This window comes from Talpa occidentalis, unplaced genomic scaffold, assembly GCF_014898055.3.
Source record: "Talpa occidentalis isolate TD23 unplaced genomic scaffold, MPIMG_talOcc4v2.1 talOcc4.8, whole genome shotgun sequence".
NCBI classification, from domain to species: Eukaryota; Metazoa; Chordata; class Mammalia; order Eulipotyphla; family Talpidae; genus Talpa; species Talpa occidentalis.
Genome location: NW_023605194.1, coordinates 90,029,906 through 90,174,084, shown reverse-complemented (window position 1 = coordinate 90,174,084; position 144,179 = coordinate 90,029,906). Strand labels below are relative to the sequence as shown.

Below are 144,179 nucleotides of genomic sequence, written 5' to 3'. Positions count from 1 at the left end.
TTTTTTTTGATTCAAGTCCAAAGTATTTTAACGTGAATTTCTTGACTTATCCCAAGAATAAGAACAGCTGCTGGAATCAAGCCCAGTGTTGCACAGTGAATTCTAGGTAGCAACCTCCTCCCACCCCCACCACATGTGTACAGCAACTGCACTGTCATAGTTATGAAAACAGCCCCTCCAGCTTTCTTTTACTACCCATGGTGTTGTTGAGTCAAACAAGCTCAAATATGTGAAGCTGCTTTATATACTGTAAAATTATAAAGGGGGATAATTTTTGCAAAGCTTTATCCTTTGTTTGAATTAGCTGAGTTAATCTGGTAAACAGTAAATTGAACAGGGCTTGTTAAGCAATTGATTGTGACACCTGCTTTATCTGCCTCAGGCTTTGCTTCCAGGTATCACCTCCTCCTGGAATCTCCACTGAGCCTCGATTCTCAACTCTGCCGCATACTGGAATCAGCAAGCAGCTTTTTCAAATGCTGATGTACAGGCCATGCTCCCCATGCAATATGTCCACAATTCTGGAAGTAGGAGTCAGGCATCAATATTTTATAAAGCATCCCAAAGGAATCCAGCATGTGGCCATGAGAATCACGGGACTGTGCCCCACATGCCTTGTGCAGACCCCAAGCACAGTCTCTACTTAGGGCATGGTATCAAGTCTGTCTGTCCAGGTGTCCATCCTCTTCCCTGGAATGGCGCTCCCTCCTTTCTTTTATTTATATTTCATGTCTGGAACCTAGCACAATGACCTAGTGCTTCATACTAAGTGTTCAATAAATGTTAAATTAAATGCAAGAAAATCATAAATTGTTTCAGATTCCTCTGGATGATTTTTCCTATCATACTAACCAGGAAAAAGTTTAAAAAGTGGTTGGAAAAAGAGGACTGGGTAAAAGTTGAATTTTTGTTTGTTTTGAATATCTACACTATTGGCTGCAAATTTTGATAGTTGGAAAAACTATAAAATTTCATCTCTGAGAGAACATCTTTTTGATTTGCATTATTTAACTTTTAAAGTTATTTAGCTGAGAGAAGGATGGTAAATTTATTTGCAAATTTTAATAATTTTGAAAAAATCGATTGGTGGTCTCTAAAACTAATTTTTTGTCAGTATTTTAAAACACTGGATCCCCATACATCTATGTGCTTAAGAATGAACTTGCAGCTTTGTTAAAAATGCAAAGTCCGGGCCTCCCCCGTGGCGCAGCGGTTGAGCGCTGGGTTGCGAAGCTGCCCACAGCCTCTGCTGTGCCGGTTCGATCCCCGGCTGCTCCCCGGCCACCTGAGGAGGGTCCCACATGGCGCGCAGACCTCTCCTGCCGCCCGCTGCTCCCCTCAGCTGTGTACTTCGGTCCTTCTGCCTACTCTGCTCCCTGCTCTGGCTCTGGTGAATTCTCTCACCCTCCTGCGCTTCTGACTGTACCCAGAGCTTGTATAAATAAATAAATAAATAAATAAATAAATAAATAAATAAATAAATAAATAAATAAATAAATAAATCTTAAAAAAAAAAAAAATGCAAAGTCCTTGGCCTTTCTTCTTGGAATTTCATATTCATTTCCGGGGTGAGACAAAACATCTGTATAGGTAGCTTTGTTTCTTTCCATGCCAACGAGTGTTTTATTCCCTATACAAATTTATACTACCTCAAGGTCTAACCAATATGTTAGAGAAGCAATGTCAGAAATTACTATTTAAAAAAATAAGATGCCACCACTAAAATGCAAAAGTCAGAATATCTGTATGGTAAAATATTAGCACTCAAAAATACATTAGGGAGGGCCTCCCCGGTGGCGCAGTGGTTGAGCGCTGGGTTGCGAAGCTGCCGGCAGCCTCTGCAGCGCCGGTTCGATGGTTGAGGGTCCCACATGGCACAGCAGACCTCTCCTGCTGCCCGCTGCTCCCCTCAGCAGTGTATTTTGTCAGTCTGCCTGTTCTGTTCCCCGCTCTGGCTCTGGTGAATTCTCTCACCCTCTCGCGCTTCTGACTGCACCCAGTGCTTGTATAAATAAATAAATAAATCTTAAAAAATAAAATTAAAAAAATTACATTAGGGGCTTTATCTTAAATGAACCAAATGAAAGATGTGGTCTCTTAGTTGCTCAAATTGCTGGTGGTCATGTAAGATTAAATTATCACTAATACAGTCATAACTCATAGCTATCTAGTTCAAAAGCACTTTCCTTCACTCCTGTGCTCTGGTCATGTATGTTTTGGTTTGTTCCTAGTTGAAACTGGTTGCCAGTGCGGACAATCCTGCAGACAAGAGCAATTATCAGACACGCTAAGATTCTTAGATGTGATAATAGAAATCCATCTACTTACTTAACAAGTAAGGGTTTCACCATGAGATCTGGGTGGCTCACAGAATCATGGAGAGGCCAAGGCAACAGATTTTAGGCTTTCTTCCAGAAAGACTCCTAGAATCCTACTCTCAACTGGCCCACCAAGGAAGCTGGTTCCTCCACCAATATAAGGAAGTTAGATCCTCAAGAAGCTGCACTGAGAAATGGAGGCATCACATCCATTCATTTTCACTGCATAATTTAGTTGCAAACCAAAGTCTGTCCCAGATGCATCTGATTTCTGAAAATCAAATTAAATATCTGTTCCCAGCAGAAAGGGATTCTATCAAGGGAAGTGGAATATATACTGTAGGGAACTATACAAGTATAGGAAAGTTTTGGGGTAGCTGATACCCACTGATCTAGGTAAATAAGTCCTTATAACAATCTTTTTTTTTTCATCTAGAAACACTCTTAAATGTCTTTGCTTTTAGTTGGGTAGCTTCAGACAAAACATAAAGTTGCCTAGGTAGCCCTCTATGCACCCAGTTGTTCCAAAATCAATGATTTCACAATTTCCAATTTCACTTGTACTATTCACTTTCACTAAATGGGTAAATAGATTTTGGTAGAAATGTTGAATCAGTGGTTCCATGTAAATACAGTAGATTAGGCTGAGATATCACTCTGAAAGTAAATGGAAATATTTTCTTCCTTTTGTAAATTCAGTCCATATTAAAATGTTTTATTTTTGAGAGGAAGTGGGAGGAAACTTCTCTGTAAGGTTGGCTGGAGATAGAACAGCCAATATCCTTTAATTTAATAATGGATACCTGTAGCAACAAGGGCAAAATGATGTTAAATGTGACATGCTTACCAACATTACCCTATATTCACCTGCACACAATTAGTATCGATGATAATAGAAAAAGAAAGAAAGAAAACAAAGGAAGACCATTTGTCTTCGTTTAGACAATGCTACCTGACATCTGGAATGCATGCCAATTAAAAACAGACAAAATTTAGTAAAATATGATAATTATTTAAAGCAGTCTGGGTTTCCTTTAAACAAAAGAGAGATGGCTTGAAATGACCACAGGGTTTAGCTCATTGCCACTCTTAATACAAGGACAGTTGAGGTGAAGTGCTTCAAGGAGTCCATTATCACTGGCTCTTGGAATTCCAGCAAGTGCACTTGATGAAACCTTTCCAAACCTTCTCATGAAACTCAGTTTGCTCCAACTTTGTTTTTTTGCAAGGTTTCTCTTTCCTTACTGCATCACCTGGTCAAGATAGTGAAGCAGCCAAAAATCCCTATTCTCAGTAATTTTAGTCTCCTCATCTTAAAGCATAACTAGACCCTATGCTCTCACCTAGTAGATCAGGGTCTTGATATGTCTATTTTATCTCTTAATCCAAATGTATTAACTGACTTCATTCATGCTGGAAAAAAAATGATGGATAGCTTAAAGCTCAATATCCTCACAGAAGCAATCAGAGTCAAGCCTTCCACTTAAAAGGCACACCAAACACATACACACACACACACACACACCACACACACAACCACACACCACAGTCTGGATTACCAGGATTTTAATAGGCATGTAGGAGTAAAATGATACACATACAAATAATATTTGTATTTACATTTACATATGAAACTAAATGTGTCTATAAAAAAACAAGTGATGCTCTTACTTTTCCAAAAAGTCTTAAGCCACAGCTTTTTAAGAACAAAAGATTCATTAGAGCATAAATTAGGGTACCTCTCTTTCTGCTCCCTATTGTCACTGACCCAACTCAAACCATTACTACATTGCCTAGAATAAAACAAAAAGCCTCCTGGTGGGATTCCAAGTTCCCAAGTCTTCCATATCATGACCAGTCATCTTTCAAAAATAAATATTATGTTTGGTTGCTTCTCAAAATTCTTTAAAGATTCCCAGTCACACAAAGGAGAAAGCCCAACTTTCTTGGGATGATACAGCAGGCTCTTTGATTAATATAACCACAACTATTCAGCCACAGGGCCTAAGGATTTTTCACTCCAAAGACTCAACCTTCTCTGGGTTTCTAATTAATCCTGCCTGACACACTGATGTTCTTTGGGAGGATTAGACCCTTAGAGACTAGTTGTGCTGCCCTAAGATTGGCAACTCGTATATTTTGCATTAATCCTCTACTTGTTCAAGCCCATCAAGATTCAGTCTTCTCAGGCCTCCCCGGTGGTACAGCGGGTTGAGCGCAGTGCTGTGAAGCTGTTCACAGCCTCTGCAATGCGGGTTCGATCCCGGCCGGCTGGCGAGAATCCACACAGCGCAGCAGCCCTCTCCTGTTGTGCCCGCTGCTCCCCTCAGGAGTGTATTTCGGCCTTTCTGCCTGTTCTGCTCCCCACTCAGTCTCTGGTGAATCCTCTCACCCTCCCGTGCTTATGCCCTGTACCCCAGCTCTTGTATAAAAATAAATAAATCTTTAAAAAAAAAGATTCAGTCTTCTCACTGACCTCCCAATATTTGTCTTCTCCTTTTTACTGGGCTTAGGTTTTAATTCTCCTTGTTTACCCACCACTTCTATCACAGGGGTTCCAGTCTTGTCCTGAAGATCAGCCTATTTACACAGATCTGCACTGTCTGAACCCACGGCAAGAGCCATAGGACTGGACTGTCCCTGCTGACATCTGAGCCATGTTAGATTGTTACCTATATGACACACTGTTATCACCACCATCTTAAGAATATTGCTGCTGTGTTCTGTGCCATTGATCATACCCCTCAGTATGTCAATATCAACTCAAATAACATGAAATGAGCCTTCTGACCAACAGTATGGCCGACTTCCTGAACCCTAGACCTACCTGTTTCAGGATTACTCCATCTCTGCTGGTTGTACCTAGGAGCTACCAACATGCTTTTGACAAATTCCACATCAGTTATAGCTCTACAGTCTAACTGATTCTTGAATGCAACAGGATGTGTTTCATACATCGACCTTGGTCCATATTAATTGACCTTCCTAGACTTTCCTTACCTTTGATAAATCAACCAACTTGTAACAATCTTTCAAATGCTATTGCTATGAGGTCTTCATTAAAACTCTGAAGCTTACTCCCATTTGATATAGGCATTAATTATAGAATTTCTCAGATTGCATAGTAATGTTTTTGTCCTTACATATTTACCCCAAAAAGACTGAGACCTCCTTAAGGACTGACTTAGCCCTTAACAGCTTTTTCCTCACTCACAGCTGAGACCATATGTGCCCTATAAAAATGTCCCTGGGGTTACTCCAACATTTCATGGAGTATATCCAGGATCCACTCCCACTCTTTTGTCCACATCCCTTGTTCCAGTCTAGTATGAACTTGCTTCATATCCAAACGTCCTTTTCCTGGATAAACTGCTGGGTTCTGCCCCATTGCCTTGCCTCATAAGATTGGACTCAAACTGTCTTCTTGGCTTTTGATTCTGGTTCCATCCTCAGATCTACTTGAGCTCCTTGCTCTTGTACCCACCTGCCAGAAACACCCTAGCCTCTGTTTCACCCAGTGGCAGGACCCTAACTTAAGTTCTGTTTGTCTAGATAGAACCTGAATAAAATAAACAAATGTATCTGAGCTCTGTGAAGTTTTCCCCTAATGAAATAGAACAAAGGCATCCTCTTCACAAGGAGCCATAACTTATTTATAGCTTGAAAAGTAGGACGATAAGATATCTACTCTGGAATCCATGATTTCTAGCCAAGCCAAGGGTTCTGGAGGCTTCACAAACGAAACCCAAAAGAATAAAAAGGTAAAAAGGACGACCATTTCAGATATTAATTTATTTCATAACAAAGATGACTGCGATATGAACAGTAATGGAAATCTTTAATCTTCACTCCACCCCTCATACTTCCCACCTCTTTATACTGACCTTGCTAAGCTCCTTAAACAGTCCTTTAAATGGTTTTCTCATGATGTTGACCTTACTACAAACCCCACCTTCAACACTCTTGCCTCTATTCTTTTTTCCTGATCATATCATTTTCATCTTTCACGTATGTAAATACTATCTTCTCTTAGAGTCCTTTGTTGATTTCCTTTTTGTACACAGTAGTTCTCTCATTAAAGACATTCCTTGTTGAATTAATTGCAGCTCCCACTAGAGCTTAAATTCAGGACAGAGACAGTGAGTCTATCTCCCAAAGAGTTTAGTACAGGTTATGGTCTTTAGTTCATGTTAAGAAATATCTGTTGTGTGTGAGTGAGTGGACAATAATCACTGCTATATGAAATGGCTGATTACAGGACAAATGCCAGGATATTGGCTGATGGAGCTAGAATAGACTGGATATGTTCATTCTTGTGGACGATCAAGGGGAAGGAATGGGACAATAGACAAAGGCCATTGACCCAGTGAAGACACAAAGAAAACATCTGTAAAAATATACATCATGACAAAATTATCATAAAATTAAAGTATCTATGATAACACTCATCACAATGAAAAAAAATCAATTTAAAATGATCTTCACCTAGAAATCTTAAAACCTACTAGGAAAGGGGCCTCCCTGGTGGCGCAGCGGTTGAGCACTGGGTTGCGAAGATGCCCGCAGCTTCTGCAGCGCCGGTTGGATCCCCGGCTGCTCCCCGGCCACCGGAGGAGGATCCCACATGGCGCGCAGACCTCTCCTGCCGCCCGCTGCTCCCCTCAGCAGTGTACTTCGGTCCTTCTGCCTGCTCTGCTTCCCGCTCTGGCTCGGGTGAATTCTCTCACCCTCCCGCACTTCTGACTGTACCCAGTGCTTGTATAAATAAATTAATTAATTAATCAATTAATTAAAAAAAAACTACTAGGAAAGACTTAAAGGGTAAATACAAACAGAAATTACATTCTGAAAAATGATGAGTATAAAATTACAATATATAAGAATCATTGGGATACATTTCAAAGTTATGAGAACAAATTGTGTCACCATAAACATCTATAGTCATAAAATGAAAGAATGAAAATAAACCTTAACTCAAAAAGCCAGAGAGGACAAATCAAAGAATGTTCAAGAAAGGAAATGGTGATGATAAAGTAGAAATTAATGAGATGAGAAGGGAAAGTAAATTAAATTAATAAAATCCTATTTCTTTGGGGAAACAATCAACAAAATGAACAAATCACTAGCTAATTAAGCCAAGGAAAAAGAAGAGAGAGCACAGATACACAAATTCACTGGGAATGAAACTATTGATAGGAAAGTTGAAAAGTCTTAGCAAACTTTTTCACCTCTCTAGGCAAATAAATTTGAAAACCTAGATAAAATGGGTAATTTCCCAGGAAAATATAGTTTATGAAAATTATCACAAGGATACAAGAAAAGCTTTAGTATGGTTAATTTACACAGAAGAAATAGAGAAAATTATCAAAGAATGGCTTGACAAAAATGTAACAGGGCCAGACATTTTCCTAGTAAAATCCTACCAAACATTTAGAGAACAGTGTTGGTAAAGCAGTCTTCCATGAGCCCTAGTATTCTTGCTGAGTATGAAAAGGATGTAAGACTCCACTCATTCTTTACCTGGGTCATTGCTCAGAATTGTGTTGGTGGTAACCAGTGTTGGTAGATCAAATAACTTCTTCCCCAAGACAAAGAACAGGTTTGTTTCCACTTATAAAAGCAGTAGATCTCCCAGACTCAGTCTCTCTCCTTAACCTACACTGTGATTGTTAGACATTCAACTAGGTTGACCTGCATTGTCCCTGGAGACCTATAGGGAAAATTGGGAAAATGAAGCTTTGGATAATTTTTTTGCCAATAAAGTCCTTTGTCACTAACCCCAGGAAACTCATCTTCTACTGCCACCCATGAGACAGTCATAAGCTAACTCATTAGCTTAGAAATGAGTAAATGCTCAGGCTCGTACAGTTGTCATGATTTACTTCAGAGAATGGAAAATGAAACTTCTAAGTTAGGTTTATGAAGCAAATATATCAATAACATCAATAGCTAAACCTAACAAACACCACACAAAAATGAAAATTACAGACCATTACATGCTCATTAATACCAATGCAAAAAAAAAAAGTGAAATATTTACCAAGACTTTAATACCAAATTAAGAAAATAGTCCACCACAAACAGTTTATGGAATTTATATTAGGAGTAGAAGAAGTGTTCAATGCTAGGAAATTTAAACTATAACTTAATAGATCAAAGGAGAAAATCAGATAGGTATATTTATTGATGCTGAAAAAGACCTTAATAATATTCAATGTCAATTCCCAAAGAAACCTCTATAAACAATAAAATAGAATTCATTACAACTCTCTTAACATGAAATAATATATATGACCCTTTCCCAAACTCAGTATACTACTTAAAAGAGGAGGTGGAATTATAGGCATTACTACTAAGGAGAGGAATAAGATGCCACTACTTACTATCTTCGTTACTATTTAACAATGGTACTAGAAGCATTTGCCAATGCAACTAGACAAGAGAAAATAACTAGAGGTATAAGAAATGGAGAAAAACATGGCAATATAGCTAAAACATGCAGAAAAAGAACTAAAATATCGAAAGACTTCAGCTACAAAGCAGAATAAAAATAAACATGCAAACAGTTAAAAGTCATCTTGTAAACAGATCATAACCACATAAAAAACATGATGGAACAAAAATCCCCACTTAACAACATTTTCATTAAGATGACTAAAATATAAAATATACTCAGGAATGAACTCACAGGAAATGTGTGAAATTGACATGAAGTCTATAGAACGTTTCTAATGGACCAAAAATTAGACATGAACAAATGGAAAGATCTACCTTGTCTTAAACAGTAGATTCAATATCATCAATTTTATTAGTTTTCCCTATGTTTAATTTTTAAAATGTGGCCCTTAAATGTATGAAAAGATGCTTCATTTTACTGAAAAGAGGAGAATACATATAAAAACTCACAGAAATAACTTCTCATCCATCATATTGGCAAAAACCTCAAAAGCCTGTAATACTTTGTTGGCAAGACTGTTCATGTATTGCTGATAGGAAGGTAAAGTGACACAACTTTATGGGGGATACTTGGCAAAACTGTATGTTTTTATTTTTTTTCTTTTCTTTTCTTTTTTTTTTTTTTTTTTTTTTTTTTGCTGCAATAATCCCACTTCTTGGAACCTACCCTGTCTAATATGAAAATATATGCAAGAGGTTATTGATTGCCTCATTACTTACAATTGCAAAATACTGGAATCTACCTAACTTTTCAAACACAGCAGATTGGTTGTATATACTATATTACATACACACTATACAGCTGCATCAACTATGTAGTTGCAAAAACAGAATTTAGACCTCAGTGAAGCAATAGGGAGTTACTTTCAGAATACATTAAGTAAAAAGAACACAGTGCAAGAGTATATATTTTATCAATTGTAGAGTTCCTAAACTTGATCATTTTACTGTGAAAATATGAGAAATATCTTTGTTCTTAGAAAATATACAGGGTCTTAAAGAGTAAAAGTGAGACATATATGCAAACTACTCATAAGCAGTTCAGAAAAAGAAGAAGAGATTAAGAAAGAAGGAATGAAAGCAAATATAGCACAAAGTTAAATTGATAAATCTGGGTAAAGTGCAAAAATTGCTGCAGAGAAGCCATAGCATTTCTGGGGCATTCCCAGAGCATCCTCTGCGAGTTTCCACCATTATTCAGCACTGACTGTGAGTTGCTGAATTCCTATTGACCTTTGTATCCCTGTGAGTTCCTATCCCTGGGAAGTGCTTAACTACAGTGTGAATGAATCCAGTGGTGAATGGATAGCAAAGGAATTAGGAGAGAGAGACTATGTACATTTGTGCTCCAAGGAAGGAATCTATAAGGTCATAAAATTAAAAATGTGTCTTCAAAATTGCTGAAATCTGAGAGTGAATCTAGACAAGGTGAACAACTTGAACATAGCATAGAAATAAGAGTGAGTAGGGCTGGAGACAGCAGGGCTATGAGGACAGAAACAGAGGCCTTGAAATGGAATTTGTGGGGAATAAGTTTGGAGAATAGATGAAGAGAATCAGACTGTAGAGATACTAAAGAGGGCAGGAGGTTTGGGAAGCATTGGCCCCGTCTCCTCCCCGGGGCTGCTGGGTAACAACCTAATGCAATATCCAAGCATATGCAACAGCTTCTCCCCCTGGCTATGCACACTGGCTTGGAGTGGCTGGTGGGGTGAGTGAATACAAGGGTGTTTGTTTGCTGTTGCCCTCTGCCACTGGTAACTGAGCAGGATTCCTAATTGTTCTGATCTTCCTTTTGAATTTTAAGACAGGAATCTAGACAGATGATGGCTTGGTTTGACTTTGCCATTACATAGCCACAAGAAAATGTTGCACCACTATTATTTTTTTTTAATCTGCCACCCTAACCACACTGTTTCATGCTCTGAGAGTTTTGCTTTGATGAAACAATATGGAAAAAAGAAAAGATAAAGTTAAATGTGTTTTAAGTTTACAAGGCAGAAAGTAAGAATTTCAGCTCCTATGATTAACTAGGTATGGCTTATAGGCAGGAGGTACCAAAGCTTAACTTGAAAGATGTTAAATGCTTCAGGCTGTGTGAGCATGTGACTCCTCAAATGGGCAGAAGTGATTGCCATGAACAGAGGAGAACTTCAGCTGAGGGATGTGCAGAGTTGCTCAGTGACACAGGTCTTACCAAGCTCACAGATTAATTATTGCATTAATTTATTTTTTTCCTGAGAAGGTCAATATTAATTCACACAGCTATGTCTATAAAATATTTAAGATATAGGAATACACCTGTAAAATGTACACAGTATTTAGATTAATTTCAGCACTACCTAATATAGACCAGGATTAAAGGGGAAAAAAAGCCACATAGATTGGAATAATTAATATTATTTTTTTTAAAGATTTATTTATTTATTTATACAAGCACTGGGTACAGTCAGAAGCGCGGGAAGGTGAGAGAATTCGTCAGAGCCAGAGCAGGTTGCAGAACAGGCAGAAGGACTGAAGTACACTGCTGAGAGGAGCAGCGGGCGGCAGGAGAGGTCTGCGCGCCATGTGGGACCCTCCTCTGGTGGCCGGGGAGCAGCCGGGGATCGAACCGGTGCTGCAGAGGCTGCGGGCAGCTTCGGAACCCAGTGCTCAACCGCTGCGCCACCAGGGAGGCCCAGAATAATTAATATTATTAAAATGGCCATCATACCTAAGGCAATATACAAATTCAAAATTTTAATAGCATTCTTTTTTTTTATTTTTTTTATTTTTTTTATTATTTTTTTTAATAGCATTCTTTAAAGAAATCTAACAAACATTACTGAAATATATATGGAACCACAAAAGATCCCACACAGTGAAAGCCATCCTGACAAAAAAAAAAAAAAAAAAAACACGCACATAAGAATTGAGGTATTGCACTCCCATACTTCAAACCAGGAGTTTGAAAAGCTATCATGAGCAAAACAGTAAAACAGTATTGTACTGTAATAAAAAAATAGATACACAGACCAATGGAGTAGAACTGAGAGCCCAGAAATAAACCCACACTTAAAAAAGAGCTAAGAGGGTCTCCCCGGTCACACAGCGGGTTGAGCGCAGCGCTATGAGCTGTCTGCAGCCTCCATAGCCTCTGTAGCCTCCACAGCCTCTGCAGCACAGGTTCAATTCCAGCCAGCCAGGGAGATACCCACATGGTGCGACAGTCCTATTCCCCGCTGCCCCCCTCAGCAGTGTATCTCAGTCAGTACACCTGTTCTGTTTCCCCTATTCTGTCTCTGGTGAATCCTCTCACTTTCCCGCGTCTCTGGCCTGTATCCCAGCTCTTGTATAAATAAATAAATCTTTAAAAAAAAAAAAAAGCTTAGAGTATACAGTGGAAAAGGAATATCTCTCCAACAAATAGTGTTGGGAAAACTGGACAGCCACAAACAAAAGAATGAAACTAGACCACTATCTAACAATAAACACAAAAATTAACACAAGGTAGATTAAAGACTTGTATGTAATACCTGAAATCATAAAATACAGACAAGAAAACAGTCACAACAGTGGTTTCACAATGTCTTTGGGGACTTGACTCCAACAGCTGGGGGAACAAAAGCAAAAATAAACAAAAGGGACTACATCAAACTAAAAAATTTCTGCACAGTGAAACAAACTATCATTAAAATGAAAAGACACATTACTGAATGGAAGAAAATATTTGCACATCATATATCAAACAAAGGGTTAATATCTAACATCTATGAAGAACTCACACAACTCAACAACAACAAAAAATAACCCAATCAAAAAGTGGGGAGATCTAAATAGAAAATTCTCCAAAGAAGACATGCAGGTGGCCAATAAGCACATGAAAAAAATGTTCAATATTACCTATCATTGGGAAAATGCAAATCAAAACCAAAATGAGATACCATTTCATACCTGTGAGAATGCCCTATATCAAAAAGATCAGAAACAAAGATTTCAGCAAGGATGTGATGAAAAAGGAACTCTTATACACTGTATGACTGGTTTAACCCCTATGGAAAACAGAATAGAGGTGTGTCTAAATACTAAAAATAGATCTACCATATGATCCAGCAATTCCACTCCTAGGTATGTACCCAAAGAAAGCAGAAACACTAATTCAAAGGGGTCTAGATAAACCTATGTTCACCAAAGCCCTATTTACATTAGCCAGGTAATAGAAAACACCTAGGTGCCCAATGATAGATGAGTGGATTAAGAAGTTGTAGTATATATACACAGTAGAATACTACTCAGTTATAAAAATAAAAGATGAAATCTTGCTATTCGCAATAACATGGATGGAACTAGAGAGGATTATGCTAAGAAATAAGTCTAAAGAAGAAAGGCAAAGTCTGACAGATTTCACTTACATGTGTAATATGGAGAAACAAAACAAGGGGTTAGACAAAGCCATACCTTACAAATCTGAGTAAAATTGAAGCTCCCATTAGAAGGAGGGGACAGTGGAAAGCAATGTCACGAGGGGACTGATGGGCTCGGTAGAGGACTCTGGGTACCTTGGTGGTGGGCATGGTGTGGTGACATACATCTGAAGAGGTGGGATCCTATACCTCTGAATCACATGCAATGTGGTAAAAAATTTACATGTTGTAAAAAAACATGTAATAAAAGAGAAGAAAAGAGCAAAATGCTACTCTTGGTTCTGGTAAGCCCAGGCAGGAAGAAGATGAGTTGAAATTCAGAAGAAGAAATAGCCATTCATTCTTTCATCTAATGCATATTTATTGGTATAAAAAGATGCTTACTTTTAAACATGCTTAGATTATATAATATCCTGTAAATATTAATAAGCACCTTTTAAAAAATTCTTACATACTCAGCTGTATACATGCCAATGCATTTGTAAACTACTTCAATTTCATAATTGCTCATTCAAAAAATATGTGTTAAATGCCTGCAAAATGACAAATACTGCTCTGTGCACTGGGGACATAAGCAGAGCAGAAAAGGCAGAGATAAAATCCTTGCGCCCAGTTGTTAACCTCCAGTAGGTGCACAACGCGGTGAAGCATAAAGTGCAGTGGGCAGCTGGTGGTAGAGAGTGAGGAATTGAAGCAGGGCAGGGGAGGAAGTGTTGAGTGGGCTGCAATGTTAAAGTTTTCTTGAAAGACTTATAGTATGTGAGAGCCATGTAGACAACTGAGAAAAGCTTCCAGAAAGGGATGCAATGTGCATCCAGGGCCTGCCTGGTGTATCCACAGGGAGTGAGGAGGCCATGTGCTGGGAGTGGAGGGTGGTCTGAGCAGTGCAGGAACCCTGAGCCAGAGCCTGCGCCATTTTAGGTAGGGAGGTGGGATTTTACTCTAAATAGTCTGAAGTGTAGTGGATGATTTTGCATAGAAGAATAATAACTGGATTTATGCTTTAGCATTTCACTCTGGTGGCTGTGTAGAGAACAGATCACAGAGAGACAAAATCATGAGCGAGGAGAGCAGTTAGGAGGTGACTGAGACAATCCATGAAGGAGGTGAGGCTGCCCATTGGCCTTCTGCTTAGGTGGAATATTTACATTGAGAAGGGTGTGTTTTTATGAAGTAAATGAAAGAAAGGGATGTTCTCCAAGGTGTACTTCAGGAAAAAAAGGTGGGTGTAGATGGGATAAAGATAGGAAGAATTTGTGGGCAAAGGGCAGAATCAAGTTCCAGCCTGCTGAGCAGAAATAGAATGGAATTGTCTGAAAGGGAAAGGAAACAGAGGCAGGAACAATTTAAATACACAATGGGCACTTTGGAGTTCTCCCTTGTGGATGTGTGAGACCAGCATGTTAGGCGCCTGGATTTCCCCTCTGTCTTTGGACAGATGGACCCATCTTAAGGCCCTTGGAAGAGCAGAACTAGGTTTAAAGGAATTTTTACTAAGTCAGAGGAGTAAAGAGAGAAATGATGAGGAAACCCAGAGAAAAGGAACAGAGATGTTAAGAAAGAAAGGCTCAAGGAGAAAGAAAGATAAGCCTGGAAAATATTTCAATAGTATAACAAGAAATTATCCCAACATCTGCTCTGGGACCCTCATGGGTCCAGCAGCAGACATGAGAGCACAGGCATGCAAGAATACAGCTGAGAAAGGAAAAAAAAAAAAAGATTTCTGAAAACCCTGACTTGATGACTTTTTGTAAGCTGCCTGTGTCTATCTCAGATGTGATCCCTGATATTTATTGGTAATAGCTGAAAAAAGATAAAAGTGCTTCATATTATCACTGAGTTATTTCAGATTGTTTTAATTCCCTTTGATAGTACTATGATTTTCAGCTAGGGATGCAGAAAATAATGGAACACAAAAATCAGAACTGGATGAAATTCAAACCAAAACTTCACTGAAATTTGATTAATCTGGCTAATTTAGACAGCTAACCTAGATCATTCAAGTGTCCAAGTAGATTTTTTGGATCAAATGATCACATGAAAGTGAGTAATCCAGTTTGGTTGTCTGAACTGATGAAGTGAACTAAGTAATTGCAAACTTTCTACCTTATTTCCACTATGTAGACAAGTTCTGTTGTAGAAAAGCAGCTTTGAAAAATCTCGCAGGATTATATTGTCCACGGCATTTTCGATGTATTAATTCTCAACATCTTCTCTTAATGACTTGTTTGAACAGAAATGTGGTTTGTGATTCAGGGCTGAGGACAAATGGTGCCCAACTGCTTATTATTATTTTGTGGGCACTCTCAGCTTTTATCACAGTTCATGTCCCTGTCATGATCCTAATGTGGGGTTGTTAGGTCACTGCTTTTCTTCCTCATTTTCCTGACACACATCTGGAAACTTACCAGCCCTTTTTCCTATCCAACAGCTAACTAGGCCTATTTAGAACATCAGTGCCAAGCAGCAATTCTGAGTAACTGCTTTCTCCCTACTTCTGACATTTCTCCCTGTCCCTCTCCCTCAAATTCCAAAGCTGTGCATGGCTCCACCTGATGTGGCTTTGGGATCAACACAAGTGCAGGCCTACAAGGCAACACAAAGCAGTGGAATGAACAAGGGTGCCTCTGCAGGCCAAGTCCATGCCATTGCCGCCTCTACTCCTTTTCGAGCTCATGTGGGTATGATGCTATAAATCACATTTGGTTCCTTCTCATTCTACAAATAGCTAGTTGCCTATGGTAATACTAAGAATGATAATAACGGCACATAATAAGTGCCAGGCACTCTTGGCATGTATAGGAGACCCTTAAATAATATGAATTTGAGATTTAGAGATGTAGTTAAAGGAGGCTTACAGAACTCCTGGATTCATTTCATTGAACTTTACAAATGTGCCAGGAGCTGTTGGAGTTCTCAGTGTCCCTGTCTGTTTCATCCCTGACAATTATTCTTCTTTCCTTTATTCACCTTGTTTTATTCATTTGTGAATTTATCTGATTATTATTAAGTACCAGCTGAGCAGCATCAGCATCAGTGTGCTAAGCTGAAGGTGACTGAGCTATAATCTCTGGGCGGCAGTTCTGCCCACCCTCCGAGGAAGCACAAGTGGTAACTGTCACCACGCCATTTTTGATGGCAGTGCATGTGTCCTTGTACATGCAGGCTCATCAAAAGTAACTCCCATAGTACCAGAACTGACGAAGCCCTTTTAATACTAACTGACAGGCAGGACAGAATGGCTTATCAGATTTGGGTTTTCACCTCTCTGACATTTTTGCAGAATTCTCCACTTCAAGTTTGTTGTACTTGCTGAGACAAACGAGAGAGTATATGTGGATATGTCCCAAACCAATTTCTAGCTGAACTGGTTTAGGAAATTAACCTTTAAAGCCTCAACATCCTGATTTGAAAAAGGAGATGACAATGTCTAATTTGAAGATTATAGTGAAGAATAAATGAAATAATGTGCATAAAATGCCTCTCTTTAATGAATACTAAAATGGTACTGGGAGGGGCAGAGGAGGGAGACAGAAGAGGAGGAAAATGAACACCATGTTGTCTTTGCAGGAGTAAAAATATGGTAAGAGCAGCAGGACTTCCAGGATGAAGGAAGACTCAATCAACGGCGCCTTCTTAAAGAAACAAAGGTGGGTTTTGTTGTTTTGTTAGTGTTTGTGTCTTGGAGTCTCTTTAGTGAAGTATCCAAACCTTTTCTGTATTTTCAAGTTCTTTAATTATACCCCTTCTTGGCTTTCTGTTTTCTCTTGGCTTAAATCTGATCTCCCATATTATTTGGGAAATTTTCTGATGCCATTATCCTTCCCAATTCCCTCACAGAACGATAGTGCTTTATTTGAGCTTGAGCTTGTGATGTGTATGTTTTGTTTTGTTTGTTTGTTTGTTTTCATTTAGAACTATCTTTGGGATAAGGGATGAGCCCACATACTTCTATTTAATACAAAAACATTCAGAAAGTCAAAGTGACGATTAATTCAAGGAAATGAAAGATTCTGATTTCAGAGACCCAATTTTATATTATGTAAAAAGATACCGAGGCCAAGAAACCACAATGAAAAAGAGAAACATAAATATATATTTTATCCAAATTTTGGGAAAATATACATTAGATGACTAACTATGACTTCAAGAGCCAGTTCAGAATATGATAGGAATAATTAGAAAGAAGACAAAAGCAGACTGATTCAACTTTCTGGGGGCTCCTGGGAAGTCTACTATAAGAAGCTAAACTATATTTAAGAAATGGCTAAAGATCCAACAACTGAAAATGTTGCAAGTTAAAACTAACCAGAGTAAGAATAATACAGGCCACTACAGTAAAGTGGAGAAAGGAATATAAAGTTTTACATGCACCGAGCCTTCAAAAAAATGTGACGAAAGCTAGTACATGGGGCTTGGACAGGCCATGTGTAAAAATAAGTAGAAACAAGGCAAGAGACCTAAGCTTTAGCAATGAGGGAAAGGATCATATGCCAAACCACAGGAAAGTATTTCTGCTGACGATAATGGGCTCTTGAAATATATTTTCAGAATAAAGGAATAAAGGTAAAAGTTTTCCTGACAAATGCTAAAGAGAAATTAAAGATAAGGGGAAGGAAAAGTCCTGAGTTCTAGTCCCATAAGTGCTACCTTCCTTGAGAAGGAGTAACAAGACATGGGGAACCAGGCAGTGCTGAGCACCCATTTCCTGGAATAATTGGGAATATGATTTAAAGTGAGATGGTAGAAATTGAAATAGCAGTAAAAAGGCTAGAAACCGATAAGGCAAAGTATATACCAGGTCTTAATACTATACCATTATTACTACTAGATTGATAACATACCGTTTCACTATGCTAAAACCTTTGGTAGTAAAGGGATCATATAAAATGATCAATAAAACCACCCTTCAAAACAATAAAGATAACATATTCCACATGTTTTAGAGGAAATGAAGAAAAAATTAGTTAAGATTTAAACTTGTTTAGGTCTCCTATGCCAGGTTAGATTAGTAAAAATTCAAACCAGAAGTAAACATTATTTTTCTGATCAAGGTTGAGAATTTAAAATCAGAGGAGGAGACCAGACAATATGTACTGAAGATCTAGCAATTTTCTGGTTCATTTGTTCAATGTGGATAGTTTCCAAGTTGGTTTTTTTTTTAAACTTGTATTATTACAACGATCGTTTTATAAAGTTTACTATATTAACAACTTCCCTCTGTTATTTCTGAATATAGTATAAGAAGAATGGGTGTATAATTTAAATTTTTCAGCAATATTTAAACCATAAAACAATGACAAGAGTACATATTATATAAATAATGTTTTAAAATCTATGGATACAATGATGAATCAGAGAAAATACTCACAAATCTGTCCTTTACATATATATTAACTCATTTACTCCTTACAAAAAGCCTGGAATATAATTTATATTATCATCCTCATCTTATAAGAGTGGGAACTTAAGGGTTCCCAGATTTGAGTTACTTGCTCAAGATCACAGAGCCAGTAGCCTTGACTTAAATCTAGGCTGTTGGGCAGCCATTGTGTCTTAACCATTATCTTGCAGAGCCAACAAATAAACAGGGTGGTATATGTATTTATGAAATCATTTAGTTAAAAGTTTGGACAGTAGGAAAGCAAATTACCTACCTTCGAGGTGGGAGGGAGGGTTAGTAAAGTCTTCCTTGAAACATGAATAGGAATTCACTTAAGAGGAATTATGTTGGAGAAGAACATTTCTTGCAGAGATAATTATGTGGTCTGGTGAGAGAGAATATGCATTTGAGGAAGGGGAAAATTATAGTGAGTTAAATGTTGCTTGCACAAAAAAGAGAAGCGTGTGTGTTCACAAACCTTGTTGATTTAGTTCCCCAACTTCACTGCAGACAGAGTGAGTCTTCGTTTGCTAAATTTAGTCTCCTTAATCTGAAGCCAAAAATGCATTCCCTTGAAGTAAAAGAGTCTTCCATGTTAACTATATAAGATTACAAATAAACAATTGAATGGTGTGTGGAAGGTAGATTAAATATCATCAGAATGGCTAAGGTGGCTGACTCATGATCTCAAAAGTATTAAGATTTTACCAAAAAGAAAAATAAATAAAAATATTTGATTCAATTGATTTATCAGTCTAAAATATACAGAGATAGATAATTCAGAATATTATTGTTTAAATAGCCATTCCAGCTCTATAGATGCTCTATCTTCTAGAGAATGTGGTTCTCTCTGTTTCCATTAACATGTCTGTTTTTATAATCTGTTTTTAAACTATTTGAGCAATGTTTAAAATACTACAATATGGTCTAATTTCTCGCAGAATCTTTATTGAAATAAATAAGAATATGAATATAGACTATTGAATGAAGTTACTCCATCTTCTTAGACTCCATAGTCCAAGATTGTTGACAATATTTAAACCTTCCTATTAGTCCCCTTCCAAACATAAAGTCACTGGGGTCTTTTTTAAAAAAAAAATTTAGGGCCTCCCCGGTGGCGCAGCGGTTGAGCACTGGGTTGCAAAGCTGCCCCCGCAGCCTCTGCAGCGCAGGCTCGATCCCCGGCTGCTCCCCGGCCACCAGAGGAGGGTCCCACATGGCGCGCAGACCTCTCCTGCCACCCGCTGCTCCCCTCAGCAGTGTATTTCCTCCTTCTGCCTGTTCTGCTCCCCGCCCTGGCTGTGGTGAATTCTCTCACCCTCCGCGCTTCTGACTGTACCCAGTGCTTGTATAAATAAATAAATAAATCTTTAAAAAAAAATTAAAAAAAAAATTTTAGATACTGAATCACATCTTTAATGAAGTGGTTTTCTTAAAATGATTTAGAATTCCTAAGAAAAGAATCAATGTTAAATATTATATTCTACTACATTCTAATGTCTCAAGTAAACAGAATTGGAAAATGAATTTTGAAATTGACCAATTCCACATCTCACGGTTTCCCAACACTCTACTCCAACTGCAACCCTATTTGAATTTCTTCTCATTTAAATGTAATGAAACTGCACCTTAATTTTGAAACCATGAATGGACCTCTTAGTTCCTACCACTAATTCTACCCCTTCCCCACTTGCACCTAATTTTCTGCAGCAATCCTTTCACTTACAAGGATTTATACAGGTCTCCCTAAATGTTAACACCAAGTTAAAGTCAAGAAACAAAGCTCCAAAGTCAGCTGCTGCTCTTACTTATACCCACTGGTGACATCTCAGGTACTGATACTAGATTGGTAAATTCATTACAATATATTTAAGCATATATAGGTTTTGCATCACACACAAATTTAAGTACAAAGCAACTGAAAAAACACTGTTAAAGAAAAAACTGGAACAGACTCATCAGAAATGTTAAACTATTTTGGTGGATTTGGGTTTTGTTAGATTCTTAAATGTTTGGCCTAACACATTTCCCTTTAATTCCCTTAATATACCCTGTGGATTTCCACAGAAATGTGAACCGTGTGTTTCTGATTCATTTATACTTAACTCATCAACATGTTTGGTAAGAATGATTTGAAGCACAAAGCCTCAGGAATAGTTTTTGTGGGTTCTTTTATTTAGTTGGTAAACAACTGGAACCTGAACCCAGAAATCTGAGGGCTTCATTTAATACTCACATTCCATAAAGAATGAGCGTGCTATTAACTGGATCGGGCACACTTTGCCTTTGACTGTGCCTCGCTCCAAAGCTTGCAGCTGGGAGGAATTATTTTGATAGTTCACTCTATTTCTTGTCACTTTTATTTTAGGGAACATAAGCCTTTGATGGTGCAGAACTGGTTTGAGTCAGGACCAGCTGACACCCCATCAGTTCGGTGTGTTTACACAGGTCTAAGTCAGTGCTTCCCTGACCTTGGAGCTGCTCATCCAGCCAGTCTGAAGGGACGACTTGTCTCTCCCAGAAGTAAACTAAGAAAACGAAGCAGTGCAAGGTGGTCATCTTCATGACCTACCCACGACCAATTTGTTGATTTATGTAGAGCTAGAAAGAGACAGAAATGTTTGCCTGTTCTTTCCAGTGAACAAGTATGAAATGATCTATTCAATGACTATTTCATCAAGCTAATTATTCCTCAGTTTCCTAGTCTAACCCCAGCATCTTTGCTAAGAAAGCCCAGAGACACATCTATTTCCTTTCTCAACCATCTTGAGAAATCGTACACTACAAGACACGTCTGTGTATTTAATGAAAAACGCCCTGCATCATGGCTAGATGCTCTCTACCATTAGTCTATCATCCTGCAGGGGATTATTTTCTCTTGAAAATGGTTGACATCTATTTTTTTGGAAATTAGCAACCACACCTCCTGTAACTCCTCCTTCCTCACGGGCATTCCTCCAACAATTGCCAGATCCCTGTCTCCCTGGGGTTTGTAGTTATAAAGACCCTTAACACTGTAGAGATAATCTTCTTAGACTGAAGTCTACTTTTCCCTCTACCCGCCCCCACTCCTGCATTATCAAACCCTACGCCTTCTCTGTGACTTCTAAGGGCTCCTCTGGAAACAAGATCTGAGGTCTAGAGGCATTTTTTCCCCCTCTGCTACTCATTGCAAATAGAAATTCTCTGGTTATGAGATATATGTAATTTCTGTAGAAGAAATTTAAAAACAGAGGATTAGCATACTGAAATAAGAATAATCCAAAGGAAATTCCTAAGAAGAAAAAACAGCTCTTTCATCAGCTCTCTCTGGAATTAAACTGAGATGAAACAGATATGTGTGGTATTTGCAGAAAAAAAAAGTGCTTTTCAATACAGGACATAAAGTTTACCTTCTTGGTTTCATATACCACACGCAGGTCCTGATTTTTTTTTTCTCAACCTAGATTGTGATAAGTTATCAGGAAAAAAGAGAGAGAAAGAAACTGCAGAAAAGGGTCCTGAACCACCAGTTTAGCAAACATTCCCCACCAAGGTGTTGTGGAAAATAGGGCCCTAGGGATGGAAGTGAGCTACCCCTCATTTGCAATCATTAAGGACTTTTATTTCCCTGTTTGCATAAATCATTCTGCCCATTACTATAAAATTCTGAATGGAATTGCTTCAAAGTGGGGAGGGGAAAAATTCCTAAGACTTCTACATATTTTTTAAGATTTATTTTTATTTATTTATGCATACAAGAACTGGGGTGCAGGGCAGAGGTGGGGGGAGGAGGGATGGTGAGAGGATTCACCAGAGAGAGTGGGGGGCAGAACAGTCAGAGCTACTGAAATACACCGCTGAGGGGGGCAGCTGATGAGACAGGAGAGGTCTGCTGTGCCATGTGGATTAGCTCCCTGGCCCGGTATTGAACTCAGGCTGCAGTGGCTGGCAATAGCTTGATAGCACTGAGACTTTAACCCCTATTCCACCAGGGAGGCCCTGACTTCTACATTTTTAACCTCATCCTTTAAAACATGTACTTTTAATACATATTATGGAATGTAAACAATACACTAATTCTGTAGTACAGGTATACATCTTATAAATAGACAAGTATAGGAAGATTCAAAATACCATTTGTGTTTGCTTTTACTACAAGGGATGCTGAAACAAAAATATGCCTGGAGCCCACTGACCTACCAAAAAAGCATCCTGGACTGTAATTCTGGATCTGGAGCACCTGTGACCACTTAGCTGCCTGCCCTTGGAAAAGTCACTTAGGTCTTTGAGTCTCCATTCCAAGTTCCAAAATTAAATTAGATAATGACTAAGGTCCCTTTGGAAAAATGTCAGTAATACCTTGTACACATGCTTGTTAAAACTAGGACTTGACATTCACAGTGACCCACAACTCAACAGGTTGTGAGGGTGAATAGCACTGTCATCAAAGAGCTGGGAACCTAACTGCACAAGAAAATTTAAAAGCTTATTCCATTCTAATATTTGTATGAAGGTCACCAGGAACAGCTTTGTTCTAATGTATGAGATATAATATGTTTGATCTCCCCTAGTGGCGAGTGAGTGGAGGGAAAAAGAGTTTATACATTCAGGTTCAGGGGAGGGAAAGCTCTTGATGTTTATCAACTGGGAACAAATAAGTTTGAGCTGTTAAAAAATGAAGTAAGAAAATACCAAAACTAATTAGGGCCAGCTTTGATGAGTAGTCTCTAAATCTTCCTTAGACTTACCTGAAATTCTTGGACATATCCCTTGTGACATAGTCAGTTCTTATGAAATGTTCACACAAATGATTAAGTTCTGCCTTCTAATCACACTGCCTTCTAATCACACTGCTCAACTATAAATAATGAGTGATTTCATCCATTCCCTTTCAAAATGAAAAGATCTTAAAAGGACATATCTCCCTTACTATATTTTTTATTTCTTGAAAAAACAAAAACAGTGTTTATTTCACTGTGGACTCTCCAAAGTCCCAAAGTTAAGTTTTTGTACCAAGTAGTTGCTCAAAAAATGAACAGTTGACTTTTGAACAATTTGAGAACTGCGGGTACCAATGGCTTGCCAAAGTCTGAAATCATATAACTTACAGTTTGGGACTCCCAGACACATGGGCTGAATCCGTGAATGCAGAACAATGGATAGAAAAAAACTTTGCTTGTAAGTAGAACCATGCAGTTCAAATCTGTGTTGTTCAAGGGGCCACTGGAATGAATGGGCAAGAGGGGAGAGCAGTACCTTACCAAATCCTAGAAAAGCCCTCTTAATTACGGACCATTTGTATCATTCATTCTTTTGAGTCCTTATTTCAAATTCCCTTTATTGGGTTTCACTTCAACCTTATTAAAATCCCTCACATATTAATAAGTTCACCAACGCACGTTGGACATGAAAAGTTTGGGAGCCATCAACCAAAAGAATGTCACGGTCTCACTTCTTTATATTCACCATAAATATAACAGTATAACTCAACATGCATGTAAACTGAAATGTGAATTATTCACTATCTAGAAAGTTCAAAGCCCTTCAATGGAATCTGTTTAACTTGTTTGGCAGCAATTTCTATTCTGAAATTTCTTGACCCTAACATTCCCTTTGCTTCAGAGTTTGTCTTATTCAGAATCCCATTTGCACCCCCGAGGCTACATATATGCAATCATTTGACATCAGGGGTCTTACCGCAGTGGTGGAGGAATAGGGGCCGACTGAAAGTAGTAACTATTAATGGCACCAATGAATTGAGTGCTTTTGACATGCCAGGTTTTGTTGCAAGCACATTTTATATAGATCTGTTTATTTATGCTTCATACCAACTCTAGTTATTAGGTGCTATTATTGGTCCATTTTAAAGAGAAGAAAACTGAAGAACAAGAAAAGATAAGTCACTCACCCATGGCCACATAATTAGTAAGTGGTATGACCTGGGTTAAAACCCAGGGAGTATGCTTATGCTTCTAAGTCCATATGCTTAACCACTAAGCTAAACTACCTGACAAGAAATGGGGGTGAAGAACAAAGTTCTAGAGAGTTCAGGGAGAATGAAAGGATTAGACTGCCATAGAAGGATGCCTTTTAACTTAGAATAAAATTGATGATGTCCTTGTGTGACTGTTAGTAATGTATGTAACTGTTAACTGTGCAGCTATGATTTGATAGCCTTTCCCTGAATAATTGCTTAGTTGCACTCACCCCCACTATACAACCGTCACAAACATAATTCCTGGAGTTAGTGGATCTGGTTGATCTTAATTATGAATTGCCAACCAGGAGGACTGTATTTTCAGTTTGGGGGAAGTCTAAGAGTGAGAAAGAGATAGATATCTAAGTGGAATTGAACATTCCTTATGGAGCATAAATAAAAATGTAATTTTAGGGAAACATAAAATAATAGTCTTCACTGTGGATATGCTAGAGTGGGAACAAGGCATTTCTTACACACTTTGTGTGAGGCCCAGATTATGTGAGATTTATCAAAATGAAAGGAATATAGAGATACAGATAGCAGAGCAGGTCCTTCTCACCAGCCTGGAGTAACAGTGGTGGGGAAAGCAGTTTCCTGGGGGTTGGGAAAATTCACCCCTTAGACTTAGGGCACTTCATACTCAGTCTTCTCTGAATAGGAAGGGCAGAGATCATACACTTTTTTTTCCCATATCAAGGCAGGACAGTTCTGGTTGTGACTCCCAAGTGTCATCAACAAGAGAGACATGTCATACATGTTGTTCTGAGGTAGCTTGCCGGTGCTCTGCTTGCTATCAGTGGAACACGAGCAACTTTGATCTCAGTCATCACAGGGAACAGGTCAGATTAGAAGAGGGTTAAAATCCAGTACTTGTTATTGAGAAAGGACACACACTTCAAGTCATCAAGCATTTATTGAATGCTTGTTACATTCCAGGCATAATGCTAGTCCCCAGTGGGAGAATTTCCTCTAAGTTATATGGAAGAGTATTTAATAGACCAAGCAGCAGGAATAAGTCAGACTCCAATTACCAGGACTGGTAGACAAATACAGGAAAGAACATAAAGTAGATCATTCTTCTGAAGAATGACCTTGAACACTGATCAAAGCCCCATGGTAAAGTTTAAATAAAAAAAAAAAAAGGAAAATGCAATTCTCTCTCAACAAGGTAAAATGATTTTTTTAAGCAAATCCTAAACATAAACTTAACAAAGGGGAAAGATCTTTGAAAAAACATGCACCAAGAAATAGCTTTCACCATGAATATGACAGTATAACTCAACATGCATTTAAACTGAAATGTGAATTATTCACTATCTAGAAAGTTCAAAGCCCTTCAATGGAATCTGTTTGACTTGTTTGGCAGCAAAATAAACATGATGGGTGGTCTGGCTCAGGCACCTGTCCAAGTGTAATCACATTACATGTGCACAGAGTCAACATTTAAAATCCCCATCCCTGCTGCATCAGCAACAGTGTATGGGAATCTCTCCCGAACACACAGCAACCAGCATGTTACAGGTATTTTTGCTCCATGATCCAGACGCCATCAGTTTTCCAGAAAATGCAAAATCAGCAAAAAAAAAAAAAAAAAAAAGGGATTTGCATGTCACAACCCAGAGCTCTACCACTTAAAATCCATGGTGTTGTCTTGAGGAGTGAAGAAGACTCTTCTCATTAATAGTTGACTGCAAAAGCATGGGCATCATTTTCCAGCTCAAATGGCAGAGAAGAATCTAAAATGTAAGTTTTCTGACTTTTGAATATTTTTCACTACACACACTGTTTCTCAATTCAGTTTTCCACATCACTGAAGCCTGGCATAGAGTTACTAAAAATTCACCAACTTTTTCCCTCTCCTTTATATATAAGGTGTGGCCTACAGGATAAAATAATTCTGAAGCCAAATTCCACTGTGTGGTGGGGGTGGAGGGGGGATTCCCACATCAATAAGCAATTCTCTGACAGCAGCTGAATGTCCTACAATTCAACACAGTTCTGACACTACCACAAGTCAAGGACTCAATTCAAGGTTGCTCTCCATTTGAATCACAATTACAAGTCCCAATCACAAGTCTAGGTTGTCATCTATACTTCTCACCAAACAGCTTTAGACTGGAGGTTCCAATGACTCCTTCCTTGGGTTTGATTAATTGGCTTGATTGGCTCACAGAGCCCTTAGGAGCATTTACTTATTACATTACTGCTTTGATATAAAAGGATCTGATTTAGGGGCAAGTCATGCAGAAAGAAGGCAGAACTTCCTTGCTCTCTGAGGGTGTGACTCTTTCCAAATCTTTGCTTGTTCACCAACCTGGAAGTTCTCCAAAACCTGTCCTCTTGGGTTTTTATGGGGCCTTCATTACAAAGCACAACAGATTTACTCCTTGGCCATTGGTGATACTCAAACTCCAGACCCATTCTTTTTTTTTTTTTTTTTTTTTTTTTTAAATATTAAATTTTATTTTTATATTCCCCCATACAATTGCAAACGCCCCATTCTGACCCCAATCCTTCCCTCCCGCCCCCACCCCCCAAAAAGTGTCTCTGGTTCATAGTTTTTTGTTGATTTTGATTTTCACTTTCTTATATTCATTTTCCTGGTCCCTTATTTAAGTTTTCTAGATTCCTGCTATGAGTGAGACCATCCGGTATTTTTCTTTTTCTTTTTGGCTTATTTCGCTGAGCATGATCCCTTCCAGTGCCATCCATGTTGCTGCAAATTGCATGTGTTTATCTTTTTTGAATGCTGAGTAATATTCCATGGTATATATGTACCACATCTTCTTGATCCAGTCATCTATTTTTGGGCATTTGGGCTGTTTCCAAAGCTTAGCTATTGTAAACAGTGCTGCTATAAACATAGGAGTGCAGGTGCTCTTTGGAATTGATGTTTCTGTGTCCTTTGGGTAAATACCTAGGAGTGGAATTGCTGGATCATATGGAAGCTCTATGTTTAGTAGGTCCAGAAATCTCCACACAGCTCTCCATAGTGGTTGGACCAGTTTGCACTCCCACCAACAGTGCACAAGAGTTCCTTTTTCTCCACATCCTCGCCAACATTTGTTGTTGCTAGTTTTTTTAATATGTGCCATTCTCACTGGTGTGAGATGGTATCTCATGGTAGTTTTGATTTGCATTTCCCTGATTACAAGTGATGTTGAACATTTTTTCATATGTCTGTTGGCCATTTGCATTTCCTCTTCAGAGAAGTTTCTTTTTAGCTCTTCTGCCCATTTTTTGATCCAGACCCATTCTTAAGTACCACCCAAAGCCAATATATTAACACAACAAAGAACTCTGATTACTCTTATAGCTTAGGACATTCCTAGGGTCTTAGGAGTTCTGTGCCAGAAATGTGGACCAAGACCAAACGTATTTGTTACTATAACTTACAATATTCTATCACTGGCATATAATCTACAATAGATTTGAGTACCCAAATATCCTCCGAACTCTTTGTACCTATAGGGTAAATGAAGATTGCCCAGGCTTTTGCATCGATGGTCTCTGTGGCTATTACTTGCGGCCTGAATGCAGGAGGCACTTGGAAGCGTGGGCTCAGGGTACACATGCCTGATGGTGGGCATGCGTAAGTGGACACAACTGAGCAGAGAGACAGGCTATAGAGACAGCATCACATAAAGGACCGTGTGCAGCGGAGGGCGGCAGAGACACCACGAGAGAACATATGAGAGTGCTGGAGAGCCCAGAGAGAGTAAACTTTTTGCGGGGGCTGGGAGTCCCCCAGGCACCCCTGCCTGCCCTCCACCTGGTTGCTGCACAAAGATCATTAAAAGCCTGAAAAAGCCACTGAGGGCTCAGGACTCTCCTCTGCCCCCTCTACCCTGCGCCTGCATGCACTACGGTTCCCTAAACAAGTCACTTAACTTCTCTCAAGTCCACTTTTCTAGCTTCTAATTATACGGATTAAATTGAAGAGATTTTGAACGTACTGTAGGAAGATTCTTGCAAATCATAAGCACCATGCACTAGGCAAATAATCATCTCCCTGAGGTTAAGGATCATAACATACACAATTGTCCAACTAAAGTACCTTATCTATAGTAGTAATGATAACTGAACATTATTAAACATTTGCTATGTGTCAGGAATTGAGTTATTTATTATAAATAATAATAGTATTATTATTATTCCCATTCTATTAAACATATGCGGTTCAGAGAGGTAAGTGTAGGTACTGAAATTCCAGCCTGAGAAGTTCATGAAGGTTCACCACATGATCTAAAGCATGTTTATATATAATATATATATATATATATGTTATACACAGCATGATAAAAATTATAGCACATTTCCAGCAAACCTTCACTTTGTTTCTGATTCCGGGATCTCCCAGCCAAACACCTGCTCATAAAATACTTCCTGAACTTCCTGATGAGCTGCCTGTTCATTCACTGGTCTCTGAATGCCACTTCACCAGCCCAAGTCACTGACACATGTCTGGCTTAGCATTGTTTATAGACCTCAGGGGCTATTAGCAATTTGTGTTAAAACACAAGTGATTGTCTTCAATAGACTGCTAGATTGGCTTGCTCCACTCTCATTTTACCCCTTCTTTGATCTCTCTTAATGTATGGTCAATTAGGTTTAGATATCAAAGAAGAACTGTTAAGTTGTGAGATACTACAAGCCTGGAACATGACCATTATGTTTAGCTGATTGAGTATTGTTGCCCTGAGGTTCAGTCTATCCAGAACTTCAGAATGTCATTTTATTTGGAAATAGAGTCTTCGCAGATGCGATTATTTAAGAAAAAGTCACCCTGAATTTACAGTAGGCAGGAAATCCAATGACTCGAGTTCTTTTAAGAGAAAGGAGAGGGCAATTTGAACATAGAGACACTCAGACACAGATGAGATAGAGGAAAGAACGCCTATGAGGCCAGAGGCAGAGAGTGGTGGTGTGCGTTTTTCACCAAGAAACACCAAGGATGGCCAGGAGCAGCAGAAGGTAGAAAATCAAGGATGAATTCCTTCCAAGAGCTTCGGGAGGGAGGGTGGCCTTGCCACCATGGATTTCAGGTTTCTGGCCTTTGGAACTATGAAAGAATAAACTTTTGTCTCTTTAAGCAGCCCAGTTTGTGGTAATTTGTTACAGAGGCCCCAGGGAACTAACAGCCCATTCCTACTGCTTGTTCTGTGAAGAATTAGAATAGGTATTTCAATGACTTTAGAAGTCACTGAAGAATCAGAGATTCTAAACATAGAACTAAATTAAGAATTCCGTAAATCACACTCTCTATGTGGGGAAAAAATTCTGTTAATCACACTTCACAAAGAGAGAACAGCAGCCATTACTGGCAGCATTTATTTTCACTTTTGATGGTCCAGTAATGAGAGCAAAATCTACTTACAGTTGAGAGACTTTTTCCCTCGTGTAACACACTTCCACATAGTTATAAAACAGCATGCTCTTAAAAGACAAGTTCCACAAAAATAAACTTAAAGGAAATATTTTAGAAAAAATGATTTCCAAAAATATAATAAAATACTGTCATATTTCTGCCATCAAATAACCATATCAAGAGGTATTTTCATTACCCTAAGTTATTTCTGCTATATCTAGCCCACTTGTAAGCCTATGTCATAGTAAAGTTGACTTAAAATATTCATTAACCCATAATTTTCTACAACCCAAATAACCAGGGACCATCAAAGATGATTTTTTTTTAAGTATATTTAACTGGGTCCATTTTGGCATATTTGAATATTTTGTCCAGAATTACTACCCAAATGAAATACAGTAGAGACCCCAAATTTTAACTTACTAGGGAAAATAACCTGTAAAAATTTTATGCTTTACAATCAAAAGTAGTGCTCCCAGTGTGGTGCCTGCTACCCATGAGCAGCTGTGAAGCGAAAAAATCAAGGTGTTGATTAAAAGGGCTTTTTTTTTTTTTTTCATATTATTCACCCTTAAAGGTTTTTTAATTGGAACACGGCCATCATTAACAGAACCTGTTCACCAGAATGCTTTGCTCCCAGTGATGAAAGGAGCCACCCAACTTGTGATTCTTCATGCCAAGCTGTTGCTTGCCACTGACACCTCTCCACAGCGTCCTGCTTTGTCCCACGTCAGCTTTAATGAAACAAAAAACATGGTAACTCCATTTATGGGCTTCTGACATCCTGTGGCTTCAAAAGAAATTTGTTTCTTCAGAGGACACATTGAAAAATTTGAAGTGGGTCTTCTCAGGTGAAAAGTTCTCCCTGTACATAAGCCTCTGTCCCCAGGTAACCCCCACTCACTCAACCTGCTTTCCACTTCCCCATATCTCTGGAAGGTAGAATTTTTCTCTAGTGTCCTTCCCTGAAAATTTTAGAACCACTTTAACTCATTGTAGGGTAAATGGAAGTTACCAGGTTGTTTTTTGTTTTGTTTTGTTTTTATATATAGAGGCATGTTTTATTTATGTATTTATTTGTTTGTTTGTTTGGTTTATACATGCACTGGGTACAGTCAGAAGCGCGGGAGGGTGAGAGAATTCACCAGAGCCAGGGCGGGGAGCAGAGCAGGCAGAGGGACCGAAGTACACTGCTGAGGGGGGCAGCGGGCGGCAGGAGAGGTCTGCGCGCCATGTGGGACCCTCCTCTGGTGGCCGGGGAGCAGCCGGGGATTGAACCGGCGCCGCAGAGGCCGCGGGCAGCTTCGCAACCCAGTGCTCAACCGCTGCGCCACCGGGGAGGCCCGGAAGTTACCAGGTTTTTCCCACCCTCCCACCATTAGTGTCAAAGATCGACACCTGTGGTCTTACACGCGTGCCTGACGGGGGACACCTGGAGTGTGGGGTGGGTGTGCATGAGTGGGCCCACCTGAGCCAAGAGACTAAGCATATAAAGGCAGCATCACAGAGGATGTAGCATGGAGGTAGAGGGCCATGAGGCAGAGTGCCAGTGGAGAGCTTGAGAGAGGAGCTAAGAGAGGAAAGAGCATATGGGGTTTCACTGAGGGGCCCAAGTTGCTGTCTCCCGGCAGGCTTGTTTCCCTTAACCTGTAGGGATGATGCCAAGGGCGCCAAGGTTCTCTTTCAAGCTGCCTGAACAGATGATGAACCTATCCGGCCTGGAATGGTTACAGAACACTCATCCTTCTGGATATTTCCTGCATCTAATTCATCATTAGATCCTGTGGTGTCTAACTGAAGCTGTCTCCAGTCCTGTCTCTGCGCCAACACTCAGGCCACCCTCCTGTCACCTGAGATTTCTTGATGACACACTTGGGCATAGACTCCTCCCCTCTAGAATCCCTCCCTCTGGCTCAATCTGGGTAAATGTGCCCAAAACATTTATTTTTATCTTTTAACTTTATTTTTTTTTAGAAATTGATATAACATCACACTATACCATTATATAACTTTCATTCTCCTGCTTAAAGATTCGTTATGGTTCTCAACTTTCCACCAGATAAAAACGCTAATCCCAGCCTGGGCTTTCAAACCCTCTATCCTGTCACTCACTGTATCTATCCACCTTTCCTTTGCTTTTAAACTCCAGTACAGTTGCTGTTCCAGACAGAGCAGTGTTCACACTTCTTTCTCACAACCAGGCCTCCAGTCTCCCCTACAGGGACACTCAGCCTGTCCCCAATTCTTCCTTGATTTTAAGCGTAGAATGTCCTCCCTCTTCCCTCACCATTAAAGCTCTACCAATCCCCAAAGATTCTGCTTAGTCTTGCTACTTTAAAGAACCTTCTCACACAGTACGTCCTCACTTAACATTGTCAATAGGTTTGTGAAAATTGCAACTTGAAGCAAAGTGGATGTATAAAGAAAAGGATTTTTACCAAAGCTAACTGAGCATTTCGTGCTAAATGTCTTATTGTCATGCATTTGTATGATTACTTTGTTTTACAAATTTTTGTATTTATTCATTCACTCACTCATTTTCCAACTCACTTATTCCAGGTTCCAGGGTAGTGGGTGGCTTGAGCTGTCTGCACAGCTCAGGGCACAAAGGGGGATGCAACCTTGGACACAGTGTCATCTCAGGGTGCATCACAGACACACCTGCACTCACTCCTTTCCCTATGTTCTTCATCTTTGTTAAGAGTTTCATCAGAACACTTGGAAACATTTTTACACTATTTCCTATACTTACCTCCAAGTCCAATGAGGACCCACATCTTAACCAAACTGTCCCCACCCCATCCTGAAAACCACTGCTCAGTTCTGTTCATTCTTGCCTGTCCTTAGTCTATTGAAAAAAAAAAAACCTCATGAGTCCTTCCTTACAACCTCTTCTGATATTCCCAATACATCATATCTAAATTTATTTCTATGTTGCCAGAACTGGCTGTTAAAAGCATGACCATGTCACACCTGTTCTGAAAAAATCAACTCTGGTCTTTGATACGTTTTTAAATGTTAGCCTGTTGGGTTTTCCCAAGTTAAATCATTGTCCACACAGGAAGGCTAGTTGAGAAGACCAGGGTATAACTCTTGCCCATATGATATTTGAGATGGTTCCTACTTGCTTCTATTGTTCAATGTACCAGGTGCTTAGCTGTGAAACTGCTTCTTCCTCTTTCCAGAAGCTCAAAAAGGAGTCTCTTCAGGTGAGCAGCTCCACACACACTTCACTGCTTGCTGTTACTATTTTCTTTCTCACACAACCATGAACTTCAGTGAATGCTCCTAAAGATGTCTCCATGATTTCTATAGAATAGAAGCATTAATGGTATCACTATTGTAAATGGCTGTTTAAATGTCCAGGCTCTCTACCTTTAATATTACTATCAGAATAAGGATATCAAGAACTCACCTAATTGAAGACAGTCCTGGATTTTCAAGATTATTTTAGAGGATTTAACAATTGTTACTTTGCATTTAACATGTGCAAACAAATCCATGGAGCCAATTAAGCTGCTTCCAGTTTATCTGACAGCACATGAAGGAGCTTACCAGCAGTGCCAGCCTGGGCAGCAAGCAAGTCTTGACACATGGCTCTCTCCTCCCACCCAGACTGGGAGATTTAAGTGTATTTTTCAAGCTGTGTTTCAGGTTTATAAAGGCTCTTCTTCTACTCTTCCTTCTAATATACAAAGTGTAGGGTGAGGAAAAATATCAGGCTTTTCTGCCCTCCCGCCATTAGGATAGTTGACAGAACCCTGTGCTCCTGAATGCATGCCTGATGGCAGGCACCTGGAATAGGGTGTGGGCATAGGTAGATGGGATTCACTGGGCTAAGACTGTGCTTTTTAAGGGCGGTGTCACGGAGACACCAGTAGAAGCCGAGCAGAAGCCGAGAGAGAAGCAAGAGAAGCAGAAACCAAGAGAAGGCCGGAGAGCCCAGGGTGAAGACCTGCTGGGGGCTGGAGGCTTGCCAGCCTACCGGCCCCCCAGCACCCCTGCCTGCCGTGTACCTAGTAATCCCAATAAAAACCTGCAAAACCACTGAGGACTCTGAGTCCTCCTTTACCCGGTCTGCTGGGTCAGAAAACCTGCTCAGTGGCCATCCCTGCCTCCTATAATTGGCGTAAGTTGACAAGATGATCCATGCAGACGGGTATAGAGAGCCCTCCAAAGACCTGGAGGGACTAAGGAGTAACAGACTGTGTTTGCCTGTGATGACGCTGGAGGCGCCATGGCGGCACAGAAGATGGACACAGTCCGGGAGCTGCAGAACGAGACTTCAGCTGGAGGAGGAGACGCACGAGAGGACCAGCCAATGACCCCTGAGGCAGCAAGAATCGTTGGGAAGACAGGGCCACGATTCGGAGCTCGCCGGTGCTGATAGCAGGGAGAGGCCTAATGGACTTGGACTGACAATCCCGCCAGAAGGCGGAGGACCTTGGCAGGTTATGTTTTTTTGAGAATCTGGGGTGGCCAGTGGGCCTTGATGGCCAAAAGCAGCCTGTGTATGGCTAGCAGCTAAGCAGAGGAAAAAAGCCAACTGAGAAGGCAAAAGCTGGTACTGATAAGTTTGGGAAGCCCTGAGTGGCTGTTAAGCACTAAGTAGGCTGAAGGACAGTGAGTCTTGTAAAATCACCTGTGGGTGATGCCCTGCTCGTTGTCGAGTGAGGGTGAGGAGCTGAGGAACCCGTCCTTGGGAGGATGGGTGAGGAACGTGGCTTGGGGTGGAGCCCAAGCTGAATTTAGAGTTTGTATCCAAGGATCCCTGACCCACATGCTTGTGCAATGGGTTGGCCTGAGTGCAGGGGTCTGCGAGTCGCATTAGTGGCTATGAAGGCCAAATGTTGGAGCCACTGCTGACAGAAACCCTGAGGGTTGGCGATTACCCCCAACAGAATAGAATCACCAATCCCAGAGTGACTGCCTCCTGGGGGTGGATGCTGTGTGTGGCTTGTAGCCGAGACTACAGCCAGGGAAGGCCAGGAAGCCTGACGGCTCCTGGTGTGTTACAGTAGATGCCGTGAGTGATCCTCTGTCCTTATATGACCAGTGCCTTTGGCAGCAGATGTGGTGGCTCATCTGCTGGTACCAATAATTGTCTTTTGCCACTAGGTTGGGGCCCTGCCTGGATTTATTTGTGTTCTGTTGTATTTTGTTATATTGTGATGTATTTGCTTTTGTGGACCATGGCTGCATTGTTTATGTTTGCTAAGAAAATTGTATATATGTAGATTATATGGCAGAAAACCCTGAGAGGGTAGACTGTAGGGTAAGGAAAAATATCAGGCTTTTCTGCCCTCCCACCATCAGGATAGATGACGGAATCCTGCGGTCCTGAATGCATGCCTGATGGCGGGCACCTGGAATAGGGTGTGGGCTTAGGTAGATGGGATTCACCTGGGCTAAGACTGCTTTTAAGGGCAGCATCACGAGGACACTAGTAGAAGCCGAGCAGAAGCCAAGAGAGAAGCAAGAGAAGGCCAGAGAGCCCAGAGTGAAGACCTGCTGGGGGCTGGGAGGCTTGCCAGCCTACCGGCCCCCCAGCACCCCTGCCTGCCGTGTACCTGGTAATCCCAATAAAAACCTGCAAAACCACTGAGGACTCTGATTCCTCCTTTACCCGGTTTGCTGGATCAGAAAACCTGCTCAGTGGCCATTCCTGCCCCTTACACTAAGGCAATGCTTAGTATAAGGCTGCAAGCCTTATTTTATGTTCATCTTTAAGACTTTCACACAACATAAATATAAAGAGCTTTATCTGAGTTTACTTGTACTGTCTCAATCAAGATGGAGCTAAAAAATGCTTTAAGAATCGCCCTCGTTTGTCACATGTTAGGGTGTGTGTGAGAGCTGGAAAGAAGCAGCCAAGGATTAAGTTTGTTTATCTTAAAATTTTGAGCTTGTAGTCAATCATTTCATTTTAATGTGCTACATCATGCTACAGTAATTGTTTTAACCCATTTCCTACTGGCCAAAGCAAACTGTCTGTGAAATCAATTTAATTTAGTCTTTTTGAAATTGCCCTCCAGAAAACAAGAAAAATAAAAACTTGATGCAATTATATGAATAATTATGTCAAAATCCAACTGTTGAAGTAAAACTTTGAGCGTGCATTTTTTTCCTCTATTGGCGCACACTTCTGAGCATATTTTTCATGCAAGGCACTCAGCTATATTATATTTTGCAGGTTATAAAACCACTTAGAATAATGGGTCAATCAATTCAAAAGCTAATTGAGTAATTAACTTACTGAATCACTTTTCCTCTAATTATATAACTGTTAATATTTGTTTGGAAGAGCCAAACATGTTATACTTACAATCATTCTCATAATCTGTTACTCCATGTTCCAGAAGTTTTGTGATACAAAATCACACAGTTATAATGTCCTTAAAATTAAAAAACCCTTCCCCCACCCAAAAGAAAAGCTTTAAGTTTAAGCCAATATGAACGAGTCAGAGCTCTCCCTCTCAATTCACACCAGGGCGTGGTGCCGCACAGCTGGGGAGCTGAGCTAATAAGTGTTGAAAAATGAAAAATGCTGCTTTATAGCATCACATAAACTGGCAAAAAAGAATACTTTTACCTCCACCCCGTTTTTGACAAACCAATGCCAAAATGCAGCCGCTGCAAGAATGAGACTTTATGGTATCAGACCCAGGGGGTGAACAGACTGTCTTGTGGGAGTTTCTTTTTACTGAATACTATAGGTAATAAGAAGTGGCATAACATTTATAAAATCAAATCACTTTTTTGTTCCTTTTTGAACCTCAAAGGGGTCATTTCTAGAAAAACTGTTGGAAACACTACTTAATGACCTATTTATCCAGTAGTGAAACAGGATTATCCCTTTTACAAGGAGACTGAATTTTCAATAACATAAATACTGTAATGTGAATACACAAATCGAGTACTTTGAGGAACATCGTGTTCAACAAATATTTATTGAATAACATAAGAGTTCAAAGAGTGATGCTAAGGGCTCTTGAGTACTTTACATTAAATAATATAATCAGGACCCAGCTGTTTTTCTTGGTCTGGTTTGTTTCCTAGCTGATGTTCACTCATTTACTCACTGTCATTCATTCAACACATACTCAGCAGTCAAGAAGACCATATCCACTGCAAGTTGACCAAGTCCAAGTCACACTGACCTACTAAATCATGAGCACTGTGCTACCAGAGCATAATATCCCAACTTTATTATTAAAAGAAATCTCTTTCTTTAGAAGTTAGACATCAATTGAATGAATGCAGAACAATGGGAACAAGAGAAACAAGAGGGTACATTGTCAGGGTCCACTCCTTCCCATAGGGAAACATAATGAATTTCAATAAAAAGGAAAGGGAACAGAAACCTCAATGCCCTGTCATCATAAGACTTCTAGGTGTTGTTAGATTCAAGTGGCAGAGAATTTCTGATTACAGCTTTCAGACGTCTGTAATTGCCTATCCTATATATACTTTCCCTGATTTTCCATAACTAGAAATATATCTTCTCCCCTGAACTTGTTAAAATTGTATCCATAAACTGATAGGAGCTAATAGAATTTACCATATGTCATGGACATGAAAACCTCTGGGCTTCTTATCAAATATAAATTTCTTAAGAATAAGATCAAAGTCTGATGTGTCTTTCACCAATAGTAGTTACCATTGTGCATTATGGATTATATCACGTGGACGAATAAATGTCTCTAGTGAAGTTCTGCATATACTCAAATATTCATACCACCTGATAATGCTTATTAGAGTAGAGAAAAAAATACAAGTACTAATTGAGAAAAACTAAAAAGCATGACTAACATTTGGGAGAAGAGACATTTGTGAAGTCTAAATCATTTATGGATTAATAATAAAATGAAGAGTGTTCTGGTTGCAGCTAATAAAACATGGAATTACATGAAGTCTCTAAAAACTGACCTTTGTCAAATATCCAAAAGCATTTGAGTATATTTTATTACATAATTGAAAGCTACAATTACAAGAGTTGAGTCTTATAAGCATTTTTATATTCCATAATTAAATTAAATGTATCACTAGAGAATTTTCCTCATAAACAAATGCAAATTTTACAACTGGCAGATGACTTCCAGGAAAAAAAATCTATTCCCATCACTTATTTCTATCAGTGTTGCTAATATGAGTTACTAGTCCATTTACCGATATATACATTGAAATGCTACAAAAGGATTCAGGTCAGTAGGTTCTGACTAGTAAGCAGAAAGCTTTAGCTGTATCATTTTTTTCTCATCACCTGTTGCTAAACTCTGATATACAGAAAGGAAACACCTGGTCATTTTTGGACATTATCTTTGTTTTAGTGCTCAGGATATATGTGCAATATATCAGTGTTAGTCACATTTTCACTAATCTTGTTAAACTTAATGAAAAACTAAAATCCTCAGGTAACAGTTACTCATTTTTTGGTATCCAGTTGCACTTGATGGATGACTTACAACGTGAAGGCAGTTACCACATTTCCACATAATATCTAGGAAACTTAGTGATTTCTGATTTCAATCTGATTAGTGATTTCAATGTAAGAGAAAGGGTTATTAAAACTTTTTTTAAGACTCAAGATTGTTCACTTTTGGGGCCTCCCCGGTGGTGCAGTGGTTGAGTGCTGGGTTGCGAAGCAGTGTCGGTTCGATCCCCGGCTGCTCCCCGGCCACCAGAGGAGGGTCCCACATGGCGCGCAGACCTCTCCTGCCGCCCGCTGCTCCCCTCAGCAGTGTACTTCGGTCCTTCTGCCTGCTCTGCTCCCCGCTCTGGCTCTGGTGAATTCTCTCACCCTCCCGCACTTCTGACTGTACCCAGTGCTTGTATAAATAAATAAAAATAAATCTTTAAAAAAAAAAAAGATTGTTCACTTTTGGGAAGTGATAAATATGGGACAATTTTACATTAACATGAGATATCTGCAGAAATCACTGATTTTGTGTCACTTACATTGAGAGGTCTCAGTCACTTGAATTCAAATAATATACCACAATACAACCTCACTGAGTTAGGCACAAAATGCCCAAGAGGCTTAACTGAGCTTATGGGAACCAACTGTAACAGCAAGCCTTGACAGAAACACTCTTCTGGATGCCCGAAAGTCCTTCTTAAAACATGGGAGGAGGGCAAGAAAATACAGCAGAGGATGTAGGAAAGCAGTAATGTGGAATGAGGTGACATGTTTTGAGGAAAAGATTTCATCAACCACTGGTAAAAATAGACAATAATTATAAAGAATGGCAACCTCCAAGAACAATCATCACAATTCAAGTTTTCAATTCAAAGGGCTTCATTTTCAGCCTCAGATTGAAAAATAATAGCCATGATTAGCATAATCTCTGAACATGAAGAACTCCCCTATTTTCGAGCTTATGAAATAGATCATGTTTTGAAAGAAAAAAATGGAGTATTTGTCTTTTTGTTTTCTTTTAGTTCACGTCGATCTTTGAAATAAAGTCTCTGAAGAAGCTTCCTGGATGTGAATGGCACTACTGGAAATGACTTAGAGATCAGTGGAACACAGATAAGACACGGTTGCTACATGGTACTCAGAGTATGACTGAACTGTTAATATTACACTCAGTATTTTTCTTCTCTTTTTTTTTTCCTTACCCAGATATGAACAAGTCCCTATAATGATGTTATTGGGGAAAGCTGGTGCTTTACACAAAACACAGCCTGTAGGAGAAAAAAATGCATGTGCTTTGTGTTTACAGCCAGGGTATGGGTCAACACAAAAATCATGCCCTGCATGAACTGAATGAATCAAGAAATTTCATTTGCAATGTATTTTTTATGTTTTCTACAAGTTTGTTTCGAGACAAAGAACACATTTATTGACAGTTCAATCTTCTCTGGTATAATGTATGGTTTAAAGACAATAATGAAATTTGAGGCTACATGTACATGTGTCAAGAAAATATGAAATTTGCCTTCTTTATTTAAATTCTAGCATGTCTTCTCTGAATAAGCAACAAATTGGTGGTAGCTATTACCCAAGTGGCTTCCAGATGTTAACCATGTGACTGAACTATGCTCTGATGAAAGTGGCAAGGGAATTGTTAGCATAGTCGATGATTTTTAATAACCATGACAGGCATTTTTTCGCCTATCAACCTCACCTGCATGATGTTAAAAACCTAAATAGGATACATTTTTGTGGGGAAGAAGAGGAAGATACAAATGTCTATAGCGTGTGAATCTATTCTTTAAAAAAATGAAATCTCATAATTTATCTTTTAATACTTCAAATGTTTTTAGATTTTAATTTTGCATCTATGTCTGCTAGAAAGGGATATACACTCTTATAATCTATGTTAAGATCTTACAAGACTCTCTGAGGTTTTTTGGTAATCCAGGTAAAACTATGCTGATCAAGTGTTTTCAGTTAAAGTTGAACATTGATGCAATTTACTTTTTTTTGGTAAGAAAAATAAATAACACATTTTTGCAAGTGAAGGTATACTCTTTCTGGCTTTCTTGAAATTATATTATTAGAAGCAAGTGCCAGCAGACCTGCATGGGTGGCATATTTTACTGAGAAGACACGAATCAATATTTTTATTAGAGTCAACCATTTGTCTCCATAAACAAAATATCAATAATGTTTCTCCATTTAGACTTCAATGCTAAGAGCGGAATATACAAATTGTTAGAAGAGAGAAATAACTTCATTTAATAAACAGTTTTTCAAAGACCGTCTCTTGTACAAATAAGAGCCAAAAGTTGAGACTGTCAGTTAAGCTTCCAAAAGCTGATGCTTTCTGTGTTTTTAAACATGTAAATTATTGAGTAGATTACTTATTTATTTATTGTACTTTCCTATTGACACAGCTGTATTTAATAATGTTTTTGAACATTCTTTGTCCATTATGCATTCAAAATTACATGTAAATACAAACTTATGGGGAATATGGGAGAAAGACTAAGTGAAAATTCTCTCTCCTCCTACCCTGCAGCCCCTCCACACATACCTGCAGCCTGCCTTCAAGTCAGAGAATAAATGCAAAGGACATAGCATAATGTAATAGTAAATGAAAGATCTTTATTTTTGTTGATTATTTTATGGGGGTGGGGATTGAAAGAAAAGTAAATGGTCAAACATGCAGATTCTTTCTTAGCAGCAGCCATACTTGCTGTAGGAGCAGGTATAAGGGCATCTGAGCTGAATAAGAACCAATCAAAAGAAAAGAAGAGATACTTGAGTTTTGAAGAATAAATAGGTCAGGCAAAGAGGCAGGAAGCAGAGCAGCACGTTTGGCGAACACTTGGTGTCCAGCATGGTGAGAAGAGTAGAACAGGAGACTGGCTATCTCTAGAAACAAATGAGAGATGAAAAGGGATGTGTTCCTGATGAGTTTTTGGAAAACCAAACCTGTTATTAAATATATTGTAAAAGCAAAATAACAAAAGAATCTTTTTATAAAGGTCCAGGCACTGGGAATGTAAAGACAGAAAAAATCCAGCTTGTCTTCAAGAAGTTCACGAAATAAACACTGAGACATAAATTATATTAGTTTATCTTATAAATTTAGACTTTGTGTTGCACAACATACTTGCCACATTCCTATAAAAATGACCTCATTTACTTGTTGTTTCCATTCTTGGATTCGCAAGAATCATCCTACAGGGTAGTGTTTACTAAATTGGGTAACTTTATCTCAAGAGGGTATAAGAAAATCCTTTGCAGGGCCTCCCTGGTGGCGCAGGTGGTTGAGCGCAGCACTGTTAAGCTGTCTGCAGCCTCTGCAGTGCGGGTTCGATCCAGCAAGGGAGATACCCATGTGGTACGTAATACCTCTCCTGTCTCGCCCGCTGCTCCCCTCAGCAGTGTATTTCAGTCAGTCTGCCTGTTCTGTTCCCCACTCTGTCTCTGGTGAATCCTCTCACCCTCCCACACATCTGGCCTGTATCCCAGTTCTTGTATACATGAATAAATAAATCTTTAAAAAAATTTTTAAAAAGAAAAGAAAATAATTTGCAATGTGGAAAAATATTAGAACTTGCATTTTATTTTTATCTCATGTTTTAAAATTTCTACTTTTCTATGCTTTGTTTGTACATGTATCAATAAATAGTGCAATCATGGAATTTATAAATAAGTAAGTGTACATATGAGATACACATTATTTTTTTAACTGACGGAACATTTAATAGAAAAAAATTGAAGATGGTCCACATAGAATAATTTTTCTTCTACTAACTAAGCAGGATAATATGGTAGCCTGTACCAGGTGGACAGAGCTGTTTTGGTTTCACTGAAAATAAACTGAGAGCTCTTTGGAATTGATGTTTCTGTGTCCTTTGGGTAAATACCTAGGAGTGGAATTGCTGGATCATATGGAAGCTCTATGTTTAGTAGGTCCAGAAATCTCCACACAGCTCTCCATAGTGGTTGGACCAGTTTGCACTCCCACCAACAGTGTAGAAGAGTTCCTTTTTTTCCACAACCTCGCCAACATTTGCTGTTGCTAGTTTTTTTAATATGTGCCATTCTCACTGGTGTAAGAAGGTATCTCATGGTAGTTTTGATTTGCATTTCCCTGATTACAAGTGATGTTGAACATTTTTTTCATATGCCTGTTGGCCATTTGCATTTCCTCTTCAGAGAAGTTTCTTTTTAGCTCTTCTGCCCATTTTTTGACTGGATTATTTTCTTTGTTGTTGCTGAGTCTCATCAGCTCTTTGCAGATTTTTGTGATCAGTCCTTTATCATTAGTGTTGTGTGCAAAAATGTTCTCCCAGTTGGTGGGGTTTCTCTGCACCCCTATGTTTATAGCAGCACTATTTACAATAGCTAAGCTTTGGAAACAGCCCAAATGCCCAAAAATAGATGACTGGATCAAGAAGATGTGGTACATATATACCATGGAATATTACTCAGCATTCAAAAAAGATAAACACATGCAATTTGCAGCAACATGGATGGCGCTGGAAGGGATCATGCTCAGCGAAATAAGCCAAAAAGAAAAAGAAAAATACCGGATGGTCTCACTCATAGCAGGAATCTCGAAAACTTAAATAAGGGACCAGGAAAATGAATAACTATAAGAAAGTGAAAATCAAAATCAACAAAAAACTATGAACCAGAGACACTTTTTGGGGGTTGGGGGGTGGAAGGGGAGGGATTGGGGTCAGAATGGGGGGTTTGCAATTGTATGGGGGAATATAAAATAAAATTTATTATTTAAAAAAAAAAAGAAAATAAACTGAGAGCTTAACAAGGTGTATCCCTTATTTTACAGTTGGAAAAACTGGTACAAATAGACTGAATGGTCTAAGTTCACACAGCATGTTATTCCCAAAGCTAGAACAGGAACCTCTTACTACTATTTCAATATTCTTCTCATTGTAAGCTAGTAAACACACACATGTGCACACACATACATACACACACAGAGAGAGATCATATTCTCTTAAGTGAATGAAGTAAAATATAGATGTTCAGACTGTATTGATAGGGAAATTAGTCTTATTTTTAGTTTATTTTATTTGTAATACAGGCATGCATTCATCTAATGGGAGGGTTTGGAAATTGAGCCTTCCTTGCCCTCAAAGGAACAGACTCTAGTTCAGAGTTGCTAATAATTCTTGATCTTGATTAGAACAGACATCAAGATCTGTTGTAGAAAAACAAATAATGGACTATAGGAAATACAAAAAACAATGGTAATTGATTCCTGAGACTAATAGTAAGACTTACAGGTGGTTGACTAAGAAGTGCTTCCATGGGAATGTAAGAACTGGTCATGAGAGAAGAAATCTTTTTCTAAGGAGAAGTCATATGACAATGCACAGAACACTGTTCAGATGTCCAGCACATACCCTGACCACCCAGTGTGCCCTCAAGGGGAGTACCTTCCACTGTCCTCACTGAGTGCCTGTACATCACTTTGACTCACTAGTCAAATGTGATAACCTCCCTGGTCCAAGACTGTGTTTGGTCAGTGTTTGAGTAACTCGTGTGTACCCTCCAACCCCACTGCTTCAGTCCAGCTCACAAACATCTCTAAAGTGACCCCATCTTTGGCCATGCATTATGTCATAGGAGAAATGGAGTGAAAAGGATAACTCTCCAAATCTGTATTTAGAAGGATTGAACTGAAAAAGCATCTGCAGAACTGATGCAATGGCTACATTAAAGTATATAATTGTTTCCTTCTAAAGAGTTTAGTTTTACTGTTTGATAAGAAGTCAGAACCTTCAAGTTCTAGTTCTTCTTTCATAAACAGATAAGGGGACTATATAAAGAAACTTGCATTGATAATTTAAGAGAGTTTAAAGAGGCATCTAAAGCTCAGTTATTTTGTCCAATGTATATGCAATTTTATGTCAACATGTTTTTCTGTTCCTCTGAATAATTTAACAGATAAAAACCAACCAAAGGAGAAGGAAGAATTTAATTTTCACAAATGAGGAAAACAAATACACAACTGTATTGTCTGCATGACTAATGTGGTTTCACTTATCTGTAATTGAAAATACCAAATATTCTACTCTAACTAGCTAATCTATCAATCATTTTTAAAAGCCAACCATTGTACTCAAAAGGATTTCCAAACACATGGAAGAACACAAACTAAATTTTCACCTTGCCCTTTATATCATTACATCCAAAAGGGTATTGAAACCCTGCAAATGGAAAGATTTTTTTTGTGGCTTTCATTTTGTTTACTTTTCTTAACTTAAACACTGAAGTTACAGAAGAGAGTGCATCAATAATTGGTATATTGATTGACTAATATCAAACGAGCAACCAAAAATTAATAGCTACACAAAGAGCAGAATGTAGGAATGAAAATCTTCCAGGGACTATTCCCCCCCCAAATTCAACAAGGTAAAAGATCCACCATGAAGCAAACAACTATCCTGAAACTTAATTACATTTCAAAGTAACATAGTTACATGAGAAGAATAAAATTTTTTTGTTCCATGGTTTGCCTACCAGATGGCATTTCTAAATATAGTAATCTAAAACCTTCTGTTTGTTCTATAAAGATGAAAGGAATAGCAACAATAGCTAAGCATTTAAATCACTGGAAATAAGAGCACTTTGATTATGTTGGGAAGTATCTGCTTATTCTAGTGTTGCTGAATCTGGGGTGGCTCATGTTCTAGGTATATCTCAGAATCCCAACCTGCTCAACTATCTGCTCAGCTCAGTGCTCATCCAGGAAGAGGAGCAAACCAAGAGCTAACACTAGATTTCAGGAAACAGGAAGAAACACAGGAACTCTGATAGAGATTATAAAGAACTACAATCAACATCTCAAGGGGAGTATGTGTTTCTTTTTAAACAAAATAGCTGGGACATGCTGCCTTACTTTCGTGAGCTGATGTGTACATATGGGTAATAGTTAAGGACCTGGACTGTGGATTCCGGTCCAGGTTCTGGAAATGACCAGAGTAGGACCTAGAAATAAGTTCTTTACCTCTCTGAGCTGCATTAACAAAACCAGATAGCAATAGTGCAGCGTTTTATGGAATTACTTATGGCAGAGTGTTTGGCATCCAGTAAGTTTCAATGACTGAGCTATTTATCATGACATCAATAATAAAATTATATAATCAATATAAATTATAATTACTAGTAAGTAATTATGTTTCTGATTTCTTGTTCTCTTGAACTAATATAGTGCACAGCAAGGGGTCCAAAAAGTAGGTGGGACTTCAAGAAAGAAGTCAAAGCCTTACCTGGTATTTCACCCAGAGCCTTGTCCTACTGCATGCAGCACTGCCCCTCCTTTCATTTGGCTCTTGAAAGTTGAGGATAAGTGTTGCAAAAGCAGGTCTAGAGATAGGAGATTTTGAGACTTGGTTGTCAGAGTTCTATAAGCTTCTCCCCTCCCCTAGTCTGTCCTCCTAAAAGACTTCACTCTTGGGCAGTCTCTGCTGAAGAGCCATAGGCTTCACTGAAATAATGCAAGAGTTTCTTCTTAATCTGGTTAACTAATGGATAGTACAATACAGTGAGAACTGAGAGCTTATCCTGGCAACATGACCTGAATAAGCAGTTTAGTCACTTTGTAGTGGGGTGATTAACAAATAAAAGGAAAGCTGTAATTGCTATTAATGAATGAAAGATTGGTGATTAATGGCACTTCACATTCTACTGGATTATTTGTCAGATTTTGCATGAGTAAAGAGCCACCTGCTGTGGCTAAACCCTCAGTATTAAAAGATGGCTATGGTTAGGTCTGTATAGAGAAAGTAATTCCATTGGGGGGGGTAATTTTAAAACTGATGAAATATACAGATTTACCATCTTAACCATTTTTAAGTGTGTAGTTAAATGGCATTAAGTGTATTCATGGTGCACAACTATCACCACTATTTAAAACAACTGCCATTATTCCAAACAGAAACTCTGTACCTATTAAACAATATCTCCCAATTTCCCTTCTCCTGGCAACTACTGTTCTACTTTCTGCCTTTATGAACTTGCCTATTCTAGATACTGCATGTAAGTGAATTGACATAATAACAGTATTTTATAATAATCACACATATTCATTGCAGTAATAACAATATTGAGAGAACACTGTTATTTTGTGGCTGGCTTATTTCATTTAACATACTATTTTCAAGGTTCATCTACATTGTACTATGTGTCAAAATTTCATTCCTTTTTAAGGCAGACTAATATTCCATCATATGTCTATATCACAGTTTGTCCATTCACCCTTCTGTGGACATTTGGATTGTTTCCTCCTTGGAGGTGGTGAACAATGCTCTGTGTCCTTGCCGTACAAGTATTTATTTGAGTCCCTGCTTTGATTTCTTCTGGAGCTACACCTAAGAGCACAACTGCTATATTCTGCGGTAATTGCGTTTAGCTTTTGGAGGAAGAGCAAACTGCTTCCACGGCGGCTACTCCACATTCTCATCAGCAACGCACAGGGTTTCCATTTCTCCCAGTCCTCACCAATCTTTATTTCTTTTTTTTCATTAATAGTCATCTTCACGGGGGTGAGTGGTACCTCTCTAAATCAGTATGCTTTCAAAACGACACAAAACTGATATCATTAGGTGACTATCTTACCCTGCAGCTGCAGCTACAAACATCCTGTTCAGATCCCAATACAGAAGGTGTGGTTATATGTGCTTAATTTTACGAATAATAACACCACTATTTCTCTACATAAAAAGGCAACCCTGAGTCTTAGGACTACAGCTAAAAATCCCAAATAAAGTCGAGCCGTTAGTCACCACCCACGCAGTTACCTGCAGAACCCTATTCTCAGCACAAGCAAACTAGAACAGCTGGAAGCAGCGCCTTGGAGATGACCCAGAGGCAGGAGCAGCCAACCCCGCATGCGCGTGTCCCGGCGCGCCCCCAGCGTGCGTGCGTGTGTGCGTGCGCGCCGGAGGGGCGGGGCCAGGAGCGTGGCGGCGGCGTAGTCATGGCGGCCGCCTCGGGCTCAATGCACCTGCAGCGCTGCTTGGTATCGCCGGCTGGGAGGCACAGCGCCTCTCTGATCTTCCTGCACGGCTCAGGTGGATTACAGTTTTTCTGTCCTGGTTATCTGCAGCTCGGGAAAGGTCCTGCCCAGGTTCCCCCGGGGTGGCCCGTGAGGAGGAGGCCCGGTGGACCCGGAGCGGCGGCTCGCGTTTGGCCTGCCGCGCGGTTGTGGACACACGGACCTGGGGACCTGTGGCCAGACGTGCCCTGTGACCCTGTGGTCACTGACCACTGTCCAGGCTTCGGCCCTTTGATTCTCCCCCGCCCCCCACTAAACTTTCCATCCTCAATCTCCTCCAGGACCACCCTAGCCAGCCCCCACTGCTCTCACCCAAATTTAAACAGAGCAGTTAGTAAGGTAAGTCTTGTGCTAGAGAGAAAGAACTTGTTTAGTACTACTTAAGTACTTAATGAGTGATTGGAGTTTTCAACCACATAACATCGTTCGCCATTGCTTTCTTCAGTCTCCCATCCTAATGACAGCTAAGAGTCACAGTTGTAATTATATTTATTGAGTATTTTGTTTCGGTGAGCCTGGCTCGAGTGTTTTCTCCCAGTCCTCTTTACCGCAATCCCTTCTCTCTTTTCTCCTCTGTGCTTTAAGCCTCTCAGATCAAGAGCAAAGTCAAGTCTCAGTCCTAGGAGTGGATTCTCCTTCCATAGCATCTCCTAATCACCTGTGCTTCATTCTGGGCAGGTTTTTACACTCATCTCTAATTACTTGCATGTGTCTTCCCCGCTGCATTGTGGTAGCTCCTCAAAAGTAAGGACTCTTGGTTTCATCTTTGCATCCCTAGTACTTGGTCAAAGATAAGTTCTTGGGAAATGTTTTTTAACGAAATGAGATGAGGCCTGTGTCCTCAGGGGCCCACCTAAAGTTACAAACAACACGTTCAGTTAGTTTGAGTCATCAGTGGATGGTGGTCACAAGATGGTGCAGTTTACTGCCAAGTGAATTGTAAAGAAAACAGACTGGTTAGGCATTATTAAGGCATTTGAAAGATGAAGAGCTGGACAGGGAAAGTGGTCTTTGAGCTGACACTAGGATAGTTTTAAAGGACTTGGGGTATCACATAGTGGAGGGGACTTGAAAGGGTACAGAGAGCAGACCTGGAAATGCTCAGTTTGTGGAAAGCACCCTCATTTTGAAAATGGATAGGTTGAACTTGGAAATGAAATGGAAGTTCACTTAGCTCTTCCTGTGAGGGGCAGTAGAATTGCGATTTGAACCCAAATCTCCGACTGCAAAATCCATGTTCTGGAAAGGTAAAGTGAAAAAAAAACTGGCTAGAATATGTAATTTTGAAAACAGAAGAGAAAGGGTGTAGGGTAAAGAAAATATCAGGCTTTTCTGCCCTTCCGCCATCAGGATAGATGATGGATCCTTGTCCTGAATGCATGCCTGATGGCGGGCACCTGGAATAGGGTGTGGGCATAGGTAGATGGGATTCAGCTGAGCTAAGACTGTGCTTTTAAGGGCGGCGTCACGGGGGACGCCAGCAGCAGCAGCACCAGCACAGCAGCAGCCGCAGCCGAAGCCGAGAAGCAGCAGAACGAACGCTAGAGAGCCCAGATAGAGTGAGGACTTGCTGGGGGCTGGGAGGCCTGCCAGCCTCCCAGCCCCCAGCCAGCACCCCTGCCTGCCATATGCCTGGTGAACCCCAAATAAAAAACCTGCAAAACTACTGAGGACTCTGACTCCTCCTTTACCCGGTCTGCATGGGATCAGAAAACCTGCACTGTGCCCGTTCCTGCCCTTACAATTGGCGTAAGTCGGCAAGATCCATGCAGACGGGTATTGGAGCCTCCGAAGACCTGGAGGGACTAAGGAGAACAGACTTTGCCTGTGACGACGCTGGAGGCACCATGGCGGTATAGGAGATGGATACGTCCACGAGCTACAGGATGAGACCTGGCGTGAAGGAGACGCCCGAAAGGACCAGCCAACGACACCGGAAAGGACCAGCCAACGACACCGGATAGGACCAGCCAACGACACCGGATAGGACCAGCCAACGACACCGGAAAGGACCAGCCAATGACCCCTGAGGCAGCAGGCCATTGCTGAAGCAGGGAGAGGCCAATGGACTGATAGACTGATGAACTGATGATTTTGGACTGACAATCCTGCCAGAAGGCGGAGGACCTTAGCAGGTTATGTTTATTTTTTGAGAATCTGGGGTGGCCAGTGGGCCTAGATGACCAAAAGCAGCCTGTGTATGCCAGTGGCCAGGTGGAGGAGAAAAGCCAACTAAGGTGGCAAAAGCTGGTACTGATGCTAAGTTGAGAAGCCCTAAAGCGGCTGTTAAGCCGCCTGGGTATGCTGAAGCCCTGTGAGTCTCGTAAAATCACCTATGGGTGATGCCCTGCTCATTCTTGAGTGAGGGTGAGGAGCTGAGGAGCCCGTCCTTGTGGGACGGGTGGGGAATGTGGCTTGGGGTAGAGCCCAAGCCAAATGCAAAGTTTGGATCCCCAACCCATGTGCTTGTGCAGTGGGTTGGCTTGAGAGCAGGGGTCTGTGAGTCGCATGGGTGGCCATGAAGGCCGAGTGTTGGAGCGACTGCAGACAGAAACCCTGAGGGTTGGCGATTACCCCCAACAGAATAAAATTGCCAATCCCAGAGCTAGTGCATCCTGGGGGTGGATGCTGTGTGTGCCTTGTAGCCGAGACTACAGCCAGAGAAGGCCAGGAAGCCTGACGGCTCCTGGTGTGATATAGCAGATGCCGTGTGTGATTTCCCCTCCCTCGTATGAGCAGTGCCTTCGGCAGCAGATTTGGTGGCTCATCTGCTGGTACCAATAATTGTCTTTTGCACTTGGTTGGTGCCCTGCCTGGACTTATTTGTGTTCTGTTGTATTTTGTTATGTTGTATTTTGTTATTTGATGTATTTGCTTTTGTGGGCCATGGCTGCATTGTTTGTTTGCTTAGAAAATTGTGTATATATGTATAGACTGTATGGCAGAAAACCCTGAGGGGGTGGACTGTAGGGTAAAGAAATATCAGGCTTTTCTGCCCTTCCGCCATCAGGATAGATGATGGATCCTTGTCCTGAATGCATGCCTGATGGCGGGCACCTGGAATAGGGTGTGGGCATAGGTAGATGGGATTCAGCTGAGCTAAGACTGTGCTTTTAAGGGCGGCGTCACGGGGGGACGCCAGCAGCAGCAGCACCAGCACCAGCAGCAGCCGCAGCCGAAGCCGAGAAGCAGCAGAACGAACGCTAGAGAGCCCAGATAGAGTGAGGACTTGCTGGGGGCTGGGAGGCCTGCCAGCCTCCCAGCCCCCAGCCAGCACCCCTGCCTGCCATATGCCTGGTGAACCCCAAATAAAAAACCTGCAAAACTACTGAGGACTCTGACTCCTCCTTTACCCGGTCTGCATGGGATCAGAAAACCTGCACTGTGCCCGTTCCTGCCTTTACAAAGGGCTAAGGACGTTTAAAGGGAAAGATTTAGCTGATGAAATATATTTAGCAGGTGAGTTGTGTAAGAGATGAAAGCAGTGCTTAACAGCTAGGAGATTATCATTAAGATTATTGGGGCCCTGAGAATATTCATTTAAAGCTACTAGAAATATCCTCATGCATAACTCCTTTTAATAAATAAGTTTACCATATCATTAGGAAATACTCCTAGAGTTTCCCCAGGACCACCTCAGTTAACTAACTGTAGTCTTTTCATTTTATTTTTATAATTTTTATAAAATTTTAAAGTAATTTTTTTATAGTTTATAACTATGTGAAACCCAGACTTTTTTGTTATGTATAGATTTTTCCCTTAATGCTTTGAATTTATACAAAGAATCCTGCCAATTATGCAAGTATAAAGCAATCCCTATATATTTAGATTTCCAGTGTGGTAAATAAAATTTACTGGGAGTATGTTTTTACATCAGAATTTCACATATGTGCTTATGTTTCAGGACATGTTTGACTTCTGGTTAATCCAAATATGGGCAAACCAGTTTTAATAAGTTTACTATACTCTTGGAATAAAGTTCTGCTCTTTAAAAAGTGAACCTTATAAATGGACTAAAGCAAAGGACAGTTTTGTTAGTTTGTTCATCCTCCCAGATTAGATTAATTTACTCTGTTACATGCTCCCTTAGCACACTAGGACTAGGGTTCTCCTAGCAGTGGCATTCATCATAGTTGTAATCACTCCACATTATGCTTTGAGGGTCTTGCAGGCCAACAATGTGTATCTCTTCTATGGTTTTCTACCCACATAGTAAGTGTCGGCAAATTGACTTGAATTGGCTTTAAAGTCCCCAGTAACCTGTGTTGCTGAATGTAACAGACATTTCTTGTTATTTGAACTGATTCTAGTTTCACCTCAGTAAGGGTGGCTAAAATAATATATTTCCATTGTAGGTCTCCTTTGAGCTCTAGGCATGTTATCCTTCTGCCTAATAATCATTCTTTAAACCACTCAGGATTATCTGTTGCCCAACCACTATGAGCAAAGTGCTAGCCCAGGCTGTGAACAGCAATGAACAGTTAAAACAAGAACCCCCCACTTTCACAGATCTTATGTGCCAGGGAAGTAAAGGGTGTATGGTAGAGACAGTAAATAAGGGAGGGCGGAATAAAGCAGAATGAGAAAGGTGGCAGGTTTTGGAATTAATAGTTTTAAATAAAGAGTTCAGAGTATGTCTCTCTAATGGTGACACTGAAGCAGCCTCACTCAAATGAGTAAATCCTTTGGGTACTGGGCTAGACTGTTATTAGACAAGGAAAGGCCCCCCCAAGGATCCTAGCTAGGTTTCCTGAAATGTTCACGGACAGTAGGAGGCTAGTGTGCCTACACTAGAGGACTCAGAGCGAATAGACACTCACTGTCTGAGTAGTGTGGTCATGGGCAAGCTTTTCTGTTAGGGTCACATAATAAAGTCATTTTAGATATCACTGGTTACTTAAAGTCTTAAATATTTTTTCTCTGCCTTTTTTTCTGTTTTTTGTTGTTGTTGTTGTTGTTATTTTAATGACTTGAATATGAAGAACATTCTTAGCTTATAGAACTTAAGGATATGGATTTTTGCCCTTCAGCTGGCCACAGTGTGCATAACCCTTGTGGTGTACTTTGCATTGTGAAGAAGACCCCACACTCTGCCTGCTGCTTCGTGTGCTTCCTTTCTCCACATCCAGTGCTGTTCTTCACCCAGATGCTCTGACCAAAACTCTGGGCTGCATCCTTGTAACCTTTCATCATTGACCTTTCCTAACTAATCTGTTCATTTACTAAGTGTCTCTGGCATCTCAATGGCATCGCAGCACCCTACTTCCCAAACAGCAGCCTCCACTCTGATCCCCCTACATCCGCTTTTCTCTTCCTTCACCTGTCTTCACACAGGTTCCAGAGTGAGCCTTAGAAGCAGGCTCCCTTTTTGCCAAAAAGTACATCTACAGTTTCTCCATGCTCTCTCTGAGACCTATCAGGACCTTACTTAGCCTCAACTCATGCTCTTTTATTTTCTATTTTCCACTTCCTACATGTCATACTGACCCTTTCCAGAAAGGGTCTTCACATCTGTCCTGTCATATCTAAGATGCTTTTCCCTCTGGGCTTCCCTTCCACCACCCTGTATATCTAGTTCAAACCATTTAACAACATCTGTCCTGTGTCCAGTTTGTGTCAATCCTTTCTCGGCATTAAATAAACCAACTTGTTTACTTGCCTTGTGGAGCTTGTAGTATAGTGAAGGTATCTCTAGGCTCCTCAACTGGGTCACTTCTGTATGTACTAAGCCTCAAAATGCCAAATATCTCATCTTTACAAGGTTTACATTTGTCTTTCCCATTTATTTATACAATTGTTTGACTAGTATCTATGTCTCACAATAACTAAACGCTCTAGAAGAGCAGGTCTTTCTCTCCCTCACCTCCCTGTCATTGCTTCTCTGGCATCAGCATAGTGCTTGGCATGCCACTAGGTATTCAATAGACATTTTTTGAATTGATGTCTTAATACATTGACTGATTAAAACTTAAATTTTAAGTTACCTCTAAAGTGTCCTCTTCAGGACTACATGAAATAACCTATATTTCCTCCCAATTTTTGGTGCAAACATGCTTACAAAATTCTTGTATGGGTTTTGATTATTTCTCAACTTTAGGGTTTATAGTTATTTTAAATTCCTTTTTTAAATTTTATTTTGTGTATTTTTTACATCATTTTTCATTTTTGCCAATGTATGCATTTTCATCTTGGTTATATTCCCCATACAATTTGCACACCCCCCACCCTTATTTTGACTCTTATTCCCCTGCCCCGGTAGTGTGTGTCTGGTTTATAGTTGCTTGTTGATGTTGATTTTTACTTTATTATAATTAGTCTTTCCTGGCCCCTTATTTAGGTTTTCTAAATTCCTGCTATAAGTGAGACCATCCAGTATTTTTCTTTTTCTTTTTCTTTTTGCCTTATTTTGCTGAGCATGATCCCTTCCAGCTCCATCCATGCTGCTGCAAATTGCATTAGTTTACCTTTTTGATTGCTGAGTAATATTCCATTGTGTGTATGTACCACATCTTCTTGATCCAGTCATCCATTTTTGAGCATTTGGATTGTTTCTATAGCTTAGCTATTGTAAATAATGCTGCTATAAACATAGGGTTGCAGGTGCCCTTTTGAATTAATGATTCTGTGTCCTTTGGGTAAATACCTAGAAGTGGAATTGATGGATCATATGGAAGCTCCATCTTTAGCAGGTTGAGGAATCTCCACACAGCTATCCATAGTGGATGGACCAGTTTGCACTCCCACCAGCAGTGCAAGAGAGTTCCTTTTTCTCCACATCCTCGCCAACATTTGTTGTAGATAGTTGTTTTAATATGTGCCATTCTCACTGGTGTAAGTTGGTATCTCATTGTAGTTTTGATTTGCATTTCCCTGATTACAAGTGATGCTGAACATTTTTTCGTATGCCTATTGTCCATTTGCATTTCCTCTTTGGAGAAGTTCCTCGTTAGCTCTTCTGCCCATTTTTTGACTGGATTATTTACTTTGTTTTTGTTGAGTCTCATCAGCTCTTTGTAGATTTTTGTAATCAGTCCTTTATCATTAGTGTTGTGTGCAAAAATTTTCTCCCGGTCTGTAGGGTGTCTGTTTGTTTTGGTTTCTGTCTCTTTTGCTGAACAGAAGCTCTTTAATTTGATACAGTCCCAGCTGTTTATCTTTGCCTTTGATGAGTCTTTAAAGATGTTGCTGAGGTGTATGTCATGTAGTGTTTTGCCTGTATTTCCTTTTATATATTTTATATCTTCAGGTCTTATGTCTAGTTTTTTAATTCATTTTGAGTTGGTTTTTGTGCATGGTGTGAGGTAGTGGTCAAGCTTCATTCTTTTGCATATAGCAACCCAGTTTTCCCAGCACCATTTATTGAACAAACTTTCTTTGCTCCAGTGTATATTCTTTGTGCCTTTGTCCAATATTATGCTGAGAAAGCTTTCAACAAAGTACAACACCCATTTATAATAAAGGCACTTGAAATTCTGGGGATACAAGGAACATACCTCAACATCATATAGGCCATATATGACAAGCCCATAGCCAATATCATTCTCAATGGTGAAAACCTGAAAGCAAATATTTGTCAAATATTTCTCAGTTGACCATAAATCTGTGGGTTTATTTCTCGATTTTCTATTCGATTCCATTGGTCTGTGTGTCTGTTCTTGTTGCCAATACCATGCAGTTTTGATGATTATGGCTTTGTAGTATAGTTTGAAGTCTTTGCATATGTGCCTCCATTCTCTTCTTTTCTCTTCTTTTTTTTTTTTTTTTTTCAGAAGAGCTTTGGCTATTTGGGGTTTTTGGTGATTCCATATGAATTTCATCAATAATTGATCTATTTCTTTGAAGAATGTCATTGAAATTTTCATTGGAATAGCATTGAATCTGTATATTGCTTTTGGTAGGATGCCCATTTTGATAATGTTAATTCTTCCAATCCATGAGCAAGGGATGTCTTTCCATTTCTTTGTGTCTTCTATTTCTTTTAACAGTGTTTTATAGTTTTCTTTGTATAGGTCCTTTACCTCGTTTGTTAGGTTTATTCCCAAGTATTTGTTTTTTTGTTGTTGTTGTTGTTGCGGTTTCAATAATAAAAGGGATGGTTTTCTTGATTTCTTTTTCTTCAGATTTATTGTTTGTGTATAGGAAGGCTACTGATTTTTGTGTGTTGATTTTGTATCCTGCTACATTACTAAATTGATTGATTAGTTGAATTAGTTTTTCTGTGGAGTTTTTGGGGTTCTCTATGTATATTATCATATCATCTGCGAATAGGTATATTTTGACTTCTTCCTTCCCTATTTGGATTCCTTGTATGTCTTTCTCTTGTCTTATTGCTCTGGCTAGGACTTCCAGTATTATATTGAAAAGCAGTGGTGAGAGTGGACATCCTTGTCTTGTTCCAGATCTTAATGGAAATGCTTTCAGGTTTTCACCATTGAGAATGATATTGGCTATGGGCTTGTCATATATGGCCTGTGTGATGTTGAGGTACGGTCCTTGTATCCCCAGAATTTCAAGGCCTTTATCATAAATGGGTGTTGTACTTTGTTGAAGGCTTTCTCAGCATCTATTGATATTATCATATGGTTTTTATATTTCTTTTTCTTGATGTGCTGGATGACATTGATTGATTTTCGGATGTTGAACCATCCAAGTGTCCCTGGAATAAATTCTACTTGGTCGTGGTGAATTATTTTATGGATACATTGTTGGATTCTGATAGCTAAATTTTATTGAGGATTTTTGCACCAGTGTTCATTAGAGAGATTGGCCTGTAGTTTTCTTTTTTGTGTTGTCCTTGTTCAGTTTTGATATTAGCATAATGTTGGCTTCATAGAACATGTTTGGTATTATCCCTTCCTTTTCCATTTTTTGAAAGAGTTTATGAAGGATAGCACTAATTCATTTCTGAATGTTTCGTAGAAATCATTTGCAAATCCATCTGGTCCTGGGCTTTTGTTTTTGGGGAGGGTTTGGATTACCATTTCGATTTCACTGCTTGTAATTGGTCTGTTTAGGTGTTCTCTTTCTTCTTTATCTAGCTTTGGGTGATTGTAGAATTTTAGGAATTTGTCCGTCTCTTCTAGATTGTTGAGCTTGTTTGCACATACATGTTCATAGTAGTTTCTGATTATTCTTTTGATTTCTTCTGTGTCTGTTGTGATTTCTCCTCTTTCATTTGTGATCCTATTTATTTGTGCTTTCTCCCGTTTTTTCCTTTGTGAGCCTGGTTAGGGGTTTGTCTATTTTGTTTATTTTTTTTTTTGAAGAACCAACCTTTGGTTTCATTGATCTTTTGGATTTTTTTTTTTTTTTTAGTTTCTATTTCATTTATTTCTGCTTTGATTTTTATTATTTCTTCTGCTGTTTTTAGGGGTTTTTTGTTGTTCTTTTTCTAGTTCTTTGAGATGTGAGATTAGGTTGTTTCTTTGAGTTCTTTCTAGTTTCTTGATGTGAGCCTGGATTGCTGTATATTTTCCTCTTACTACTGCTTTTGCTGTGTCCCATACATTTAGGAAATTGGTGTCCACCTTGTCATTCAATTCACTGTATTTTTTAATTTCTTCTTTGATATCCTCATTAGTCCAGTGGTCTTCCAGTAGTGTGGGTTTCAATTTCCATGAGGTAGGAGGGTTCCTTGCCTTCTTTTTATGGTTTATTTCTAGTTTGATGCCTTCATGATCAGAGAAGATAGTTGGTGTGATTTCAATCTTGGTGTATCTGTTGATGTTTGTCCCAGTATGTGATCGATCTTGGAGAATGATCTGTGTACACTTGAGAAAAATGTGTACTCAGATTTTTTGGGGGTTTAGTGTTCTATAGACATCTGGTAAGCAAATGAGATCTAGATCCTTATTTAGAGCTTTAGTGTCCTTACTTATTTTTTGTCTCATTGATCTATCCATTATTGATAGTGGTGTGATGAAGTCTCCTACTACATATGTGTTTTCTGATGTCTGTTTTCAGAGATGACTATAGTTGTCTGATATATTTTGGTGCTCTCTCATTTGGTGAGTATATGTTAATAAGTGTTATGTCTTTTTGAAGTATTGTCCCCTTGATCATAATGTAGTGACCGTCTGGGTCTCTTTTTACCTTTTTGAGTTTGAAATCTGTTTTATCTGATATAAGTATAGCTGTTCCTGCCTTCTTTTTTGGTCCATTTGCTTGTAGGATTGTTTTCGATCCTTTAACTTTGAGTCTATTTTTATCTTTTGTAGCTAACTGTGTTTCCTGGAGACAGCAAAAGCTTGGGTTTTGTTTCTTAATCCAGCCTGCTACTCTGTGTCTTTTTATTGAAGAGTTTAGTCCATTTACATTTAGAGTTAATATTGATATGTTAGTGTCTGTATTTGCCATTTTGTTTGTCTTTTCTCTGGTTTTATTTATTTTTTTTTTTTGGGGGGGGGTTCTTGTTTCATCCTTATTCATCCCTTTGTTGGTTCTGGCTTTAGGACTCCTTGTAGTATTTTTTGGAGTAGGGGTTTAGTTGTAATGAAATTCTGGAGTCTCTTTTTGCCTGGGAAAGTCCTTATTCTTTCTTTGTATAGGAAGGAAAATTTTGTGGGATAGAGTATTTTTGGCTGGCATTTGTTTTCTTGGAGTTTGTTGACTATGTCCCTCCACTCTCTCCTTGCCTGTAGTGTTTCTTCGGAGAAATCTGATGTCAGCGTGATTGGTTTTCCTTTGTGTGTTACCTGTTTCTCCCCTCTTGTCAGCTTCATTATTTTTTCCTTGTCTACGATTTTTGGGAGCTTTACTATTATGTGTCTTGCTGTATTTTTTCTTTCATCATGGAAGTTTGGTATTCTTCTTGCTTCTTGTATATCTGTTTTCAGCTCCTTCTTCATGCTTGGGAAGTTCTCTTCGATGATCTCCTTGAGTATTTTCTCTGTTCTATGTCTCTCTCCTCTCCTTCTGGGATTCCTGTAACTCTTATATTTCCTTTCCTCATGGAGTCAGATAGTTCCCAAAATCTTTTCTTCATTCTTTTTTCTTCATATTTCTCTTGCCTTTTCTGTTTTGGTTCTTTTTATTTCTGTGTCTTTGAGAATACTTATTCATTCTTCCATTTCATCTGTTCTGCTTTCACTGCTTTTCCCAGAGTTCTTTAGGTCCTCCATTAATCCTTTGATCTCCTGCATTTCTTTCACTTCCCTCTTTAGGGACTCAATTTCATTGAGTCTATCTGGAAGGCTCAGAAGTTCTTCCAAATCACTGTTGTTGCAATCTGGTGGATGATTTTCTTTTTGTGGTGTGTCTTTTCCCTGAGTACTTGCTTGGTTGCTTGTAGTTTTTCTTCTTCCTGCTGCTTGTTTTCTAATTTGTCCTATACATTGGGACACTGTGTCATTGGTACTGGCCGGCATCTCTTTGGTGTGCTCCTTCTGGGATGTCAGAAACTGGTGGCCCAATCAAGTCTAATACTGTTACACCAAAATTCCAGTAGGGCATAGTACTAAGGATATATTGATGGGTGCTGTCCCTGGAAATCCACTCCCTATGTATTTATTTAATACTAGAGGTGGGTCTTGAGGTCCCTCAGACTGTCCTGGTGGTGGCTGGATCACCCCTGGGCACCTAATCGCTGGATCCCTTTCTGAGTTCCGACTCAAGGCCAGACATGGGGCCTGGCTTGTGAATTCTTTTTGGTTCACCTCTTACTGTGGGGATAGCCCTTTCTCAGTTCCACACAGTTTTAGTGAGGTCAGGACTCAAAGCTCCCAGTCTTGAGTATGGCTCATCTGGGAGGCACTTCCCTGCTCCCTCAGACTGCCCTAGTGGTGGCTGGATCCCCCTCTGGGCTCTGACTGGTGGCCAGACAGGGCCTGGCTTGTGGGGGCTTTTCAGCTCACCTCTGGCTGTGGGGGCAGCCCTTTCCCAGTTCCACAGAGTCTAGGTGGGTTCTGGATGCAAAGATACCAGTTCTAAAATGGCGAGTCAGGAGGGCACTTCCCTGTGCCCACAGTCTGCCCCAGTGGTGGCTGGATCCCCCTCTGGCCTCCGGTTCCGGATGCAAAGATCTATAGTTATATTAAATTCTGTAAGTAAACTTGTTATCAAAACTAAATTCTAATTTCTTGAAAATAAAAAAATTTCAACCAAGAAAGTTGTTTCAGGTTGCTCCAACTACAAATGTTTACAAACACCTTAGGAATTTATTATTTTTAAAATAATAAATAATAAGAAATGACAAATACAGAAATAGGATATAGAAATATTTTCAAAATTTACCTTGTTTCTATTTTTCCCCTTAAACAATTGAGGAAACTTAAAACTAAGATGTCTTCAGTTATCAATGGCAGTCAAGAATAAATAAAATTATTCCTACTTATTGATAAATTGGTTTCTATATAGGTATTTTTATATATGGAGACTTTTGAATATCCTTTTTATGCCTCTGTGTGATGTGAAAGTTATAGATTTCTTGTAAATAAACTGTATTGTCAAAATGTTTTATCTTAATCTAATTTTGTGATTAATCAGGTGATTCTGGACAAGGATTGAAAAAGTGGATCAAGCATGTTTTACATCAAGATTTAACTTTCCAACACATAAAAATTGTTTATCCAACAGCTCCTCCCAGGTATGAAGTAATTTATCTCACTCTTACTATAACTCTGTGGCCTAAAATGCATATTATATATATATATATGCACATACACACATACAAATATACCTCTCCATATAACAGGTAGATGTTCTTCTATATTTAAAACATTTTAAATCAGGATACTATTTTTCCAGAACATATTTTTGTTTTTGCAATTACACTGTTGGGCCAGTTTTTGCCACTTGAGAAATACACTCTCAGTTGGCATAGTATTCCCTAAAGCTGTCAATTTAAACTTTCTTCCAAGTACAACCTATCATACTCTGCTTCCTTGGCCCTGCAGATTGCTCATTTTTAAACTCTTTTCCCCCTCATTCATCCCAGAAAGAAACCAATAACTTTAGTGAGTATAAACTTTTTCTAATAATTTAGTTAAGCTAGAGTTTATGATCTCTGATAAAGGGCTTTGTGACCTTTCTACACTTAAAGGGATTTAGAAAGGTTATGTTTTATGAATCAATAAATAAAAGTAGGAATATGGCATTGACCATTCAATACATGTTTAGATTATATAACTTGTAGATAATATTACTCTCCATCATACCATTGGTCTAGGTTTGAAGCCAAACTGCTTTTTATGATTATTGATTTAACATCCCCATAGTCTTTCATTCTGAACACATGCTTTAAAGTGAGGTTTGCAAGTATTTGTGTGTGTAAGTGAAATGCTGAACGAAACAACCCAATTTGATTTCCCAACCTGAACTAAACAACCCAATCTGTTCTTTATGTATTCTTACTGAGCACATTGTGCTTTTGCAAGTGTTATGCTTTATTTTTCTATTCACTTAGAAGTGAGAAGTAGAGCTGGAATTTCAAGAAACTTTTCATATGCACTATCAAGATTTTGCCTACCTCAGTTGATGGACTTGAAAGAGGTAGAGCAATATGACTATACTTTTTAGTTGTAGTACTTAAGATTCAAAAGAGTTATTATTTCACCCCAGTACTTATATGCATAAATAAATAAAAAATCTTTAAAAAAGTTATTATGTCAATATAATTCTAGAGAGCATATTATGGTGGCACAGATAAAAGATCTAATGACTCATGAGTTGTTTCTGTGCTATAGATTAAACGTCTTTCAAAATGTCAAAAGAAATTATTATTGGCTGTTGGGTTTTAGAATCAGTAAAGTTGGGATGGAGAAAGATAGTTGTATTCCTATGGGGATGGGAGAATAAGTTCAATTAAGCCAATTATAAATGTAATTTATATTATATTTAATTAATTATTATTAATGAAATTAAGTAAATAGCTAAACAATGAGCATGTAATTATTATCATTTATGTCTTACTAGACATTTTAACCCTTTAAGTCACAAATCTCTGTCACTTGCCATGGAGAAAGTTTTTTTGATCTCTCTCCCCATTCTACCATCCTCCCTCAAGAATTAATTGCTTCTTCCTTTGAGCTTAAATATAAGTTAGCCAACAAGTGTTCTCTTAGCTGACATTACCAGGACTCATAATATATTGGCTAGGATAGCAAAGTAGTTTGAGTATAGATTCCTTGATTTTTTTTTTTTTGTAGTTTTTTATAGTTACCTTCCATATACCTAATTTGATAAGACTTGGTATTAGTGACTTTTTTTTTAATCTTTCCAAAGCATTTTAACTTTTAACATTAAACTTAATTTTCATAGGACCAGAACTCTTTTACTCATACATCATTGTTTTAAATGATATTTACCTTTAATTGAACTAGAAAATGCAAGTGGCATATATTGTATAATTTGGGAACAAACTCAGATGACTCCTAGTAAAAATAAAAAGCATAAAGTCCAATTTGTAAACCAAAGATATGAGAGCGTGTTAGAATGAAGCGTCCTTATGGGGCCATTTAACCTGCCCTGGACATCAGACCTGGAACAGACAGTTTTGGTTAATCCTACCAGGCAGTCCGATAAGAGAGATCGTGCTTAGCATATTGAATTGTAAGTAGCTGATTTTTTTTTTCCTACCTTGTGCTAGATTAATTTCTAGAGCAGTTGATAGCATAGTCATCTCTGTCTCCCTAAACTAGGGATACATTATTCTTAATTAATTCCTTAGTCAAGCAAAGAAAAGATTTACTGAATATTCAAAATATTTAGCAGATTTTATTATAACTTAAAATTCTGTAGTAGAAATGAGTAACTATAGGTGTTTATATATATATATACATAAAATATAAATATCTTAGCTGTGTAGTGATTTCTATTTTTATGAGTTTTTTCAACATGCGATTTGCTGTAGTAAATGACATAAGAATTATAGTTCCTGAAGGGTTGCGGTTATTCTCGTCTTACATAGTAATAGAACTAATACAGAATAAGCATGAGATCCGTCAGTTGTGGCTTATAAAGCATCATGGAGCACCTTTAACTGATGAGTCCCAAATTGAGGGTGCCCTCAGGGTTAAGTCTACAATCTTTAACTTGGTTTCCAAATTTCAGAAGGCTGCTTGATAATGTTTGATTAGAATAATCTGGCATCCATAGGATACTCCAGTTTCAAGATCTCCAACTGCTGTTCCAAATAGTTTACTTTGTATAGGCCAGAAGTTTGTGCAGAGTTTATGAGCTTGCTTTTACAGCATCACATCCTCCATTCGGTAGCAGAGAGAGCTGCTGCCTTCTATCTATTGTGACAGTGTTTCTTGTGTTTCTGTAGAAAGAATGCTGTGTGGTTGTTGGGCATGCCTTCCATCACATCGTAGCCTCCCTTCAGGTAGCCTGTAGCAGATACAGGGCGTTCCTTAATTCTCACTCTTTTTAATGTATTTGATAAAAGCTAATTGTACCTCCTTTTAAACAGTGCATCCGTATTTTTGACATGGAATCTTGTTTTGACATTTTGCAGTACACATTCTGGCATTGTTCAACTTTCCAGCATTTAATCTCGCTCCTGTTTTTTCTTTCATCACCTGTGAACCCTGAAGTTTTTCTCCACTGAGTATTTAATTGGCTGTGTTATTCCTACCAGGGTATCCCGAAAATAACAGCTGACTTTTGAAATCTTGCCACTGGTGTCACCTAACTGGCATACAGGACTGAATGGCCTGTTGATTAACCACAGTCTTGTCCTCCAGTGACCTGGTCTCCCAACATGGAAATGATGCTGGCTGTGATGGAACTTTTCCCTCACTAGATATTCATGGAAATGAATGAAAATGAAATTTTAAAGCAGGTTTAGCTTTATTAGCTTTGCTACGGAATGCCAAACCCATTTCCACAGAACTGTGTTTGAGGCTTCCATTTGTTTCATGTCTTGTGGATAATTTCCATTGTCAGTCTGTTTACTTTTGGCCAGTCTAGTGGATATACAGCTTTATCTCATTGTGCTTTTAATTTGTATTTCTCTAATATTAATAATGTTGATACCATTTCAAGTTTATTTAGCATTTAGATATCCTTAAAAAAAAAAAAGTCCATTCACATCATTTGCCCATGCTTTCATGGGTTGTCTTTTTCTTACTGAGTTGTTAAAACTTATATTTTCTGATACATTGTTTTGTTGTTAGGTATATGAATTCAAATATCTTGCCCCTGTTTGGTTTGCATTTTTACTCTCCTAATGACATCTTGGAAACAGAAGTCCTCATGAGTTTTTTTCCAAATTTAATGAAAAAATCTTAAACATACAGTTTAATAAATTTTGATGAGTATATGCAGCAGTTTAGCAGTTTTTAAAACAATGTTCCAGTTACCCTGGAAAGTTTTCTTGTGTCTCCTTCCAGCCAGTTCCTACCACACATAGGCTTCCATTGTTCTGATTTCTGTCACTGTTAGCATAGTTGTGTCTGTTTTCAACTTCAGTTAAATGAATTAATTCTATCTTTTGTGTTTGCTTCCTTTTTTAAGATTCAGCAATAGTTCATTTTAAAACTTCTGAGGTTTTATATTTATCCATCCTACCATTGATAGACATTTGGATTAGTTCCAGTTTTTTAATATTACATTAAAAATTTTTTAATATTACATTATTTTTTTTTTTTAATAAATTTTATTGTTATATTCCCCATACAATTGCAGCCCCCCCATTCTGACCCCAATCCCTCCCCTCCCACCCCCGTCCCCCTAAAAGTGTCTCTGGTTCATAGTTTTTTGTTGATTTTGATTTTCACTTTCTTATAGTTATTCATTTTCCTGGTCCCTTATTTAAGTTTTCTAGATTCCTGCTATGAGTGAGACCATCCGGTATTTTTCTTTTTCTTTTTGGCTTATTTCGCTGAGCATGATCCCTTCCAGCGCCATCCATGTTGCTGCAAATTGCATGTGTTTATCTTTTTTGAATGCTGAGTAATTAATATTACATTATTTTTTAATATTACATTATTCATTACAATAATGTTGCCATAGTATTCAAAAGTCTTTGTGAGCATATTTTAATGGATTCTTATCTAAACTATTTTATTCCATTGGTCTAATTGTCTAATCTTATGCCAATACAAAACTTTTGATTACTAAATCTTTATAGAAAATTTTGAAATTGAGTGGTATGGGTTCTTTTTCAAAACATCTGTTTGGATCTTGATTAAAATTGCACAAAATCTACAGTTCCATTTAGAGAATATTGATGTCTTCTAGTCCAAACACTTGGTACATCTCAACATTTATATAGATCTTGATTCTTTTTGCTTAGTGGTGATTTTGGGGCTTTTACTATAGAAATATTTTTCTCAGTTTATTCACAAATATTTTATGTTTTTTCATATTATTCTAAGTGGTTTTTTAATTCAATTTAATTATTTAGAATGCTTAACTCTACATTTTACTTTTATCTCTTGTTCTTGTAGCCTCCTGTTTTCCTAAACTCACTCACTTCTAGTAGTTGTTTAATAGACTCCTATGATTTTGCTATAAAAATTTATGTCATTTGTGAACAAAGATTTTTACCCTTTCCAATCTTTATTCCTTTTATTTCATTGTCTTGTCTTATTGTACTTGTTGAACTTATAATACTATGCTGAATGTGTAACAAATCATCCCAAATAACAGTTTTGTTACAGTCACAAGTCTGTAGGCTAGGAATTCAAAAACGGTATACAATGGTGACTTGATTCTGCTCTGGGATAACTGAAACTGGTGCTGGAATGACTTGAAAGCTGGGGACGACTCTTGACTGCGAGGGCCTGCAATCATATGAAAAATGACCGGTATCTGGCAGTTAATGTTAATAAATAAGAACCTTCCTTTGGTTCTAATACTATAACACTAATGGGAGTTTTTATCACCTGGTATCTTCGACTGCATGATAGTGTGGAGGCTGAACTCTATGAGCAGTAGAAGGAATCTGCACTGCCTTTCATAGCCTAGTACTAGAAGGGAATTGGTGTTTTTTCCTCTCTAATCAGAAGGATGCTCAGATTCTAGGAGTGAGAACACAGACGCCACCTTTTGATGGAAACACCATATGTCCTAAGAAGACTGGGATGGAAACTATTGTTCTGGACAGATGTAGGAAGTACAGTTCTGGGAGCTTCCTTAACCTGTGGGTTATTTCGAAATACATTGTTAATTTCTAAATTTTGGCATTCTAATGCCTTGCAGCTGTTATCTTTAGTTTTATTCCATTGCTATCAGGAGAAATAGTCTGTACAATTTCAGTCTTTTGGTGCTCATTGGGACTTAGATATAGGATCTCCTTGGTGACTAGAATTGTCAGTAATTTAAGTTGTTACAGTTTTACTCAAATTTTATATTTGCTTAGTGGTTCTGTTTTCTAAGTTGTTCTATTAGTTACTGAAGAATGGGTATTAAAATCTCCTGACTATGATGTAAATTGATCTACTTCTTTCTTTAGTTTTGTCAATTTCCTGTGCATTTTTAAAATTATATTATTAGGGACATGCCCATGGAGAATTACTATCTTCTATTAGTAGCTACTTTTATCTTATAAAATGTCAATTTTTATCTCTGGTAATACCTTAATGTATACTTCGTTTAATAACAGTTTGGTATATATCAGCTTGTTTCCTATTTATGTAGCTTATCTTTTACATCCTTTTGTTTTCCTTTGATTAGTATTCTATTTTTTCCATCTTTTTAACCTACTTGTATTATTATATTAAGGGAGTTTCTTATAGGCAACATGAATTTGGGTTTTGTTTTTTTTTTTCTTTTAAGATTTATTTATTTATTTATGCATACAAGAACTGGAGTACAGGCCAGAGGTGCCGGTGAGAAGATTCACCAGAGACAGAGTGGGGAATAGAATAGGCAGATTGACTGAAATACACTGCTGAGGGGAGCATCGGGCGAGACAGGCGAGGTCTGCTCTGCCATGTGGGCTAGCTCCCTGGCCGGGGATTGAACTTTTACTGCAGTGGCTGTGTATTGCTTCATAGTGTTGAGACTTAACCCCTTGCGCCACCAGGGAGACCCCTCGGTTTTGCTTTCACTTTAACTAAACTGAGAAACTTTGTCTTTTAAATAATTTGTTTAGACCATTTTCATTTACTGTAATTACTGATATGTTTGAATTAAATCAACTTCCTTTTGTTCCTTTTTCCATCTTTTTGGATTATTTGCATTTTTTTTATATTCCATTTTCATTTATCTTTTCTATTCTTCCTGTTTGCTTTAGGGATTACGAGATATTAATCAAACCTTTCACCAATTTAGTGTTAGTTTTTTTTACCACTTTCACAAAATGTGGAAGCCTTACAAAGTTCCTTTACTCTCCCCTCCATATTATACTTGTCATATGTATTTCATCTAATTACATTGAAAACTCTATCAAACAAGGTTATTTTTACTCTCAGCATGTTTGTATGTTTTTGTGTGTGTGTGTGTGTGTGTGTAAAAGAATTTAAGAGGAAAACAATAGTTCATTGTATTTTCTCAGTTATGGTCTATTGCAGCATATCAGTGTGTTTTGATTAAATTGTAAATTACCATTTTGACTAAACGATATCCCTTTTCCTCAACCCTATTCAATAGCTGTTTTTAGTCAGCTAAGTTAGGGGTATGTTAAATAGAAGTCAGCATTTAATTTGCTGTGCTGATTTAAATGGAAAATATTGCTTCATTTTTTCATTATGTTAATTTGAAGACTATATTGAGGTGTTCAATAAAGATTTTTATTTCTATGACATGCTTTAACTGTATTTGTAATTAGAGGTTTTCTTGGTTGGGCTTTACTATTAGAATTTCCATTTAAAAAATAATAACAGTTTTTAAACAAGCCATTAATAATTTTTATGACGCTATAGTTTTTCTGGGTGTTTAGAAAAATTCTAAAAGTTACCAGATTTGCATAGTGCCTCTAGTTTTTGAGTCACTGCTGTTTACATGAAGTATATGTTTGTATTTTCCATTAAATGTGTATTCTAAAACAGGGTCAGGGCCTTTTGCTTTAGGTGTAGTAAACAATGGATTTGTCTTTACTTCACATATAGAATTCCTAGCTGAAGTTCTCCATTAGGCAATCTCTCTCCTGATCCAGTAGATCATGTACTACAGGTACACTTTGCTGGTAAAGAACCCAACTGAAAACATCTATTTTGAAGAAATAGTTTACTTCTTCAGTAAGTATTTTAAATAGTACTTTTAAATACCTATATGTAAAAGCTGTTTTCTTTGAAACATGTTCTCTTTTTTAAAAGAAACGTAAGAAAAAATTGATCATTTCTTAGGAATCACAATATGAATTTTACAAAAATTAAAGTCAAAAGATGTTCAGAGATACATAAGAAATTTTAGATATCCTATATTTCTACCTGACACAGATTATTCCCTAGTAACACAAATGATTATTGACATTCATCATTCAATGGTAGGGTCAAGGACTGCCCTAGGAGATACCATTTGAGCAGAACCTAACTGATCAGTAGGATCCCATCATGCAGAAAGGTGCCAAAGAGCATTCCAGGTGAAGGGAATGACACATGCGAAGCCCTGGATAAAGGATGAGGTTGTCCTGGGGCCTCCCTGGGGGCACAAGGGGTTAAGACGCAACCTGTGAAGCTGTCTGCAGCCACTGCAGCACGAGTTCGATCCCCCGCCAGGGAGCTACCCACATGGCACAGCAGACCTCTCCTGACTTGCCCGCTGCTCCCCTCAGCAGTGTATTTCAGTCACTCTGTAGTTGGTGAATCCTCTTACCCTCCACACCTCTGACTTGTACGCCAGTTCTTGTATGCATAAATAAATAAATCTTTAAAAAAAAAATGAAGTTGTCCTGTGAATAGAGAAACCAGAGGGAAATTGCCTTGGGCCCTCGTGAGTGGATGCTGGGTACATGCTTTGCAATGGACAGAAAGGAAAAGGAGCCAGAGATGTTACCTGAAAGGGTATTAGTGACCTTTTTATGACTTTCAGGGAACACATATCAAAACAGAACTCAGTGTCAACTCTTCCTTTTGATTCCAGCCTAGTATCTTACCTATGTAAAATGGTGGTTTGATTGATTTGTTGGTTGGTTGGTTGATTTAAGAGCCCCACACATGTTCTGAGGCAAACAGTTATTTATTATGGTAATGTCTGAGCTGTTCATACCAGCTCATAAAGTAACATATTTGAGGAAGAAAGTGAATGAATATAACATATGCGCCCGTTTGTTTAGCTGTTTTAAAACAGTCTTACTTTTTATGATTTATTTAAAGGTTAATTTAACAGTGGCATTATACATTCTTGACTATTTTCTTCACAAAAAAAGTTCTATCCTGATTACCACCAAGCCTACCTTCAAAATCACAACTATGTAAATGACTGAAAAGTTAATAACATTTCAGAAAAAACAACACAGATAAAATTTAAAAATAACAACAAAAAGGTCTGGCTGCCATCTGTCACCAGACATTTTAGTCCCTTTACCGCTTAACCTCTGGTATCTTCCAGAAGGAATCCATTCTCTTGTATAAGAGATTGTTTTTGGTTTTTGTTTGTTCATTTGATTTGTTTCTTTATCACCCACATGAGTGGACTCCTATACTTGCCGACCACTTTCTGACTTATTTCAGTTAGCATAATCCCCTTTGAGTTCATCCCCTTTAGGTTTGTCACGATTTGCAAAACTTCATCTTTTTTAATAGTTGAGTAGTATTCCATTGTTTATAGATACCATACCACATCTTTATCCATCCATCTTACTGTTTATTTAATTAAAAAATTTTAAGTGATTATATTGGGAGGAAGGAAATAAGGGTTATATTTGAAAGCTAACTTCTTATTCTACTATGACAGGAAATCAAACAGTAATGTTTAAAAAGAATATGTAAGAAACAGCTATGTGGATATTTTGTTGAGGAACGTAGATGTAATAAAAGAAGTATTTAATTTTTTTAAAGTTGGAGAATATAGAATAAAACTTTTAATTTTAAGACTTGTCTTTTTTTTTTTTTAAATATTAAATTTTATTTTTATATTCCCCCATACAATTGCAAACGCCCCATTCTGACCCCAATCCTTCCCCTCCCGCCCCCCACCCCCAAAAAGTGTCTCTGGTTCATAGTTTTTTGTTGATTTTGATTTTCACTTTCTTATATTCATTTTCCTGGTCCCTTATTTAAGTTTTCTAGATTCCTGCTATGAGTGAGACCATCCGGTATTTTTCTTTTTCTTTTTGGCTTATTTCGCTGAGCATGATCCCTTCCAGTGCCATCCATGTTGCTGCAAATTGCATGTGTTTATCTTTTTTGAATGCTGAGTAATATTCCATGGTATATATGTACCACATCTTCTTGATCCAGTCATCTATTTTTGCGCATTTGGGTTGTTTCCAAAGCTTAGCTATTGTAAACAGTGCTGCTATAAACATAGGAGTGCAGGTGCTCTTTGGAATTGATGTTTCTGTGTCCTTTGGGTAAATACCTAGGAGTGGAATTGCTGGATCATATGGAAGCTCTATGTTTAGTAGGTCCAGAAATCTCCACACAGCTCTCCATAGTGGTTGGACCAGTTTGCACTCCCACCAACAGTGCACAAGAGTTCCTTTTTCTCCACATCCTCGCCAACATTTGTTGTTGCTAGTTTTTTTAATATGTGCCATTCTCACTGGTGTGAGATGGTATCTCATGGTAGTTTTGATTTGCATTTCCCTGATTACAAGTGATGTTGAACATTTTTTCATATGTCTGTTGGCCATTTGCATTTCCTCTTCAGAGAAGTTTCTTTTTAGCTCTTCTGCCCATTTTTTGACTGGATTATTTTCTTTGTTGTTGCTGAGTCTCATCAGCTCTTTGCAGATTTTTGTGATCAGTCCTTTATCATTAGTGTTGGGTGCAAAAATGTTCTCCCAGTTGGTGGGGTTTCTCTTTGTTTTTGTTATTGTCTCTTTTGCTGTGCAGAAGCTCTTTAATTTGATGTAGTCCCAGCTGTTTATCTTTCTCTTCACTATCACTGCTTTGGGTGATGTGTCTGTAAAGATGTCTTTGCTGTGCAAATCCCGTAGTGTTTCTCCTATATTTCCTTCTATGTATTTTATGGTTTCAGGTCTTATGTCTAGTTCTTTAATCCATTTTGAGTTGATTTTGTGTATGGTGTGAGGTAGTGGTCAAGCTTCATTCTTTTGCATGTAGCGACCCAGTTTTCCCAGCACCATTTATTGAACAAACTTTCTTTGCTCCAATGCATAGTCTTTGCTCCTTTGTCAAAGATTAGTTGACCATAAATCTGTGGGTTTATTTCTGGATTTTCTATTCGATTCCATTGGTCTGTATGTCTGTTCTTGTTCCAATACCATGCAGTTTTGATGATTATGGCTTTGTAGTATAGTTTGAAGTCTGGGAGTGTGATGCCTCCATTTCCTTCTTTTTTTTTCAGTAGAGCTTTGGCTATTCGGGGTTTTTGGTGATTCCATATGAATTTCATCAATAATTGTTCTATTTCTTTGAAGAATGCCATTGAGATTTTGATTGGAATAGCATTGAATCTGTATATTGCTTTTGGTAGGATGGCCATTTTAATAATGTTTATTCTTCCAATCCATGAGCAGGGGATGTCTTTCCATTTCTTTGTGTCTTCTTCTATTTCTTTTAACAGTGTTTTATAGTTTTCTTTGTATAGGTCCTTTACCTCTTTTGTTAGATTTATTCCCAAATATTTGATTTTTTTTGTTTCGATAATAAAAGGGGTGGTTTTTTTGATTTCTTCTTCTTCAGATTTATTGTTTGTGTATAGGAAGGCTACTGACTTTTGCGTGTTGATTTTGTATCCTGCCACTTTACTGAATTGATTGATGAGTTGAATTAGTTTTTCTGTGGAGATTTTGGGGTTCTCTATGTATATTATCATATCATCTGCAAATAGTGATAGTTTGACTTCTTCTTTTCCTATTTGGATTCCTTGGATGTCTTTCTCTTGTCTTATTGCTCTGGCTAGGACTTCCAGTATTATATTGAAAAGCAGTGGTGAGAGTGGACATCCTTGTCTTGTTCCAGATCTTAATGGAATTGCTTTCAGCTTTTCACCATTGAGAATGATACTGGCTGTTGGCTTGTCATAGATGGCCTTTATGATGTTGAGGTATGTTCCTTGTATCCCAAGAATTTCAAGGGCTTTTATCATGAATGGGTGTTGCACTTTGTCGAAAGCTTTCTCAGCATCTATTGATATTATCATATGGTTTTTATATTTCTTTTTGTTGATGTGTTGGATAACGTTGATTGATTTTCGGATGTTAAACCATCCTTGTGCCCCTGGAATGAATCCAACTTGGTCGTGGTGAATTATCTTATGGATACATTGTTGGATTCTGATAGCTAAAATTTTATTGAGGATTTTTGCATCAGTGTTCATTAGGGAGATTGGCCTATAGTTTTCCTTTTTTGTGTTGTCCTTATTCGGTTTTGGTATTAGTGTAATATTGGCTTCATAGAACGTGTTTGGTATTGTCCCTTCCTTCTCAATTTTTTGGAAGAGTTTGTGAAGGATAGGCACTAATTCGTCTCTGAATGTTTGGTAGAATTCATTTGTAAATCCATCAGGTCCTGGGCTTTTGTTTTTGGGGAGGTTTTTGATTACCATTTCAATTTCGCTGCTTGTAATTGGTCTGTTTAGGTGTTCTATTTCTTCTTTATCTAGCTTTGGGTGATTGTAGAGTTGTAGGAATTTGTCCATCTCCTCTAGATTGTTGAACTTGTTTCCATATAACTGTTCATAGTAGTTACTGATTATTCTTTTGATTTCTGCTGTGTCCGTTGTGATTTCTCCTCTTTCATTTATGATCCTGTGTATTTGTGCTTTCTCCCTTTTTTCCTTTGTGAGCCTGGCTAGGGGTTTGTCTATTTTATTTATTTTTCAAAGAACCAGCTCTTGGTTTCATTGATCTTTTGGATGTTTTTTTAGTTTCAATTTCATTTATTTCTGCTTTGGTTTTATTATTTCTTTTCTTCTACTGGTTCTGGGGTTTTTTTTGTTGTTCTTTTTCTAGATCTTTGAGCTTCGAGATTAGGTTGTTTCTTTGAGTTCTTTCTTGTTTTTTTGATGTGAGCTTCTATTGCTATATATTTTCCTCTTATTACTGCTTTTGCTGCATCCCATACATTTAGGATATTGGTGTCCTCCTTGTCATTCAATTCAAAGAATTTTTTAATTTCTTCTTTGATCTCCTCGTTAGTCCAGTGGTCTTCCAGTAGTGTGGCTTTTAATCTCCATGAGGTAGGATAGTTCCTTGCCTTCTTTTTATGATTTATTTCTAGTTTGATGCCTTCGTGGTCAGAAAAGATGGTTGGTATGATTTCAAAATTGGTGTATCTGTTGATGTTTGTCTTGTGCCCCAGTATGTGATCGATCCTGGAGAATGATCCGTGTGCGCTTGAGAAAAATGTGTATTCCGTTTTTTTTGGGTTTAGTGTTCTATAGATGTCTGTTAAGCCCAAATGCTCTAGGTCCTTATTTAGAGCTTTAGTTTCTTTACTTATTTTTTGTCTTGTTGATCTATCCATTGTTGATAGTGGTGTGTTGAAGTCTCCCACTACATATGTGTTTCTCTGATGTCTGTTTTCAGAGTGGACAACAGTTGTCTGATATATTTTGGTGCTCTTTCGTTTGGTGAGTATATGTTAATGAGTGTTATTTCTTCTTGAAGTATTGTCCCCTTAATCATAATGTAGTGACCATTGGGGTCTCTTTTTATTTTTTTGAGTTTGAAGTCTGTTTTATCTGATATAAGTATAGCTGTTCCTGCTTTCTTTTTTGGCCCATTTGCTTGTAGGATTGTTTTCCATCCTTTGACTTTGAGCCTATTTTTATCTTTTGTAGCTAAATGTGTTTCCTGGAGACAGCAAAAGGTTGGGTTTTGTTTCTTAATCCAGGCTGCAACTCTGTGTCTTTTTATTGAAGAGTTTAGTCCATTTACATTTAGAGTTAATATTGATATGTTAGCATCTGTATTTGCCATTATGTTGTCTTTCCTTTGATTTTATTTATTTATTCTTTTAATAACTTTTTTTTTTTTGGTCTTCTTTCGTTGTTATTCGTCCCTCTGAGGTTCTGGCTTTAGGATTCCTTGTAGTATTTTTTGGAGTGGGGGTTTAGTCGCAATGAAATTCCGGAGTTTCTCTTTGTCTGGGAAGGTCCATATTCTTTCTTCATGGAGGAAAGAGAGCTTTGCGGGATAGAGTATTCTTGGTTGGCATCTGTTTTCTTGGAGTCTGTTGACTATGTCCCTCCACTCTCTCCTTGCCCGTAGTGTTTCTTCAGAGAAGTCTGATGTCAGCCTGATTGGTTTTCCTTTGAATGTTATCTGTTTCTTCCCTCTTGTCAGCTTCATTATTTTTTCCTTGTCCTGGATTCTTGGGAGCTTTACTATTATGTGTCTTGCTGTGTTTTTCCTTTCGTCGTGGAAGTTTGGTGTTCTTCTTGCTTCTTGTATATCAATTTTCAGCTCCTTCTTCTCATTTGGGAAGTTCTCTTCAATTATATCCATGAATATTTTCTCTGTTCCTACATCTCTCTCCTCTCCTTCTGGAATTCCTATAACTCTTATATTTCCTTTCCTCATGGAGTCAGATAGTTCCCGAAGTCTTTCTTCATTCTTTTTCCTTCGTACTTCTCTTTCCTTTTCTGTTTTGGTTCTTTTTATTTCTGTGTCTTCAAGATTACTTATTCGTTCTTCCATTTCATCTATTCTGCTTTCATTGCTTTTCCCAGAGTTCTTTAGTTCCTCCATTAATTCTTTGATCTCCTGCATTTCTCTTACTTCCCTCTTTAGGGACTCAATTTCCTTCTTCTGATCTATCACTTTTTTAATCATGGCAATTTTAAATTCTCTTTCTGGAAGGCTCAGAAGTTCTTCCAAGTTGCTGTCGTTGCAATCTGGGGAGTGGTTTTCTTTTTGTGGTGTGCTTCTTTCCTGAGGAGTTTTTAGGTTGCGTGTGGTTCTTCTACTCCCTACTGTCTGTTTTCTAATTTGTCGTATGCGTTGGGACACTGTGTTGCTCGGACTGACTGACATCTTGGGTGAACTTCTCCGCTCCCCTCTGGCTCTTCCAGGAGCCATCTCTGTCTTCTGGGGGAGCTTTCTGCTGGTTTTAGGCAGTTTTTACTGAAGAAATGTCCCTGTTCTCAAATGGCGAAGCGGGATGCAGTCCCTGTGCCTCCGGTTTCAGGCACACTCTTCTGCGCACCCGGTCTGCCCCGGACGTGGGTGCCTGCTCCCTCTGTGGGCTCAGACTGCTGGTTGGAAGGGGCCTGGCGTGGAATAACTTCCCGGCTGGCCACTGGGTCCTCCAGAAACCTTCTGCCCTTTTCAAGCAGTCTTAAGAAATGTCCTGTTTTATAGGGTGTTAGTGACTTTTTTTTTTCCTGGTCGCTAGGTGGCGCCAGAGATCTCTCCTATTGTCCTTGGGGGGCTGTTTTTCGCCTCCCCCCACCCCGTGGGACAGAGAACAGAGCGGGAATGGTAGGGTACACCTCAACAGCTTTGGGGTGCTGTGTCTGCCTTGTGCCCCACCGTCGTGGAGAACCCACGCCCCGAATTTTCGTGCCCCGGGTCTCAGTTCAAAGCCCTCAGTTCCAGGACGCGGGCTGTAGCCCAGTTCAGTGGCGCGGGAATGGCGCCTTTTGCACAGCTCCCGTGCCTGGGCGCCTGGTTCCTGCTCACTCAGGGAGGGACCTTCACCTCAGTGAGGACCTCCGTGCGTCTCCCCGCAAGCCTAGGTCGTCTCCCCGCAAGCCTAGGTCGCAGGCGCGGGGACCTGGGCAGCCGCGATCCAGGTCTGCACTTGCTTTTCAAGCTCCCCGAACGCGCCGCGTTTCCGCGCCAGCTTACCGGCAGCCCGGGCTGTGTGCGCGTCTCCCGGGGTCTTTGTTCTTCTCTAATGGCGCCAGGAGCCGTTCGCTCACCGCCGTGGCGGATCCTGCAGGGTTTGCCTCAGCTCCCGTTCACGGGGTGTGGTGGCTGAAATAGTTCCTTTCCACTCACAGTCCCGCTTGCTGCGTCGTTTGTTCTTGTTGGCCTCAGTCCGCGCGCGCGCGGTGGCGGCGGCGGGCGCTCCTCAGGGCCGGCCCGGGCAGTCGCGGCGTGGTCCCGCGGGCCGCAGCGCGGGCGCTAATCTCGGGCCGCTGTCCGCCGCGCCGCCTCCTCGCAAGACTTGTCTTTGATGTGTCTAACTATCACTTGGTATTTAAACTTGTTTAAGAGTGATCACCACATCTGAGGGGAGAAATCCTGTATCTGAAAACAAACAGATAAGGATGTAAAATAATGATGTGTCATTAATTTTTAAAAAGTTCTAAATTGTTCTTTTCTCATTAATTTTTTCCTATTATCTCCTTTCAAAAGAATTTTAATTTTTGCAAAGAACAGAGAGAACAAAAAGCTACTATAGTTTTATTTTAGTAAAAGTTGCACTGTGCTTCTGCCTCCATGGAGCATCTATCTCTACTGAAGTAAGGCGCTGTCAAAGATCAAAAGTTAAGTGACTATCATTTTTTCAATTAATGGCTAAGTTCCTAGAATGATTCACATTTTAGTCTGTGATATCATATTTAAGTGCTCAGAGAAATAGGATGAAATGAAAAGGGAAGTAGAAATAATTCAAAAGAGTAACAGTCTTATTCACGTTAAATATTCACTTAAATATTAACTTTAAATATTCACTTATTTAAAGTTATTGTTGTATACTCAGTTTTCATTCAGAAGCACTCTGTGATTCAGTGACCATTTGAATAGTTGGGGATTTTACTTTATCTGACAGCGATGTTAATATTGTGTGCAAAATAGCTTCCGTGTTCAGGGCACTGTAAAAAGGGTAACTGAGAAGTGATTCTGATACCTAGGAGGCTGCATTGCTGTCTCTGTTGATTCAGTTTTTCTCCCCCTCCAGCCAAGCAAGTCCTGAGATCAGAGGCCTGCAGGAATGAAGGGCTGGGGCTCTGCAGGAAACCCTGTAGAGAGCTGGTGTAGGATTCCCTCTCCCTGTACCTGCTGAGTAGCTGAACAGGGAGGAGAATTTCTTGGAGAGGGACAGAATGTGGCAAATGATGGGAAGAGCACAGCCTTTCAGATTTATGTCACAAAATCATAAACACCAGATAATAATGCAGTATTAGTTAAAATCTCACTAGGACTTTAAAGGAGGATTACTTGAGATTATTTTACAATCTGCTAAATATTTTAACTAATTAGATAAATAAAGAAGAATAGATGCCTGAGAATAGGTAGAACAAGTAGAAAAAGAGATTGGGAGCGATGAGGAGGGCAGGAGGTAGGAGAGAACATCCTCCTAAACCCACTGTAATGTGGCCATTGTGATCCTGACACAGGGATGAGTAGTAGGTCAGTGGGACAGAATGGAGCATTTCCAACCAGAGTTCTTTACCTGATTTGCAGATTTACCTGATTTGAATAGCTATTTCTTTTTCCCAAGGGCATACAGAACTAGTGACATTCTAGATGCATGGGAGAGAAGTCTGTTCATTTTGTTAGTGCATGTGTTACACGGGCTTAATTCTCACACAGACCCTAGGTTGAGAGGGACCAGGTAATTCAGAACTATAAAGTTAAATATAAGGCAAAGATGGTGTTTCACCTGTGAAACAGAAGTGGGGTTTTTGGTTGTCTGTGTTTTTAAATAGTAGTGCAGATAGAGTGGACTATCCATATTGGAGAAAATTAATTTGAACCCTTAGACCACTTCATGTGTGAAATAAATTTTAGAATTGTTCCAGGCTTAAATGTAAAAATGAAAGCAAAAATCTTAGAAATAAATTTTGGATTCTCTGTAAAAATGTGTAGATTGGTAACTGCTTCTTAAATCATGAGGCCTGGAAATTTAGTTTGTTTTTTTTTTAAAGGTCAGATTTCATCATTGTAAAGAATTTTATGTTAAAGATTTATTAAAAATTATTGTCAATATACAAAAACAGGTTAGAAAAACACTTAAAAATACAAATGACTACTATTTGTGTCATAATAGACAAAGTGGTCTTCTAAACTAATAAAAAATAATCAAAATCACACTAGAAAAAGATAGCAAGTTATATGAACTGGAAATTGTACTTATGTGGACTTCTAGAACAGATAGCACCAGCCTATAGTAATGGAAGTGACTCAGTGGTTACCTATGAAGGGCATGAATCACTTGCAAAGGGGTGTGATAGAATTTTCTGAGGAAAAGAGAATGCTCTGTTTAATTGTGGAAGTTTAAATTGTCTAAAGTTTGTGAACTATAGACCTAAAACATATTTTTATATATGTAAATTAGTTTTTAAAAATAGGATTTTAAAACTATAGTTGGTGCCATTAAATATTGACATTTTAAATATGTTAGCACCTTCTTGCTATTAGGGCTCTAGGCAAAAGGATATTCTCTCACCTTTCTTGTAGGAAGCTGAATTATTTATGTCCTTCATGGAAGCAGTTTTGAACATCTAGTAATATAAAAGGTATGCCTTTCAATTCAGCAGTCCTGTTTCTTTGACTGTGATATGTGGGCATGAAAATACCAGAGTGTAGAAAACATCGATGCCAATATGTGTAATGCAGCATTGTTCTAGGTGACTGACCTACCCAGCAAATGCCCATTATCAGAGGGTGGCTGATTAGACAGTCAAACATGTCTATCACGAGATACAATATTGCCAGTCTAAAGAACTGGTTAGAACTAATTTATTGAGGAATTGTTAAAGGAGTCCTCAAATATATTCTGTAAAGATGTGTGCACAAGAAAGACATCAAGGGCTGTATCCAGATCGGAAATGCCATGTGCCTGTGAAACCAAGACTTGGGGGAGGGAGAGAAGGAGGAGTGGGAGAGGCAAGGAGGAGTAGAACAAAAAATAAGATTTATATGAAAAACACCCAGATAACATATACACCATTCCCCACATTTGAAAAAAAATGTATCTTCATAACCTGGGAGAAGATGTTAGGCTTAAATGTACTGATTTTTAGGGATATTTGAAACATGACTGAAGTTTCAGAAAGCATGCGTCCAAGTAACTTCTGTAACTTGGTTCTATTTCGGTAAATGAAAGATCCTCTGTGGATGAGTTCTCATTAAATTTGAGTCAGATCACCTTTCTTGTTTCCAGGTTTCTTTCATTTTCCCTGAGAAACTTTCCAAATACAGCCCTCTCAAATTCCAGGCTCCTGAAGTGCATCTGTTTATTTTGGAGTGGTGTGATCAGCACAGAAATGCTCTCCTGTGTCCTCCAGCACCTCCCACTGGTCCTAGAGTGGCAGTTCCCCAGGAGCAGGGATCGCGGGCTCCTTTGATACAGCGGATGAGAAAATTAGACCTGAAAGTCATACCGACTTGCATTTGCTAAGGTTCCAGTGAGTTTTCACTGGAGAACATACACAGAAATGCATTCAGGTCTCAGTGGGTGCCTCAGCCCTCCATTTCTTCAGGTTCTGGCTCTCATGGACTTTCACGGGTACAGCTAAGTGTGAGATGGGGCAGAGCAGGAGGAATCTTGCATCCGTGCTCATCGCGGGTTTATATCTCTTTCAGGTAATGATGGCACCTTTGGCACAGATTGTGTTTTCTATGGCATTCTTGCATGTACCACAGATTCCTCTTCTCACTGTCACAGAAGGAGAAGACAAAGCTTGCTGAGTGAAAAACACTATTTTGTATGAAACTCTTTTCCTCATCTTGGGAAATCCTTTGTTCTTCCATGTTTATTTTGTATGTTTGTATACTTCTTTGCATTTGCCTACAGGAATCTCTTTTTCTCCCCCTTCTTTACCTTTATCCACAAAGGACTTGAACACAGTGCCCATTTCTCCTTTGTCATTGGTTAAAAGAGAATGCTTGGACTGTCTTGAAACACATGCTTTTTTTAAAAAAAAATTGTATTTATTTATACAAGCACTGCGTACAGTCAGAAGTATGGGAGGGTGAGAGAATTCACCAGAGCCAGAGGGGGGAACAGAACAGGCAGACTGACGAAATACACTGCTGAGGGGAGCAGCGGGCAGCAGGAGAGGTCTGTGCGCCATGTGGGACCCTCACCTGGCGGCCGGGGATCGAGCCGGCGCTGCAGAGGCAGCAGGCAGCTTCGCAGCCCAGCGCTCAACCACTGTGCCACCAGGGGAGGCCCTTGACACACACACTTTAATAGAGCATGCTGGATGAATACACAATGAATGGGTTAAGATTCCCTCTAATGTAACCATTCTATCTCACACTTAAATGTAAAATATCTTAAAAGATCATCCTTATTCCACAAGACACCAGTTCACAGCATCTCGTCCCATGTTGCATCCATACATGCAAACAGTGTGGAATACCTGTTTGACCATTGCTTCCACAGATTATTTATATCCTAATAAACTCTTGTTTCAAGTTTCCTAAGATTTTTAAAAACTAGTTCCAAATCTTGATTTTTATCTTAGATCTTGATTCTTACATTCCTTATTCTAAGGATTGTCTGTCTGGATATGATCAAGAAAGCCCTTAAATTATTAACTGAGATTTCTTACTGATGTGCTATAAATTAAACACCTTTTTAAAAAAGATTTATTTTTATTTATTTATGCATACAAGAACTGGAGTGCTGGCCAGCAGTGTGGGGGTTGAGAGGATTCACCAGAGACAGAGTGGGGAGCAAAACAGGCAGATCTACTGAAATACTCAGCTGAGGGGAGCCGCTGGTGAGACAAGGGAGGTCTGCTGTGCCATATGTTGGTTAACACCCTGGCCAGGGATCGAACTCATGCCCTAGGGTTTAGTGATGGCTTGATAGTGCTGAGACTTTAATCCCTGTGTCACCAGGGAGGCCCCTTCAGTAAACACCTTTAGAAGCATTTTGGTCAATCTTTTTTTTTTCCACTCTTGAGGTAATGAATTTTTTGCATGGGCATTTATTTCTCTGTGAATGCTTAAATATTGATCCTTACATTAAAGGGGAAAAAGAGATTAAAGTAAATCAAAGCAGAAATTGAAAAGAAAAAATAAACCTACCTAAGTCATTTAAATTGAGCTGAAAAAAAAAACAAACAGTATATTTAATTCTCTTTTTGTCGTGGAGATATTTTGGAGAATTTATGAATCTTAAAAGGTAGAAGAAAGAATAAATATGACCTGGTATTAGTAAATGTTAATGGGATCATCCTAAGTGTAGGAGAGTTAATGCAGTATTCATAAGATGTTTTTAATATGGTTTCTTTACCTTACAAAACTTGGAGGAAGTTAAAATGACCCCAAATACTGATATTGTAGAAATTAAAATATTCATTTTTAATATTTGCTTTTTTTGTGGTTTCCAACAGGCCATATACTCCTATGAAAGGAGGAATCTCCAATGTATGGTTTGACAGGTTTAAAATATCTAATGACGCTCCAGAACACCTTGAATCAATTGACTTAATGTGTCGAATACTTACAGATTTGATTGATAATGAAGTGAAAAGTGGCATCGAGAAGAACAGGATATTAGTAGGTAAGAACTTTAAGTCATAATTAAAAATTTTTTCCACTTGGTTAATTCTATACATTGAACTTTACTTAGAATATTATTTAGAAGTACATGTATTTCACTTGTTCATGTGTATATGATATGTCAGTTGATATTCTTTTTAATAACATAATCTGAGAATTCCATGGTTAATGTTCAATTTAGAGATTATTCATTTCAATTTTTAAAACACTCGAATTAGATTAAGTTTATGACTACTTTTAAACTGCCGTTGCCATGGTTAGAGTACAGAGTTGAAATATAACATCATGTTTATGAAAAGTAAACACTTAAGATTTACTCTCAGGAATGAATAAGGTATTTGTAAACTTTTGGTAAATGTGTCTTTAGTAATCTTTGTTCTGTAGGGGATATATTGTACCTTTACATAAGCCCTTTATCATACTTAACACCCTTTTTCTTTTCTCTAATACCAAGTACATAATCTATTAAAATCTATCTCTCTAATATACACAAACATGAGATGGGTTGTGTAGAATATGGATGGTACAGGATGTATTTTGTGAAGGAGTTTTATTAAATTAATAAGTTATATTTAATAATGAAATTACAAAGCAATTTAAGTATATACATGAAGTTCTAAGTAACATCAAAATGCATATTAAAATCCTTTATAGATAGGATTTGGGCTAAGTTAATAAACTTTCTTCATGTTTGTTAATGTATGGAACTTTTGTTAGTTAAAAACAGTGTAATCCCAGCCTGGTAACATCAATCTCCTTTCTAACTCTCCTTTCTTTATCTGTGTTTAACTGTATTTCTCTGTTTCTCTGTACCTATATTTAAATCAGTGTTTAATGGAGAGGAACTTTGAAAATTGTGGGAGTCCTGGGAAAGTATAGAGAAGGGCCATCCAACTCATTCTAGGGGACAATGAAGCAGTTACAAATAGAATTCCAACTGTGTAACTGTATGGCAGGTTCCATCATTCACTCATTTAGCAAGTCTCCTTTTTAAATTCCCACTATGTGTCAGGGAGTATGCTGGGTCCTCAGTGGGACACAGATAAATAAAGCAGACTCTGTCTCACAATGACTTACAGTCCCAAAGGCCCATGAGGCACTGAGACAGATAACTTTGACGTCATCCAGCCAGTGATGAGTGTCCCAAAGCTCTTCCAAGGAAATGAACGTGTAAAGTTATTACTGTACAGAGCAGAGGCTCAGGAAATTTGTAATGAATGGCATGACCTATCCCTAATTTGCATATACACAAGTCTCCATAGCTTCTGTGCTTAGGTGATGATAATGGCACCCATCTTACAAAGTTGTAATGATTAATCTATTCATGTAAAATAGTTAGAAATGTGCCTGGCGTGTAATGTTGTAAATCCTTTCCTTCTGTTACTAAATATGCTGTCTCTCCAGATAGCACATGAGCCCTTGGGATCAGTGTTGCCACTTGGAGACCCAAGTCACTGGTCATTTTTCTTCTACCAACTGTCCTTTCCTTGTGTCCATGCTGTGCTCGCCTCTTTCTTTTTCACTGCTCATAGATTATTTAAACAGAAGTCTCTGCTTAATATGTTTCTACTTTTTTAAATGCTTTTGTACAGTGTCTATAATAGCACATTTTAAGTTATGATTTAAGTGTTATTCATGACACTTAAATGAAGGTGGGATTCAGTAATCCTGCATAATTTTTATTAAGCACACACACACACATACCTTAGTTAGGTTAGGGTATTAAAAAAATTGTTGTAAGAGGAAAAATTTTAAGACCCCCCAAAAATGGAGATGATAAGTACAAACATTGTTATCCTTACTGATTTTCATTACTGTGTAACAGTTTTTTTTATTTTGATTAGTGGAATTTTATTGTATTAAACTTAATTTTAAAAGAAATTAATTTAAACATCCAGCCTTTTCTAGGTAGTCTATCCAGCTAGGTCATCTATCCAGGTCAGAAATGGTACTTCTCATACTAAATTTGATCTCCATATAGTTAATAGAAATTGTAAGTGCTGGAATACTCAATAATCTATCAAAAATTTATTTTTTTTAAGAATGTTCTTTTTATTTTTGCGTAGAATGGGGTGTAGGCCAGAGGAGTGGGGGGGTGGTGAGAGGATTCACCAGAGATAGATGGGGAGCAGAACAGTGGATTTACTGAAATACATTGTTAAGGGGAGCACCAGGCTATGCCATATGTGGGTTAGCTCCCTGGTGGAGATCAAACTCAGGCCATAGCAATGATAGCGCTGAGACTTAACCTGTAGGCCACCCGGGAGGCCCTGCAAAAAAATTTACAGTCTAATGAGACATAGAACAAAACTATTCTAGCCCGGTGCAAATATTGTAAAAATATGTACAAGGTACAGTGTAAGCAATGAGGAAGAAGTAAATTTGGCAGGGGGGAGTCAAGAACTCTTTTTTAGAAAAGATGATTCTCCTGAGTTTTAAGGAATGAGTGAAAATATGGCTGGGTAAAAAGGAGGGAAACATATACATGAAAGGGACATATGAGAATCTTAGGAAATACCAGTTTGGTATGTGCTCCAATTCCTAGGATTATTGAATTGTACATAATGATGATTGAATGTTCAATTTAGAAAGATTATGTTGACAGCACTATGGGGGGCTGACTGATCTGAAGGCCAGGAAAAGAACAAGGTGGCAAATGATAAACCCATTAGAATGAGGAGAGACTAATACATAAACTGTTCCAGGATTTGGAGACCCAAGGATGAATAAAATTAGATTGCAGGTATGGGCTATGCAAGCAAATTCCTTGTTTTCTGATATATGTATTACTTGATTAATGGGAAAATTAAAAAAAGAAACTTTGGTTAAATAGGGAAAATGAAACAAAAGATTCACTTCCTATCCCAGGAAGTAGAATGCATATATAGAGATGTGCAATAAAAATTAGTTCCTTGGGACCTCCCCGGTGGCGCAGCGGTTGAGCGCTCGGCTGCGAAGCTGCCTGCAGCCTCTGCCGCGCCGGTTCGATCCCCGGCTGCTCCCCGGCCACCAGAGGAGGGTCCCACATGGCGCGCAGACCTCTCCTGCTGCCCGCTGCTCCCCTCAGCAGTGTACTTCGGTCCTTCTGCCTGCTCTGCTCCCCGCTCTGGCTCTGGTGAATTCTCTCACCCTCCCATGCTTCTGACTGTACCCAGTGCTTGTATAAATAAATAAAATAAATAAATAAAAATAAAAAATAAATCTTAAAAAAAAAGTTCCTTGGAGATATTTGTAACTCCTCACTCTACATTCTCTACATTAAGAATATCAAACATAAGAAAGTTTATTTTTATATATTCATACAACATGGAATTCTCCAGAGAGGATGAAAGAAGTTAGGGGAGCACAGGCATTATAATAGTGACTTTCAAGTTACTCTCTGAATGCTAGCCTTTTATGTTCATTGATAAAACTTGGATTCAAACCCTGTATTCCACTAAAATTATTAATAATTTTAGATTACCCTGTGTTCTTCTGGCTTTTCCTGCATGTTAAGAGGGTCTGATGTACAGAATATAAACCTGATCCATTGTACATTCTGCCTCTCTTTAATGTTGATCTTGAAACTTTTCATTTTCTTCTAGCATGTTTCTGGATAATGTGAGAAGTCAAATGGGAAACAGTGTATCACTTTTCCTTTGTGTACTATTGCACTTAAAAAAATCTATGTGATAGTAATATGACTAAAATTGTTGACATTTTTATTATATGCCAGTTTTTAAATTTCATTCTATATCAGTTATATATTTAGTGTTTTAGTTACACAGTTGCTTTCAAATATAGTATCACTCTTGACCCTTAGAAAATTTTTCTCATTTCAGTTTGAAGAAGCTAAACTCCAAAGAGATTGCTGGCTAATATAAAATAGAGTTGGGACTGGAACCCAGATCCACTGATTTTGTCAAGAATTTTGTACCATGATGAAATTCCTTTTTTGGCCACTAGGTGGTGATAATTTGTTGTTAAGAGAAAGTATAATTTTGGTTTAACTTTGATCTGGAATGTATAGAACCTGATGTGTTATGTGACCAGATTATAAACATTTTGATTTGAGTATACTGTCAGACTTTTAAAGCACAGGGAATCAAATGCTTCTGGAATTATACCTGAGTAATTTACTTGAATACTTTATAAATGCCCATCGCTTGAATTACGGTCTGTTAATACGGTTGAATATTATGTAACGAGTAATTGCTGTCAGCTCATAGAAAGCAGGTAGTAAGTATATGTTAAATGAATAAAAAATAATTAGTCAGTTTTGTATGCTGTTGAAAGACTTTTAAATAAGTACTACCCGATAGAAAAAAATAAGATATAAATTGTCCAGGTAGAGTGAGGTTTATAAAGATGAATTTCCTAAAAAAAATGTTAAAATTATAGGCCTCCCTGGTGGCACAAGGGGTTAAGTCTCAGCACTGTCAAGCAATTGGCAGCCACTGCGGCATGAGTTTGATCCCCAGCCAGGTAGCTGACCCACATGGCGCAGCAGACTTCTATCTCACCCGCTGCTCCCCTCAGCAGTGTATTTCAGTAGATCCGCCTGTTCTGCTCCCCACTCTGTCTCTGGTTAATCCTCTCACCCCCTGCACTTCTGGTCTACACCCCAGTTCTTGTATGAATAAATATATATTTTTTTAAATGTCAAAATTATCTATGAGTAGTAAGATTTTAGGTGACTCATTGTCTTTGTTTCTGTCTGCATGGTAGAAACACTTTGCACCACATATATTAATATATGTGAATATACTAATTTTATAGTAAGATTTAAAATAAGAATGCAGGGATAGCTAGAATTGCCATGATGGCATCCGCCACCCAGATCCCAGGCCTATTGTCCTGTCCTTGGGATGTTTCTTCTCAAGCTTCTGCAGTGAGCACCTGACAAGAATAGATTCTTGTGCTGTCCTTCTAACGCACACATGTTGTAGCCACTTACTTTTCTTCAACAAGTATAAGAACTTTAAAAGCCTAGGGCTGCTGTTCTTTTGGTGACTCTGGACCCTTTGTATGAGAGAAAATAACACTAATTCATATGGCGGGCATAACTTAGATATTCCCAAATCAAGAATAATTAGAAGATATAAATTAAATGGAAGACTTGTTGAAATTTGGAGAAAGGGTGGGTTTTGTTGAATTTTTATAATCCTGTTCATTTGATGGTACATTTGGATTGTAAGTATTTTGTCCTCTGGGTTTTGTTTTCAGATAGATTAACTTAGTTTTCACAGTATAGTTTTTTTTTTTTAAACATTGTTTCTGTTTTATTTTATTTAAAGAGTTCATAAAAGCTAAGTTTATTATTTTTTAACATGTTTTATTCAGCTTGTTAATCTTAAATGTATGTTGAAATTTTAACTCTTGACATTTTAATACTTTGCCAGCAACTATAAATATACACTATAACCATTACCTACAATGAGTTTACTATTTGGAATCCACTTATTGAACAGTATATTTTATATTGCACTTTAGACACTTAGATGGAAATTGAATTCAAATAACTAGTCCTTTGTGTTAAATTTTCTTCTGTTAGAAAAAATACACAAAGTCCCCTTTCACAGTAGTGTCTGTTGCTAAAGGTGATTGTACTGTCAAAGATGGCTGGTGGGGGATCGCAGATTACCTCACAAGATTATAAATGGGTACGGGACTTAGATTAAGTCTTTAAATCGTAAGATTTCAATGAGTACATTTTTTCTTCACTATAATCGTGAATCAGATATGAGGTTGAATATCTGCTGGATGCATCTGTTTGTTCATAATGACATTTTTTATGTGGGAAGATATTTTATTTTTTTGTTGTTGGACCAGTCCCATCGAGAAGACTCTGGAACCAGATATAGCAACTATGTTTCCCTAGCCACTGAAAATGAAGGGCTAGAGGGCACATTTAATGTGTAAAATTTTCTTAGTAGCTTTACTTTTAGAATAATTTTTATATGTTTTTACTTACTAATCTGTTTTTGTTCATATATTTCTTGTGATATTTCTGAAAAAATTTTAACACCTAAAAAGATCATATTTAATAATATTAGCCTCAATACTTTATGCAATATTTTTCTTTTTGCCCCATTTGTGGATTTCGAATCCCTTTTCAATCAATGAGGCAGCTTAGATTATGTAGAACTTCATTGTTGAACATGATAACCTTTAGCCATGTGACTATTTAAACTTAAATAAAATTAAACATTTAGTTTCTCAGTCACACTAGTTACATTTAATATGTTCCTTAGGTACATTTGACAAAAATATAACTTAAGATCTTGAATTTCTCCAGAAAGTAAATCCTTATCCTCCAGCCTTGGTATCTGTAACATGTGCTTTTCTTTTAAATCGTGACCACATTTTCACTTTCTGTTCTTAGCCATTACACTTAATTTTGAATTGTCTGCCTTGCAGCTATTAAAATTTTTCTAAGACTGTGATTTTCATACATTTGACTTGTAAGTAGGTGAGCTGTTAAAAATTAGACATAGGCTTTGAAATTGTGTTAGTGGCTCTAGGGCTGTCTAGGAGTCTTTATTTTTAAGAGGCCACATGATATTACATGGAAAAACTTGAGAAGCAAGGACAAGTCCATAACTAGAAATATGGCAAAAGCTTGGAACTCTTATTGCATACTTAATATGAATGTTTGATATGTCCATCTTGTCTGCAGTGAACTCTTCATACCCACATGGGGCATATCAAAGATTTATTAATGTACACATTCACAGATAACATGGCTCAGTTGTTTTTATCCTTTTTGGGATCTAATGCACATAAACAAATTTTGCATATAGTTTTTTTACTGTTCCTCCCCCACCAAGGTCATTCCTGAACCTCTAATTATATGTACCCTTATTCAGACGTGTTGTGGGGTTATTTCAAAGAGTTGTTTGAATGGTTCTCATTCATGATGAGCTACTGCTACTGATGAGACCCTGTCATTTCTTTCTAGCATGTTGAAACCCAGATGTAATATTTATCACACACTTTAGTTATTTACATAATATATTCTCTTTTTTTTTTAAGATTTATTTATGCATACAAGAACTGGGGCACAGGTTAGAGGTGCGGGGGGTGAGAGGATTCACCAGAGACAGAATGGGAAACAGAACAGGCAGACTGCCTGAAATACACTGCTGAGGGGAGCAGCGGGCAAGTCAGGAGAGGTCTACGCCATGTGGGTCACCTCCCTGGCCTGGGATCAAACTGCTGCAGTGGCTGCTGATTGCTTCATAGTGCTGCTTCTTAACCCCTTGAGCCACCAGGGAGGCACCATATTATATAAACATTTTAAAACTCTAAACTCCCCAAGCTAGTAACCCTCACTCATACATTTGTACCCTGGATCTAAAATAATTTCAATCTTCCCCATATGAAATAATTTTATTCTAATAAATATTAGGATAGCAGAAAGTACGCTAAACTCAGTTGGACGTTATCTGCTTTCAGTTCTAATTTTATAGCTAAAATTTGGGGTGCAGCCTTAAGTAGGTCACCTAATCTCTTGGGGCTTCTCAGTTCCCTTCATCTATTAAAGATTGTAGTAAATCCAAAGTTGTCCCTAAGGAATCAGTTTTATACGTTAAGTGAACTACAGCAGTAGGTTGGAAATTAGGAGGTATGAATTCTACACCAAAGTATATTTGTTATTGTTACAAGTGTGTGACTATGTAGTTTACTGTCTGTATTTTTTCATGAAACATAAGAAAGATACCTCTATGTTCTGTGATATGTCTTCCCCACCTTGAACAGAAGTGTCTTTGTGTTTTAATATGTGTATCTCCAGTAAGTAGCAATGTTGAGTACCTGAAATCACTCAATTAATTTTTTTAAAAATCTCATATGGATGTACATGTTTAAAAAATGCTTGAACTGGCTAACCAAATTATTGATCAGCCCCCTCATTTAAAGATCACTGAGTCTCAATTATAAGGTCAATCCTGGAAATGTAAATCCTTCTGAGCTCATATGTTGGCAAGTGGGACTAAAGATGCGTGTTATTAATTGTACTTGCAGTGTGAGGATTCCTATATTATACGCATAAACAAAATACAAGTAGACATTAGTTTAAATAAATAACACTTGTACTATGATTCATATTTTGAATTATGTTAAATATTTCTACTTGACGGGCCCAATTTCTCTTGTAAGTCTAGCTCCTCTTATAACAAATCTCCCAGTGATGACATAGATGAAACAGTGTTATTTACTCATAGCAGGTCTGTCTTTGTGAGATCTTTAGTGCCATATCTCTTTAAAGGTCTCCAAATATTTTCAAGATATAGCTTAGAGTAGATTTATATTGCTGGCAGAGATAGACTCTTGTTCTAAATTATTGTTGCATATATTCTCCTCTTTCTGAGAACTGAATTTTTGCTTCTCTTAGGAGGATTTTCTATGGGAGGGTGCATGGCCATGCATCTAGCCTATAGAGCTCATCAAGATGTGGCAGGAGTGTTTGCTCTTTCTAGTTTTCTGAATAAAGCATCTGCTGTTTACCAGGTAAGTTCCAGATTTTAAAAACAAGACAGAAAAACATGAAATACTTACACATTGAAACTAAAACAAAGTTGGTAATGAAGCAGTAATGATTAATGCACAGAGCATTCCTGAGGTTGTGACCACATTGGTCATATTAGATTAAATGGCGCTCATGAATGTGCAGGAATTGCCCTGTCCAAAGAATAATGTTAAGCAAAATCTCAAAAGGGGACAAATTTTAAAAATGTGCATATGTATCCATTGCATTTATTAAAAATGTAGATGATTATAGTAAGGTTTGTTTATTATGTCATGACCACAGCCAAAGCCAAGACTCAGTTATACTGCCGATACTGTTTTACAGCAGTATAACAGATACATTATAGTATTGCAGCTTCATTGCCAATAGAGGCAGCTGGCCCAGAAATGAGAATGGGAGTATCATTCTTCCCCATTTTACCACAGTTCTGTGCTCCCCCTCCTTCCACTTCACAGAGGTTCATTCTCCCAGTCAACGTGGTTTCTTCAGGAACTCCCTTGACCATTTTCTGGACCATTCTCCTGGGCAAATGCAGGTCAAACACAGTTGCAGCTCAGGTGGTGCCAGGGTCCAGGGAACTCCAGGCCTGATCAGTGATACCCAGAGAGCAGTACCACTGCTCTATTTTCTCTTTACAGTTGAAGCTTTGGTAAAATTGAAATTTTTTGGCCTTCTCAGATTTCCCAGAATAGTGTTCTTAAATGAGTTTCTTAAACTTTTCCACTTCTATTTCTTCTCTAGGAACTTCAAAATAGGGATGGTGTGCTTCCTGAATTATTTCAGTGTCATGGCACTGCAGATGAGTTAGTTCTTCATGAGTGGGGCGAAGAGACAAACTTGAAGTTGAAATCTTTAGGAGTGAATACAAAGTTTCACAGTTTCCCAGGTGTTTACCATGAGCTTAGCAAAAATGAGCTAGAAAAGCTGAAGTCATGGATTCTTACAAAACTACCAGCAGAACTTGATAGCCAAAACAAATGACTCAAGATTGGGCAGTTAACGTACACGTACGTAATATTCTTTGTGAAAGTGATTTTACTGCCAATTTATAATTTAATAAGTGATAATTTAAAATATTAAGAAATATCAACAAGATACTGATTTATTTATTCATTGTGAACATGCTTAGCACCATAGAGACTAATAGCAAACATTTACTTGGACAAACATTTGTGTATTATTTTTCAGATGCATGTTTCTGAAAATTTGGAGACCTTTTAAGTAATTATTTAATTTTTAAAAATAATTTTTAAAATAAAGACTGAGGCAACATGAAAAATCCTAATGTAGTATTGTGTTTTTTTTTTTCTTTTCTACAACTTTCTCTAAGTTACCTTGCCAAAGATATTTGTGTTCATAGTGTTCAACAGAACACCACCAATACTCCAAGTTTATATACTGGTTTCACATCTTACTTGATTTTCACAAGAGGTTGAGTATTTGCTACTGGCATTTGTCCAGATATCATTTAGCCACAATATATTAAAACAAGCATTCATCATATAAAAGGGATTTCTTGATAACACAGTAAAAGAACAGAATTGCCAAAACCTTGCAAACATTTTAAGAAAATATCAAAAGCATGCAGGCATTTCAATTCAGATTGTTATACATAAAGACAGCTGTTTCAAGACACTGACTCAGTAATTTTAACACATGAAGAGCTAGCATTGTATTTCCAGAGAGCAAATTTGCTGCCATGTATATTTTAATTCTGCTTTTCAGTTTACTCTTCAGAAATGTATCTAGCAGTATGCATGTGTGAACAACTCTAAAGGGAAGAGGTGGCCTACACTGAGAAGATTCGGGCTCAACATGATATCTGAGTACTATTAGCTAAATTCTGTCAACTAAATAACTTTATTTCACACATCATTGATTTAAGATGGCTAAGGACAGAATTTAGTTTGCAGTACTGACCTCAACTGTACCCCCTGGCTCCTGGTCCCATCCAGCTGAATAAATCCCATAGTTATTAAGCATATGCCTTAGGAGACCAGCTGCTTCCTTGTCTGGATTGACAGTCCCACTTGGTCCATAGCCCTAAGCCAGGCACTGCAGGATATAGGGACAATTTCCCAGAGTATGAGGATCCCCAGGACACAGTCTAGCAAATGTGGCTTCCATAAAAACTACAGTCCTGAGGTGTGAACAAGAGGGTATCTTCAATCCTTTTAGATAAAGACAGACTGTAAGGGGCAGGATGGACAATGAGCAGGATCTCTATGACCCAAGCAGACGAGTGAAGGAGGGAGTGAGTCCTGGAGCCCTCAATGGCTTTTGCAGGCTTTTATTGGGATTTACCAGGTACACGGCAGGCAGAGGTGCTGGGGCGGGCAGGGAGGCTGGCAGGCCTCCTAGCCCCCAGCAAGTCTTTACTCTTTCTGGGCTCTCCAGCCTTTTCTCACGTTCTGCCCTCTTCTGGCATCCCCGTGATGCTGACCTTATAAGTTCAGTCTTGGCCCAAGTGAATCCCATCTACACATGCCCACACCCTACTCCAGGTGCCCGCCATCAGGCATGCATTCAGGACCCCAAGGATCCATCATCAATCCTAATGGCAGGAGGGCAGAAAAGCCTGATGCTTTTTTACCTTACCCTACACAGACACAGATTTCTACCAACTTTACTAATTGGATGATCTCCATTGAAGGGTCATGGCCCCCAAACTGTACATGAACAACAAATTGGTCATTTTTCTAGAAGCTTTCCCAAATAACCAAGCTTTATAGCTTTATATAGCTCCATGGTCACATAAGGTCTAGCTGAGAGATCTGTGGTATGTCCTAAAGTGCTTGAAAATCTCTTCTGAAAGATAAAAGTCACCATGTGTCCAGAGAGACAGGTTAACACCTATTTTACATTTGTTAGGTCCCTTCAAATGGGACCTACATTAGCGAAGGGCACAGGTAACAGTGTAACCTCTGCAAGGTGACTTTCTGGCCTTGGCGTTCCCAGTTCAATTCAAACAATTAAGAGCCTCAAGATTGAAAACACCTGGTGCACTTCTGCTAAAACATTTTGACTGCTGGGCCTGACCTCCCTCTATAACCTCCGTAGCGCTTTAGTACCTTCCTGGTAAAGATAGTAAAAAGTCTGTGAAAACAGCAGATTTTGTTTTAGCTGAAAATAGTCCTTGTTTTAGGCAATTTTAAGAGGCATTCATCCCAGCTGTGCTGTCTGTCCTTACCACCAAAGGCATGGCATATGGGAATAAATGTGGGTATATATGGGTGCAGGAGCTTTGGATAGGTGTTTTGGTATTGTCATTTGTGTGTGGAGAGGGACCAGGGAGGGTTGGCATAGGAACCAGGGCCACCCTTTGCTGTTTCCACAAATTTTTTTTTTACTATCTTTTACTAAGGTACTAAAGCACTACAGAGGTTATAGAGGGAGGTCAGGCCCAGCAGTCAAAATTCCGTAACAGAATTGCACCAGGGGCCTCCCCTGGCGGCACAGGTGCTTGAGAACTGCGCTGTGAAGCTGTCCGCAGCCTCTGCAGCGCGGTTCAATCCCGGCCAGCAAGGGTCCCACATGGTACGGCAGACCTCTCCTGTCACGCCCACTGCTCCCCTCAGCAGTGTTATTTCGTCAGTCTGCCTGTTCTGTTCCCTGCTCTGGCTCTGGTGAATTCTCTCACCCTCCTGCACATCTGGCTTGTACCCTGGTTCTGTATAAATAAATAAATCAATCTAAAAAAAAAAATTGCACCAGGTGTTTTCAATCTTGAGGAAGCCTCCAGGGTAGTTCAGAAAGGCATTAGCAGTATCCCTCTCTCCCCCACAGAGCCTTGTTCTCAGCTCCCAGATTTATTCCTTTCCCTCTATTCCCCCGTCATTTATGTCCCATTTCAATAGTTGTAACTCCATTTTTATCCAGTCGTCCCCTATTCACACCCACACCTTTCATCTAGAAGGACATGAGGATTTTTGAAAATTTAGACCCATTATGGCCCCCATTTTTGTCCACATCGACCTCTGTTGGGGGCTCGGCAAGCACTTTATTCTTCCAATCGGCCATTATATTTTTCATCTAAGTTCATGTTGATGCGAAAGGTAACTCCGTATCTCTAAAACAGTGTGAAATATGATTCCCCTGCCTTGTTTTGGTCAACTGGCCTCTCAGAAGATGTAACTACCAGGCCGGCCTAGAGCTGCTGTTAGAGAAAAGGAGAATGGCATGCTCACGTGATCAGCAGGTGTTCTGAATTTTCAGAATTACTCAGTAGTGTCTCCTAGCACTTTCATGCTGGCCCTTATCTAGAATGCAGCTCAGAGGAGGGAAACAACTGCACTCATTTGGCCAAACTACCTGACTAATGTGTGGACCAGAAGAAAGACAGAGCTGGACATCTTCAAAGTCCATTTTTGAGGTAAATGTCCTAATGTTTAATAGCACCAGATCCCAGTGAATTGTAGGGGATATGAAAGGCCCATCCAATATCTGACCATCAGCCCATTGTTGAATTGTTTTGCGATAAAAGGTACACACACCATTGTCAGAAAGGAAGTGGTCCAGAAATTTAAGCCAAAATATAAAGATTAGTTTTACGAGTCACAATGGTGTGGCCAGAGTAATCTTATCGGACTGAAACAGCAACACATAACCTAAAAAGATGTAAACAGCAGTGAGGTGCCATTTATAGGGCCAGAAGCGGTCAAAGTCAGATATAATTAAAGTGTTAGAATATGTATGGACAATACCCCACACTGTGCCTCAAAGCAAGGTGGCTGTGACAACCTTTGTCAACATAAAAGATTGTCATACAATGGTATCAAAACAGGATCAAAAACAGGATCTCTTACTTGGTACCCAATATAATAGTTGATGCACTGCTGGTGTAATGATGGTTCAAGTTCACAATGGTGACAGGTTGGGCAGTGTGGGCTCAACTGGTAGTTTGATTCCAGTCAGTTTCAACAGAGAATGGATCTGCCTATAAGAGTGACACAGATGATTCAGTCACCAGCCACTATTTCCTCAGTGTGCTGTGCAAAAAAAAAAGGGGGGGTGTCTTTAATTTTCTAGTATGTAGCTTTCCAAGTGTCAGTTCAAATAATCAGGTCATGGCAACAACCTACTTGTAAGTGAAAATAAAATGAGGTTTATCAAGAGTAGTATTTGCCAGCTTTATAATGGCCTTGAATTTGCCTGCTGAGTGGAATGCCCAGGACCGTTCACAGTTCTGAATACTTGGCCCTGAGGCTGAACTGTTGCGGCTATCCAGTAGATGCCTCCAGATGTCAGCTTACTTGAACTATCAGTGAGGCAGGCCCAGACCTTATTGGGGCATTTCTGTGAGTCAAGAGTCCAGTGAACCAGCAGCTTGGCTAAAGGTGGTGGAGTAGAGCAGCTGTCATTTTTCACATAGATTCAAGATGCCTCTGGGGTCAGGCCAGCCACATTGTCAAGTGTGCCATTTCCATTACTGCTTCTTTTTCATTTTGAGTCTAAGTCAATTCACCCAAAATTGGAAATAACAGGTCAGGGAGTCAGTCTACCCAGGGTCAGACTTTCCATTTCAATGGAGATCAGTGGGAAATTCACAGCTGCTTTCAAAAATGGTGGAAGATTTGGTGGATATGGTGTGGTGGGATCCTGTACTTTTGAATCATATACAGTGTTGTGAACCAATTTTACCTTCCTTAAGAAGTAATAAAAAGAAGAAGTAAAAACAGACTGTGTGGGGAGGCAAAGAGTATAGTCGCCAAACAGCACCCTCAGAGGAGGTTCCTTCCTTTTGTTAGCATCTATAACTGGTAATGTCATCAGTCACAGAGGCCACTAAAGATGTGCACTCTTCTCTATACCCCTCTTTTCCCAATCAGGCGCACCCTCTTTTTGCCACTAACCAGCACTAAGAGCATAAGCATGTAAAATATCAATACAGTAACTCCTCGGTAACATTGTTCATAGATTTTTGGAAACTGAAACTTTTTTTTTAATTTTAATATATTTTTTTTCATCATTGTTCATTTTTAAACAGTGTTTTCTTCCCTCCACCCCATCAGGTGTAGCCCCATAGTTTCCTTCATCAATGCACCCTGCACCATTACCTCAGTCCCCTGTGCTCCTCCCTCCCTCCCTCTGATCTCTCTCCCTCCTCCTCCCCTGCAGGATGTCTTTGTTTTGTTGTGTTTAGCATTATTATTTTTTCCCATGATGTCTTATTTGGTTCCCCTATATTCCTCCTATAAGTGAAACCATCTGATATTCTCTTTTTCCTTCTGACTTATTTCACTGAGCATAATCCCTTCTAGCTCCATCCATGTTGCTGCAAATGGCATGCATTTATCTTTTTTCATTGCTGAATAGTATTCCATTGTGTATATATCATCTTCTTGGGCCAGTCAGCTATTTTTTGGCATTTGGGTTGGGAAACTGGAACTTTAAGCAAAAAAAAAAAAAAAAAATACATAATGACAGTAGCTCCTTGAATGAGTTATCTTGTTCAGCATTGCCTGGAATTCTTTTTTTCTCATCGGTGTTACAATGAAACAACCTTGAGTGAAATGGTATTATTCAGGACCTGCTATACTAACAATATGTCAGCAGGGGAAGCCAGAAAAACAGTACATTGAATGAACAGGACACCACAACTCTGCCAACCCCATCAGCTCATTTTGGGCATCCCCTCACCCCCGCAACTCAATAGGATGGTGACTCAGGTGCTAGCATCTATCCCTCATCACGAAAGTTTGAATCCCATCCCTTCCCAACATTCCTGAACATTCTCTCTCTCTCTCTCTCTCTCACCCTTTGGGGAACAGGGAGATCACCCCCTAGCCCTAAACATCTTTCTTCTTAAACCAGCTGAGGTGAGGGGGAAGGGATGGATCCAAGGGACTGGAGAGGGAGAGTGGCCCCATGCAGTCAGCAAGCCACACTTGAGTTCTGAGAGCTGTGGCAGCTGCTTACACTCATTTCTTTAGATTGGGGGGTTTCTTTCTCACTCTTCAGAGGATTGACCTCATCAACACTATAAACCCAGCCTACAGCAATGAGAACCTGAATGTTAGTCAACACCCATGAGAAGTCATCTGTCTTAAGGGGACACATAAGGGGGTCAAAACTCCCTTAAAGTTAGTAGGCCCAACTGCAGAAAACCAAAGCAGAATTAATCCACGAGGTTTTTCATATCATTTTTAAATGGATCCATGGGTGGTGTGATAGAGCTACGGAGCTTCTAGACAGGAAGGTAGCCCCACTATCCTGTTCTTGGCCAGATTTCTGCACCACACCTTCCACTGGTCACATGAACCAGCCAACATTCCAACTGGGCCTGCTCGTAGGGATGTGAATTCCCGCCTCCACATTCAGTGCTGGTAAGTGGGCCTGTACCTGTGTCTGAAGAGGGCAAAGGGCAGCACAGCAAGATGGGCCCTTGAGAGGGCTGAAGTTGCCCACAGTCCTACCCCCTGGAGACATGGAAAGAAGCAGATCACCGAGCACCATTTGCGTCACTGTTGGATCTCTCTCCTCAGCCTTCAACCACCTCCCAATTTCTCTTCATTGAAAGGAAATGAGACAGAAGACCATTTACTGCCCAATCAACTATGCATGTTCTCTTGGTCACCATCATATCCTATGAACTCCCCAAATTCTGCTAATCAACCTGAAAACCTCCTGCTTTCCTTTCTAGCATTTAAGTACTTTAGAAAATAAGTGTGACATTTCATTTGAAATATTGAGCAGATACTTAGCAAAATGTCAACTATTAGCTTAAACTATTTTTTCTTTGTGCTACGGTTGAGTTACTATGTGCAGTACTTTTGTGATATTTAGTTCTCTCATTCTGGGTTGTTCATGAGATCTGTATGTGGTTTTTATATTGGGAATATAATGAATGAGTCTACGATGAATAGTGAACTTCCTGTTTTGAAGAAATCATATTTTGGGCAAAATGCCGGTTAGACATTTATGTTTTTGCTAATAGTTTAGTTGAGAACTGCTGGGATCTTTTCTTCTTTAAAGAAGTGATCAGAAAGTTTGATGCTTTTGCATTTTATTTTAAATTATTTTAGGGATAATTTCAAAATAACATGTTACTGTTTTTTGTTGCAACGAATTAATAATTGTTGTGTTGGTTTGATGTTTCCCTACCTACTCTTAAGGCATAGTATTACCTGAGTTAAAAATCACTGTTTTCATTTTCTGTTTCTCTCTTCTCACCCCAATTTTTTCTAGTCCATCATTGGCTTGTCCAATTGAAACTAGAGACACACGTGACATATTAATTTTGGCCACTTCTGGTATGCTTTATTTTGCCAATGAAATTATTGAAATTGAAAAATTAGGTGGGGGTGTCTAGGAGACATGGAAGTCTTTCCCTTGGGCCTTGAGTATTAAGCCAGTTTCTCTATCATATAACAAGAGAGAAGTGTTAAAACCAGAGTTCACGGCATGCAACTGGCAGAATAAATGGTTCTCTTTAAAAATTTCACTTGAACAGCAATAAATTTCCAGTGAAGTCAAAAAACAGGACTTTTAAAAGGCAAATGAAAAACATATCAATTTCAAATAGTAGCTGAAATACATTTTTTTTGGTTTCTTAATTATCCTGTGAAACATAAAGTATGTTTTAGGGCAGCTGGTTAACATTGTCTTAGTTCTGCCACAGAACCAAGAATTTTTATTGCTTGAAGGGAATTTAGAGATTTTCATTTTACACCTATGGAGACAAAAAATGAAGTTAAGTAACATACTCAGAATCCCAAATAAGCAGTCCTAATGCTCTTTTCCCAGGACCACATGGTCATAGTGCTGGTGTGCAGAAAGAATAGCTAAAAATCCAAATACATTTCAAATATCTTAGAATCAGAGCCATTTCCTTGCCTTTGTAGACATTTTATATTCATGCTGCTTTTGGCTTCATCTTTACTGTTTTATTAAAGAAGTGTATTGGTCTCTCTCTCTGCCTCCACGTAATACCAGACCCACTCTAATTTTTATCATCATGGTATAGATTTATGAGTTGTTAATGATTATCCATCATTTCTATCAGAGTTCTCATTTCTGAATTCCATAGCCTGTCCTTACCTTGTTTGGAGTCTTTAGAGGATCTGATACTCTCACAAACTCCTCCTTCTGGACACTATGGCCTTCCTTGTACCTCTAGACAAAGATTTCTCTCTCTCTCAATGGCTCCTTCACGGCCAGTCCCTTAATGGGAGGTTTCTTTTGGTCTTGCCTTTATTTTTATTCTCTCTCTGGATGCTCTTCCACTTATATGGCTTCTAGCTGACTCCATGACTGTGTCTCTGACTTTACATGTTCCTCGCTCCACATCATGTGTCACACTTCCTGCTGGGACTCCCATCCATCTTCAGACATTCAATGTCTTCAAAAGTAGGCAAATTTTCTATTTTAATTGACTCCCCCTCCATATAATGTCTGTGTCATGATCCAAGTTTTCTCTGCTCTCATCTTTGCAGCTCAATTAACAAACTTTTGACGTTCTAGAAACATCTTCGCATTTTGGCCTCTAAACCAGCTCATTGGCCCTGCCTTTTGGTTCCATTGTGCTTTTATCTGGTCTCCCTGCCTCTGGCCTCCTCAATATTAGCGTTTTCCATACTTGCAGCCCTTCCTAGCAACCCCTGCTGGTTTCCAACTGTCTTCAGAATAATATTAAAGTTATTTTTTTAAAGATTTATTTATTTATTTATACAAGCACTGGGTTCAGTCAGAGGCGCAGGAGGGTGAGAGAATTCACCCGAGCCAGAGCGGGAAGCAGAGCAGGCAGAAGGACCGAAGTACACTGCTGAGGGGAGCAGCGGGCGGCAGGAGAGGTCTGCGCGCCATGTGGGACCCTCGCCTGGTGGCTGGGGATCGAACCGGCACTGCAGAGGCTGCGGGCAGCTTTGCAACCCAGCGCTCAACCGCTGCGCCACCGGGGAGGCCCATATTAAAGTTATTTTTTAACTAAGAAGCTAATCCGTTCATATTCTGGTTCACGTCTATCATTTCAGCTACATCTCTTGGGTCTTATCTCCCATGTCACAGCTTTTGCCACCTCAAAACTCTTAGAAAAACTAAACAATTTTTACAACTTCCCCTTAAGCATAGTATCTGTGATTTCCTCCATTGGAAGACTCTCTTCCTCCTTCATATCACAAACTTAAGACACAAATTTGGAGTGACCCAAGGTCTGTCCAGTTGTCTTTGTGGGAAACGTTTCTCTGTTTTTCGTGGTTCTACATTTGTCCTTTACTTATTGGTCCTTCACTCACTCCAAAGGGGGAACCAAGGGCAAGGCCATATAGTTTCCTTTTCAGAGCTTTACACTATAACTGGCATACCAGAGGCGTGAAATAAGGGGGTGGTAGCATAATTATTACTTCCTGCTGACTCCTTAACTCTCAGATTGCTTTAGATGTTCTTTTGAATTTATTTTATAAGACCCCAGGATCATGTGGTCTTGTCTTCACTTTTGTTGCCACTGAGGTTAGATTTACTTTTTAGGAAGACAACATTTAGCAGTCAAAATATCGCCAAACAGACAACATGCATCCGACTCACCACTCCCAGACACTGGTGAAAATTGCTCATCTGACAAGGACATTCTTCCCTGAGAAGACTGCAGGTTCTCTATCCCTGGAAACACAACACTTCAAGTAGCCACATGTGAACAAAATTTCACATTTCACAGCTGATAAGAAATGTGCTTGTGATAACAAGTAATTAAAAAACACAGGGTGAACATGCGATGACCTGAAATTCTGGTCCAGCTTTGCTGCTAACAACCCTGAGGTGTATGTCATAGCACTTTGTGTGGTGACCTGCACGATACAGATACTCAATGATTACTTGTGCATTAGTGAGTCTTCATTACTCAACTATATTTGCCATTTTCTCTATTGAAATAATAGGGCCATTAATTCCCAAACTAATAATCTAATGAGGATCATAAGCAGGGAAAACACTTACTTGATATATAAAGAATATCTTGGGCCTCCCCTGGTGGTGCAGGCAGTTGAGCGCTGCACTAAGAAGCTGTCTGCAGCCTCTGCAGCACCAGTTCAATCCTGGCTGGCTGCGAGGGTCCCACATGGCACAGCAGACTTCTCCTGTCGCGCCTGCTGCTCCCCTCAGCAGTGTATTTCATCAGTCTGCCTGTTCCCCGCTCTGTCTCTGGTGAATCCTCTCACCTTCCCACGCATCTGGCCTGTACCCTGGTTCTTGTATAAATAAATAAATATTTTTAAAAAAGAATAGCTTCATTAAGTCAAAATATTTTGTACAATGAGGTAAAACATAATATTTTAAAACTAAGTATCTTATGGTTGACTTATAACAACTGGGTATGTAGAATATGCCAGTATATATTTTAAAACATTTTTTCACAATTTCTATTTATAAAAAGTTGTGATTACAAAGAACATTGCCCTAAACTAAATGAGAATAAGTTATCACAGAATGCCCCATTGTCCCCAATACTTCACTGGTATTTCCTATAAATAAGAACATTGTAAAGATCCATAGTACAACCACAACACTCAATAACTTGTGGCTAATCCTCATACCTCATTCAAGTTTCATGAAGGGTTCAATTAATATCTTTTATAGAAAAAGAATCAGCACCAGATTGCACAGTACATTTAGTTGTTCTGTCTCTTTAGTTGCCTTTGATCTTCAGTCTTTCTTTGACCTTGATACTCTTAAAACTTTTAGGCAAGTTACTTTGTCAGCTGGTGTTGACAGATTTTTCTGACACTTCCTTATGATTGCATTAGGTTAATTCCTCTTGGACTGAAACATAGAAGTGACAGTGTGCACACCTCTTGGTACCCTATCAAGAAATAACAGTAAAAAAAATGTAATTCAGAGATATGTAAATATCAAAATAATTAAAATAATTAAACATGAAGGAACTATTTTGCAATATTAGAGTCAAATCTAATAAATTCTTGTAAAATCAAATTCTAAATGCTAATAAAAATAAAAATGGAGTTGAAGCACATGATATATGAAGGCACTTCATAGTAGCTAGGATGTCTGAATCAGAACAATATTTCAAGTCCTAGAATATCATGGAAAAGTGATGTTTCATTGTCTGAGGGAGTCTTCTGTGGCTTTTCCTCCTGGTTCATATCTTCATCTGCGCTTTTAGCTAACTTTCCCAAGTTTATACTTATGAACTATCATGAACCACTGTGTGTGGAGGACATTTTGAAAACAAGGGAAAAGGAGCTGAGTTCCTTTTATTATTCCAATACTTGGTAACTACAGAATTAGTGTTTGTTGCTGTTTGAATGGCCGAGCAACATCAATTCACTGCAAAAGAAAATGAATTAAACTAAGGTTGTTTGGTCCTTTCCATACACTTTTAATCATGTCTGAAAGCAAAATACAGGTAAAATATCTATGAAGTTAATCTCATGTCATTAAAAATCTTAGGTGTAATTGTAATTAAAATTTACCAGACAGCTTCCAATCCCTAAATGTAAGAATCTGTCTACGTCGCCTTGGTTGGTTCTTAGTCAGAAGTGTTATTCCAATGAGCATCTGGGATGCACAGATTGGCCCCAGAAGACTTTTAGGGTGCTGGTGGGAAGTTGTTTTCACGAAGGGCCATCCTAGGTGAAGAGCCGATGCTGAAGGAGAACACACAGACATGTCTCAGCCCAGTCTTTATGTGAGACTCACAGCACCCTGCATGACCACCCACCCAAGTGGACACTGTTCTGATTGAGAAGGCATTTTTAAAGGCTCTTAAAAAGTTACTTGTCAAAATGTAGTCCTATAAATCCTTAAAAATAGCTACTGAGGCCACTAACAATGACAGCTAACTTACATAGGGCATTTCTAAGAAATATAATTCTACTTTTAAATTAGTCTCTCTTGCCAGTGCATTGAAATGCTTGGAATTTTAAGTAAATCATCCTTCAGACCCCTTAACAATTTTGTACAAATGAGAGTCACATGGGCAAATGTCTTGCATGCGTGGGGATGGGATCCAGATGATGAGAAAGTAGAAGGGATCTTTTGAAACATGTGAGAGGAGAACATGGGAGACATCCCACAATGGGAGCAATGGAAGGACTATCCTAAAATCTCAAACAGTGCAGGGATACAAGACGCCAGAACCTGTCTGAATCTCCATCTGCACTAAAAGTTTTTGCATTTTCTGTCAAGAAGAGATTAGCTTGACTATACCAATATAGTCACACAAATATGCATATGAATAAAGGCACATCTAGAATATGTGAAGAACTACAAATCAACAACAACCAAATAAAAGATTTAAAAATGGATGTAGAACAAGGATCTGACTTGATTTCAATGGATATTTAATATTTCAGACCATCTATTTCAAGGTCAGCGTTGGATTGTTTGGTCTGACCAAAGAGGATTTGCAGAGTAGCACAAAAATGAAGTGTGGCCATTTTTTCTATGGATGTATACACTTCTGTGCAGTATATTCAGAATTAAAGTTATCTACTTCCTACATGATTTTCTAAGACAGATTCATTGTGTATGTGAGCCTCTGAATTCAAGCACAGTCTTGGCAGGGGTAAGACTTCTCAAAGCCAATATGGAGATTAAGTACACCGTGATTGTTTTATATCCGAGTTGCCGACATTTAATAAAATGTGTGCCCTATTCTTCAGCACATTTGTGTAGGGAGCCAAGAGAATAGGTTAACATGGGGAAGTTCTATTACTGGGGAAAGGACTAAAGGTCTGGTCCTGAGGTCCAGCACTAGCTTGGGATTCCCACATTATTATTTTCATTATAATGAACTTAAATGAGCATTTCTATCAAAGAAATTAGTCTTTATGTGAATGGCCTACAGATAAAATTGTTATACAGTAGAATAATAGGAGCAGGTAATGAGACTTGGGTTTCCAGAAAACAAACATATGGACATTAAAAATTAAAAAAAGGAAAATGTGTACTCTATAGGTCCTATGTGGGAAGACTGAAGTTATTCACTTCCACATGTGTCTGGATCCTACCCCTCTAGGAGCACACGATTCTTTCAGGCAGGGGACTGCTCTTACTATTAGGGGTATTGGATGTGAGAAGATGTGGTTTCCTGTAGGGGGTGGGGAAAGGGAGAGGCAAAGTTTTCAACAGTTGCCACAGTTTTGTTCAATATATTTTATTGAATAATGTGATGCTAAGATTCATGGCTAGGTGGCATTAGCAATTACAGCATTTGTTAGTACCTCAAAGAAAATAATGACACCTCTAGTCTGTGTGAAGGATTATATTACAAATATCTGCATGGCTTTAGTTGTCCACATCAGGTATCATGTTAGTTTCAAATGTACTTGTTCCAGACACTCATTTCTTTTCTTTTCTTTTTTTTTTTTTTTTAAGATTTATTTACTTATTTATACAAGCTCTGGGTACAGTCAGAAGTACGGGAGGGTGAGAGAATTCACCAGCCAGAGCAGGGAACAGAACAGGCAGACATGAAATACACTGCTGAGGGGAGCAGCGGATGTGGCAGGAGAGGTCTGTGTGCCATGTGGGACCCTCGCCAGAGGCCGGGGATCGAACCGGTTCTGCAGAGGCTGCAGGCAGCTTCGCAGCCCAGCACTCAACTGCGGCACCACCAGGGGAGGCCCCAGACACTCATTTCTTCAAAACCTTAATGGAGCTCATAAGACAACCTTCTAATAAACAAAAGAGTGTCCCTTTGTGTCTCTTTCCTGCAGCTGTCCACTCCTTCACATAATACTTGTCACAGTGGTTGTCATCTACCTCAGAGCTGCGCTAGTCAGTAATCTGTGACAGCATCAAATACCAAAGTAATGAACTAGATATTTGAATAATCTACTTACACATTTTATGAATTTTCAAATCAGTGAAATGTCAATTAAACATGAGAAAGCACTTTTTTAGTTTAGGTTTAACTCCTAAAACCATATGGGTTCATAGAAAATGCTAACAAAGTAAGACTGCTAATTGACTGTTTTGAAATTGGAAATCATTGGCTAAAGCAGCACAAAAAGTCAGGTTAACACAAATATAGGCCCTGTCAATGTAAATTACTTGCTACACATTGAAGTTGAGAAAATTTTGAGAGTGCTTATTATGCTAAATAAATTATCAGCAAAATAAAATATGGGTTCCATAAACTTCAAAGTTCATTGCTTAAATACTTTATATTTTCTTTTCATTAAAACATAAAATTACTTTTTCAAGTATAATTATCTTGGGGATCGAACTGACCCAGTTATGACCCTTAACAATGTCTTGGATCCTGTGTGGAGAGAAAAACGTGGCAGTGAGAACTTTTCAACAGTTACCAAAAATTTTGTCAACACATTTAGTGGGTAATGTGATTGATATTAAGCCTCGAATCATAGGCAATACTAGTAATTACAACACAGGGCGCCATTTTGTATAGTTATATTAGTTATGCTACTGCTGTGCCTGGCTTGATCATCAGCTCTCCAGTACTCTCATCTCCATCTTCTCTGTTTTTTTGCCTATTCTTTTTTCAGACTTCATCTTAGACTTCTCTTCCTCAAAAGTTTCTGGGAGCTCCATGTCAGTGGTGGATTCCCTCTGGAATTTTTGTTAGCATCCTGTACCTCCTATTTTATTTCACCTACACTTAAATTTCTTGCTTAGTATCCCATCCATCTGCCCAGCTGACCGCTCAAAAAAAATGTACAGACTAATAGAACTGTCTCATTTTCCACTTCATCCCCAGCTATCTATCATATGAACAACATGCAATTTGCTCAGTATGTCCCTACTTGATAAATGAGATAATGAGAAGTGAAGGTAGAATGAATGTACGGAATGAGTGGATGCATGAGTGGGAATATACAAACCTGGCTGGGACATTAACTACAGGTTAATGTGGCTATGGTTTTGGGCAGACCACTCACATCTCTCTATCGTGGCTTCCTCAAGTTCTGACAGAGGGGTATGGGCTAGATGACTCCTACAGTCTTTAAGGATCTATAGGAATATGATTCTGTGAGAACACATCAGAGCAATCACTATTCAGAGAATAATTTCACTGGTCTGAGAAATGCTTCTCTGAATTGCATATGCTGTGTTAAGGGAGAATTTCTTTTCTAAGCAAATTGATAGCAATAGTCCAGATATAAAAGATTTACTTAGTTTCTGAGGCAATGTCTTAAACAACTGCAGACTTTCAACATAATACCTGCTCTACAATGTTGAAACTATGAGAGAAAATCAAACAGTGGGTAATAAAATAAGACCCTATGTCTACCAGCACAAATCACAACATAAACCTCATGTCCTTTAAAATTAGCCATTTAGGGCCTCCCCGGTGGCGCAACAGTTGAGCCCTGGGTTGTGAAGCTGCCCGCAGCCTCTGCAGCGCCGCCGGTTCGATCCCCGGCTGCTCCCCGGCCACCGGAGGAGGGTCCCACATGGCGCGCAGACCTCTCCTGCCGCCCGCTGCTCCCCTCAGCAGTGTACTTCAGTCCTTCTGCCTGCTCTGCTCCCCGCTCTGGCTCTGGGGAATTCTCTCACCCTCCCGTGCTTCTGACTGTACCCGGTGCTTATATAAATAAATAAATAAATCTTTAAAAAATAAAATAAAATAAAATTAGCCATTTAAAAAATAAGTTAATATTTTAATTCTTCACATGTAAAACACTATTAGAGTATGAGGATAAGCATTACTGTTATGAAATAAGTAAGTTTTGGCCACTGTGCATATGAAATCAAGAGGGTATTAAAAGACAGAAGAGCGTGGTAGATATCATGCTGGGCATACAGTGAATAAGCCTGAGGAGGTGTTCAAAGGTGTGTGGATTATGTACAGTTTGTTGAGGGTCTCTTTCAGAAAGTCCACATCTCAGGAGAAATCACTGTCTTTTTTTCATTTATATGTTTTAATCCTCTGTCTCTCGCCCAGCTAGTGAGACAACTAGATAGTAACAGTTAATACTCATTCAGTTTTCTGTGTGTCAAGCAGCGTGACAGGAAATGTATCATTACCACCATTTTACAAATGGAGCAGATTATAAAGTGCTGGGATTTGAATGCAGCTTCCAGAATAAAGCCCAGTTGGGTAGTCACTTACTCGGTTTGTGTTTATTAAATTAGCAAATGACTAAAAGATGAACAAATAGGACTCCAGCTGTACATGAGGAGGACAGAAATATGATGAAAGTTTAGGGAGTTGGTCAAGATGGCAGGGAAATTCCCTTTATGAAGAAGCATTACCTTGGGGTATAGAAAAAATATTTTATCACAGAACTGTGTGTGTGCCTTGTAGTATATGTGGCTGTTTTATGTATTAGCATATAAAATCATTTTAAATGATAATGTCTAAACTGAAAGGTGAGATTAGGTATTAGATTCCAATTGATAGCAAAACTAAATATGATATAAACTCCTGATAAGTAAGGATGATAATGGAAATCTTAGCAGCTCCTCAGGTATGTGTCTAGAATACGTCATCATATTTAAACTCTTCACATGTAGTCCTGGAGTAAAGTTAAATTACAGCATTTTCCCTGATAGACATTTTAATCCAATAGTAATAATTGAATCTGTTCAGTTGCCCATTTTCATGTGATCATTGGTATTTTCCCTACTCTTTTTTTTTATTTATACAAAAGCAGGAGTACAGGCCAGATGTGCAGGAGGGCAAGGGGATTCACCAGAGACAGAGCGGGGAACAGAACAAGCAGACTGACAAAATGCACTGCTGAGGGGAGCAGCGGGCAAGACAGGAGAGGTCTGCTCACTATGTGGTTTGCTCCGAGGCTGGCGGGGATCGAACCGGCACTGCAGAGGCTGCAGACAACTTCACAGCACTGTGTTCAACTGCCTGCGCCACCAGGGAGGCCCTATTTTCCCTACTCTTTAAGATGGTAACCAATGAATTTGCAAACAATTCATTAAGATAAAATATTTTTAACTGGGTTGAAGAAAGGGGTACAATATTTCCAGTATCATTAAACACTAGTCAACCAATGACTCTAAATGGGAAAAGACAATATGTTATAATATGGAATCTAGAGGACCTGGTTGTAAAACATGAAAAAATATAAACCATATTCTGCAGCAAGCCATACCACAGTTGTGTGCTTGTGTGGTTTTCATGATACAGTTGGGTAAGAATCACTACTGGAAGACTGATATTACTAGTGACTTTGTACTTCTTTCTGAAAATACGAATGGCAATATTGGTTAATTAGTACCACGGAGACAGCATAGAGGAAGATAATTTATAAATGTCATTATTGAAACTATGTTTTTAAACAAGCCTAGAAAAACCATCAGAATGATCAAGGCATCCCTTCAAAATGAATCTGTCATGACATAGTGATAGACCTAAGGTTTTACACAAGTTGAAATTATGTCCTAAGGAATGCAGTGGAGTAAAAGTATGTGATGTAGTAGCCCAAATGCTAAAATTGAACAAGTGCATTTCTAAAGTCTATTTCCATAAAGAAATTATTCTTTTCTTCATTATCTGAAGATAATGTTAAAATAAAAATAGAACTACTATATCAAGGCACAAATTAAGTGAGAATAATGTTTCAGTCTCTTTGATTTTAAATTATGAACTTCCTAAACTGTTATTTCAGAGTTGAGTTCTTTTAAGTTCCATTACCTTCCAGTGAAACTGGCTTCACCTATTGCTGTGGACTGAAAGTTTTTTTTGAAGCCCCCATCCACACTGTGATGGTATTTGGAGTCAGATTTGGAAGATAATTGAGTTTATATGAGGTCATAAGTATAGAGCTTCATGATGGCATAAATGCTCTCTCTCTCTCTCTCCCTCCCTACCCCCAAAACTGAGGACACAGCCATCTATAAGCCAGGAAGAGAGCCATCTCTCATCCTCAATATTCCTATAAAGTAGGCTGACTCAAAGCCTAGCCTTGAAATGGAATTGTCAGACTTTTTCATCAACAGTCCTAAAGGAATGTCATCCAACAGACTTTATTGGTAATAAGGCCACATCTTCACCTCCATCTGGGTCTGATTTCTCAGTCAGTGTATTTGTATTTGAACTTGAGAGGAGAAGAAAAGGCAATTATTTACTGCTTCCCTGAACATCAGCACACCTACCTCTCACTCTATGTTGTTGCCCAGCTTGGAATGACTGATACCAAAATTCCCTCTATTTATGACAAAGCCAAACTTACAAGAAGACTTAACCCTAATTTATCTTCTATAAAACAAAGGAATAACCTGTGGTAGAAAGACCAGGAACTAAACATGAGGCCACCTAAGTAGGAACTCTGGGTCTATCATGAAATGAACCTAGGTCAAATAAACCCTTCCCTGTGAATTTGTTTTCTCTCCATCAAGACTGTCTTGAATATTCAATTAAACATATAAGAAAAAAATCAGATAGGACCATATCTGCTACAATAAGTGTTTAATAGAATATTATTACTGCTAATATTCGTAATGGCCTATTAAGCAAAAGCAAACTTTTGGAAGAATGTGTCAGTTTCTGGTACATGATTATCAAGAAACGCTAATTCCTTTTAATCTAGTTTTTGTTTCTGAAGAATGAATAATAGAATCCAAATTGAAGGTTTGCTGTATTTGTTAAGTAAATTTAAAATATATACTGTAAAAAGTTTATAAAGAAGCATCTGTCAAGTGAAATTTGTAAGTTTCTCTACTAGGGAAAGTTGCAGTTTGTACTCTATTATTTATGGTCCAGATTTAAGATCATGTTGGGTGGCCCAGCTGTCAGTCCTGTGCACTAGGAATGCTGGGCACTGCATACTTCTTAAATCCAAAGCAATAGTGCTTTCCTTTATGATCCTATTCAAGATGTAGTTAGAATCCATTGGGCCAAAAGTTGAATAGGGTCATAAACCAAAGCTAGGCTTTGCTTCTTCCAGTTTGCAAGCTTTGTGTGGTTTATAATGTGATTGACTGGTAACCAGGAAAGCACAAAATAACCAGCTCATTACATCTGGGTTAAAATGTTTGCAAAATTATAAACATTGACCATAGCTTCAATTGAGGAGAGGCACCATATTTTTTTAAGAATATGGCATGACAGCCATTCAACTCTGGCATAAGATATACCTCTTCAATCCAAAAATTAAATGACCCTCTTTAGAAGTCTTTTATTAAAGCCTCACACACGTAGTACTTTTTGATTTTTAAGAAGAAATCATTGAGAAATGGGGGTGAATAAAAAGGGAAAGGATAGAGAGGGTTAAAAAAAGCCTCTTGTTGACATGAAATAAATTTCAGATATTTTTTATCCTTGAAACAGTGATATTACTGGGCCAAATGATTGTCTCTTTAGAAAGAAAACACTATACCACTTCTCAAGCATTTCTTAATATGCATCTAAAGTTTCATTGTTAAAGAGTCAAATTTTCCAAATCAGAGAAAAGTATTACTTCATGGTTCCCAAGTTTCCAATCACTTAACATATGAAACATTGAAGTTTAAGAGTCAAATGCTCCAACTGAAAAGCATCTGTTTGATGTCGGCGAGGACTCTGACAAATCCAGCATTAAAAGACTCTTTGTACTGCTCTTTGAAAATATATCACTTTATAATAAATCTCTGGATTCTGACACACACAGAGATGAGGTTTTCTTTATAGACTTAGGCAAGAGGATCTGTCCGCCACACCTTGCTCTCTGTGAGGGAGCGTGCAGGTTTTTAGCGCTATTAACACACAGCTCCAGGTTTCTGTGTTAACTCGGTGCCTGTTTTCTTGACGGAACATACATTCTCGAGAGAGTGAACTTACCTGTCCTATTGGACTTTATGTTTTTTCTCATTTTATGTGAAAGAAAGGTGCCAAATTGTAGAGGTTGCAGGGAACTAAACTACTGAAATATCAATTATAAAAGTTTGTGAGTCCATATCATTGTGGCACACAGATTTTGAGACTTTGGGATATGATTATTTAAGCTGCTCTAGGGGCTGGTTGATTTGCCAAGAGAATGTATTCAATGTCATTTGTTCTATTTGTTGATTGCTTCAGGGCATGAAAGCTATAGAAAGAATCAGCATCTTACCCAATGTTGAGGAGTACCAAGATGATTAATTAGACACCAAAATTAACATACTTTTGAAGAAAACTGTATTATAAGCTCACTATTGAAACTTTTGTTAAGTGGAAAGAAAGTCTCAATGACAAGGAGTTTACTAGATAAAATGAGGATTCTAACTGGAAAGCAATCTGACAGATACTACTTTGCGAGAACTGTTCCAACAAACAGGAAAATGAATTTAGTTTATATAGGGAGGAACAGTGAGTCATTGACATTAAAAATGTAATTATGCTTGGCAGGGGTTTTCTAACTCTTTTTTTAAAAAAAGATTTATTTATTTATTACAAGAACTGGGGTACAGGTCAGAGGCATGGGAGGGTTAGAGAATACACAAGAGACAGAGTAGGGAACAGAACAGGCAGATTGACCAAAGACACTGCTGAGGGGAGTAGCGGGCAAGTCAGGAGAGGTCTGCCACGCCATGTGGGTTTCTCCCTGACAAGCCAGAAATTGAACCCACTGCAGAGGCTGCAGATAGCTTCACAGTGTGTTCTCAACCCGCTAGGCCACCAGGGAGGCCCAGGGTTTTTCTAATTTTGTGTTGTCCAGGTCTAAAGATAGGGTGATGCTATTGAGTAGGTCAAGCTGAATTTAATCTCTTCCTTTCTAAAGAATGGGCTGCAGAGATGCAGAGGCTGGGCCGCCATTACTAAATCTTATTTATCAGCAACTTGGTCATCCACGGGTGTGAAAAGAAGGCTTTCCTCCTGGCAGCAGGCAGCAGATTCTGCATAGCTGTTGCAGACTTCAACTCTTGCAGATAGCCTTGCTCTCCTGTTTGCCAGAATATGGAGGAGCCACTTCCCAAAACATTTTACAATATGTTCACACTTTAGATGACACAAATAACACAAAAGTAGTGAATCCCACCATTCAGAAATAACCATGTTGTCCTATGTGGATTTCTCTTATACACACATTCACAAAAATAGGAAAATACATGTGTGTATATATATATGTGTGTGTCTTTTAAAAAAATAACATGCACCCCTTTACATATTGTTCAAGATAGTGGTTTTGTCACATAATATGTTAAGAACATCATTCAATCAATCGCCCTCTCTCACACCCACATATATATTCATGTTGCTGATTGCATATAACTCAATTATACAGATGGGTTCAATCTCTTAGTATAAGAAAGACCAGATCTATTTTCCCTGTATTGTTTACTTGATAACAACCCAAGTTGAGTGAGCTGACAATTCACAGCACCAGGCATGAACTACATTGGACAAGAAGTCCATACTGAGCATTTTACATTTGAATACTAAAAAAGAGATTTAAATGAAAAAAAAAAATCATCCAAATAACTGAATTATCAAATCCAAATAACTGAATTATCAACAATGATGTATGGAAACCATGAGATTTTACACCCATTTATTCCCTTTCCCACCAATCAAAGGAGTTTTCTGAGTTTCATGAGTTTTCTGAGTTTCTGTCATTACTTTTCATTTTAAAATACACCCTCCCCTCTCCCCCACCCCACACCCACATGCATAAGTCGATAAAATGTGTGGCTTAATTTTTGGGTGCTTGGCCTTATGAAAATGGGATCATTTTGTTTGCAGCCTTCTTTTATGAATGTTCTCAGGATTCCTCTATATCACTGAATGTCATTCATTTCTGTGAAACATTCCATAGTGTTAAAATACCCCTCTTCACCCATTCTGCTGCTGAAGGACATTTTGCTTATTAGTGGCATGTGTATGTGTACATGTTTGTATCATTGTTATGAACACCACTGCCATGAATAGCTTTGCTCCTGTCTCCTGACACAAGCATTAAAATATCTAGGCATAGGGCCTCCCTGGAGGCACAAAGGGTTAAGACACAGCACTATGAAGCTATCCACAGCCACTGCACCTGGAGTCTGATTCCTGGCCAGGGAGCTGACCCACACTGTGCAGAAGATCTCTCCTGACTTACCTGCTGCTCCCCTCAGCAGTGTATTTCAGTAGATCTGCCTATTCTACTCCTCACTCTGTCTCTGGTGAATCTTCTCAACCCCTGCCCCCCACAACTCAGGCCTGAACTGGGTACAACCAGTTCTTGTATGCATAATAAATAAATAAATCTATAAAAAAAATCTAGGAGTAAAAATACTGTATCATAGATTATATTAATATATGACTATGCAATAAAAGATGAAATTATTTTCCAAAGTTGATTACACTAATTTACCTTCCCAGCCAAAGTATACAAACATGCATGAAAGAACTAGCTGCTCCATATTCCTGTCTGCCCTGGATATTTTCTATTGTTTTACTTCAGCTATTCTTGTGTGCCAGTAGTATAACATACTGTGCTCTAATTAGTGTTTCCCTCATGGCTACTGAGAACCTATTCATATGTTCATTAGATATTTGGACAATTTCTTTTGTGAAGTGTCTGCTCATATCTTTTAGCAATTTTCCACAGGCTTTGTAATTAAGTTTTGGAATTTTAAATACACCTTCTGAATTAGTTATGGAATAAATTGGTAGCAATTATTTTCTTCCATTCTCTGATCTAGTTTCACTCTCTTTATGGTGTCTTTTGATGAACAGAAACTCCTAATTTTAATTTAGTTATATTTACTTTTCTTTTCTGGGGATAATTTTGTGTTGCATCATCTTTTGGGCATTACCAGTTTTGCCACAGAAATCTGATTACCCGGGGCCTCCCTGGTGGCACAGGGGGTTGAGTGCAGCCCTATGAAGCTGTTGCAGTCTCTACAAGATCCCTGGCTGGCCAGAGAGCTAGCCCACATGGTGCGGCTGACCTCTCCTGACTCACCTGCTGCTCTCCTCAGCAGTGTATTTCCGGCAATCTGCCTGTTTTGTGCCCTACTCTGCCTCTGGTGAATCCTCTCATCCACCCCCTGCACCTCTGGCCTGTACCCCAGTTTTTGTATGCATAAATAAATAAATCTTCAAAAAAAAGAAATCTGATTACTGCATTGAGGTGATCAAAAGAGAAGATAGGACGGTGGAGTTAAGGGTGTAGGGGTCCAGTGGACTATAGTGGAGGAACATGGGTGCTTTGGTAGTGGGTGTTATGTGTTAACCATATCTGAAAAGTGAACCTGTACCCCTTAATCATGTATCATGTTGTAAATCATTGTTACCCTTTTTAAATGATACAATCTTAAAAAAAAACAATTCTTTTTTTTTTAAAGAAATATTTTTGCCTGATACAGTCACAAAAAATATTCTTTCAAAAGCTTAGTGATATTGGGCCTCCCCTGGTGGCGCAGCGGTTGAGCGCTGGGTTGCTAGGCTACCCGCAGCCTCTGCAGCGCCAGTTCAATCCCCGGCCACCGGCAAGGGTTCCACAAAAAAAAAAAAAAAAAATGTTTAGTGATATTACCCTTCATAGCTGGTTCTACATTTTATCTAAACTTGATTTTTCTATATGGCACAATTGGTTTGAAGATTCATTTTTTTCAGATGGATATTATATTGAAGGTACATTATTCACTAAAATGACTGTTCTTTCCTACCATTCTGCTTTGTCACCTTTGTCATGTCCTGATGGCCCTGAGTCTGTTTCTGTCCCTCTGTTTTACGCATGGTCTTTTAATTTATAATATTTTTCAAATACTTTCAAATGCACAGTCAGAAAGTCAAAAAGAAAAAGACTATAATCTTTGAATTTCATGGAGCTGGCCTCCCACTTAGGAACACAGAAAATGCCTAAGGAAAAAATGCCTTCAGAGCAGAAACACCTTAACAAACATGAGCAGCGAGCATGTGGTCACTGGGTTCACCACTCACGCTGTGGGGATTAGCACAGGTTAGGTCCCAAGAGGGAGCTCCTCCAGGCCCCACTACTTTATGAAAAGCCAAAAGAATCTTTAAAAACTGCCAGTGAACAAACGGCAGCACCAAGTGCACACAGGACAGGGTGAGCTTTTCTTGTTTGTTTTCACTTGTGGCGGGATGGTCCTGCACCCTGGCTGAGTGCAGTGCATGCTTAGGTTTTATGCTGCTGCTCATCCATCTGGACCCTGCTGGTGACTCGAGAGAGTCTGAATGGACCCTCTGTTCCATCTGCCGTCACCAATATCCAAACTTGAACTCTTGATCAAGCTGTATATTCCTGGTAATTACACTGGTGAGTTCTACCAACCTTCAAAGATGAACTAGTACCTATCCTTCTCAAACTTTCAAAAACTTGAAGAAGAGGAATGCTTCCAAACACATTTGAGAAAAGACTCTTGATTCATCAGCCCTTTTCATATAACCTAGATTGGCACTGCAAACACAAAAATGCTCATGTTTACCAATTGAGGCAAAAGAATTTTATGGATGTGGGCCTCCATGGTGGCACAGCAGGTTGAGCGCAGCGCTGTGAAGCTGTCCTCAGCCTCTGCAATGTCGGTTCGATCCCTGCCAGTCGCGGAGCAACCTACATGGCACGGCAGACCTCTCCTGTCTCGCCCGCTGCTTCCCTCAGCAGTGTATTTCAGTCAGTCTGCCTGTCCTGTTCTCTGCTCCATCTCTGGTGAATCCTTTCACCCTCCCACGCATCTCTTGCCTGTACCCCAGTACTTGTATAAATAAATAAATCTTAAAAAAAAAAAAAAGAATTTCATGGATGCACCAAAGCAGAATTCACCTTCAGCTGACGGCTCCATGCCTGTGGCTCCAGGCAGCCCCCTTGTCTCTGAGCCCACCTCCTTGTGCTTGTGGATATGAATGTTCTAGAAGGTTGGGGGGTGGGAAATGTAGAGTAATGTGGGTGGGATTCTAGAGTAACCTGTACTCTGGATGTTCCTTTATCCTGTCGGGTTTTTCAAGGTCAGAGTGTGACCCACTTGAGTGACTCTCCATGTTTTCCTTGCATTTTATAATGCCTATGTGAGCTTCAGGGGGGGAGCGCGTTTATTGTGCATGCCATTCAATTTAGATTCCACTAGAGCAAATGATTACAACAACTCAGAGGAAAAAACTGGAAAATAAGTCCCTGATGGAAAACTGGTCACAGGGCCAAAACGGTAGTGCCAATTATGATTTCAGTGCCTTACACAGGTTCCTTTGCCAACAGCCTTTTAAAAAATATATAACTTAGTGTTGGTTGGGGCAGGCATATTAAACAATATTTTTTCTTAAGCAGCCAGTTGTCCTTGTAGTAAAAGCTAACACTGAAGGTTTCAATTGACTTCAGTTAATTTTACTTTTTTGATTCCTAAATGAAAAGGAAGATGGCAATAAATTGGGTAGAAGAAAAAGGATGTCTGTCAGGCTGACTCTGCATGGGTGTGACCCCAAGGTATATACAGAAATTTCTACAATTTTCTAGCTATGTTCCTTTCCTTGATTACATGGATTAAAGGTGGCAAGTCAATCACACAGGCAATAAAGGCTTATTACATTCTTCTTTTGTTGAAGCATGGAACCCAAATCTTATGACAAACTTGAACTAAAGAATCTGATACCTGCATCAAGGAATTTTTGAAGAGATGGATGAAAAAACAGTAAGTGTCATGATACAAGAGATGAGCAATACGTTTAATGATAAAAATAATTGCAGAGCAATGACATATTGACAAACTGCAGGTGCAAGCAGTAGGATTAAATCCATAGTATATAGAAGATAAACTATTCTGTGAAAATGGTTCCTGTTGTGAGCTGTGTCAGAGGAGAATCAAAATGAATTTACGAGTGAATTACTTAACACTGAAAAATACCACCCCGATTATTCTGTGAAAATAAATTCCAAAGTTGCAGGAAAACTTGAGTTTTTGTTTAGTAGTTCACTATAAGCATTTAAAAACCTTGGCATTTCTTTCAAACCAGTACATGAATTCTCTTTTTGTATTTTCCAAACCCTAGAAAGAATCTTTTGGAATGACATAATCATGAATCAAGAAAATACCAGGCTATTTCAAACCCACCCATTCATTAATACCCCCAGCTACATACCAATCACTCATTTACATCAAAATGTGTCCATCACATAAATTTAGGATATTTCCCCAAAATGTTAATGACAAGGAAATTTTGGCCAAAGTCAATAACCACAAGAAGATAACCTACCAGCTTTCGCCAACCTTTGTCCACTTCAAGCGCAGAGATTAAACAGTTCAAGCCTGCAGGAAGCCCCAATAATCTCAGCCTTTGCAAATGTGGACAAGCTGTTCCTCTGCTTACTTTTTAATGTAACCATGCCTACAGGGAACTAGGAAATTAATGCCATTCCTATAAATAACATGCCCCTTATGTTTCAGGCCTTGTGCCACCTCTTTACTTGTGGAAGATCATTTATAGAATATCCCTTCGCAGACCTCTGACCTGACCATTTATTCAGTCCTTCATCCATTAAACACTTGTTCCCTTAGAGAACTAGCTCTGGTGAGTCATTTGCCTAAGAGCACTCAGTCAAATCATCAACTGCTGAGAAGATGAGAAGTCATATTCTTCCTGCCACCCAAGTGCTCTCAAACAGAGGCTCCATCAGAACCACCTGAGCTCCCACATATGTCTCTGAACCCCATACAGACTATTTAATCTGAATTTTCTATTGTGGGACCCAGGAATGTTAGCAAGAGTTCCATGTAACCTGATTGAGTAGCCAGGTTTAAGAACAATTACCACAGAACACATTAGCTTTTCTAATATCTAATATGGTAACTGATCCAAGATGCTCAATAAATCATGATTCCATTCACAATATTTACTAAGAACCTACTGACTGTGTCCCTGGGGCATAACTGGAATGGCACGGGTAAGAACTCCTGCTGTCGTGAAGCTGACATTCTAGTGGAGGGGGGGGCGGTGGAGACAGGTCAGAGGGGACAGATGACAGCATGACAAGTTATGCATTATATTAAGAGATGTTTGGTGCTACTGTAAAGAGATAGAGAAGTGTGCAGGCATGGGAAGGGTTAGAGTAGAGAGTAGGTGGTCAGTAGGATAGGGAGGGTTGTCTTCTTGCAAGGCAACATTCAAAGGAGGTCAGCAATGAGTATATATAGATATCTGGAAAGAATCATCAAGCAGGGGGAAGAGTTAGCACAGAGATGCTCAGGTAAGTATGTACCCAATGAATAGATACCAGGGAGGCAGTCTGGGTGGAGGAAGAAGAAAGAGAAAGGAATAAAAGTTGAAGTGAGAAAGTAAGGTCTGGGAAGGCCAGGTGGACACATGTGGGGTCTTACAGGTCATTGTAAGTATTACTTTTACTCTAAACAAAATGGAAATCAATTGTCAGGTTTTGAACCAAAACACTATATGACCTGATAAGTCAAAAATAAATTCCACTTACAGAGGCTAGAAGTTTTTGAAAGATTTCTATTCCAGACTCTTATAGGAAAAAGGCAGGTGTTTTTCTATATTATTCCAGGAAAACTGCTACAATTTCACATGAAAGGGGGTTTAGTTATTCTTTAGTCATCCATCCACTTCATTCAACCATTCATTAACCAAATATTTATTAAATCCACAGCTTGCCCTGTGTTAGGTGCAATGCTAAATGCAGAGAGCTTTATAGGGTTTATGACTTCGCCGCCAAGGTACTCACTGGCCGTAGCAATGCATGTGGTCCGTGCTGCCTGTGAAATAATTGTTTATTCCCAACTTAATGACTTCCACTGTAATTAAATCCCCTTTCCTCTGTCAGCAGGTGACACCATCATCAAAGTGGTCCCCAGCTCTATGCCTATGACAAGCAAGGGCTTCAGTGTACCCCAAAGGTTCATTAGGTAGCAAAGGAGTTATATGTACACAGCTTATCTGTTTTGGAAAATTGGAGCTTACTGGTAGGAAAGAAAGGGTATCCAAAATTGGAGGGCTTAGACAGGAGAAGCAGAGAATTGTCTTGTTTCCTGGGGTTGAAGGTGGGTTTTTGGGGAAGGTGATGCTGTTGCCCAGGACTTCTGGCCAGTAGGAGAGAAACTTGAATCAAACTAGCGGCTTTTGCTTCTGTAGTCTCTATTTCGAACTTATTTTATTGCCATTGACTAGGAAAATGCTTTAGAGCAATAGAAAAACGTGGAATGGAGACATGCCAAAGAAAAATAATCTTAACACAGTGACTAATTCTTTTAAAATGATTCAGCTTGCAGACTTCACAGGTAGTGGAAATAGTGTGGTAATGAGCAATGTGACGAATAGTAGTCATCTCAGCTTTCTTACTCAGAGGGATAAATAGGGAAGGTCCAAAAATCTGATTAATATCTTAACTATGCTTTTATGAAGAGACACTTCAGTGGCTACATTTAAAAGACTTTTCTTGGTGCTTTACCTGCTGACCCATCCACTATGTCAACTTCATGGCATAATGATTTAGCTTTATGATATGTCTGCCTAAGGGGTGACAGGAATCGATCATAATCCCCCGATTCAATCTTTGTATTCCTAAAGAGTTAAACTAATAGAATGTGTTTTTTAATTTTCAAGAGGTATCTGTATTATGAATATAAAAAGGTCATACTAGGAAGAGACAGAAAACCTCTGATATAAAATCCATCATTTTCTAAACAGGGTTTATCATATTATTTCCAAAAATAATCAAAATACAACTAGGAAAGATATCAAATTATTATCCACTTAAAGTGGTTAACACATGCTAGATTTTAAAAGACAACATTCTTTAGTCACGATATTATGCTTGGTTGAGGGTTCAAGTCTGATTGAGTTTAAATCTCAAGTTTGGATATTGCTGACGGCAGATGGAACAGAGGGTCCATTCAGACTCTCTCGAGTCACCAGCAGGGTCCAGATAGATGAGCAGCAGCATAAAACCTAAGCATGCACTGCACTCAGCCAGGGTGCAGGACCATCCCGCCACAAGTGAAAACAAACAAGAAAAGCTCACCCTGTCCTGTGTGCACTTGGTGCTGCCGTTTGTTCACTGGCAGTTTTTAAAGATTCTTTTGACTTTTCAAAAAGTAGTGGAACCTGGAGGAGTTCCCTCTTGGGACCTAACCTGTGCTAATTCCCACAGCGTGAGTGGTGAACCCAGTGACCACATGCTTGCTGCCCATGTTTGTTAAGGTGTTTCTGCTCTGAAGGCATTTTTCCTTAGGCATTTTCTGTGTTCCTAAGTGGGAGGCCAGCTCCATGAAATTCAAAGATTATAATCTTTTTCTTTTTAACTTTCTAACTGTTCATCAAAAAATACTTTCAAAATATTATCAGGCTCCAGAAACATCTGGACACTGATGGCAGCACAGAAGCAGGTCGTGAAGACCTAGACACTTCGAGGTCTTATTAACATGCTAAAAATGTACACTCCTGGGTAGATACTCAAAACACTAATGAGGAGCCTCCCTGGTGGCACAGGTGGTTGAGCACAGCGCTGTGAAGCTGTCTGTAGCCTCTGCGGTGCTGGTTTGATCCCCACCCGCCTTGAAGCAACCCACATGGCGAGCAGACCCTTCCTGTCTCACCCGCTGCTCCCCTCAGGAGTGTATTTCAGTCTTTCTGCCTGTTCTGTTCCCTGCTCTGCCTCTGGTGAATCCTCTCACCTGCCCACAAATCTGGCCTGTACCCCGGCTCTTGCGTAAATAAAAAAAAAAAATCTTAAAAAAAAAAGCGCTAATGAGACAGTTGACAAGAAAATGCACTTGGCTTTTCTGCACATGTCCTAGTATAGCCCCCCCAACCCCTCATCTAAAACATGCTACTTACCCTATTCTGTCCTGTTAACCAACCCCATCAAACCAGAATCCTCACCATTCTCTGGTTGAGAGGATAATTCCTGCCCCTCTTATATTCTGTGATCAACAATAAACATTCCTTGCTGGAAACCTTAAACATTTGTGGATGATTAGCTGGTGAAACCCATACAAAGACCTTGGGAATCAGTAACATTATGGTCATACTGGTCTGATACCTCACCATTTTTCTCAGGGTAGTAATAAGTGACCACCTACAGAGAAATGATGCCCAATATCATGGGTAAGCCAAGGTAAGCCTTTATAATGCCCTGAAAAGAACAGATTGTAGTAGCAAGAACAAGGTAGAACTTCAAGTGTGGAGAGAGGAATAGATCAGCAAGTCATCCTTCCTAAAATAACTGCAAATCTGGACAGATTTAGCCATAACTATGATGCCAGTGATCTGGAAATCTCTCCCAAGACCATCTGAGAAAAAATGGTAGCTTTGCTGTTGGTGAAGGCTAACATTATTCAGGATGAAAGACTTCACCCAGAAGCAAATGAGAAAGCCAGCAGCTCTCCCAGTTTGAGGTTGAAGCCCCTGTTGAGATTTGAGTAGAATACCGGAGAACCAAACAGAGAAATCTTAGAAATGCGCTAGTCATTGAGGGCCTTGATATGCATTCCATACATCCCAGCTGTGTATGAATCTGTGTGTTCATGAAGTGAGAGCTGAGAAGGCCCAGCAGAAAATAAGAACTGGGGCAGACTTAAAGACTGCCCTGATTTGGCATGCACTCCTCAAACCAAACCCTGATCCACTAGCAGAGTGAAAACCTTCAAGACATGAGGAGTTGGTCACAGTGTGTGACCAATCATTGGCTGGCCACTGAGCTCCGCAGACACTGGGGTTACCTCTAGGAAGTCCGGCTAAGAAATGAAAATAAATTTATGAAAAAATATCTGAGCAGAGACAATAGTCACATGCTCCAGGGGTGATAAGTTTCTCTGATTAAGCCTAGGCTAGCTCATTTTAATACGAGCAAACAAGGAAACAAAATCCCTGCAAGAACAAAACTCTCTGGAGAAAAAGAAAGCAGAAAATTATAACCAGAGTTTGTTATAGCATATTATCTAAAATATCCAATTTTCACAAAAAAAGTATTAAACATGCAAAAAAAAAGCAGAAAATTATGAATGACATACTTGGGGGGAGAAATGGTCAATGAAAACAAATCCTGAAAGGCTCTATGGGTTGACTTTAGCAAAGTCCTCAAAGCATCTATATTTGAAAAACATTTTAAAGAAGCAACACAGAATTTGTTTATAATGACTCAATATACAGGGTATACTGATAAAACAATCAAATCTATTACAGTACCAGAAGAAAATTCTAGAGTGTAAAAACATAGTAACCAAAATGAAATATTCACTAGATGAATTCAACAGCAGATCTGAGTAGGATAAAGAAATAATTACTAAAGTTGACAATGAATCAATAGAATTGATCCAATCTGAAGAAAAGAGATAAAGAGAAGTGGAACAGAACCTCATAGATGTGGTTGCCACCACCAATCACATTAATCTAGATGTTGGGGTGGGTGGGGAGGCTGGTCCCAGTGCAAAGGAGAGAAAGCAGGGAGAGAACAAATATTTGAAGAAGAAATAATGGCTAAAAATAGAAATAATGGCTGAAAATATCCCAAACTTCACGAAAAATATTTTCAATAGATCTAAGAAGTTCAATGAACCCAGATAAAATAAAGAGATCTCATCTTGACACCCTATAGTCAAAAAACAATGAAATCCAATGAAAAAAAGAGTATCCTGAAAGCAACCCTTGTTAGGGACTTAGATGCCTGTTCATCCAAATTCCTAGAACTTACACTAAATGCAAAGGAAGAGTTGGAAAGTCCTATCTTTCACTTCCAACGATTTGATGCACATCTTTGAGCAAGCTTTTATTTACATCCTTAGATGTCTTTGAAAAATAGATTAATGAGGGGCCTCCCTGGTGGCCTAGGGGTTAAGTCTCAGTCACTGTGGCCTGAGTTGGGTCCCCAGCCAGGAAGCTAACCCACATATGGTACAGCAGATCTCTCCTGTCTTGCTGACTGCTGCCTTAACAGTGTATTTCAGTAAATCTGACTGTTCTGCCCCCTGCTCTGTCTCTAATGAATTCTCTCTCACACACATACACCCCCATACCTCTGGCCTACATCCCAGTTCTTCAATGCAAAAATAAATAAAATCTAAAAAAAAAATTAATGAAAGATGATCCATAAGCAAAAGAGGCATATCAACTTGACCTTGATGACACAATCTAATCAATTAACTGGTTACTGATCACTTTAGCTATGTTCTAAGGAGTGAAAATTCTACCAAGATCTGTCATCAAATTCTTGGGAGAACACCTTGGCAGCCCATTCTATCAGGAATGATGACATACAGACAAAAGTTAATTCTGGATTGTTTCAACAGGAAAAAACTGTATAGCCAATCCTTTCCCCCTACTACAAGAATTTAATGATCCTGGCATCTGAAAACCTCCATTTAAATGGGTAGATGGACTATGAGAGCAAAATGGAAAGCTGGTTCCAAATAGAAAAAGAAGCTTTGTAATTAAAAAAAAAAAAATGTTCAAGGTCGAGTCCGTACCTCCTTATTAAATATTAACAGGCAAACAAACAAAAATCAGCGTTCTCTAATTTCAATACCATGTGTTCAGATTATTTAGTATAGTTTGTTCTCTAATGAGCTCACTTTCTGGATAATTGGAAAATTAAGTAATTGCCTAGAAAAGGTAAACATTTGTTAAAGTCCTTAAGAGGAGGCTTAACTTACTTGAGACAACTGCAATAAAATAGTGGTTTGTATCAACATACAATCCTTCTTGTATCTATCCTATGATGTCATGTGGAATTGCCAACACAAACTTTTTGATGTAAGACTTTTCAATACACTTCATTCATAATTAGACCCACCATGTGATATCATTTTTCCCCTAAACTTTGAATAAATAAATAAAAGTATGTTGACTTTGATTTATTTGTGCTTTTCCTAGGCACCTGATGACAACACTTTAGGAAGATTCAATTTAGTGGTGTGATAGAGCTAAATGACTGATGACTGAAAAGGGGGGATGTGCTCAATTCTGAATTAACAAGTGGTAATTGTACCCTCACTTTGGGGCTCAGGATGGACCAAAGAACACGTGTTCCAAATGTTATCTTCCCTCTGGTTGTTCATTCTTCTCAAGCAGAATTGTTTCACTGTGAACAAGAGTCACCATTTCCCCCTCCCTGTATCTCCAAAGGGATTTTTGTTTTGTTTTGTTTTTATTTTTTTAAATACATTTTATTTTTATATTCCCCATACAATTGCAATCCCCTTATTTTGACCCCAATCCCTACCCTCCCCGCCCCCCACCCCCATAGAGTGTCTCTGGTTCATAGTTTTTTGTTGATTTTGATTTTCACTTTCTTATAGTTATTCATTTTCCTGGTCCCTTATTTAAGTTTCCTAGATTCCTGCTATGAGTGAGACCATCCGGTATTTTTCTTTTTCTTTCTGGCTTATTTCGCTGAGCATGATCCCTTCCAGCGCCATCCATGTTGCTACAAATTGCATTTGTTTATCTTTTTTGAATGCTGAGTAATATTCCATGGTGTATATGTACCACATCTTCTTGATCCAGTCATCTATTTTTGGGCATTTGGGTTGTTTCCAAAGCTTAGCTATTGTAAACAGTGCTGCTATAAACATAGGGGTGCAGGTGCTCTTTGGAATGGATGTTTCTGTGTCCTTTGGGTAAATACCTAGGAGTGGAATTGCTGGATCCTATGGAAGCTCTATGTTTAGTAGGTCAAGAAATCTCCACACAGCTCTCCATAGTGGTTGGATCAGTTTGCACTCCCACCAACAGTGCAGGAGAGTTCCTTTTTCTCTACATCCTTGCCAACATTTGTTGTTGCTAATTTTTTTAATATGTGCCATTCTCACTGGTGTAAGATGGTATCTCATGTAGTTTTGATTTGCATTTCCCTGATTACAAGTGATGTTGAACATTTTTTCATATGCCTGTTGGCCATTTGCATTTCCTCTTCAGAGAAGTTTCTTTTTAGCTCTTCTGCCCATTTTTTTGACTGGATTATTTTCTTTGTTGTTGTTGAGTCACATGAGCAGATTTTTGTGATCAGTCCTTTACCATTAGTGTTGTGTGCAAAAATGTTCTCCCAGTCGGTGGGGTTTCTCTTTGCTTTTGTTATTGTCTCTTTTGCTGTGCAGAAGCTTTTTAATTTGATGTAGTCCCAGGTGTTGATCTTTGCCTTCACTATCACTGCTTTGGGTGATGTGTCTATAAAGATGTCTTTGATGTGCATATCACGTAGTGTTTCGCCTATATTTCCTTCGATGTATTTTATGGTTTCAGGTCTTATGTCTAGTTCTTTAATCCATTTTGAGTTGATTTTTGTGTACGGTGTGAGGTAGTGGTCAAGCTTCATTCTTTTGCATGTAGCGACCCAGTTTTCCCAGCACCATTTATTGAACAAACTTTTTTTGCTCCAATGCATAGTCTTTGCTCCTCCAAAGGGATTTTGAAGTGTCTTTTATAAGTATTGTCAACTGACTCACTGAAAAGGGATGCAGAGGACTTGTGTATAGAAATTGAGCTAGATCTTGGAAAATGGAAGGATTTTGAATGAAAATGCAATAAAGTAGGTTGTTAGAGTGATTTATTTCAGGCAGTGAAAACAACACCCACAAATACCCACAGAGGGAAGGCACAAAGCTTACTCAAGGGACTTAGAGCCTTACCAATTCATCAGGGTAAGAGTAGGGTGCAGGAGGAGACCCAGCAACAATGAAATAGAAAGCATAGTCTTAGCATATAGCTGAGGAAAACTTGAAGAATGAAAGACTTAGTTGTGTATTTTTTAGGATCTACATGGAATTAACAGGCATGTTTCAGGTGCTGGCTTCTACATCCTATGTTGAGTTTCAAGGGTCATTGTCTTCTAGAGAAAGCTAAGGGATGGATTTTCCTGATGTTACCATGTGAGATGAACCATAATGACTCTCTAAGAGTTTACATGCCCTCTTCTTATATCAGGCTCTGGAACATGGTTTTAGTATTAATTATACTCATCACTTTTATATACCACTTTTCAAAAGCCTACTCTCCTTTGTTCAATATTGTCCCATTGATAAAAGTGATTTTTTTCTAAACCATTCCTATTACCCCTTCAAACTCATGAACACTTTACATAAATGTAAAGGAAAAGATGGTGATTGTCAGATTTTTCAGCAGATTTCCTCTATTCTCCTCTCCCTACCTCTACAGTTGGACCCCAATGCCCACCACTCTCTTTTTTAAAAAATAAGTTATTTATTTATTTATGCATACAAGAACTGGGGTGTAGGTCAGAAGCACGGGAGTTGAGAGGATTCACCAGAGACAGAGCAGGGTTCAGAACAGGCAGATTGACTGAAATACACTGCTGAGGGGAGCAGCGGGGAGAAAGGAGAAATCTTTTGCACCATATGTAGGTTGCTCCCCGGTCAGGGATTGAACTCAGGCTGCAGGGGGAAGGCTGACGAGGTGTAGTGCTGAGACTTAACCTCTAGGTCACTAGGGAAGCCCAGCCTCTTCTTTATTTTGGAAAATTTCTTAGGAAAAGAAAGGCCAGGCTGTCCTGACAACTCTTCCCTCAAGTTTCGAAAAGTTGGCTCCAATACCTGTAGCTACTACCACATGGGCTCTGTTTTCTTTGTATGTTTCCTAGTAAATGCTTTAAAGGGCATCCCTCCAGACCCCCCCACCACCACTACACACACCCCACCCTGGAATCCCAAGTTCCTCAAGGTCAGCGGTGCTCCACCTCTATGCATGTTCGATGCTAACTCACATGATTTAGACACAGTTAACTAAATGCAAAATAAGAGAAAAGCATGCTTAATCTTCTGTACATTTGTAGACATAGACTACATAACATTAACTCCAATATCTATGTTTCTTATCAGATAAAGGTCAATTCTCATTTTGAAAAGAAAATAGCAAAATCAATTTCAGAGGATATTTTCTTCCCAATACAAATTACACCCTATCATAAATAAAGTAGGTCAAGAATATACTATCTATTCAGATGAGCTACAGGTAAGTCAAATTATATGTTTCTTCTCAAGTTATTAATCATCTTTTTTTTTAAATAGAGGCATGTTTATTTATTTATTTATTTATTTGTTTGTTTGTTTGTTTGTTTTGTTTACACATGCACTGGGTACAGTCAGAAGCGCGGGAGGGTGAGAGAATTCACCAGAGCCAGAGCGGGGAGCAGAGCAGGCAGAAGGACAGAAGTACACTGCTGAGGGGAGCAGCGGGTGGCAGGAGAGGTCTGCGCGCCATGTGGGACCCTCCTCCTGTGGCCGGGGAGCAGCCGATGATCGAACCGGTGCCACAGAGGCTGCGGGCAGCTTCACAACCCAGCGCTCAACCGCTGCGCCACTGGGGAGGCCCTATTAATCATCTTAACAGTAGTATAAAATTAAATGTAATGCTAAATATAATACTAAATGGAATATAAATTTAAGATACTATTAAAAATTTTAAATTTATGTTAGGACAAGAGTCTAGACTTTGCTTTACTCTTGGTCCTCAAGATACTTCTCCAACTGAAAAAGAATATGGCACCTGGAACTTGGCCCTATCACTGCTACCACTTGCCACTTTTACAAGGGAAATTTAAGAGTTTTCTTCCAGAGAATCAAAGCAAGCAAAATCAAAATTATCACCTGTCATCTTTCATGTTGACTAATTGAAAAGGGAAATCCTTGTGGAATTTTGGGAAACATTTATGTAATGGAATAGATAAAATAAAAGTTTTTATTGCAGAACTCTCTCCCCTCCAACTCAGTAATTCCTACAAAATGTACCTCTCACTCAGTCAATTCATTTTTTCAGCTGGGCTCTCTTGAAGAAACAAAACATTAATTGGACTTGCCATTGTATCTTGGGCTATTTAGGTGACAATTTTCTGTGACAGGGAAAAAGAGTTGCTAATTCATTGCTTCAGGAAATGAAGACCTAATAGCCTCACATCTGGTAAATTATGGCCTTCCTGCTCCTTGAGGCAGCAGCAGTGCACAAAGCATTATTTGGAATTAAGAAAAAGCAGCGAAGGAAATCAATTTTTACATTTGCAGTGGACTCTTTAAAAACAAAAAAAAAAACCAACAAAAAAAAAACCCCAGCGATTTACAAGCCAAGAACATTTTCTTTATAAAAGCATCCATTGTCTAAGACAGAATCAAGTCAGCCAGAGGATAAATTGAGCAAAAACCCTTCCAATATCTTAATGGAAACACTGAGAGGTCACTGTGGACTTAGGTCACGTGGCATAGCTTCTTGCCCCTGGGGGTGGGGCCACGTGGAAATTTCCGTATCTGCACAAATGTAATGATACAGTCTTCTGGGATTCTGGAGGAAATGACAATGATTGGTTTTGCTTTGAGTGGGATCAGGTTGCATATTGGATGGGAAATTCAGGTCAACCCTACTTTCACATAACACCTAAACAGATAGGTTTATAAAGAAGGAGACAGGGAGCATAGCAGCAAATCCCCCAGAGAACAAACATAGGACAAGCCAGTCTTCCTTATGAAGAACTGCAGGAGTTGAGGTGGAGACATGGGGATGTCTGCCCCCATTGTTGTCTGGGTGGCAAGGCTGGTGTGAATGACTTTTATCTATTGGAGGCAAAGTTGCGTGGTAGACTTGTGTGGACGCAATGACCACCATATTTGTTTCTGTCTAGTTCCTAAGGGAAAATCAGCAGGATGACCAAAGAGGTTAATTGGAAAACTCAATGTTTGGTACAAGTGGTCTGGTAAAAATAAGCCTCACACATGAGGGCACTGGCCCTGGGATGCGAAGGCGCTTTTTAGTCTGGCAGAAAAGAGACAGAATAGCACCACAGAGGCTTGCTCCCACCTAATCCTCTGTAATCCCCAATTGGAACAATTAATTTTACAAGGGGTCATGCTCCCTCGCTCTGGTATTTCTACTGAGAGCTTTATGAGGTGGACATGTGTCCATTATGATACATTTTGACAGCTCCTTTCACCTAGAGCTGAGAATATTGATTGATTTGGGTCAGTAAATTCTGGTGCTGTAAATGGAGTGGAGCTGAAGTGTTTCCTTGATCATGGATCACAGAGAACAGCCTGGGCTCAGGGAGGAAGAAAGAAAGGGAGGAGAGGCTGTGGATTTGGAAGGGGTTCTGCTTGTCTAAGCCTGGGCCTTGTTCCACACAGATGACACAAACAGGAAGTGAGGTTGGAAGCACAACAGGGTCAAGTCAGGATGTCACACTGAGATCAACAATTCCAGTCAGAACTGAGGTAGAGGGAGCACCACAGTTCAGGCTCAGAAACTGGAGCAGGAAAAGACCATGTCGTGTGAGGCCTCACACGCTCCTGTGTTTGACTATACCTCACTACAGATTGTTCATCTGATGGTATTTGACAAATTGCCTTAAAGAATTGTGATATTTTACCTAAACTTTCTCAGTTTTACTGTTTTCAAGGAGATGGATTTTTTCAGTATTGGGGGAGACCTGGGAATGTAGGAAAATATAAAATATGTAACATGAAATATTACCCCCCAAAGTTCAAATATGTGATAATATCTTTTCAAATTGTTTTCACATTTATTATTTCATTTTATCTTCCTGGTAACCATATGATTTGGCAGGTACCAAAATCCCCATTTTTGTACATCAGGAAAAAGAGGCCTGAACAGTGTAAAACATTTTGCCAAGCCTGGCGACCAGGTCAGAACTGGAACATAACCTAACTTTGGACTCTTTTCCTTAAACTGAATCATTACCAGGTCTCACTAGAGGGTTGGAGAACTGATCTCTTCAGTGAGTAAGGGGTTTCTAATGCATCCAGGTTATTTTAAGAGGAAGGAGGAGAGAAGAGAGACAGAGGCCTATGTAAAAGGGCCTCTTCATTTAATCATCACAACAAGCCTAGAATGTACATGCTATTGTTGGATGATATTTAACAGACAAAAAAGTGTGACTCAGCTCAGTTGTGGAACTTGCCCACATTCACAGCAGCTTGTAAGTGGCCAAGTTGGGTTTGAACCCAGGGAGTGTGGCCCCGTCAGTGTTCTTACCCATCACACTACCTTCCCTCACTATTAAAATTCCTTTTAGCCTCCTTGATGTTGAGCAGAGTTTTCACCACATGAAAAGACTTGATTAATGGACAGGGAAAGGAGTGATTTCCTGACATTTGTCTGTTTACCTCTGTGCTTAGGGCTCTGTTGCTGTTTGCAACCCTGTAATTCCTTGTTGTCAGGCCTATTGTTGCTCTGTAGGATGTTAAGCTGCCTCCCTGGTCTCTAGCCACAAGATGCCATTGTGAGCATCAAAACTCTCTCAGATACTGTCAAATATCTGGGAGGTGGGAGGAGTAAATGGGAAATCACCCTTGGATTGAGAAGTCCTGGGACTCGAGGAGTGAAAAGGAGGTGCAATCTTGAAGGGGGTGTGGTTGATAAGGCCTTTCCAGGAATCCTGTATCAAGAATGCCTCAATTTTTCTCCACACAATCTTGGTCTCTCCTGCCAGCACCAGGGAGATGATGCTTGTTGGGATGAGATCCTGGGATTTACGCAAAGTCTCACCTGTGGTAGGGGGAGGATCCCTCACTGTAGGCCAGTGCATTTAGCATATTCCCAAAAACAAAGGAAAGGAAAGGAATGGGATGGGCTCAAAGTGAGGTAATGGACCTTGAAGAAGGCAGTTTCCCCTCATCAGGAGCTGAAGTGGAGATGATGTTGCTTTGACATACGACTGGCAGGGACACTGGATGGAGAATCCAGAGCCTCTGTGTGGGAGACATCTGGTACATTCTGAGTCATTGCGAGCACAGAGTAGGACTCTCCTGATGAGCAAGTAAAGCTGATGTACTCATTTATTGAAACAATGAGGTCATCAGAAGCCCCATAAAGCTGAAATTTGCGCTCCAAGTTCAGATCTACTTTGTTATTCTGATAATGGTTCCAAGCTAATCTAAAAAGCCAGCTTTGACAAGTTGAATGTCTTCTTAGGATGTTTAATTGTAGCATAGCTATGTTATCATAAACACTATTTTTAATGGTGAAGAGAAAACTGAAGTTAAGGGAATTTTTACAGTGAGATATATTCTTTCTTCAGATGAAGACTTTCTGAGTCAGATTTTCATCAGAGCTGCAAGAAAAAGAGCCTATATCTTCATCAGCATTTGAAAATCACATCAAAAAGAGAAAAAACATGGGAGAGAAGAAATAAACCATAGCCTTGTACCTTTCATAGAGCTCAAAATATTAAAAAATCTAATTGCAGATCTACCAAACTTCTTAACTGAGGTGAGGAGGTGCAATGGAATGAACACACAGTACAGACGGATGGCTCCTAAAGGGAGTTGCCAAGCATTTCCTAAAAGTTTATAAATGAATGTCATTTTCATCACCTCCTACTGCAATATGGAGTCTGTGGGATTTGCAGACATGCAGAATACTGTCCAAATCCTTTCTGGACTGTCACTGCACCTCATAACTTTCCTAAGCTTCATTTCCACATGTAAACATGTAGATAATACTATTACATAAGGCTTTTTGATACTTAAAAAGATATTTTTAAACCTTAACCAAATACTTAAACTGATTACTCAATAAATAGAAGCTATTATCACAATATTGTAATCCTAATATCTTTGTGACAGCTTGTTTAGACAAATGGGTATCTGCTTTTCCAGAATTTAGAGCTGCACTTTATTCCTGTCCAACAAGAACTTTGTCTATTTTCCTGAGATGTATACAGACAGAGGAGGGAGGACGACAGCAAGATGACTAATTTTTTCAGTTATTGAAATCACATTAGCCAGTTGCTTATGACTACATTATACATTCTGAACATTGCATATGTTTAATCTAAAAAGGACCCGCAAGTTAACTCCCAACGCATAAAGTCACAATCATTATTGAACACAAATAGCAAAATAGTTTGCTATTTCTGGCCAACCTGACAAAATCCTAGTCCACTATGCTAAGTAACCTCTGCAAAGAGACTTGAACATCTAAAGGAGAATGCAGAGGATAAAGAAGTGAATGATTTTTGATTTTTACTTTATTAAAATTAGTCTTTTTCCTGGTCCCTTATTTAGGTTTTCTAAATTCCTGCTATGAGTGAGCAACTATAAACCAGAGACATACTACAGGGGGTGGGGGGAGGGAGTAGGATCAAAACAAAGAGGGGTGGGAATTGTATGGGGACTGTAACCAAGATGAAAATGCATACATTCTGCAAAAATTAAAAATGATGTAAAAATATATAAAATGATGATAATAATAATAATAATAATAAAAAGAAGTAAATGAGACTTTCTAAGCTTAGAGAACTACCCAGATAGCTGCAATGACTGGCTGCTGGGATCCGCTGATCAGGGTAGACTGAAGGTTATATAAAAAGCACATCCACTATCATTCCTTTTGACCTGCAGCCAGATTAACTAGCATATCATCCGTCAGCACATGTAACTCCTCCCCCACCCAGTTAAAAAACATTAATCCATAAAGATAAAGAGAACCAGAAAAGAAGATGCTAGTGAATAAAAGACTTTGATACATTTTTTGAAAACTGGAAACCAGTAGATGGAAACAAAGTGGTATAACATAAAATCTAGGCACCTTTTATCTGGGAAGTAACAAGCAGAGAGCCAATTCACCCTGCAAAACCCCGGGAAGGCTCAGAACTTGGAGTTTGTGGGTTCAGCCAAAGGCAGAGTTCAAGGGCTCATTAATGTTCAAGTTCCTGCCTATGCTGGTACATGCACCCACGTACTGTTACCTACTACAGTACCACTTACCCCCAACACACACACACACACACACACACACACACAGCTGGACATCTGGACCCAGAGTTTGTTCTGGAACAGCCATAAGGAGAAGTTCTTCACAGGTGGCACAGAAAAAATGGAGTCCTGGGATGGTCTCCCCAAATCTGCTCTGCTCCCAGAGAGCCATCCCACTGCCTTCATACCCACCCTCATACTTCATCCCTGGCAGAGACCAGATTTTGTTTCTGAATAACAACAAGAAAAATATCTTGGTCCTCCCTGGTGGCACAGCGGGTTGAGCGCAGCGCTGTGAAGCTGTCCGCAGCCTCTGCAGTGAAGGTTCGATCCCGGCCAGCTGGTGAGATAACATATGGCATGGCAGACCTCTCCTGTCTCGCCCGCTGCTCCCCTCAGCAGTGTCTTTGGTCCTTCTGCCTTTTCTGCTCCCCACTCTGTGCCTGGTGAATTCTCTCACCCTCCCGCACCTCTGACCTATACCCCAGTTCTTGTATAAATAAATAAATCTTAAAAAAGAAAAAAAGAAAGAAAAATATCTCCAGACCTTTAGGACTAGTCAATGGAAAGAGTAGGTCATTGTGTCCCGGGCTCCACAGAGCTCCTGCCCATCATCATCTCTGCTCAGGGCCACGCACGTTTTGGAAACTGACTCTTAGGTGAAGTAACAGACATAATGAAAGTGTGATATATAGTACCTATATATGTGATCTCCCTCCATGGCTGCTGGATCATGGCTCCCCACAACCTTGTAATTTCCTGTGGGCTAAGAGCAATGGTCCATCTTTGGTTACAACATTTGGTCTTTTCTTAATAAAACTGCATTTTTTTTTAAATTGAGATAACGTTGGTATAGAATTTAGGGGTATAAGCTCATGCCTCTTCAGATGTTTGTTAGCACACCACACCCACTACCAACGCACTGGTAAACACCACAGTCCATCTTACGCTGTTCCCACTTTGCTCCATCCGCTATCTTTTCCCTCTGCTTGCCTCGATTCTACAATCATATTTCCAGGATTTTTTTGGTTTAATTTTGTCTGTTCCTTTGTTTTGTTTCTGTTCAATCCACGTGAGTGGTATTTTTCCCTGAGTTTCTAAAATTGCTCCAGAGCCATAAAGGTGAAATGAGTGTCTGATCGGACAAACCCCTTTCAAACACATCTTATGCTAATGAAGTGACTTTTGGAAAGCCCCTAGGTAATTTGGGATGGGGTCTGTTCCCAGGGGCACCAACCACATGATTAGAGGTTTGGAACTTTTAGTCCCCGCCCCCTCACCCAGCAGAGGAGAGAGAGGCTGGAGATTGAGCAATGGCCAGTGATGTAAGCATGAGGGTTGCATAACAGAGCCTGTGTGAAAACCTACAGGACTTGGATTGCTATAAGATTAGTGCAGACAGGGAGATTTGCAGAGTGCCTTGTCCAGAGTACATGGAAGGTCCTCACCCTTCGCAGGTATGCTGCAGTGTGGGGATCTAGAGTGACCTCAGCAGGTCTCCTATAGATTCCATATGCCAGTTGCTGCCTCAGCAATTACCCAGCAGTCTCAACATGGCCGTCAGAGACAAGACAAGATGGGGTTTGTCTGATTCAAGGCAGGTTCCACATTTGTTACCAAAAGAGTCCTCCCCAGTATTATGTAAGAAGTCACTCTGCCTTTCCTCCGTGTGAGGCTTGTGACTCCTCTGTAGTGGTTTTCATCCACATTTTCCCATTCATCTTCTCTGCTGAGCAATAGAATTGCAGTTAAATTAAAAAGGATGGAAATTCAGAGAGGTGAGGAAGGAGGACACAGAAGGAGAGAAAAACACACTTCATGATCTTTTCACTCAAATGGCGGAATGCAACAGCAAAACACACCTACCATGTCTTTGTCTCGCTAAGATAGTTCATCATTTTGCTCTCTTAGGTACAGGTTTGGATTTCTTACATGGGAATAGAGTTGCTACTGGCCATCTGTGCCTGTAAGCACTATAATAATCTTTTTTTTTTTTTTCATGAGTGCAAAGATGGAGATGTGGAAAAATGACAAGGACTTGCTTCCCAGATCTCTAGTCTCCCCTAAAAGTAAATAATTTTGCTACTTTATCAAAGAGTTAACCAATCTTCAGAAAATACTTTCAGAATTATCAATATTTCCTTTGCTACTCCAAGTTACAGATGCCAGTGCACTTGGTTCTCAGATAAGATTTTTTAAAATCATATATATTAATTTGTGAAGATTTTCATTGAATTCGGCTTTAAAATGAAGTCATTTTTAAAAAATACTGTATTTGTGGTAAAATACCATTAGACAAGCTCACATTTAAATTATCTTGCTTGTTGGGCCTCCCTGGTGGCTCAGCGGTTGAGCGCTGGGTTGTAAAGCTGCCCGCGGCCTCTGCGGTGCCGGTTTGATCCCCGGCTGCTCCCCGGCCACCAGAGGAGGATCCCGCATGGTGCGCAGACCTCTCCTGCTGCCCACTGCTCCCCTCAGCAGTGTACTTTGGTCCTTCTGCCTGCTCTGCTCCCCGCTCTGGCTTTGGTGAATTCTCTCACCCTCCCGCGCCTCTGACTGTACCCAGTGCATGTATAAATAAATAAATAAATCTTTTTAAAAAACAAAAAGTTGGAAAAGAGAGGAGTACTTCAAAATACTTAAAAAAAAATAAATAATCTTGCTTGAACTGGGTCAGAAAATGTTAATGCCTTAAAGAATCTGGATGATAAACTTAGGTTGCTTTCCTTCAAGACTGCTGGAGCATGCGATCCCTTGGTTTTCTTTGGCTGTGTGAACCCCTCTTTGGAGGCATAGGACCCGAGGGTGTGTAACTGAGATACATTTCAGAGGGCACAGGGTTACAGAAAAGGAGGTGGCAAAGAAAAATTTGATAAGTATCAGAATACACGCTTAATGCTGAAACCTGATCATTACTTAGTCTGTCCTCTGTCTGATCACAGAGATCTGAGACCCAAGAAGGCCCAGGAGAGGAGTGGCAAGATGAAATGAGGAGATGCATGGGAAATTAATTGTAAATTGAAAAGCGCTATGTAAGTCCTCGCACTGCAGAATGAAGGCTCTGTGTAGACATTTTATTAGATTCTAGGGAAAGCAAATACAAAAGAAATTCACAATCCCTGTGCTTAAGGATCGTATGGATAAATTGCAGAGAAAACATGGCAAGAAAGTTAGAGAAAATATTACATGCAGGAAAATCTCTAAAATGATGGACTGTAGAAGGTAGGAGTGATTCGAAAGAAGACTTGGTGAGCAAAGAGTCGATAGTTCAAGTGAGAATCACTCTCATTTCTATGACCTGCATTCTGTTTCAGCTTGTTCTTCCTCTGGAGCCCCTGGTATTGTCAAATACTTTCAAGTGTATTAACTTTCCCTGATGTCCACAATAACTACTTCTATAAATGAGGATAGTTTGGAGAATGGTTTAAAGCCAAGTAAGTCTCTCTGGTACTAAAGCCCCTCGAACACCCACTTTACACTTTAGAGGAACATGTCAATTCACCCACTTTTCTTTAAATGACAAAGTGCACTGTGTGAAACCAATCACATTGACCAAATTCCTGAGTGCCCAGATAACCCTGTGGTTCAGTGAGAGCAGCGGGTGAGCAGCAGGTTCTGAGACTGGGTTCTAGGGGCTGGAGAGGTGCCTGCACAGGAAGAATCTCAGGTTTCCTGGGCGTTCTTGCTGGAGCTCATCAGAAGCCTCAGGTGTGGTGTTTTGGCTCCGCGCTCCAAAACGCTCAATAAATAACAGCTGGGTTTGTCCATGTCTGTTGTCTCCTTTTGTTTGTACCTATATGTTGTGTCTCCTTTTAGAGAGTGTGCATCTAGAGCTTACACCCTGTGACCTTCCTTGCCTGAGTTTTCTTTGTATCTTCCACAGCATGTGCATGTAGCAAATATTCACAATGTTTTGCTGGATCTTTGTAGAACAGTCTGGTGCACAAGTTAAGCACGTAGGGTTGCTTAAAACCTGGCATCACACTCCACATCTGCTACCTATGAGCTGTTAAATCACATTGCTTAATGTCCTTTGTCAGAAATATGGGGCAGCACCTGCTTCCTAGAGTTGTTGATAAACTAAGTAAATTTTTATAAAGTGCTTATAGTCCTTGGCCTAGATAAATGCTAGATAACTGAACTTAAATGTTATTTAGTACAATTGTGTTTAGTGTCAGAAAAAAAAATTAAGCAAGAGAAAGGAAACTACTCAAGCAATCTTTGCATATTTAATACATCCTCAGTACCTTACCTACTACATGAAAGACCAAATGAGCTCTAATGCAGGTATTGTCATTTTGTGTTTCGGTCTTCTGGGTCCCATTGGATATAGAGGAAAATACTTATTTTTGTTCATTTGGATAATTTGGAGGTGCAAAAGTAATCACTGTAAAAATATGTGAAAATAAGGGCCAACTCTCAATCTGTTCTACATTCTATTGGCCTTTGTTCTGTTGGGAACCCCTCCATTTACCACTCCATTTCTTTAGTGATTCTTTCAAAGAGTAACAATAATAACACTTACTGTTTCATGAGTGTAGGGGCAGGAATGGTTCCACTGAGCAGGTTTTCTAAAATCCAGCAGACTGGGTAGAGGAGGAGTCAGAGTCCTCAGTGGTTTTGCAGGTTTTTATTGCGATTACCAGGTACACGGCAGGCAGGGGTACTGGGGGGCGGCTGGGAGGCCTGCGCAGGTCTTCACTCTATGGGCTCTCCGATCTTCTCTTGGCTTCTGCTACTTCTTTCATCGGCTTACTCTTTCGGCTTCTGCTACTTTTTTTTTTTTAATAGAGGCATGTTTTATTTATTTGGTTTAATGCACTGGGTACAGTCAGAAACGCAGGAGGGTGAGAGAATTCACCAGAGCCAGAACAGGGAGCAGAGCAGGCAGAAGGACTGAGGTACACTGCTGAGGGGAGCAGCGAGCGGCAGGGGGAGTCTAGCGCGCCATGTGGGGCCCTCCTCCGGTGGAGGGGGAGCAGCTGGGGATGGAACCGGCGCCGCAGAGGCCGCGGGCAGCTTCGCAACCCAGCGCTCAACCGCTGTGCCACCGGGGAGGCCCTGGCTTCTGCTACTTCTTTCTCGGCTTCTCTTTCGGCTTCTACTGGCGTCCCCGTGACGCCGCCCTTAAAAGCACAGTCCTAGCCCAGGTGAATCCCATCTACCTATGCCCACAACATATTCCAGGTGCCCGCCATCAGGCATGCATTCAGGACCGCAAGGATCCATCATCTATCCTGATGGTGGGAGGGCAGAAAAGCCTGACATTTTTCCTTACCCTACAATGAGTTAAGCATTAGTCCTCATCTTTGCTAATATTCAGGTTTTTTTTAAATTTTTTTAAAGATTTATTTATTTTATTTATTTATTTATACAAGCACTGGGTACAGTCAGAAGCATGGGAGGGTGAGAGAATTCACCAGAGCCAGAGCGGGGAGCAGAGCAGGCAGAAGGACCGAGGTACACTGCTGAAGGGAGCAGCGGGCGGCAGGAGAGGTCTGCGCACCATGTGGGACCCTCCTCCAGTGGCCGGGGAGCAGCCGGGCATCGAACCAGTGCCGCAGAGGCTGCAGGCAGCTTCACAACCCAGCTCTCAACCGCTGCGCCACCTGGGAGGCCCAATATTCAGGTTTTTTCAGGCCTCCTGACCCTTAATGGAGCTGGAGGTAGCAATGATTAAGTTATATGTCACCAATTCACCTTCCCACTCAGATACAAACTCTGCCCCAGTCCCTTTGCTCTCTGCTTAGCCTCAAGTTCAGCCATGTCTTTCTTTCCTTGCTTATCAGCAGATTAGATTAACTTAATCTGTTGCTGGGTTACAAGTTTCTTCATACTCCATTCACATGTGCAGGGAAAAAGCAATTTCTATATTTTGTGGCAAAATACTCCCATTGTCTTCAAAAAAACTACATCTCTGGTAACAGTATATATAATAAAACCAAAAATACAAAATTCACATATTTTTCCAGGTCTGGTTATAGTTTAATACAATAGTTGGAAGAGTCTATATATCCACCCACTCTTATGGATGCATTGCTTCCTGTTCTCCTTGTCTTACTCAGAAAGTGTTTGGTCTTTGGTGGAGGCCCCCTGGCTGCTAAATGTCTCTGGACCCTTTGCTTCTGCAATGCACCAGTCTCTCCCCAAAACTCATGTTGCTCTTTGATCCCCCCAAGTCTTAGCGAATTGGAGTCCAGTGCATTCCCTGTATAGCTCTTTACCTCCCCTGGGAGTGTGGACCCCCTGAAGTCTCCATGTGACTTGGTCCACAGCCATTCTGAAGTCCTCCACCCCAGAATGCTTTGATGCCACCATTGTGATCCCTCTGCCAATTTCAGTTGCTCAGCAATGCCACATCCCCCTCTGCGGAACAACTGGGAATTACTGAGTACTGTGAGCACTACCCGAGAAGTAATCCAGAAAGAACAACCTTGAGCTGTGTCTTATTAAGCAAGGTCTGAGGTGTTGACATTACCGTCTCCTGCTGGAGCTCTGGGAGCCTGCAGGACACCCTAATTCCAGAATCCCATTCCTGAAAGCGGGACTGATATCCCTCGGTGACTGCATCTTCTGGCATAGCCCATCATTCATACCCAAGTCTTCCAGCTGTATCCAGTTAAATTTAAAAACTGACTATCTTTAGGATAGTCACTGAGCATTTTAGATGTATTACATTCTGTGCTAGATATCACCTGTGATGTTAAATAAGGTACCTTGTCTGTTCCTCCTCTGCTGGAGGAGTCACCCAAGGCCTTGCTATAAAAACAGGTTTTATAGTTAGTGTGTTGAGAGAGAGGTTCCTAAGGAAGGCCTATTGACCTAGGCTGGCAGATGGGAAATTACAGCCAGCTTCCTAGAGTAAGAGTCACCTGTCCTCTCATATGCCAATGGAAGGGCCTGGATTGTTAATGTCATTAATTTCCTAATGGGCCACTGCATGGGGGCATCATGACAGTTCTGCCATCCTGCAGCTCTGAGTTAAAGAAATTGAAATAGAAATTCAAAGATGGGTAAAGTCAGATCCATTGCCTCTGACCATTTCTTTCTCAAGCTATTAAAAAAAAAAAATCTGTCTCCTAGTTTACATTTGGGATGAGATACCTCATAAGAGCCAATTTCTTCAGGAGAATCTGAGCATTTCCTCAGCAGAGAAATAAGCCAGAAATAAGCACAGCTGTTCACAGAATTTGATATTTCTGATTTGAGTGAACTACACAAAAGCTAAAAACAAAAACAGAGGAGATGGTGAAGTTAAAATGGGAAGGCTTAGCACACTCCCCCCAAAACAATGGTTTGATTATGGTGTTACATAAAAATATAATAATCCTATTATCCAAAATTATAATTTTAATTATCATGACCCTGCTCACAGTTGAAAATAGCCTCTCCTCCATTTCTTTCTCCTCCTCTACTTCTGCAATTTAGTCCAATCATATAATCAGAATCATTGTTTTCCTCATCTGTCACATATTTTTGTTATTTTATTTAAATATGGAATCAGGAAATTCACATTGAAATAAAACATCTTGTTTCCTATGGCTGAAAGCCAGAAAGAACTTGTCTTTGGAAGGCTGATTACAAAACACAAAATTGTTTGTATAATGTCTTTCCTACTTGATTTCACCAAGTGATTATGACCAAACCACTGGACATGAGTGTGTCTAAAAATGAATAATTTGGCTATCTTAATACATAACCTATCCAGAATAAAATTAGTAATCTATTGAGGCAGTTTGCATTTCAAATATGGCATCCAATGTAAATAAGAACCTCAGGTTTAAAGTAGGGAAAGACACCCTCGGGGAAGAGGAAGAAAACTTGCCTGCATTGTGGAAGATGCTCTCTCTCCCTCCCTTCCTCCCTCTCTCTCTCCCTCTCTCTCTCCCTCTCTCTCTCTCTCTCTCTCTCTCTCTCTCTCCCCCCCCTTTTCTGAGCTCTTTCAGTCTCCTTAATTGTATGCCTAGCCCAGAGCAGCATGTTTTTGAAAAAATACTGAAGCTACAGATTATCCCTCATAGCAGCTCAACTATTTCTTCATTGTTATCTTCTTGAAGCCACGGTTGAAATAGAGAATTTGCTGGAGAACTTTAATCAAACATCACTTCATGAAAGAGGAGTATTTTGGTCAACCACTGGATGGAAGGGAGATATATTGAAACTCAGACATTTACAACCACATTAACTCTACAGGAAAGTCAGACATGTCACCTCTGTCTGAAGGACACTTCCTTTTTCTTCTTCTCAAATAGACTCAAAACTTTCAAGCCTCCATGACTCCAACTTTTCCCATGGCTTTATTATTAAGTAAGCCCACAATCCTCATGGATTTTTAACATAAAATGTTATCTGTATTTGACTCTCCTGTCCTATTCCACCCTTTCCAAAGATTGCTGATTTAGGGTCATCAAAAACTGTTTTTATCATATCCATTTTCTGCTCTGACTTGCACCTGAGCAGCAGCCTCATTTCTTACCTCTGATAGCTACAAGAATTACCTGCTCTTGTCATTGTTCCCCAAGTTGGCATTCTTTTCTTTCTATTATTCCTGTTATCTGAAGCATCGAATCTTTATCTTTCAAAATCTACCCTTCCTTCATGTCTGGTTCAAATTTTCCATGATGACTCTTCTTCCAGATGACTTGGGAGCTACACACCAGCGTTGACGTTAAGTCTTCTGGCAGCTCAGATTCCCAGGCACAAAGAAGTTAAAGGAAATCTGCCCTCAGCACCAATGTCTTTGGGGGAGGGAAAGAACTGACATGTGTAGAAGGAGTTGACTGCAATGCAGTTTCCACCGAGGCTTCAGCAAATGTTCTGGAAACCCAGGAGTTAGAGACCCATTCAGATGTTTCCCAACTGAGGCCATTTTATTCCTCTCCACCACCAGGCTTCACCTTAGGTGAGACAACTTTGTTGAGGCATGGACAGTTTCTGGAGAGACCAGCGATCATTAGCAGCCTACCTTCCTTTCCTGCTGTTGGGTGAATGAGCATGTTCTGTGGTCCTGAAAAAAGCTCTGGACAGCATCCACAGACCTTATAGTTCACACAGGGCCTCCCACTTACATCTGTGTGATGGCAGAGAAATTTCTTGTCTATCCGCATAATTTTTTCCATAATTTATTCCTTGTCTTTTTCTCCTTGAGCTTTATATGACATAATTCATACAATAAATGCCTCAGAAAAAAAAGCTCAAAAAACGTTAACTATCATCATAATAGCATTTACCATCACTACTCCTGACACTTACCTATGCTGCCTCATTTTATCACTTTTAAAACTTAGTTGTGGCTCACCTCACAGTACTTCATAACACACAACCACTGAGAATCATTGAACTGACCTATAAAATCTCTTAGGGCAGAAATTGTATCTTTTCATCTTTCTAATGGATCCTTCTTCCCACCCAATATCATCACTGTGAATTTGCTTGATTTCATGTGATTTGGGTTTAGTTTTGAAGTCATGCACTGGTAAAGAGAGATACAAGATAAATGCCCTGCCATAGTTACAAATCCAGTATTTAAAAGAGATTCCCCATTCCCTGCTTTGAGACCTTTTGTTTAAAGCAACATTTATCAGGCCTCCCTGGTGGTGCAAGGGGTTAATTAAGCACCACACTATGGGGCGGTCCATAGCCTCTGCAGCACAAGTTCGATCCCTGGCTGGCCGGAGAGAAACCCACATGGTGAGGCAGACCTCTCTTGTCTCACCCACTGCTCCCCTCAGCAGTGTGTTTCAGTCAGTCTGCCTGTTCTTGTTCCCCGCTCTGTCTCTGGTGACTCTCCTCATTCCCCCTCGTACATCTCTGGCCTGTACCCCAGCTCTTGTATGCATAAATAAATCTAAAAAAAAAAAAATAAAGCAACATTTATCACCAGAATAAAGTCTATTCTAAAAGAGGTCTATCACGAGATCATTCTCTCTCGGAAATTCCTTAATCTGTTCCATTTTCTTTAACTTCTCTTATTGTCCTAATTCAGGGCCTCCACACTGCCAGAGTTTTTTTTACTGCATCTTACCATGGGCCTGTCCCCCACTCCAGCTATACTCCAAACACAGCTAACTCCTGAGCTCCACATTTCAGATCCATAATGTGCTTCCTTAGTTCTCCTGTTTATACAATCAACTCCCAAATCCATGGCATTTGGAAGATTTTTGCAAAAAATTTACTCAGTAACTCCCCCTCCCCACATTTCCCAGTTTTTCAGCCCCTCATTGATATCATTATTTGTCTCCCACTGCTGCCCTGATTCAATTTCTACAATATATTATGTGGCTTCATTTGCTTTCACAACTGCTTTTTCTCCTCCTTACTGTGCTCCATTCCTTATTTCTCCGATTGGCATATTGTTGGCATTAAATTGATATCTGATAAGTAATATATTAATGCACACGGTAAACATTTCCTGAATTCTAAAGTAGTTCTGTGTTCGGGGACACAAGGAAGGTAGCAACTGGCATTCTGCAAATATATGACGAGACACATGAATTATAACGAAGTAATAACTTCTAAGAATACAGTCCATAGATACTTGTTTCCAGATCAGCTAAATGTCTGCTGGTTGCCCCAGGAAAATGCTTATAAACTAGAGGACAGGTAGGCTCCTGGTTTCTGTATCAGTCACTACTCTGTCCAAGGCCCCTAAGAGTTGCACATGGGTAGGGGTCAAGTTTTCCACCTTGGTTTGACTGCATATCCAGTTGGTAGATATGACTGAAGCAAAGCATGGGCAAAGGTGAGGATCCTGGGCACCATGAGTTGGTTTGCCTGTTAGAGCTTTGGCTGCATCTGTAGAGGGAGCTACCCTTCCACCAGGGGCAGATGTAAAGGGGACAAGCTAAAGAAAGAAAAACATCACTCTGAAGACGGGTAGCTTGGAGGTGAGGGAAGCTAAGCAAACACCCTTCTCCTATGAGTCACTTTTTAAAGTATTGCTTAAATTTTTTGTTTAAAAAAATTATGATTTAAAAGGTTCAAACAGCCTAGGTTAGTAAATCCATGCATACTTTCAACATTAGTTAATATTTACTAAGAAATCATAGGTTACAACAAATTAAACTTTTTGGCTCTCCAGCTGAGCTTTTCTGGCCAACCTTGTTAGCGACTATTCCTGCAGATAGTTTATAACTCTATTTTTTTTTACCCTTCTAGAGCAACTAAAGTGCAAGAAGTCAGGAGAATGCTGGGTTCATGTGTTTCTTAAGCCAGGGTCTTAAGAAAATGGATTTGAGGTTGGGGAATGGATCGGTGCAGACAGCCAGACAGTAGACGTGCCCACTAATAACTGGGAAAAGTGAGTTCGATTTCTCTTTGTTTGAGATGGAATTCCTTCACATAAGCCTGGGCACCCTCAGAGAGAAATGCTTTATAGTCCAAACTGATGTTTATTTTGGACTCTGTTTCTCTTTCAGCTTTCAGTTGTGACCTTAGGAATGAGCTCACAATTGGAAGCAAATCTGTCTTCTTTTCTACTGTTAAAGAATTACCTACCCACTGAAAAACCACATAGGATTTACCATGGCCTTGTACCAAATATATGCTCTTTGGAATTGCATGGATTGTATTTATGATACTAGCAGATTTCAGTTCAACTGATGAAATATTTCAATAAGAGTGATTGGATTCTTAGTCAATGGGATGTTTCCTCTGTTCGGTTTTGCTCTGCTGACTGCTGGACATTGGTGGGTCTGACCCATTCATTACACGAATCTGGAATGATAGAGAAGGCAGGCCATTTGGTTTTGATACCACTTATGTTTTTGGCCATATCTGCTAATGAAAACTTCTCAATAAAACAATGGCCCTTAAAAATTATTCTTAGCTTCCTAGGTGTAGTCTCCTAGTCTTGAGAAATGGGTAGACTTCTGAAAGCATACTTGTACAAATTACGACTTCACATATCCTTTTTGTGGGTTTTAGTTGGTATTGATCCAAAAGTCTATGGTGACTGCAAGTATGAGAGTCATCAAAGAGAATGGTAGTGGTTTTTGTTTCATTGATTGGATCCTAGAATAGACTCCAAGTTACCCACATTGGATTAATATCCCTCATTTTCTGGGTGGGATAGAGAGGGTAGAAGGAACTGATAATTATTTACTCATTTGTTTTTCGAACAAACTTTTATTTGGTACTAACCAAATGCTGACTTGAATGATTTCTATATAACATTTAATTGACTTATAATAACTCTATGAAACCCATTTTATAGATATGGAGGCTGAGGCTCAAGAGATTAAGCAGCTTATAAATGGAAGAGCTAGTAAATGGAGTACCCAAGGTTGAAATTTAGACTTGTCACTAAGAATTGCTTTGGGTTTTTCACTAAGCACACTCCCTTGTGCATATATCACACATAGGAAAACA

At 39.3% G+C, this 144,179-nt stretch overlaps 1 protein-coding gene and 2 long non-coding RNA genes across 3 annotated transcripts; 1 reads left to right on the top strand and 2 right to left on the bottom strand.

Annotated features, from left to right (window-relative positions):
* Positions 1 to 33,138: 33,138 nt before the first annotated feature.
* Positions 33,139 to 47,195, bottom strand: LOC129145012 (uncharacterized). The gene is made up of 3 exons (XR_008549972.1): positions 47,123 to 47,195; positions 45,593 to 45,689; positions 33,139 to 33,199 (listed from the first exon to the last, which is right to left on the bottom strand). It is a non-coding gene; the product is annotated as an uncharacterized LOC129145012 (long non-coding RNA).
* A 95-nt stretch (positions 47,196 to 47,290) lies between these two features.
* Positions 47,291 to 90,587, top strand: LYPLAL1 (lysophospholipase like 1). The gene is made up of 5 exons (XM_037496331.2): positions 47,291 to 47,395; positions 59,863 to 59,962; positions 80,638 to 80,807; positions 89,181 to 89,296; positions 90,057 to 90,587. Exons 1-5 carry the CDS (start codon positions 47,302 to 47,304, stop codon positions 90,294 to 90,296), a joined length of 720 nt encoding a protein of 239 aa, XP_037352228.1. The 5' UTR covers positions 47,291 to 47,301; the 3' UTR covers positions 90,297 to 90,587.
* Positions 90,588 to 100,842: 10,255 nt separating this feature from the next.
* Positions 100,843 to 107,957, bottom strand: LOC119234487 (uncharacterized). The gene is made up of 3 exons (XR_005122634.2): positions 107,887 to 107,957; positions 101,738 to 101,911; positions 100,843 to 101,106 (listed from the first exon to the last, which is right to left on the bottom strand). It is a non-coding gene; the product is annotated as an uncharacterized LOC119234487 (long non-coding RNA).
* Positions 107,958 to 144,179: the final 36,222 nt, after the last annotated feature.

Excerpts from the sequence above, each read along its gene's own strand:
- LYPLAL1 (XM_037496331.2), top strand. The coding sequence starts at position 47,302 with ATGGCGGCCGCCTCGGGCTCAATGCACCTGCAGCGCTGCTTGGTATCG. Across the intron at positions 47,396-59,862 it reads GATCTTCCTGCACGGCTCAG|GTGATTCTGGACAAGGATTG; the intron begins GTGGATTACAGT and ends GTGATTAATCAG. Across the intron at positions 89,297-90,056 it reads AAGCATCTGCTGTTTACCAG|GAACTTCAAAATAGGGATGG; the intron begins GTAAGTTCCAGA and ends TTTCTTCTCTAG.